Below are 121,896 nucleotides of genomic sequence, written 5' to 3' on the forward strand. Positions count from 1 at the left end.
CTCTGCTTCACATAGTCATCCTTCATCCCCTCCCTCTTAGAAACCATCTTTCTATAGTGTCTATAGTTTTGTCTTTTCTAGAATGAGACATATTTGGAATCATACATTATGTAAACTTTCCAGATTGATTTATTTAACTGAGCAATGAGCACTTAAGCTTCCTCCGTGTCTTTTTATGACTTAATGGCTAATTTCTTTTCATTGCTGAAATAATATTTCATTGTATGAACGTACCAGGTTTTTAAAAAATCCATTTACCTAAAAGAATATGTTGATTGCTTTCAGTCTTTGGTGATTAAGAATAAAGCTGCTAAAACATTTCACCTGCAAGTTTTGGTGTGAACAAAGATTTCAATCAATTGCATATATATCCCAAAGTACAATTGCTAGATAGTATGGTAAGACTCGTTCACCATTATAAGAAACTGCTTCACTCTTTCAGGGTGGCTGTGGCACTGCACCTTCACTCAAGCAATGGATGAGTTTCTATATCTCCACATTACTGCCACCATTTCATATTGTTGTTGTGGATTTGAGCCTACCCAATTGGTGTGTGTGTTTTGTAGATCTTTGTCCCTTTCTTCCACTCTTCTTGTTTGCATCTATGAACCAGTGGTTTTCTGTGATGCTAAGCTTTGTTTCATTTTTCTTTTTTGTTTGCATGTCTGCAGTAATTTGTTTCTTTCTGGTTACCATGAGTCTAACATAAAGAATATTGGATCTGCAATAGACTTGTTTTTTAAACTGATAATAACATTACTCACATAAGAATATTCTAGACTTTTTCTCTACCCCCATAATTTATATTTTTGTTGCCTTAATTTACATCTTTATCTATTTTGTTTTTATTAGCTGCTAATATTAGCTGTTGTTATTTTTGACCATTTCGACTTTCAACCTTCATACTGCAGAAATTTAAGATTTACATAGCACCAAACATCACTGGAGTATTCCAACTTTGATTTATAAATTCAACTCTACTAATGAGTTTTATACTTGCACATGTTTTCATTTTAGTATTTATTTATTTATACTTTCAGTTGCAGCATTCTCTTAAGCACTTTTTGTACGACTGGTCTAGTGGTGATGAATTCCCTCAGATTCTGCTTGTCCAGGTAGTTCTTTATTTCCCCTTCATTTCTAAAGGATAACTTTGCTAGATCTAGTATTGGTGGTAGTTTTTTGTTTTGGGGGAGTTCTTTGAGCACAGTGAGTATATCATCCCATTCTCTTCAGGCTTGCCAGGTTTCTGCTAAGAAATCTCCTAATCATTTGATGGGGGATTCCATTTTCTGTGACTTGACTTTTTTCCCTTGCAGCTTTTAGAGTTCTCTTTGTCTTTGACAGTTTGATTAAAATGTGCCTTAAAGAGTTTCTTTTTGGGTTGAATCTAATCAAAGTTCTTTCAGCTTCCTGAATCTGGATGTTCACATCTGTCCCAAGACTTGTGAAATTTTCAGCTATTATTTTATGAAATATATTTTCTGTGCTCTTATCCCTCTGTTTTCCTACCGAATTACTATAATGCAAACATTTAATAGCATCGCATAAATCCTTTAACAGAGGATTTTTCTGTTTCTCTTCTCAATTCTTGCAGGTTACTCAGCTTCACTTATTCAAATTTTCAGTTATTGGGAGTATCTGTAGTTGTGCTGATACATGCATGAGTGGTTTATTTCATGACACTGAGTTTAACAAAGTTTGTCCCTGAATGTGGTTCACTGGCAATTTTGAAACCCAGGCCCAGACAGGGAGAAAGAACACAAAAGACTGATCAGTATTTCACAAACATTAACATACTTAAATGCACTTCAATAGGAGGGTGTTAGGACTTTCTATTTGAGAATTCACAACCTAGCTTGAAGATATTTTGTACTTTATTAAAAGATATAATATTTTAAATATATTTAGTTATAAAGCAACTCCTGAGTTGAAGAAAGCTCAAAACAATATAGGAAAAAAAATACATTTTTAAGAGAGATGGTATTATGAAAATGAAATGGGATATTGTTTGAATTCTCACTATGTCACCAGCTATTTTATATTTTGCAATAAATGCAATGCACTGACTGCTCAGTCATTTCCAATGTTATTCAAATTCTGATCTCAATCAACATAATTTTTAAAAATTAGGATGATACATAAGTACAATAAAACTCTTGATTGGAGAAAAACATTTTGTGTATTATATGTTAAAGTGAAGATATAAAATAGCATTTCCTGAATTGTGGTAACAAGGCCAATATATTTTGATACTTTTAATATGTTACTAACAAATGTTGAAAACAAAGTAAGCCAATTAAGAAAACTGAAACACTTACATCAATTGACCAAAAGCAATCAATGAGCTAGAAAGAAACCATTACCACAACTTCCCACATGGGGCAGATTAACAATGAAGTGACATCTGAAGAGATTTAAAACATTCTACAACAGACTAATAACAGTTAAAGTCTTATAATACATATTGGTTTGGCTGTTTCAGCATAATCACAATACAGATTTTAATCAAACTTGGTTACTTACAAATTATTTTGTTTGAATGCAGCTTTATAAAATGAATCTGCCAAGTAAATAAAATAAAATTAAAATCCATGCAGAAGAAAGGATTTAACATTGTGGCATTTCTTTTTATTTCAAGTTAATACTGAGAAGAGAAAATAAAGCATCTGAGAAAATTATTTAAAATAATAATCTAAAAAATTCTCATGGTTTCTTAACAGCTAGTGATTTTCCCTTGGGGAACAATTATAGTCCTGTAAGCAGAGGGTATTCTAAGAATGATTATTGAGATTTGGAAGGGAACATACTACTAGAGATAGTAAAACAGCAAAACTAATCTAAAATGTCAGTACAGACAGTCCCTGATTTATGATTTGACTTACAATTTTTCAACTTTATGATAATATGAAAGTGATACACATTCAGTAGAACTCATACTTCAAATACCCATACAACCTTTCAGTTTTTCACTTTCAGTAGAGTATTCAATAAATTACTTGACATAGTCAACACATTGTTATAAAATAGGTTTTGTGGTGGATGATTTTGCCCAACTGTAAGCTAATGTAAGTGTTCTGAGCGCGTCTAAGGTCGGGCTGAGATAAGCTGTGATGTTTGGTGGGTTGAGAGTATTAAATGTATTTTGACTGATGGTATTTTCAACTTGTGGTGGTTTTACTGGAACATAACATCATTGTAAGTTGAGGAGCATTTGTATTTATTTTATTCGGGGAAAGCTTAAGACAGTTTATTCACAATGGTAAACTACATTCTTGGTGGTACTAGAAAGAAAAACAATCCTTTTCTGATGGCATTTGCAACTGGAAATAACGAATCCTTTAAGCTTCAGAGACTGGTGTAAGAGGAAATGGGTTTTATGCCCCGAGGTCCAAAGCCTGAGTTAATCTAATGACCACACATTCCATTTTTATGTAGAATGTTTCAGAGTGCAATGTATTTTTCTTTTTTCCATCTTCTAAAATCTCTAGAATGGGAATTAATAAGTTAGTCTTGAATTACAACTGAATTACTTTTCAGAATATTTGCATGTCTATAAATACAATTTTCTTGACTGACAAGATTTTGAGTATATTTTAAAATATCATATCTTGAACGTTTTGAAAATGTCCAATTTCAAATATACGTAGACCATATCAGTTCTTATTAAACCAAATCGTCATTTAGTATGATCTAATTACGAGGCCTGTTGTAAACTCCCAGTCTTACGAATAGTAAAATTGTGCTTAGCCCGTCTCCTTTAAACAGATATTTTGAGTAAACTGCGGCTTTCCATTTTCATATGCAGAATTATCAAGACCCGCAAGTTTATTTCTAGTACTTTGTACATCTTTGCTTGCAGAAGATGAACTATCAGTCTCTTACTAGCCATTGTATTCTCCTACCACTTTCTACCAGTTATACTTATTATTTTAATTTTGATTATTATATGTGGTAGTACAATGTAAGTGTAAAACATAATTCTATGAAAACTAACCTGACTGGTCTAGAAAAACTTAACTAAATTAGGTAGGTAATTTTGTTGTTAAATGTAAATAACTAAAAGATGTATTTAGATTGTTTCACAAGGCCCTTGTCACTTCTCTTTAAATAAACTGAAATTGGAAATTACTATTGATATACTTGATGTAAAAACAAAATCAAAAACAAAAGGCAACCTAGAACTTGTCTTAACTGCAAAACTACCAAAATTTTAATTTGATATATCCCACCTACTTTGAAAATTACCTAAGATGCAATATTATTTATTTATTCATTCATTATTTTTTTTTTACTATCCTCTATGTTACATGAGTTCTTCTAGTTATTGAAAAAATCAAGAGTAAGTAAAAACAATGATCTGATATCAAAAAGCTCAAAGTGTAGTTGGAGATAGACATATTTTATATTTTAAGTAGTTCTTCAGAAGAAAATGAGTGTTTTGGGGAACAATCAAAAAGCTATTAACTCCCTTTATTGTTCTTGGTTTAAAACCAAAGGGATATGTACATAGAAAACCAGAGAGAAAAGCTGGCCTGGCGCGGTGGCTCACGCCTGTAATCCCAGCACTTTGGGAGGCCGAGGCGGGCGGATCATGAGGTCAGGAGATCCTGGTTAACACAGTGAAACCCCGTCTCTACTAAAAATACAAAAAAAAAATTAGCCAGGCGTGGTGGCGGGTGCCTGTAGTCCCAGCTACTCGGGAGGCTGAGGCAGGAGAATGGCGTGAACCCGGGAGGCGGAGCTTGCAGTGAGCCGAGATGGCGCCACTGCACTCGAGCCTTGGGTGACAGAGCGAGACTCCGTCTCAAAAACAAAACAAAACAAAAAAAACCACAGTGAGATAAATCATCTTCAATATGTTTTGAATAATTGGTTAAACTATTCAAAATATTCAGATAGCAAATGAATATTTAATATTTCATGAGTTAGGCATAATTTGAGGAATCACTGATGTTTGATAAAGTATAATTGGTATATATTATGTGTATATCATCTGTAATTATTCCTAAAATCATTAGCATATAATCTAAGTAAACCTGGTCTTTTATTTGTTTCACAGACTAACTGATGATGAGACAAATATTTCATTTTATTTTTGTTACAAGGTCTTGCTCTGTCACTCAAGCTGGAGTGCAATGGCATGATCATAGCTCACTGCAGCCCTGAACTCCTGGGTTCAAGAACATTTTAATTTTTAAAAATAACATGAGAGCAAAAATGTTTGAACTTAATATAAGGCTATTTTTAGGGTGAATGAGACATGTTATAAAAAATGTTCTAAAACAACAGTGAGAAAAACTACATAAAGTTGTCACGATTATTCCATATCAAGATATTTAAAACTATCTGGAAAGGATTTAATTATACAGTTTGGCTCTTACTTAGACAGGGAAATACCTCATTACTCAGCACTGCATCAAAAGGATGAGATTGACTCCAAGTGTTTTCCTCAAGGGCTTGGAGAGCAGCCAAAAATACACAGTCCTAAATGTAAAGCAGAGTTTATCACATAAAGAAATTTTCAAGAAAAGTAATATTGAAAAAGAAAGAATGTTAAGATGAAAATAGAGCATTAGGGAAATTTTTAATAGATCGTTCTATGGATTTTCCTGTGGTCTTTGCCCTGGTCCCTTTAGTTGGCAACATATGGGTAGCCTCAGAGAAGATTGCTATGACAATACAGAGAGAAACAAGATGCTCATTTTTAGTTATTTTATTTCATTTTTAATTTTTTTGTGAGACGGGATCTCACCCTGTCCCCGTCTGGAGTACACTGGTGTAACAATGACTCACTGCAGCCTCGACTTCCTGGGCTTCAGCAATCCTCCCACCTCAGCCTCCCTAGTAGTTGGGACTACAGGGAAGCACCACCATGCTCTGCTAAATTTTCATTTTTTTTTCTTTTGTAGAGACTAGGTCTTGCTATGTTGTCCAGTCTGGTTGTGAACTCCTGGAACCAAGTGGTCCTCCCTCCTCAGCCTCCCAAAATGTTGGGATTACAGGTGTGAGTCATGGCATCTGGCCTAAATTTTACTTTTAATTTAAAAAGAGACACAGACATAAGGTATAAAGATTTGGGAGAATACCCCAAAACCTGCTTTCCCTCATAGAGGGATAAAGTCAGAGCCTTCTAGGAGCCCGCAGGCCAGCAAACCAAAGCCCACGGGCCAGACACAGCCTGCAGACTGTTTTTGTGACTAAAGTTTCACTGGAAAACTTTCATTCTTTTATTCATGACTGCATTCACACTCCAGTGGCAGAGTCGAGTAGAGTAGCTGCGACGAGACTACAAAGTTGAAACTATCTCCCAGCTGATCCTTTGCAGAAAAAGTTTGCCACCCACTGGCCTAGACTGTGGTGGATCCCTGAGGAAAAGCCCCAGGCCCTTCTCTGCCCTTCCTGTCCCATGCCAGATCCCAAAGGGAAGGCTGTGGGTGAAACATTCAAGAGGCTTGGAGATTTAAGACTCAAGGAGTCAGAACAGGTCTGGAAGATCAAGCTGTTTTGGTTTCACATATTTGGGCTGTCTAGGCTGCTGGTTGCGAGACTGTCTTACTATTTGTGCATTATCCAAGAAGTACAGGGAGCAGTGGTACATTTACCTATTCATGTACTATCATAATGGGCATAAAGGACCTTAAAGGATCTCCCTGAGCTTCTCTTGGGTATGAAGTGGCATAGGAAAGCAGTCAGATGTTTCCTGGAAATCCAAGAAAGATTCAAATATAGTCAGGAATGGAAAACAAAGGAACAACAAGTTGTATGAGGGGAAGCCAATATCCATAGGATACAGGTACACATGTGATTGGATGTTTACTCCAGCAGCTGACACTCAGTGGCAGCTTGCCCTCCTCCAATGGGAACGGTGGCTCTCATCAGTCCCCATCGCCACTGTAGGGACATCATGTACAAACCCAGAGGCCTGTGAGACCCTGAACAGGCTGATAGGATCTTCAGTTTGCAGAGATAACTGAGAAACGTGTCTATCATTTAGGAGCCATTTTAGCTTTAAACAAGGTTCAGTGGTACTTTTAGGGTTTGAGGAACCTCTAGTCATCTTAAAATTACCCTGTGTCCATTCCCATGGCCAGGCCTGTGCTCTTTCCAAACCCAAGATCTGTGTTCCCATGAGACCAGTCAAAGTTGTGATTTGGCCTTAGTGATGATACAGCCACCCCTGGGATCAACATTTGAGTTTGACTATTTGCCATCTGACCTGTGTCCTAGAATCAATAACATTTGTTTAACACAAACATCACCATATTGTTGTTTTCTGTCTGTGCTTTTAGCAAAGGCTTCAGCAATTTGGGATAGCCATTGCCTTTCTGTTTTATTTATTTTTTATTTTTTTTGAGATGGAGTCTCGCTCCGTCACCCAGGCTGGAGTGCAGTGGCGTAATCTTGGCTCACTGCAAGCTCCGCCTCTCGGGTTCACGCCATTCTCCTGCCTCAGCCTCCCTAGTAGCTGGGACTACAGGTACCCACGACCACACCTGGCTAATTTTTTGTATTTTTAGTAGAGTCGGGGTTTCACTGTGTTAGTCAGGCTGGTCTCAAACTCCCGACCTTGTGATCCACTCGCCTCAGCCTCCCAAAGTGCTGGGATTACAGCCGTGAGCCACCATGCCTGGCCCTATTGCCTTCCTTTAAAGTGTTGATCACAGTAGGAATTAACCTGTTAAGGGACTTTGAATAATCCAGTGATTAGGGCTTGAACTAAGTCATATTATAAAGCTGGGAAAGAGGATAGAGAAAAGAAATGATGTGGGGGCAGAACCTACTGAGTGTGGGGAGTGATTGCAAATGTGATTGGACACCATAGAAATTGTTCAGGGAGATTCCAAGGTTGCTGGCTTGAATCGCAGGTAGTATGGGCTCCACAGAACTCACTCAGGCTCTGAAAGAGAAAGTACAAACATGATCTAAGGTATGGAAATGTTGAGACTGGGTTCCTGTGACATACACAGAAAGAAATTTGATTTGAACCTGTATATATAGATATGGACTTAAGAGGAATTATTAGGACTGAGACAGAGGCTTGACACTTAGTATAAAGTTGGAAATTAGGCCACTGTAATGAAAAGATGGGTGAGTCTATAAAGTTTTGATGTTATCAGTTGAGCAGTGATTCTCATTCCTTTTGTTCTCAGCAGGTAAGCATCACAGAGTTCCTTTTCAGTCTTACTGTTGTTCCCATGTTCTAATCACATGATATATACATTAAACACAGGCTAAATATGCTGTTGTACCTGGCAATAATGAGTAATATTCCTGGTATGTTCTTCAATAAAAATTGTTTTCAACAAATATATTTAGTTGTGCATTCTTTTTAATCAAAGAGTGAGTATGATCTAATGAAAAGAGTCATGCAGGTGGGTTCTAGTCACATTCCTTTCATTGTAGCTTGTGATTTCTATTAGTTCAGGGCCTAAGGAGCTTGTTTCACTCCTCAGAAAAAGATGATAGGATGAGCATTCCTGCACACCTAGAAACTTGTAAAGAAGAAATGAGGTAATTGATAAGATACTTTGCAAGATATAAATCCTTATAATAGTGAACAGCAACATGATTATTCATAGCATATCAAATCTCTAGCCTTTGGGTAACCAGAATTTAGTTCTGTATCTTATAATTTTATACTTTGGCAAAATGCATCATTTTTCAAATACGTGGGGAAAAACCAGATCAATGGGTCTTTGCACATAGGCCAACATGCTCAAGAATTTGTTACTCTATCAGACATAAAGAGTTAAAATACACAGCATTAATTATAGTTTGTATTATTAAAATATTTACATTTGTTTTTCTTTGTGTTGTTGTAATGGCCATTAAAACATTTGTACTTATTAATTCAATTCTCATATAATATTGCTCTTGTTTCTAGCAAAACAGCTTTCCTAATGTAATAATGTCAGAGTTTTTGTTTAGTTTATAATCAAAGCAATATGGAATTAGAATCATTAGTTTTACTAATGCAAGTCAGACATTCACATGTGTAATCCTGAGAGCATAGCTTAATATGACCATTCATTTCAACACAGTGAGAATGAGTGAAATAAGATGCCAGATGGATAAATAGGCAGTAGTAACAAATTAAATTTGCAATAATTTGAAAATAGCCTGAAGCAAGAGGAAAGAAAAATACATTTTCTTTTTTATGTTTTTGAGATGGAGTCTCCACTCTGTTGTCCAGGCTGGAGTACAGAGCTGCGATTTCGGCTCACTGCAACCTCTGCCTCCCAGGTTGAAGTGATCTCCGTGCCTGAAGCCTCCCAAGCAGCTGGGATTACAGGCATGCGCCACCACGCCGGCTAATTTTTGTATGTTTAGTAGAGATGGGGTTTCACCATATTGGCCAGGCTGGTCTCGAACTCCTGACCTCAAGTAATCCGCCTGCCTCGGCCTCCCAAAGTGCTGGGATTACAGGCATGAGCCACCACGCCTGGCTGAAAAATGTATTTTCAATATATGATAATGATAGCCTAAAAAGTTATTTTGTTTCTATGGTACGTTAAACCAGGGATCACAATCAGTAAAATTTAAATTTTTCCTATGTGACGAAATCCATTTGTCATGAAGTGAAAACTTTTACCAAGGTAAAGCACTGCAAGAAAAATGAAGAATAATGCTAAAATTAATATCTAAATTTGACTGATTATTTAATTTGTGCCAGCCACAATGCTAAATGATTTACCTGCATTATCTCATTTAATTTTAGGAACAACTTTGAGTAGTAATGCAATTTTCATTTTAAAGATGAGAACCCTAAGGCCTGGTGAAGTTGATTAACTTGCCCAAAGACCGACAGCTGTTACGTGGTTATGATCAGGGTTCAAAGCCCATCTGCGTAACTCCCAAGCCCCAGCCCCCTAATCTCTATTTGCAAAAATCTATGGAAAATTATTCTTTCTTTCTTTTTAAGATTATTTCTTAAATGCAAAACAGACGGAAGCTTTAAAAGAGAAGAACATTATAGTTTATATAAACTAGGACTAGACTGAAAAAATATTGAAGACCACAAATCTTTCGTTGATTGACACCTGACTCTGTGGGTGGGAGAGGTGATATGTGAACCTCAATAAATATTTCACTCTATTGATGTGCATTTATTTGTTTGCTCATAAGTCATTCACCATATATTTATTCAGGGTTTGCTATGAAGCAACTATTTGTCCTTAAGGAACTCATTAAAATTGCCTTTGAATAACACTAGAAAATTCAGAAGAATCCCTTGATAGATCTAAACGCTGATAATTTGCTTTTATTATCACAAGAAAAATATGGCCTTAATAGACAATTAGGCTTGGTATTTAATTATTGTCTCAAAATGGCTTCATATGAACTATTCTAAAACTAAAACTATTATATTTGGCAGAAAATTAATAGAATTTAATTGGGTTCTATCAAATAATTCCATACAGCATGATAATTTGTTTAGGATCTATAGGATTCTCTTTGTTCCTGATGCACCCTGGCAGGTTCACCGGAAAAACCATGTGGATCTACATTCGATGCTTCATGAGAACATCGCTGAAGAATTTTACATCGGCTGTGATAATTCCCCAGGCTCAAGGCTATTCGGCATTCCTCTATGGTAGAAAGTTTAGGCATTCAAGAAGCAGCTGTTGTCATATTGGAAGACACTCAGATTTATTTCCCAGCAAAATTCCCGTTTTGTCCTCAAGCAAAATGTATGCTATTTGTTGTGAGTTTTTCTGCCTTGTGTCATCCACGAGGAAAAAAATCTAAAACCAAATAAAACTGACGCATCACCATTATCTACTTTTGGTTTCAATTTCCTTTATGGTTTACTTTACATAAAAGTATCAAGCTAGTTGAAAGAAATGTACTTCTACCTATGGTGGTACATAGAGGAAAGGAGTGTGGAATGATTATATCATGAATTTTCTCATGTGTATTTAATGGTTGTGGTACTATATTGGCATGTAGTAATTATTGGTCCTTACATAGCAAAAATATTTTCTATATTTTAAAAGCATTTACGGTTTTTGTATATGTTAAAATAAAACCAAACTTTTGCATCTTGAAAGTGTAGAAATTGGAAAAATTGTCAGGCATGGTGTCTTACTAGAAGTAGATGATTCCATATTATTTTGGGGAAAAAACCTTTTTTTGGTGCTTTTTTTTTTTTTTCTGAGAAAACGAGTTGAATGCACTCTTGTACTAAATTAATGGAAGTCACATACACAACCATTTTGCTTGTGAAATCAGGAAAACTGTGAAGTCACTGTTGACCTCATTGGGGATGGTCTGACCTGAGCAGCTGAGTATTTTATTCAGGCCTACATTGCATATCACAGTTTGATTCAGAGCTGGGTCCGGTTCTTAGCATGATGCAAAATAATTTCTTTTCTTTTGTATAAATGAAGATGCTGGACTGTATTTGACAATTTTGGGGGCATGGATTGGGGGCCGTTTGTTTTAAGAGATATTAGAGACTACAAAATATGGTGTTCATGGGGTAAAGATGACAATGCTTACCAAATTGTTCTACATATTTAATGAAACTGGTACCAAAATTTCAGCTGGCACTTGTTGCAGAAATTGAGAAACAGCTCTTTGCAATCATCTGGAAATGCAAGAAACCCACAACAGCCAAAACAACCTGGCAAGAAAGAACAAAGGTGAAGGACATATACTACCCTGTTTCAAAACTTAATACAAAGCTATAGCAATTAAGACATTATGGTACTAACACAAGGAGAGATATATCAACTAATGGAATAGAAATAAGGTTCCAGAAATAAATTCTTACATTTATGATCAACTGACTTTTGATACAGGTGCCAAGATAATTCAATGCAATATTTTCTATGCTACAATTCACTTTATTGACTTGTCAATAAATAGTTCTGGGAAAACTGAATTGTCGCACAAAAAAGAATGAAATTGTCCTCCTACCTCACACCATGCACAAGAATTAACTGAAAAATGAATCACAGAGACAAATGTAAGAGGTAAAATTGTAAATTCTTAGAAGAAAATATAACAGTAAATCTTCATAACCTTTGATAGATATTACACCAAAAGCATACTCAATGTAAATACATACATATATGCATAATAGATTTGTGTCACAATACCATCAAGAAGTGTTCCTCAAATATTTAAACACAGATCTATTATATGAACCAATATTTCAACATCTAAGTATCTATCCTCCAAAATAAAATCATGTCCCCAAAAGACTTATACATGCATATTTACGGTGGCCAAACAGTGAATTATTCATAACAGCAAAAAATACCACAAAATATCATTCAGGCATAAAAAAGGAATGAAGTATGTGTACCTGCTAAAATCTGGATGAACCTTGAAAGCATTATGCAAAGTGAAAGAAGCCAGTCAAAAAGCCCATATTTTAAAAAGAAACAAACTAACAAATGACCACATATTAAATGATCGTATTTGTATTAAATGTTCGGAATGCCAAATGGCTAAAGACAGAAAATAGATTAATAGTTGCTAGTGGTTTGGCAGAGAAAAGAAACGGGGAGCTACTGCTAATTGTTATTTAGTTTTTTTCAGAGGGCGGTGAAAATATTCTAAAATTCGATGTGATAGTTGCATAAGTCTGTGACTACAATAAAAAACACTGGATGCCACATTTCAAATGTGAATGTTATGGGATATAAATTATATCTCAATGAAGCTCCTAAGAAAAATGTATTAGAGGAGTCGTAGAACAGAAGCTACAATAAAGGAAAGCATGAGTTCTGAGGATGGACATGGCCTGTAAGATGAGTAGGACAGAAGGTTTAGAAATCACAGAAATCACTCTACCCCAGGTGACTGAAGTATACCAAAGGCTAATGGGAGAATGGTCTGTTTCTCTGTACCAAGTCTGAGTGTGTGCTGATCTGCAGCTTCACCAGCCTCAGAGGAAGACTAGTTTCTCATGTCAATTGTTCTACTGCGTCTGAAACTTTATAAATCAGACACAGCTCCATCCTTGGCCTCAGAATGTTAAAGCCTATGTTTTACCTTCGAGGACCTATTCATAAACAAACATAAACGCCTCTTCGACCCTAAGAAACATTGAGGAGGAAAATTCTTTAAACATTTTTCCTTAATTTAAACCTGATGTACCTCAAACTTGTAATAATTTGTTCATGTAATTGTTACATGTATTATTCAGTTATCACGCTACTGTGAAGAAATACTTCATAGTGGGTAACTTATAAAGAAAAGAGGTTTAATTGACTCACAGTTTCACATGGTTGGGGAGGCCTCAGGAAACTTACAATCATGTCAGAAGGCACCTTTTCTCAGGGTGGCAGGCAAGAGATTGAGTACAAGCAGGGAAATGCCAGACACTTATAAAACCATCAGATCTCATGAGAACTCTCTATCATGAGAACAGCGTGGGAGACACTGCCCCTGTGATTCAATTACCTCCCACTGGGTCCAGCAGCAGGACACATGGGGATTATGGGTTCAAGATGAGATTTGGGTGGGGACACAGCCAAACCATTTCATTATGGTAATTAACTTTTAGCATAGGTCAACAATATAACATGTATAAATTGCAGTTTATTTACTCTTTGTTGCTATATAAATATTAAGCATAGAACAACCACTAACATATAATACCTTCATGGGATATACAAAAAAAATGATTATAATCAAAGTAGTGTCTAAATCTGATTTTCAGCAGCCACCTTATCTTATTGTCTCCATAGTATCAGCATTCCCAAGATAAGCAGTGGTATGGTTAAACAATTATTGAATATTAAGTACGATTTGAACAAAACTTTCAATTACCAGCCTGAGAGCATGACTAACTATTATTTTTTGGCAGTTTGCTTTCCAAATGGTTCACTGTGATTTTCATGGTGACTTCTTCGTCAATCAAATTCAGCAAACACAATCTGCCATTTTCTCCTCAGTATTTCCTCTCTTCTTGTGAATTTTCTAATAAAAAAGAAAAACAGATCATTCAAACAATGCAAGTGAATCAGCAGAATGACAAATGTTTAAAGTATGAATGTAATTTTCAGTAATTTATTCTTCCATTTTAAATAATGATGATCAAAAGCTGTTACTTGGTCAATTGAACTTATTAAAGAGACTTTATAATTAGAAAATACTCTTTTGAAAGTGCCACAGAAAGCTTAAGACAATATTTATATTAAATATTTATATCACTCTTTGACATTCCTGGAAGTTTGACCAGTTTAATTGTTCTGCATTAATCCATTATGTTTTTCATGATTCTCTATGTTTTTCATGATTCTCTATTAGCATCTCTATTGTATTATAACATTTTAAATTGTTCCTTGACTAATTAGAAGATGCTATTACAGAAAAGGAGAATGTTTATCTGTGTGGACCTAGCAGAAAAAAAAAAAATATATTGGGCAGCCAACAATATATAAATGAAATATACTGAAGCAAAAATAAAGAACATGAAAAAGATATTAATCTATGTTAAGTTTGTGAAGAGGTTGAACATAAGTGAGAATTTTGATACAAAAGGAGATAATTTATTTCTCTCTTTTCTGAAAATAACTGACTATAATTTTAGATAGTAATTGTACTTTGCCTCTTAACCATGGACCTGGCTCAATGCTTTTATAGAAATAATGTGAGAACCAAATTGCTAACATTTATTATGTATTATCACAATTGGCACTATCAACCTTTCTCTCCTGTTCCTCTATTTGCATTTTAATATTATATGTGCTTATTCTCCTAAAAGTGATCACATTATCACTATCCAGGTATTTCCATACTAACCATTCTCATACTGGCATCCCTAAGTTGCAAATCAAAGCTTCCTTGCCTATAAAAGCATTTCCTCAGCTTAGTCTCTGGGAGTAAACATGTTAATCAGCAAATATCCTCCTTCATCAATTTTGTGCAAAGCCTTTCAGGAAAGAAGCGATTCCAAGGGCTCACTGTGCTGTATTGATTAGAGAAAATTACAGACTCATCAACGACACCGTATTTCCCACCTAGAGTTTACCCCAAGCCTAAATCAGCTGTTTACCTAATGCACTCCTAATTTACAACTCCATGTAGATTTATAAATATCAAGTCACTGATTCAAAGAAAAAGGAACGTTTAGAAACTGTTGCTGGAACTATTGCCTCATGGTTGATATAAGCATCCTCCAAGACTGACCATGGTATGTGGAGACAATGGTGGCAGTGTAATGAACAACAATGCCCTGACGAAACACTTCCTATCTTGTGAAGGTCTGGTATCCATAAGCACTTTGAATTTTTACTGAATATTAGCTATTGAACTTGTTTCTTATTGATCATGTGAACTTTTAAACCCTCCTCCATTTAATCAGAGTATTCCTGTTGCTTAAAATAAAAAAGTCTAAAAGTAATATTATATTGGTAATAAATTAACAATAAAATATTAATTTATTATTATTATAAATTAGTATTTATTATTATAAATCACACTTTATACATTTAGAAAGGAGACTTTTTTAATTTATAATTTTTGTGTATGCATGGTATATATATATTTATGGGTTACATGAGATATTTTGATACAGGCATGCAATGCATAAAAATCACATCAGGGTAAATGGAGTATCCATCACTTCAAGCAATTATCCTTTGTTTTACAAACAATTCAATTATCCCCTTTTAGCCATTTTATTTATTTATTTATTTATTTAATTGGAGATGCAGTCTTGCTCTGTCACCCAGGCTGGAGTGCAGTGGCACGTTCTCAGCTCACTGCAACCTCTGCCTCTATGGTTCAAGCCATTCTCCTGCCTCTGCCTCCTGAGTAGCTGGGATTACAGGTGTGTGCCACTACGCCTAGATAAATTTTATATTTTTAGTGGAGACGGGGTTTCACCATGTTGACCAGTCTGGTCTTGAACTCCTGACCTCAAGTGATCCGCCTGCATTGGCCTTTCAAATGCTAGGGTTACAGGCATGAGCCACTGTGCCCAGCCTTCTTTTAGTCATTTTAAAATGTACAATTACATTAATTTTTACTATAGTCACCCTACTGTGCTAGAAAAGGAGACTTTATTTCTTATCTAGGGTTATAGCCTGCAAGGCAGCCATTCTGACAGTCTGGGAAGCGAAGACTTTCACGGAAGCTGGAAACAGGCATTTGGAGGGAGGGAGGGTAAAGCAGGAATTTATGCTGAACAGGTTGGCGAGATATACATATTCAACAGGTTATAGAAGGATCTTATGAATATGTATGAGGGAGTACTAACACATGTGTACTTAATAAACATGCATGTTACATGTGTTTCATGTTCACTTTGGGGTGCAGAGTTAACATTTACGTGCATTACAATTAGGCCGTGTACATCAAAGGGTGAAGCAGGGACACAAAGGCACTCAGTGTGCAACCTCTGTAAGCCCGCCAGGACCAGGCCGGTAGTTTCTTATCAGGAGAAAGTTACTGAAATCAGTTACTTAGTTCAATCAAAGCTGTATTTATGGCTTGTGGAACTGGGGTGGGGGCCAGTATCTGGTAGTGGATGAGCCATAATTGTTTTAATCTTGCTTATCTCGAGGCCAGTGGTTGTTTAGCTGCTGAAGCAAAACCTAAGCATTGTACAGACACAGCGAAGCACATGCTTAGGACAAACCTTGTGGCCAGTCACAGAACTGGTAAGTTGTTCAATAACTTGTCTCTCTCACTCTGGGCTTACCGGTCACTCTGGGCTTTCCCAAGGCCACAAGGAGGAAGGTTTAGTTCACCTAACAAGAACAACTGTTGCATAAATCATCTTTATCTAGATAATCATTTTAAAAAATTAAGATAGATCTTATAAAGCCTCAGGCAACAAAACAATTTAAAAAGGATAAGTGTAAAATGTTAAGGAGGAGTATGTTCCTGATTAGACATTTTCCCCTTCCTAAGGCAATGATCCAAAATATTTGAGAATCAGTGGATGAAAACCTCTAAGAAACATGTTATTGAATAGAATTGTTAGCAGGGAGTAATTTCACAAATTTTAGAACTGTGGCTACTTCTCACTCTTTTTGTGACTACAGCCTCTTCTCGACTATCCCTAATCATCTATCAGTATCAAAAATGACTTATATTTATTTATGGATAAAATGAATTTTTAAAATAATGTAAAATTCCAAGAAGGCAAGTAGGTAAACCAACTTGGAAAACTCCAATAATAAAGACAGCTGGCTATGCTTTATTATTTTCAGGAGCAGAGTCTCTTTCTTTCTAATGGCCTGTTTAATCAAGGGATTCTCATTCAACTTTGATTCTGTGCCATAGGCTGATTTCCCTGTAAGGATGCTTAAATAATGAAGACTCGCCACACAGAAGAAAAGTGGTGGTGGAGCGGTTCCAAGGTCAGCAACTCAGCTGTTTAATGACATTGTCAAGAAAGTGATCTTTTCCTCCTTCTACTCCATCCTTCTCAGTATGCTGCCCATGGATAGGATACTAGCCTTCTTAGTCACAAAATGGCTGCAACAGCTCCAAACACTATACTCTCATACAACTTCCCAAAGTCAGAAAAGAAAATAATGACACTTTGTATTCATTATATTAAAATGAGGAAAATGCTCCAGAGTAAACCCCCAAACTGCCAGGGTCACAAGTATTTTCCTTGGTGGATCGTTGGTCAAGAATCTGTCACAAGGCTGTTTTGAACACTATTACTGGCAAGGTGAATTCAGTTGCCATGGTTAGCTTAATCGAGATTTACTCCATTCTGCTAAAGGCAGGTCCTAGCTTCCTTGAGATGGGGGAGGCTGATGATTGATTAAGAGGTGCAAGTGCCACAAGCGCCTACTCTCATAGGCAAAACTGCACCCATCCCTCGTCAATGCAAAAGACCATGGACTCATATGTTTCTGTCTTTGCATCAGAATAATTTTATGGCTCAGTTATCTTCCAAAAGTAACCCAATTTGTTCGTGCTTCTAATAATCTATTTTATGTATTTTCTTTTTTTATTTTTATTTTTATTTATTTATTTATTATTATTATTATACTTTAAGTTTTAGGGTACATGTGCACAATGTGCAGGTTAGTTACATATGTATACGTGTGCCATGCTGGTGCGCTGCACCCACCAACTCGTCATCTAGCATTAGGTATATCTCCCAATGCCATCCCTCCCCCCTCCCCCATCCCACAACAGGCCCCGGTGTGTGATGTTCCCCTTCCTGTGTCCATGTGTTCTCATTGTTCAATTCCCACCTATGAGTGAGAATATGCGGTGTTTGGTTTTTTGTTCTTGTGATAGTTTACTGAGAATGATGATTTCCAATTTCATCCATGTCCCTACAAAGGACATGAACTCATTTTTTATGGCTGCATAGTATTCCATGGTGTATATGTGCCACATTTTTTTAATCCAGTCTATCATTGTTGGACATTTGGGTTGGTTCCAAGTCTTTGCTATTGTGAATAATGCCGTAATAAACACGCGTGTGCATGTGTCTTTATGGTGCTGGGAAAACTGGCTAGCCATATGTAGAAAGCTGAAACTGGATCCCTTCCTTACACCTTATACAAAAATCAATTCAAGATGGATTAAAGACTTAAACGTTAGATCTAAAACCATAAAAACCCTAGAAGAAAACCTAGGCATTACCATTCAGGACATAGGCATGGGCAAGGACTTCATGTCTAAAACACCAAAAGCAATGGCAATAAAAGCCAAAATTGACAAATGGGATCTAATTAAACTAAAGAGCTTCTGCACAGCAAAAGAAACTACCATCAGAGTGAACAGGCAACCTACAAAATGGGAGAAAATTTTCGCAACCTACTCATCTGACAAAGGGCTAATATCCAGAATCTACAATGAACTCAAACAAATTTACAAGAAAAAAAGAAACAACCCCATCAAAAAGTGGGCGAAGGACATGAACAGACACTTCTCAAAAGAAGACATTTATGCAGCCAAAAAACACATGAAAAAATGCTCACCATCACTGGCCATCAGAGAAATGCAAATCAAAACCACAATGAGATACCATCTCACACCAGTTAGAATGGCAATCATTAAAAAGTCAGGAAACAACAGGTGCTGGAGAGGATGTGGAGAAATAGGAACACTTTTACACTGTTGGTGGGACTGTAAACTAGTTCAACCATTGTGCAAGTCAGTGTGGCGATTCCTCAGGGATCTAGAACTAGAAATACCATTTGACCCAGCCGTCCCATTACTGGGTATATACCCAAAGGACTATAAATCATGCTGCTATAAAGACACATTTTATGTATTTTCTTATAGTCCTACAGTCTCATGTGCCTGAAATCTAGGAAACCCTTTCAGTGTAGCTGATTGTAATAAGCACTAATAGTAATGGGAAGAGTAATAGTATTAATAGTAATAGTACCATCACCAACATCAAATGACTACTGATGACAAAGTTATTATATTTTTTGCTTTTATAATAGCATTATAATATATAGAACATTTTACAGGAGAAGGCAACTGAGGCTTAGGGCCATTAAGTTAGTTGCCCTAGGCCACAGAATTTCTCATCTTGAAAGGATCTCTCCTGGTCAGTGTTGGAGTGTCCTGTGAAGGGACCTGGAATCTATCTGTGCCAACAAGCTTTGCACCTGTACTTGTACAGGTGGATATACAGTGCCTATAGACTGAATGGAGGGCTTAAAAACAGGCGTGATCCAAGGAAAACATGCTCATGCTGTGGTCAGCAGCCTCTTAACTGTGCAAGTCTAAAATACTTTGGGAAAGCCCAGAGTGAGAGAGACTGTGGAAAATCTTGTACAGACACACCGAAGCACATGCTTAGGAATTAAGCAAATCTGGGAGTTACTAAGAAACTGTAGCTAAGAGAGGCAGGGAAGCCAGGTTTCCAGAAATTGGGGCTGGTGTGAGCCTTCTGGAGCAAAAGCATGGAAGAAGTTGGCCATTATTGTCAGCTGCAGATCCAAGCATTTGCATTGTTTCACTTTTGTTCAAAGTGAGAGATTGAGTCTGTGTTCTTCCATGTATATATATAACAAAGTCTTCTCTATAAAGAAGATTAATATTTATTAAACCCCTCTTATGTACATATAAATGTACATACATATTAATATACATACATATCAATATATAGGATAAAATTATATATGTATATACATAATTACATGTGTAGTCTTTTTTATCAAAAGACAAAAGAATGCTTATCATCATTTATACATCAGAGAATACGGCCATAGCACTACTAAGTGACATGGTTAAAATTCAAACCACTGGTTGTGAAAGACTAATTAAAACAGTTTAATATTACAAGTTAATATCAGTGTAACCTTGTGAACAGTTTGCCACATGATACTAAGACTTAGGCATTCTTCTAACTGTTTTTGTCTTGTGGACACTGACTCTTTTTAATACTTGAATCACTTCAGCCTGGAAGGCGGAGTTTGCAGTGAGCCGAGATCATGCCACTGCACTCCAGAATGGGCGGGAGAGCAAGACTCTGCCTCAAAAAAAAATAAATAAAGACATAGATATAAGGAAGTACTTCGGGGTGTGGTACATTTATAGAGCCTGCAGAAAAAGACAGCACAAATCATAATGGTCTACATGGAAGGAAATTTAAATCCATATGGTGTGGGCTCAGACTTTAAATGTTCACATCTTAAATTACATATTGTTATCTTGTTTATTTGGATAATCTCACTCAGAGTGCTTGCTGTGTGCATAAAGATATTTTGTGAAAATCAATCAGCTTAGCTACTTTTATGAGCCTAGATATCTCAACATGGATTTTAAAACTTAAATAAATATAAATAATGTTGTGCTTGGAAATGTAAGATAATAGGGTACTGTGCCAGAAAGATCCAAGTCTTTTGTAAGAAAATCTCCTGGAATGGGGTTCAGGTCATATAAGATCACTTTAACTTATTTTCAAATTATTTGTTGAGATAATTGGTTTTAGAATACTGTGCAGTTAAGCTAAATTATATTCCAGATAAACTGTCATTTTTTTAATAATGTCTAAATCACTGATTAAAGTGAAAGATAATTATTTAAATTACAATTTTAAGAAACAATGTAGCTATTGTTGAATTACTATTTCAATATCATAGCGTATTACTTGGCAATTCCAAATTATTTCTGAATAATTCAGGCCATATCTTTATATTTGAAATGAATATCTTATTTTAGTGGCAGTATCAGACATGTTTAAAAATATGATTGGTTCTAGATTGCTTAAATTAAAAAAATGCATGTCTTTGGAAATGAAGCTGTGATTTTTTTTCTTTTTTTCAGAGAGAAGTAGTTGTGAGTAAAGTAGCAAAGCACAAACACTAAAAACTAAAAGGATTATAGGACTGTAAGTTTGTTTAAAAAGAGAATTTATTTTGTGAAAAATCTAAATATAAACAGCACTGAACAAACAAAGCAAAACAAAACAGAACAATATGAAGCCAGAGAGACTGGGCTGGTTACAGAGTGAAAAGGAAGGGATTTGTTACTGGGAATCAATTTTATTATACTGATTTTTCTTTACCCTCCTCACCGTTAATATTTTATCTTTTAAGTGACTAATAATTGAAGCATATTATTGGAATAACTGCATTGGCTCTATTTCCAAAGCAAAATATACATTTGTATTTTAATGGTAATCAGTGTTGTATCGATACTGTTGAATTATTAAAATAAATGTGCCAATGCAAAAAAATATAACCCTGGCATATACAATGCATATGCTATATACACACAATTGCTTCAATATTGTAACCTAAATGACTTAACTTTTAAATCCATTTTTCACATTCTCCCAAGAATTTTCTCCTGAGGTTAACAGAAAAATTTAATTACATAATGTTATGAGTAATATTCATTGAGCACTTACTTTGTAACATATAATTTTATCAGCCCTTAATATACAGTTAATCCTCATGGCAAACTTATTAGTTAATGATCATTATGATCCATATTTTTGCAGGTCAAGAAAATTAAGTGCTGAGGAATTAAACAACTCGTGATGATACAGCTAAGAAATGAAGATAACATTGAATCCAGGCAGCCTGGCTCTGTTCATCTGGTAATAGATAAAAATAGAAACCAAGAGATGTTAGACAGTTTAGAACTACAGGGTTACACTTTCTGAAAATCTAATATTATCTTAGTAGAGGCAAACCAAAGTTAAAAAGAACGCTACCAAAATATAGTTTATTAATAATTGTCTTTATTAAGTGGAATTAAGTATTTGGAAGTATATGAATAAAATAATGACCTTAAACTTTTCATATGATCTGATGATCAGGTATGATTACATTGCAGACATTGCTAAAAGGTTGATGAACAAAGTAGAAGTATAAAAGCTGATAATGTTGATTTTACTAGTATTTAATACTTAAAGGGATATTTATAATACAATCTCTTGGTGATTTTTGTTTTGTTTTGTAATGTATTGTGCTGTAGTTCATTGGCATCATGAAAAACAAGGGAATTAAATAAAATATCCTGATAAGTTTATAATAACAAATTAATTGTGATTATTTGCACTAAAAGTGCAAAGATGACAAGTCATCCAGTTTTAACTCAATATTGTTTAAGGAAGAGAAATTGTGTATTATTATGATACTAAAACACTCATCTTCTCATCTTAGTTGAACAAATCAATGAATAATAGGTTACCATTACAGAGTTTACAGTTCATTGTTTCTGATTTTGACTTCTCTTTCACATCTTCAACAAGTAGCTTCATAACCTTTAGATATGAATCTGAGTGTCCCTAATACTTCAGAAAAGTCAATAAATATGAAATAAGTTTTCAATGGAGGGAAAACATAATAAAATAATTTAAAATGCTTTTCTTAGGATATAGTCAGCCACATGGAAGGAATATACAAAATTTTAGTATATTTTGGTGAGAGGGAACCAGCTGGAAGTCATCCAAGAGTGGTCTGCTAAGCCACTCCCTTTAGGAGTTCCCAGGTCGGCTTGGCTCAAGGAGCCCAAGGTAACCAAGCCAAGCTGCATGGGTGCACCCAGCTTTTTCTGCCAAGCACCAGTGAGTGCAAAGCTAAATGCATAGATACATTTTTTGAGATGTAGTCTCACTCTGTTGCCTAGGCTGGAGTGCAGTGGTGCGACCTCAGCTCACTGCAACCTCCACCTCCCAGGTTCAAGCAATTCTCCTGCCTCAGCTTCCAGAGTAGCTGGGATTACAGGTACCTGCCACCACGCCCAGATAATTTTTGTATTTTTGGTAGAGATGGGTTTCACCACATTGGCCATAGGGGTCTCGAACTCCTGACCTCAAATGATCTGCCCACATTGGCTTCCCAAAGTGCTGGGATTTCAGGTGTGAGCCACTGTGCCTGCCCAATGCATATTTTTAAGTATTATTTTGTTTACATATTTTGTTACAGAATTTGCTGGATATTTAGCTGAAAAAACAGAATTTATAGCAAGATATTAATTTTTTTTAATTACTCAGGACTTAATGAAGCATTGCACATCTATGCACTATAAAAATGCTTTATGAAAGAGAAAAATGTGAGTAGAAAAAAATATGTGGGTCAGGTGTGGTGGCTCACGCTTGTAATCCCAGCACTTTGAGAGGCAGAGGTAGGTAGATTGACTGAGGTCAGGAGTTTCAGAGTAGCCGGGCCAACATGGCGAAAGCCCGTCTCTACTAAAAACAGAAAAAATTAGCGGGGTGTGATGATGGGCACCTGTAATCCCAGTTACTAGGGAGGCTGAGACAGGAAAATCACTTTAACCCGGGAGGTGGAGGTTGCAGTGAACCAAGATCGTACCACTGCACTCCAGCCTGGATGTCAGAGCAAGAATCCACCTCAGGAAAAAAACAAAAAACAAAAAACAAACAAACAAACAAACAAACAAAAAACTATATATATATAGATATATATATCTCTCTCTATATATATAGAGAAAAAACTATATATATAGTGTATATATACTATATATAAAAAACTATATATATAGTTATATATATAACTATATATAGTGTATATATACACACACTATATATAGTATATATATACACTATATATAGTATACACTACATATACACTATATATAGTGTATATATATACTATAGTGTATATATAGTATATATATATAGTGTATATATAGTGTGTGTGTATATATATATACTATGTACTCAAAAGTACATAATTCTATCTATAGATTTATATATGTACACATCCTGTACAATAGTTGCATTAAAATATGTACTCATTCACATCAAAACAGAGAAATACATTGACAACCTTTTCAAGTAGTAGTACTAAGACCTAACGTGTATTGTACTTGACTAAATATGGGAATATTATGTGTTTACATATTTTTGTTTATTTAATATATAGCCTCTATACAGCAATTTTAGCATGAACGTTTGGCCACATGGAGCTTTTGGAGAACTCTGTTTAAGAGATCCAAAGACCTTTAACTGTTACATTCCTAAACAAATTCTTCTTTAGCAAGTCCTCCTTGCACTGCTGGTCTGCAGCTACCTGCTCCCTCCTCTCCCCCCGTTTCTGAGTACCTGGCCCTCTGTTAAGAATGAAGTGGGAGAACTGGTGAGTAAGCAGAGCTTATACCATTAGAATACTTATAGGTTGGGGAACAAAAGCCATGTTAAAAGAATGAAATGTAACTCATTGAACAAACATGTAGGAGCCATTATGTTTCAGACTATCTTGTTGTGGAACATACAGGGATGAACATGAGAGACAAATTTCTCTGTCCTCATGAATCTTATATCTTAGGGGGAAGAACTGTGAAATAAAAGACTAAACAAATTAAAAATAACAACGTTTCAGGAGGCGATATGTGTTACAAATAGATTAATGCGGAATCATGTAGTTACCTGGGGGAGTTGCTCTGGGAAGGCCCTCATTTCCTCTTCTGCTCATCTACTCTGAGTGGGAACAGAGAGCTCAAATACCTGACAACATGGCAGGGAGTGAGCCATGAACATCTAGAAGGGGCATCCTAGACAGAGATAAAGGCAAATATGAAGACGGTAGATGTTGTAGAATATGAAAAAAATCATAGATGGTAACAGAGCTTGGCATGTTCAAGGTAGAAAAGAAGGCCAGCAGAGCTGTGGGGCGGTGAAGGAGGCGGGAGAGGGGCCACAGTTGTCTGCAACAAGGCAAAGGACAGGTCAGAGAAACATTTGTGGACCATTTTAAGAAGTCTGAACCTTATTCTAACTGTAATGGGAAGTCACCACAGAGTTTTAAACAGGAGTAGAACATTACATGATCTATACTTTTCGATTATCTGCTGTTAAATAATGGCTTTAAAGGAGACCTAACAGGAAACAGGCAGACACCACTGGAAACTCTTGAGAGTCTAATGAGAATATGGTGGTTTAAACTTAGAAATTTTCAGAAAGAATGGAGAATGGTGAGAATGGTGAATAGATCCCAGATACAGGTTGCGGATAGAGTCAGGATAACGTGCTGAGGATGAAGAATTTTCTCCTAAATTTTTTTGTCACTATTAAGCAACTTGGAGGAAGGCAAGTTCCCTTCACTGATCTACAGAAACATTGTGAAGATTAAGTTGGTGATGTAGGAAATTAGAAACTTCTGTGTTGGCCAAGTTAATAGTGAGATGCCCATCAAACATCTTAAGTATAGGTGTCAAGTTGACAGTTGGATGAAAACAAGTGTAGACATACTGGAGATGTCAGATATGCACCTGCACACACACACACACACACACACACACACACACACGCCTTTACATCTTTGTCACGTGCATGGTATTAAGTCAGTTTCAAGATATAGTGTAGGATTACATCCCCAAATCCTGGAGAAAAACAAAAGTTTTCCAGATGGACTAGGAAAAGAAAGAAATACTTTTATTTGCAAATGTGGATTCAAGAGGCTATTCCATGGATTCGTGCTGCATTCATTTGACAACTTTTCAGCCTACATTGTTCTAGGTGTTGTTGCAGCTAGAGGGTTTCTATTTCAAAGCTCACAGTTTATTATATAATCTTTGAGTTAGTGTCTGTTGTAGCAATTGCAAATATACTCTCTGAGGCACATGCAAAAATGACCTGCTATCAAATATAAACAAGGTCAGAGAGCTCTCCCCCAAATAGAACCAGAGAATTGTTTTTTTTTTTTTAAATTTAGGTGAATTTAACAAAATTCATCAACACCAAGTGTTTGGAACTCAAATTGTAGCTGAGGAAAAAATCGTTATGTCAAATAGCCTATATTGCATCACAATGACTGTGGAGTCACTTTAACCCAACTTACAAAACTGATAAATTAAATTATAATGCTAACTTGATAATTAATAATGAGAAATAACTATTATCAGCTTAAAACTAAATGTTCAAAAAATTAAAACTTTCTAGCTGTCTAGGAAAGTTTACTCTGTAGTCAAATTATAATTATAAGATAGTTTCTGTGGACATATAATTTTAAGAAGATGTTTTCAGAGTTTAAAACTTAATTTAATAATTGCCTGATGTGATTCTCTAGACGAACCACCTTTTCATTGTAAAAAGTATATCAAAGCCCATTGGCTACTGTAATGGATGTGGTACCTGGAGTCACACAATTTTATTTCCATCCATTACACTGTCTCTGCACTCTCTGCTAGTCCCAGCCTATCTCCCTTTCCTTTGAGAAATTGCCCTGTTCCTATTCCCTGTGCCTCTGTTGGAGTTATCAACCACAGAGCTCTCTCTAACCGTTTATAACCCAGATCTTACATAGAAAGACCCTTCTCCTTGGTTGTATCCTGGGGTCTGCGGTCAAGACATTAAAAACTCTATTTTATCTCCCTACTCTAAGGCCAATATGGAGTGCATCAGTATGGGGTCCAGGAGGATGGTTGGAACAGGAGGTCTTTGTGTTCTAAATAGAAAGCACAGAGGCAGGCAGATTTCAAACAAAAATATGATTCAAAGCAATGAATCCATCCTCACAAGGTTAACAAGAATTCTGGAGAGAACTATAGTTATAATTAAACATTGATTAGGCTGCACTTGGACTCACTTTCTTATAACCATAAGCCACACAGCACTGGATGCTGACCATCTGCATCCCCATCATTCCCATGGATAGGACCTCTGACATGAGAATCATAAGGCTTTTGTTTAAGAATTGATAAATTGTTTTCAGACCCTGAATTCCAGTGAAACAGCTGACACCAACTAGTTTGAAGACCCCCACAGTAATAGTTGCATTACTATCAGTTACCCTTGTCCCAATCCCCCAGGGGCAATGTGATGAGAGCCAGAAGTCACCCTACATGCACAGAGTAATGGGAAAGGAAGCCAGCCACAATTATGACTATGGCCCTATAGGACAGTTTACAGAGTTGCCAACTCTCCCCTTCTAAGACAGAGAGAGAAACCTAGTCATCACTGACAGTTCCCTTGGGATATAAACCCTGGCTCCTTGGCTGGGAATATTATTCCTCTCTGTAATGTAAATGCATTTTCTCAGGAAAAAAAAAGCCGTTGCCCATTCTCCTTCAAGTTAAGCATTTGATTCTTTAGCAGATGACTCCAGGTCTCATACCCTTTAAATCACAAGGCTTTCCCTTAACCCAGGTTCTAGTTTTCCTTTTTGTGTGTTTGTTTTCTATTCTCATAAAGTCTTTACCATTCTGTAAGGTGAAAATATTAATAGTTCTTCTTATAAATACATGGAAGAATTTTAGAAATTGTTTATGTGAGAATAAGTATGTGGTGTATGTGTATAGGCAGGGGATACAAACGTTGGAATGTATTTAAATGTGGTAATGATGATAATAGAACAGGCATTTAGAGCGAGCCATATGTGTAATCCATTGTGTTAACATGTTTATAACGATAAAATCATTTACTCTTCACTCAGAAAACATGGTGTAGGTAATACCTTATTTTACAATTGAAGAAACAGAAATAGAGTTTAAGCAAGTTTCCTACTTCAAAAAGCAAATGAAAGGTGTAAATGAGATATGAACTCAGTCTTACTTTAGCCTATGCTCCTGCATTCTGTTCAATGTGGATTATGGCAGCTGCAGTCTTTATCTACCCATATACCACTCCTTCTTTAGAAAAAAATATCAACATTTTAATTTTGATATCCACTTTTACCCTAATGGGTGGGTGTGTGGTTCTGGTGAAGCTCTCCATCTTGGCATCCATCTATTATAGGTTCAATTTTGTCTTCTCAAAATATGTGTGGATTCTCTTCCAGTATCTATAAATGCAACTTGATGTGGAAATAGCGTCTATGCAGAATTAATCAAGTTAACATGAGGTCATTAAGGTGGACCCTAAACTAATACAATTAGTATCATTATAAGAATAAGAGATGCAGAGACAGAGGGAAGATCATGTAAAGGTACGCAAGATGTGCACCCCGTGGTGATGGAGACAGACATTGAAGCGGTGTTCAGTAATCCAAGGAATGCTATGGATCCCTGGCAGCACTGGAAGCTAAGAACAGACACTGCTTGGGAGTCTTCAGAGAGAACGCAGCCCTGCTGACACCTTGATTTTGGAATTCTGACAACCAGAACTGCGAGATAATACATATGTGTTGTTTTGAGACATCCATTCTGTGGGACTTTTTTAAGGTAGCTATAGGAAAATCCCTAGGCAATTTTAAACAACATGCGTGACTTGTTTAGTCAGAGTAATTGGTTCAGAGATAGATACATGATAGAAGCTAATCTATAGTACCCACCTTGGGACTTTAACTAAAGTTTTTAAGATAGGAGAATAAGTGTCTAGATTAGGACATGCTCTTTTCTTCAACTGAATGGAGATACCATGTCATTGAAAGCAGGGTCAGAAAGTGAAGGAAATGATGCCACGCTGATGTGGTTATGCCTCTAGATCCAACTATGGATCCAGTTTCCTTTTGTTTAAAGTGTTTTTATTGCTTAAAATAGATATATTTGTAATATACTAAATGATTGCACTTTCAAGAACATCTGCAGTTCAAAGGCTATTGAATATCAACACTTCTTCCCACACGAATTGATACTGCCAATTATTGACACTGTGATCCCTCTTATTTAATTAAAACAATATTTCTTGACCTCAGCATTTGAGCCCAGCTGGCACCTTGCCCTTTGGGGACCAGACATTCTAGCATAGAGACTCCTCATCTGAGCCTGTAGAGAAGCTGTGCCACCTCAGCATCTGAACCAGCTTAGTGCTTTGGATTCAGGGATTGGAGCTTTGGCCCAGGGGAGCAGCCATGACCCTGGTGTTTGAGCTTATGTGACGCCTAATGCCCAGGGAGACATAGATTTTGCCAAACTGTATCACAGTGCCATATGGGCCAAGTATCAATCAGCAGCACCCTCGCTTCTGGATATGGGCCAGCTCCCTGGGGTCTGAGCTGCTGAGGTGCCCCACATCCCTGGGGAGTGTAGCTAACGTTGCACTGTTCCTTGACCTCTGAGCCCTTGCTGTCACACACTCAGCCTCACAGAACTGGGGCACTGCTGTGTTCTACCATTCTAGAGTCCAGAGTCACCAATATGCAGCACCTTCTTTGCTGGTAACCAAGTTGTCACTGTATTTTGTTGGCTTCCAAAGTGCAAATGTGCCCTGCTTCCCCAGGCCCAAACCTCTGGAACAGGCCTCCCTCTCCAGAGCCATGCCAGTGTTGCACTTTGACCTCTAGAATCAGAGTAACAGCTGTAGCTCTGCCCCATGGGGCTAAGCTACCGAAGAGCATCTCAGATTCTTAGTCTGCTTGGTGGAAGAGCTGCATCCATGTAAACTTAAGAGAGTAAACCTGCATCCATGTCACAGGTGCCTCAGTAATTAAACAAGACACTGAGCCCTGCACTCCAGCTCCACACCACACTGAACACCTATGCCTTGGAACACAGCATCAGTTCGGCTGCCTGTGGCCCAAGTAACACCTAATACCAAAAGAGATCCCTTCAGAGAAGTCTCCCCACTGTGTAGAAAATGAGACCAGGAAGATCATTAAAGTCCTTCCCACTGAGAACCCTAACAATCTATATTGCCACAACTGCTGCCACCAACTCCCACAGCCTAGGCCACTGAGGCACCTACAGTCATTGCTGATGTTGATTAAACCCGAAGAAGCTGCACAGACTACACTATTGTACCCAGCTAGAATCAGAGCCAATGCACTCTAACCAAACAACCCTCTAAAACCCATTTGCAAATACAAGCATTTCACTGTGAAAGCCACTCTATAAAATTGGAAGAGGTAATGGTAATGGTTCTACCAGATGCACAGGTATCAACACAGGGATACAAGAAATATGAAAAAAAAAAAAAAAAAAGGAAACATGATGCCACCAAAGAAAAACAATAATGATCTAGTAACTAACCCCAAAGAAATGAACATTTACAAGTTTTCTGAAAAAGAGTTCAAAATAACGATCTTAAGGAAACTCAGAAAGATACAAGAGAATACAGAATAATATCAAAAATAAAATTTATTTCAATAAAATCAAATACAATTTATGATCCAAATAAGAATTTAACAAAGACATAGATACCTTAAAAAAGAACCAATCTGTAACATTAGAGCTGAAAAATCTCAATTAATGAAATAAAAAATACAATTGAGAGATTCAACAGATTAAATGAAGCAGAAGAAAATCTGAACTTGAAGGCAGATCTTTTGAAATAACCCAGACAGCTGGAAAAAAAAAAAAAAAACAGAATAAAAAATAGCGAAGAAAAGCCTGTGAGATTCTCGGAACACCAATAAGTGAACAAATCTTTGTATTATGTAAATTCCAGAGAATCAAGAGATGGAGAGGGGCACAGAAAGCTTATTTAACAAAATAATTGCAAAATATTTCCTAAGACTTGGGAGATATATGCATATCTAGACCCATAAAGCTTAAAAATCCCCAAATAGGTTCAGCCCAAAGAAGTCACAACTGAGGCACAATATAATCACAATGATGATAGGCAAAGACAAAGAGAGAATTTTAAAAGCATCAAGAAAAAACACAAAGTGACATATAAGAAAATTCTCATTAGACTATCAGTGGATTTCTTAGCAGAAACTTTGCAAGCCAGAAGAGAATGGGATGGTATTTTCAAATTGCTAAATAAAAAAGAAAACCTGCTAGCCAAATACTTTACCCAGAAAAGTTGTCTCTCAGAAATGAAGGAGAAATAAAATATTTCCCAGATAAGCAAGAGCTAAAGGGGTTCATCACCACTAGATCAGTGTTACAAAAAAATACTTAAAGGAGTGTGACAGTCTGAAGCAAAAGGAGAGTAAGTTTTACTATCATGAAGACATATGAAAGTATAAAACTCACTGGTAGAGGTAAATTCATAATAAAATTTAGAAAACTCCATTACTGTAATGGTGGTATGTAAATCTTTCAAATCTTAGTATGAATGTTAAAAGTTAAAATGGTCAAAAATAACTATAGCCACAATAAGTTACTGAGGAACACGTGATATATAAAGATGTAAACTGTGATAACAAAAATAAAAATTATACGTTTGAAAAGAAAGGCTAGAGTACTTATATGCAAATGAAGTTAGTTGTAATCAGCTTAAAATACTCTATCATAACTTTTAGATGTTTTAGATCAGCCCCATGGTAACCACAAAGCAAAGCATTACAGTACATTCACAAACGAGAAAGATGAAATCAAAACTTAGCATACAGAAACTAATTAAATTACATAGGTAAACAACAGGAGAGGAAGAAAGAAACAAAGGATCTATAAAACAACCAGAAAACAATAAAAAAGTAAGGAATAAGTCCTTATCTAGCAATAATAATCTTGAATATAAATGAATAAACTGGCCAATCAAAACATACAGAGTGACTAAAAGGTCACTAAATGCTAGTATTTTTTATAAAATGGAGAATTTAAAGGAGCAGATAACTGCTAGAGTTTTGTTCCCAATGTAAGTAGAAGTCTTGATGCATATTAAGCACTCCATTAAACATTGTATTTTTTTTTTCCTTTCAAACTCTTTGGTCCTTATGATTCTGACACTCTAACATTGGAGTATTGTATCATAATGATCTAGCAGGCTATTATAAACAACTATATGCCATTGAATTCGATAGGCTAGAGGAAGTTTATAAATTCCCAGAAAAATATAACCTAGATGTATAACCTGAATATAAATGGATACAAAAACGTGTTCCAACTACATTCTGCCTATGAGAAATCCATTGTAGCTCTAAAGACGCAAATAACCTGAGAATGAAAGCAAGGAAGAAAATATTCCATGTCATTAGTAACCAAAAGAAAGCAAGGGTGGCTATATTTATATCATATAAAATAAAATAAACTTCTAGTAAAATTTTGTTACAAGGAACAAAAATGGTCATTGTTTAGTGATGAAGAGGTCAACTTATTAAAACTACAGAACTATTATAAATATACATATCACATATTAGAGCACCTAAATATACAAAGCAAATATTCATGGACATAAAAGAAGAGATTGATAGCAATGGTAACAATACAATAATAGTAGGAGACTTCAGTTTTATCGTTGAAGTGTTTATCTCAACACTGCATAGATCAACCAGAGAGGAAATAAATTTGAACTGCACTTCAAACCAAATAGACAGATTAAAAACATTCCATCCAACAACAACAGAATATACATTCTTTTCTAGTGTACATGGAACATTGACAGACAGATATAAAACATTCCATCCAACAACAACAGAATTTACATTGTTTTCTAGTGTACAGGGAACATTGTTCAAGGTAAACCATATATTAGGCCACAAAACAAGTCTTAACAAATCCAAGAGCACAATGGTGTTAAACTAGAAATCAGTAACACCAGGAATCTTGGAAAATTCACAAATATGAGGAAATTAAACAACAAGCTCCTGAACAACCAATAAGGCATAGAATAAACCAAAAGAGATATTTTAAAATATCTTAAGACAAACAACAATAGATACACATGTTAAAACCTATAGGATGCAACAAAAGTACTTCTAATTGGAAAGTTTACAGCAACAAATATCTACTTTTAAAAAGAAGAAAGATCCCAAGTAAATAGTCTAATAGCATACCTCAGGGAGCTAGAAACAAAGAACAAACTGATCCCAACATTAGCGAAGGAAGAAAATTATAAAAATCAGAACAAAAATAAATAAAATAGAGAACAGAAAAGTCATAGGAAAAAGTCAATTAAAGAAAGAGTTGGCTATTTGAAAAACTAAGCAAAATCAACAAAATCTTTGTTAGAATAACAGAAAAAAAGACAAGACTCAAATAAATAAAATTAGAAACAAAAAGCAGAGACATTACAACAGAAGCCTCAGAAATGAAGACAGTCATAAAGGACTATTGTGATCAAATATAGGCCACCAAACCGGATAGCCTAGAGGAAATTGATAAATTCCCGGAAAAATATAATCTACTTAAATTGAATCAGAAAGAAATAGAAAGCATGAACAGACCAATAACATAAAAAGACCGAACAAGGGTGGTAGTCTGTTCTCACACTGCTAATACACACCGGAGACTGGGTAATTTATAAAAGAAATAGGTTTAATTGACTAACAGTGCTGTATGGCTGTGAAGGCCTCAGGAAAACTATCATGGCAGAAGGAGAAGCAAGCACGTCCTTCTTTACCTGATGGCAGGAATGAGAAATGCAGAGCGAAGGGGGCCAGGGAAGTCCTTTATAAAACATCAGATGTCATGAGAACTCACTCATTATTAGGTGAACAGCATGGAGGTTACCACCCCATGATTCAATTACCTCCCACCAGGTCCCTTCCACAACATGTGGGGATAATGTGAACTACAATTCAAGCTGAGATTTCGGTGGGGACACAGTCAAATCATACCAACAAGTAGCTACCATCTTTCCAATAAAGAAAAGCCCAGGACCAGATGGCCTCATGACTGAATTCTACCTAACATTAACAAAAAATTATTATTTCCAGTTTTCTTAATCTCTTCCAAAATAAGAAGGTAGTGTGTAAACTTTCAAGTACATTTTACAAGGGTGTCACCACTGTGACATCTAAGCCAGACAGATACTACAAGAAAATTCAACTACAGATCAGTATCTCTGATAAACATTGATGCAAAAATTATCAATAAAATATTAGCAAACTGAATTCAACAACACATCAAAAACATACATTATGATCAAGTGGGATTTATCCCTGGCATGCAAGATTGGTTTCACATATGCAAATCAATCAATACGTTACATCACATTAACAGAATGAAACATAAATACCACATGGTCATCTCAATTAACATAAAATCATTTGACAAAATTCACCCTACTTTATTGATAAAAACTCTTAACAGTTTAGGTATAAAAGGAAAGCTCCTCGACGTTATAAAGGCCATTTATTTACTAACAAACAAACAAACAAACAAAACCACACACACATACAACAAAAAAAAACAGCTAACATCATAATCAATGGGGAACAACTGAAAACTTTCCACTGTGATCCAGTACAAGGTAGAGATGCCCACTCTCATCACTCCCATTCACAATGTATTAGAAGTCCTAGCAAGAGCAACAGACAAGATAAATAAATAAAAGGCATCCAAATCAGAAGGGAAGAAGTAACATGATTTCTATCTGCAGATGCCATGATTACCCCAGAACTGCTAGAACTAACAAATGAATTCAATAAAATTGCAGGACACAAAATTAACATACAAAAATCAGTACTACTTCTATACCAAAATAATGATCTAGCTGAAAATAAATTTTTTAAAAATCCCACTTATGAAAGCATAAAAAATGACTACAAATCAACTTACTCAAAAAAGTGAAAGATATGAACATTAAAAAGTATAAAACATTGACTAAAACAATTAAATAAGACAAATAAGACACAAATAAATGAAAAGATATCCCATGTTCATGGGTGAGAAGAAATAGTATTGTTAAAATATTTATACTACCCAAAGCAATATACATATTTAGGGTTATCCATATCAAAGTTTCAACAGCAGTTTTCATAGAAATAGAAGAAAACAATCCTAAAATGTGTATGGAACCACAAAAACTCCGAATATCCAAAGTAATACTGAGAAAGAAAAAAAATAAAGTTGAAGGCTTTATTCCTAATTTAAGTTTATATTACAAAGCTACAGTAATCAAAACATTATGGTACTGTCATAAAAACAGAAACATAGACTAATGGAACAGAACAGAAAGCCCAACAAGCAATCCAAACCTATATGGTTAAGCAATTTTTGACAAGGGCATCACAATAACATAATGGAAAAGAATAGTCTCTTTTATAAATTGTGTTGGGAAAACTGGATTTACACATGCAAAGGAATGAAGGTGGACTGTTAGCTTAGACCATACACAAAAATCAACTCGTAATAGACAAAAGACCTAAATGTAAGACCTGAAACCGTAAAACACCTAGAAGAGAACATAAAGGAAAGTATTCTTGACATTGGCCTTTGTAATAATTTTATTTAATGTGAAACCCAAAGCTCAGGCTACAAAAGCAAAAATAAGTAAATGGAACTACATTAGACTAAAAAGCTTCTGTATAGCAAAAGGAGCAACTTAAAATATGAAAAGGCAACCTACAACCAGGAAAAATATTTGCAAATCATGTATCTGATAAGAGGATAATATCCAAAATTTATAAAGAACACAACTCAATAGGAGAAAAACAAACAACCCCATTAAAATATGAGCAAAGAGCTCAAAGATATATTTCTCCAAAAAAGACATAAAATTGGCCACCAAATTTATGAAAGGTGTTCAACATCACTAATCATCAAGGAAATGCTAATTAAAATAACTGAGATAGCACCACACATCTGTGAGAATGGCTATTATCAAAAAGATAGAAAACAACAAATGTTGGTGAGGGTATGGTGAGAAGGAAACCCTTGCACACCACTGATAAGAATGTAGATTGGTATAGCCACTATGGAAAACAGTATGAAGGTTCCTAAAGAAATTAAAAATAGAACTACCATAGGGCCCAGAAATTCCTCTTCTGGGTATATACCTGAAGGAATTAAAATCAACATCTCATAAAGATGTTGGCATATCTATGTTCAGTACAGGATTAGCCACAATAGCCAAGGTATGGGAACAACCTAAATGTCCATCAATAAGCTAATGAATAAAGAAAATTTTTATATATACACAATGAAACATTATTCAGCCTTAAAAAACAAGAGGTCCCTGACATTTGCCACAGCAGAGATGGCTCTGAGGACACGGTGTTAAGTGAAATAATCCAGATAAGAAAGAAAAATGTTGCATGGTCTCACTTATATGAACAATATATATTTGGGCTCATATGTGTGTGTGTGTATATATATATATATATATAGTGAAAGGAATGAGAGAGGAAATGGGGAGCTTTGGGTCAAAGGATGAAAAATAGCAGATACATTGAATGAACAAGTTTAGAGGTCTAATATAAAATATGAGGACTAAAGTTAATAACATTTTATTGTATTAGAGAATTTTGTTGAATAAAGAGATTTTAGCTGCTTTTGTCACAAAAAAGCAACTGTGATATGATCGCTGTGTTAATCAGCTTCACTATAGTAACCATTTTACTATCTATATGTGTCTCAATTACATCGTGTTGTAAATCTCAAATATACACAATAAAATTTATTTTTAAATATTTTTATGTAGATTATTCATACGATAATATATACATCACAGTGACAGCCCAAAATCTGCCAATATTTATTTTTTCAGCCTGCTTGGTAGTAGAACTCTGATTTTGATCTTTGCATATGGTAAATGGTAAATTTACCATATTTACCAGCTTTCCTTTTAGCTAAGGAATTAACTTCTGGCCAATAGGTTTCTAAGAGTATTGCCCTATAATTGAGGGCACATGCTTTTCTTTTTCTTTTCTTACTTTCTGTTGGTTAAAGTGCAGATATAATGGCTGGATCTAGAGCAGCAATTCTGGTCCATGAGATGACATTTTGGCATGGAGGCCTAAATGGAGGTTAACAAGATAGAGAATTTGAGTCTCTGACATCGTGTAATACCATGCCTGCGCTGAATCACCTAATTCTGAATTTCTCTGGGAGATAATAATAAGCTTCTAACTTATTTAAGTCACTTCTGTTTTAGTTTTGTTTTCTATTATTTACAGCTAAGTCTAAACCTATTAATATATTATTTTATCATCATTTCTTAAAGATAAAGCGTATCCTATATCTGTTCATTTCATTAAGTGATGCTCTAATCCATTAAACCTAATGACATACATTAACTCTCAAGTTACATTATTATGAATTTATTTCTAGTATCCTCTGGGCAATGATTAATGCAATGTAAGAGGCATTCTTGATGTATTGATAATAGATTTATATAAAGAACGACCAAGATAGCTTGCATTTCTCATTGGGCGCTTCCTACGGTGCTTACCTTAATTAACTTCATGACAAGAAAACCTCTCCAAGATTTTGTTTTTCCATGTTTTCCCATGTTTCCCATGTTTTTAAACATGAACACTGAGGACAAGGATTCTCATTACATCAGCCAAGGATTTTAACTTAGGCCTCTTTAAAGCCAATGTTATATGTCATTGCATATAAAAGATGCAAATGTTCTTTAAAGTGGCAAGACAAGAATAAATAAATGTAAAGCAATAGATAAATTAATATGTACTACAAGAAAAGCCCAAAGTGCTATGGAAATCCTAAAGTGAAAGAGATCCAGTTCTAAGGAACAACTATTAACTCTTACCATTTTCTAATTTTTTATTTGAAGTAGCTCAACTTATCATACACAAAGGCCTTTAGATACTTCAGTCTTGCTATAAAATCAATTTTATTATAAAATTCCTCTTTTTTGAAAAAATGTTTTCTATTCTTTAAAGAAGACATCTTTAGCGTCCCAAAATGACTAATAATATATTTTTTATTCTTCATGTTTCTAATGTATCAGAGGTTGATGTCTAGAAACAGGGACCAAATATACATGATACCTTTCTTAGCTAATTGTCAGTGCATTACTAAACCACAAATCTTCCTGCAAGGCTATCTAAATTCCATGAAATCATGAAATTCTCTATATAATTAATAATACTAGATTGAATGGTTTGTAGTCAAGTAATTCCTAAATCTCATTCAAAAGAAAGAACATTTATCATTGCTCCTAAAGAATGGAATTGCTGTTTAGGCAAGTGTATAAGTGTCTTTCCCATTAGCAGTGGCATGTAATACATTTGCTTGACTATAGAAAATAAACAAGTTTCCATTTATATTATGCTTAAAAGGCATAAAACCTACTCCCCAAAACGTTGTGAACTGTTTACTGTTTTAGAGATTCATTAACTCTTTCATGAAAATAAATTAGGATATTAAAGATCTCTTTATATGTATTTTGGCCCTCAAATAGCCTCTATTACTCTAAAAACTTTCAGAAACGTTTCAACATGTGAATTATGTTTATTCCTCAGGGCACTCATTTCTTTGAGATTCAGGTTTATTTTCTTGACTCATTTTGGAAAGCCAATTTCAATCTGCTTCTTAAATTACAAATCAGAAAAGAATTGGTTTATTTATAGCAGATATATTAACTGTCTCATAGTACTACTGATTATGCATACATTAAAATTATTTACCTTAACATCCAACATTAAAGAAACTGTCGTTAGTAAAGTCAAACTCAGAAGAAGAAGCAATGAGTACTGCAACAAAAGAATTGCTGGAATGACCCTTTCAATTTTCAAATCTGCAGATTATTCAAGAGCAAGATTTCCACCCAAATGCACTGTTAACATTTTAATTCACATACCGACAATCCAATTTCTGTACATTTTATAATATTCACCTAACATTAACATTTTAATTCACATACTGACTATCCAATTTCTGTAAATTTTATAGTATTCACATTACATTAATTATTTAAAATGATCAATTTAATTTGTTGCCACTTCCAAGTCTACAATAACATCATTGGTATACTCCATTCCCAAGTGAGACTGTTACAGGAAAATTGTTTATGTAACGCAGACATCAACTCTCTATTCCTCATATAACTGAATACATTTGGCAAGAATCTGATTCTGTATCCTCTACTAGTTCAAAATTTCCACCGATGACTGTGAGTTGCTACAGAATACTTCCTTATGTGTCTATCTGCTTCCACACATCTAAATCTTTAAAATTTTCACTGTTTTCGTACTTTGTTCTCTTCAGCTCTTGCTTTCTGTCCTCACGGATTATCAAGGTGTTTTTAACCTTCCAAATGGAAATATATCAGCTATTATTATCACAACATTCCCCCAAAATGCTTCATTTAAGCTTTATGTTATATATATAATCAATTAACAATTAGGGTGTACCTATCCTGTGTTATTATTTGTAAGGAAGGTACTAAGATATTTGTTATCATTTAATATTTCAACATGTCAAGGTTACTGTTCAGAGGTAAGAACCATCTGTTGCTGCACAATGGACAAGCTCAAGCCAAGAGGAAGACACCAATGCATGCAGCACAGTTTCTATCCAGCCTGGCTCATAGTCTGTCTCTGTTCCCGAGCCCATATTACAGCAGTTGCCCAACTATTCGATCATCTCAATCCTTAGGTGATATTCTCAATTGTAACAGTTCTTTCCATCATGAGAAAAATAATGATTTTATGCGGAAATCATCGGTAAATGTATCGGTAAATACAAGCTCAACATCCCCAACTCCTAAACATCCTTCCACTTCTAAGTAATTGCATAGTGCATCTCTGCTTCCTACTTCCTTTATCTCTCTACTTAAAGTGCTCTCCATTCATCTGCAGTCCTCTGCTCCCTCTTTCTCTTGTACACATTTCTTTTGTCTCTTGCTTAGAACTTTCCCTTAAATGCATTTAAATCCCTAAGGTCAAAGGGTTCAGTGATGATCATCCTCAAAAGGCCAAACTCACCTCTGATTGGTAACTACAATTGGGATCATCAAAATCTAGTAGATGAGAACACTTTCTTAGTTCCCTATTTTCTGCAAGATCCAGGTCAAACAATTCATCAAGTCCTCCTGAATTTACTTTTACAAACATTATCCTATTTCTTCCTTCCTTTTCAATGCTCCTCTCCATTTATCTCTCTGGTTCAGGATGTGCTGTCATCTTCTCCTACATTATTTTAGCAGCCTCTTAAATTGGCCCCCTGTGTTGGCCCTGAAACCCTGCCTTTGCACACTCTCATTGCAGTTAGAAACATTACTCTTAAATGTCATTATCTTGCTTATAAGTCATCAATGGTTGATCAAAGCCTGCAGGAGAATGTCGAACACGCCATATGATATGGTTTGACTCTGTGTCCCCACCCAAATCTCATCTTGAATTATAATAATCTCCACATGTCAAAGGCAGGACCAGGTGGAGACAATTGAATCATGGGGGCAGTTTCCCCCATGCTTTTCCTGTGGTAGTGAGTAAGTTCTCACGAGATCTGATGGTTTATAGTGGGCTCTTCCCACTTCTCTCGACACTCATTCTCACTCCAGCTGCCTGTAAAGAGGTGCCTTCCGCCATGATTGTAACCTGAGGCCTCCCCAACCACGGGGAACTGTGAATCAATTAAACATCTTTCCTTTATAAATTACCCAGTCTCAGGTATTTCTGCATGTCAGTGTGAGAACAGACTAATGCACCACATGATCCATATCTGGTGGAAGACTTACTCTCGATTTCATTTCTAGAAACACTCTGCCGGAAATTTATAACTGCAGTGACACTAATTTTGAAAGTTCTTTTTTTCTTCCACACTTACTTCCTCCTGCCCTTCTTCATGATTTTCCTTCAGTGTGATTTTTTTTTTTTTGAGATGGAGTTTCGTTCTGTACCCCAGGCTGGAGTGAAGTGGTGCGATTTCGGCTTACTGCAACTTCCACCTCTCAGGTTCAAGCGATTCTCCTGCTGCAGCCTCTCGAGTAGCTGTGACTACAGGCGCGTGCCACCACACCTGGCTAATTTTTGTATTTTAAGTAGAGATGGGTTTTCACCACGTTGGCCAGGCTGGTCTCGAATTCCTGACCTCAGGTGATCCACCCGCCTCAGCCTCCCAAAGTGCTGGGATTACAAGTGTGAGCCTCCACACCTGGCTGGAATTTTCATTAAACCCCAATTTCTGACCCACCAAACTCATTCCTCAACTAACTATTCTCATTGATTTAATCATCAGCTCTGACACTGTATCCTTCAGAAAAATGGTATTACTAGACCAGAGTAAAAAGCCACATCCCCAAAGAGGTAGCAACATGACCCATGAAGGGTACTTCAATATTTGCTTTTACCATATTTAATGACAAACATCTAACATCTCTGACTCTAGTACTTGGCTGAAGGACCCACTTCCAAGTTAACTTTCTAACTAATGTGTCTAGTAGAGTCATGATATGTAAAATTTCCATACTACAATTTGTTTTTGAAATATTGTAATGTAATCTATGTAATTGGCTTCTGAACATTTATTTAAAACTTCTAATTATTTTAACTTTTACCTATATACTGCTTGTTGAAGGTGATTATTTCTTAAATTACACATAGCTGAAATTAATATTTCTACTGATACTTACCTTTGGTCTCTGAATTTGCCAATCAATTAAAAAACTTGGCACATATCTGATGAGCAGGGAATAGTTTAACAAAGAAGAGATCGAATTTGGATTGTTATTATCTGAAAAATTAATGAGTTAGTAAATGAAGAGAAAGTATAGCCAGGATTGTGAGATAATTTAAAAGACTGAAGACTTTCCAGGGTCCTGCTAGGTGAAGTGGTGAAATACATGTATAAGCAAGAAAGAACCAATCAGGTAGGAGGACAAAAGAGGGAGATGGAAGTATGGAGAAGAATAAGGTTCGAGAATTCAGAATATCAGAATAGGAAATACAAAGACTGAGGAAGGATTTTTTTTTTTTCATGTTGACAACAGACAACATATATGTCAACAAGACTCACATCAACATGACATAACCACCAGTGTCAACATGACTTATTTGCTTGTTCCAGGCAAAGTTTACCTGGGAAAGATAAGACTGGAAACGAACAAATAACTTTATTGTTTGCTTCAGGAAATGTTTCCTGATCCATTTGTCAGAGACAATAGTTTTCCAACTTAGCCAAGCCATTCTCTGATCAAGACTTGGTTCAGGACCCTCACTTGGCAGTTTTCACCCATCCGGAACAGTACAAAAATTTGCCAAATTCTAATTAGTTCCTTAGTTCCTTGCCTTGACAGAGATGCCTTAACCTACTGACTTTTCCCCCCATCTTTAACACTGTAAAAACTGTCAAGGTGTTCTCGTCTCTAAAAGTAGTAAGTTCTAAAGTTGAGCTTTATTAACCGTTTTTCTAGTGATATGTTAGGGGAGTTGAACAATCTGGTGGTTTCTCCAATATCCACTCAAGGCCGTCTTGCTTCCCTGGTCTAAGATCTGAAACTTGTAAAGAGTAGGTTCCACTGAGAGGCCCTTTGAGCTTCTGCCTAAGGTCTCTGGCTGTGATAATGGGGTAAGTCAGGTACTGGTTCTAAGCTTTTTCTTGATTTCTCGAAAGCTAACTTTACTTTGTCTCCTAGGAATCCCTCGATTAACTGATCAGATTTGAAATTTGTAATTCTCAGTGGAAACCTGTCTGCTATATATCGATCCTCACCATTATTTTGGAAATCTATGAAAGTGTTTTCATTAGGAAGAAGCAAGAACGCAGAGATTGATAAATTTGTTTCTTGATTTGACCCCAGGGGTGGAAGAGTTCAGAAATTTCTCCTTCCACTAGCATCCTTCTGACAAATTCTATTTCAGGCCAATTATTAACATGTCATGTGAGCTTTTATTTTGTTGATGAGAGTCTGGCACTGCAACAAATCTCTTTCCTAAACTTCTCTTTTGCCAGGAGTCATAGGCAGACTGGGGCCCAAAGCACAAGACCAAAAGCAAAGCTTTCCAATGGACGTTGCTGGACTCATGAGTTTTTATCAGTGGACACCAAAGTTCATGCATCTTCTATCCCAGACCCTTGCTCTTGATACAGTATACATATTTATACTGTAATTCCAGATGACAATCTGCCACGTTGGGTAACCTTTGATAACAACAAATGTTCATTCGAGAGGATACTTAGTACAGAAAGAAAATTAAATTCCCAACCTTCAATGGTCTTCAAAGCTAAAATCCTCTAAATCTCAATTCCTTCATAAACTTAAATCCCTTTAAGAACAAAGCAAGATCCTCAAGATTAGTTGTAAGCTCTGGTTCCCTACTAAGCTGAGAGCCATTGTCAAATATTTTACAAATCCTCTACAAGTTAAACTGAAATACATGGAGTAATTTAAAATAATTCTAGGAGTACACAATACAGGGCTCACAAATCTACCTCAGTTTACTCATACGCTGACAGAAACCTTCAATGCAACAAAAAGAAAAAAATAAATGAAAAAGAGTGGGAACTTCCATGTAAAAGTGATCATTTTAAATAAAGAATTACCAATGGGACTTGTGTGTTCATGTGATTTCCTTAAACGTATTTGTTGCCTTAGGAAAAGCTACTTAAACTTCCTGAACATCAGTTTTCTCATTTGTAAAATGTATGTACTTTATAATGGTGTTGTGAGTGTTGGATATTAACAAACGTTATCTTCCTTAGAGCAGTGCTATATAAAAGGTAAAATCCTCAATAAATATTCACTGCTTTTTCTACAACTATTACCTCCTCTATGAAATCTTCATTGAAGATTACATTTCTTCATGATGCTTTTTAGAAGTAGATTTTTTTTGCATAAATCCAAAGAAAGGTACATGTTTTCATTTTTTTGGATGCAGGGTAGAAATACTGATACCTTGTACATAGATAAACCATTCAAACTGGGGTGTGGTGGGAAACTCAGAGACATCATTCTTTCTGGATTCTTCTGCTTTATTTTCCTTCTTTAATTTTCTCTTCCTGGTTTCATTCATTTTGTGCTTATCTAGTCCTTCTCTTACCAAAAGAACAAATAAACTCATTCTCCTCTCATGCTTCTTGTCTTCTCTTCCATCTCTACTCTTCTCCACTGTTATATTTAGAAATATCCTTCAGTAGGGAATTTAACTATGTCATTGTATTCCACATCTTTATGAAGCTGGAAGCACACAGGCTCCACACTGCACAGTGACTAGCCTTGACTAAGTTATTTACCTGAAAATACAGTAAGAATAAATACCACGTAGAACTGACACGAGAACTAATGGTGACATGTGTAATACTAGACAAATGTGCCCAAGAAATGGTAGTTCTGGAACTAGTTTTTTTCTTAAGGTTGACCCTAACTTTGCAAATAAATGTTTATCATAATCTCTACTTGAATATCTATTTAGAATTTCAAATACAACACTAATACCTGTTACAAAGTCCATTCCTTTTGCTTTAATTCTTAAAGAAATGCATCAAGATTTTAGGCATATTTAAGTTCAAGGGCTGGAAATAATTGTATGGTTTTTTGCCCCGTGCCTTCAACCAATTGCCGGACATTGCTGGCTCAAACAAACAAACAAACAAACAACAACAAAAACGCAGTGACACTTTATTCTAGTGCCACTATTCTAATTCTTATGCCTTATTATTTTTTACCTACATTATTTTATTCTACACAGAGCTGCCATATGCATCTCCCAGTAGCGCTTTTCTCATAATATTAACACTCCCTGCTCAATACTCATAAGGAATCCTTATTGCCTACAGAATAAAGTCTATTTTTTTTTTTTTTGCTATTGCTGATGTGCTGATGGGTACACATCCTACTGCAGTTTAAAAACTTTTTGTCACATTTCAAGATCTCTCCAATTGTAACATCTCCCTTTTATTTCACATAGAACAAATGTTTCAGAATTGTGATGATATACAATATATATGTATTGTATATGCCTGTCATCTGCTCAGTTTGATAGTTCTGTTATAACAGCATGTATAGACAACAGTATAGATACTGTAAGGAGGGGGGGATATGCTTCCTTATCAAACAAGTTTATTTGCTCCTGCTATTATCTATCCACTGAGTACAGATACCTGTGTTAATTCCCTCCTGCTGAAGGCATTTATATTTTCAGTCTCTGACATGAAAATTTATTGGTGGCACACATTTCCTTTATATAAGCTATTTTTGTTCATCGTAATTCAATAGTTGTTTAATGCCTACATGCTTAAATTTAGCATGGTCACAAAATCTACCAATGATTTAAATATAAAAGGTGATAATTTGTATTAATCTTTACGTACATCTATTAACAAAAATATGATACAAGCAGAAGCATCAGATTGGAAACAACTATTGAAAAGATGAATAAAACAAGTGGATGAAATTGGTCAAAGCAGGCTTGAGTAAAAGTGTATGCTAGAACTAGAAAACCAATCTTAATAAATGAAGCACCAAAGAAATCCTTTCAGGATAAATTTAAAGGGTAGTTTTTTATATTGAGCATATCAAAATCCAAATATTTCTGGTGGTTCTATTCATATTCAGTATGAAAACTCTCCTTCTTTCTGAATATAGACAACACCTCATATTACCTTCTCTATCATGTGCTAAGAAAATAAACTTATCTTTTTGAAGTAAAATTTGCCCTTATTTCCACAGAAGAAATAACCACTAACTGTATGCCTGAAAATAGCAGCATACTTGAAAAGGTTCAGCAAAATCCTTTACTGCTGTCAAAAACTAGATTTATAAGCCATATCTAGTGGGTTAACTAGAAGTTAAAAGGATATTAAATTTACCTATATCATACCCCAGAACCTTTGATATAGGAAAGTCATAAAAAGACAAGAATGAGAGAGAGAGAATGTCCCAGGATTTATTTAATTTATTTTAAGCTGAACTTATTTCTATTTTTAGATTACCTAGAATGTCAGGGTAAGTGCTCAGGTATGAGTGGGGCAGTTGAGTTGGGTAAATAAAATAAAGGTTAAAACTTAAAAAGACAGTATGTATAGAAAAGTGTGTCACAATAGGATCAGATTCTAGAAATGAAATCAGCTGGGTAATATTGGTTTCTTAAGTCCTTGAGGTTACTAGGGTTTTAAAAATAGCTTCTGTCTCCAAAGTTGACACAAAATTCTCTATGCTTTTTAAACAAACACTTTTACTCAAGCCACAGAATGCAATTTCAGTAAGTGCTGAACTCCATTATTTTGAGATCCCTTAAGAGTTTTACAGCCTCCTGGTATCATCCCCTTATGCGATGTCTCCACAATCTGTTGCTCACTAAAAAACAATTTATTTTTCACAAACACTTGCTTGAATTTTAAGTAAAATCATTGAATAAGCTACACACCTACTTGTATAGTTTCCACTTCCCTGTCATGAAGAAAATAGGTTTATTTACTCCATTAGCAAATCAACAGAGCAGTGATGTGCTTCCAGAATGTGTTGGGCTCAGTGAATTTCATCTGTATCCACTTGGTGTTTGTTATGGTGAGAGAGAGTTGAAAACAGTGGAGCCTGTAAGTACTTTTAATTTCACATGTGGCCTAATGAAGCATGTTAATCAAACTCCACCAAATAAAATATATCTCACGAACCTGTATGGAGATTTAAAAAATGCTTAGGGGTAATTTGCAAAATGGTCGTTAAAATTAAAACATTGTTTATGATAACAATTATAAAGTATATTGACAGTTTATTGTTACATTTTCAATTAAAGATGCACGTTTCAAAATTTGGAGCAATTTTACTGATTTGTCGAGGCTTCTATAATAAAAGTGACATTTTGGTGATTGGGTAATAGATATTTAATTTTTCTAATGAACAATAATTATATTGACAATTGCCGTACAATATTTACCCGAATGAAAATTGCTAAAAAGACAAAGTGGGAGACAGAGATAGTATGTGTCAGGATTTATTTTCAGCTTAATTTATTTCTATTTTTAAATTACCTAGAACATCAGAGTTTTATCGGCTTTATTTTTTATTTTATTTTATTTCATTTTATTTTTTTGAGACAGAGTCTTGCTCTCTGGCCCAGGCTGGAGTGCAGTGGCGCGATCTCGGCTCACTGCAAGCTCCGCCTCCCGGGTTCACGCCATTCTCCTGCCTCAGCGTCCCGAGGAGCTGGGACCACAGGTGCCCGCCACCACGCCCGGCTAATTTTTTGTATTTTTAGTAGAGACAGGGTTTCACCGTGTTAGCCAGGATGCTCTCGATCTCCTGACCTCGTGATCCGCCCGCCTCGGCCTGCCAAAGTGCTGGGATTACAGGCGTGAGCCACCGCAACCGGCCGCTTTGTTATCTTTATTTGGTCTTTGCAGTCCAATCTTTCTGATTCCTTGAAACAGGTGCGTCTGGATGAGTAATTAGATATACTCTTGTTCCAAACAAAAAGCATCCTAATCGATCAGTTTATTTATTCGTTCCTTTATTGGATATTGAACACCAACTATGTGCCATTACTTTGACAGAAGCTGATAATACAAACCTAAAATTAAATGCACTTTTGGCTTTCTATTGCACATGTTCTAATAGGGAAGGACAATTAAGTTACAGTGAATAAAAACGTAGTACACTGGGTAGTATAATATATAAGTGGCCAGAGTGATGAGAATTAGAGGCAAAGGAGCTTGCATTTATTGTATTTATCAAGTTCCTCCTTGATAAGATAAACTTATGATTCTTCATGTAAAAAGACATGTATTTAAATAGTGAAGGAGCGAAATTGTTGACATACATTTTAAAATGTGAAAAGTTAAAATCAATTCAAAACATTTTGAGTTTGCGAAAGTATAGAACTAATGGGGCAATTAAGGGCCAAAAATATCAAAATAGCAATGAACAAATAACCATCACAGTTATTTTTTAAAAGTTTAATTAAATACAAGTAGAAGAAATGTCCTTAAATGATGTAATTTCTTAATAAATCCAATAAAATGCCATATATTTCCTTTTTTAAAAAATGTTTTAACAGTCCTACTCCTTAGTTTTTAAATAAGTTGACTTGTTTTCCAAGGTATTAACTATAGACTGTCAGCTTCTGGGTTAGTGGATAAAAAATTGATTTTTATTTGTAAAAGTTAATTTCAAGTTAATCTATTTGGCAAGAAATGAGAAATAATGACAGGTGTCCATAAGCTACTTAACCATATCTAGAAAAATGTTTGACTTTTTTGTTCTATAGCACTGTTGGTGGTGGTGGTGGTGGTAGCGGTAATTTTGGAAGGAAGGAAATGTAATTACAATTTAAAGAGAGAGGATGAGTGGGATTTTTGATTTAACCAGTCTGAATTTTATTATCTGTTCAGAATTTCTTGCTACAAAACTTAACATTTAAGATATTAATATATTATTAATAGATTATATTAATATCATGAGTAACATAGTCTATATATCACATTAAGTTTAACTAATGTCAAATTTGACCCATGGAAACAACAATTAAGGACATTATAATTATAAGCTATCTTACGTTTTTCCTAACGTATTTATCAACAAGGTAAGAAGTGATCTAGTTGTAGACTGGTAAAAATCAAACCCAAGCCCCATAAGAAATCTCATAAATTATTTTTCTGGGAAACTTAAATTTATATAATATTTCAAAAAAAATTAAGTAGCTTTTCTAATAAGGTGAAACATGAAATTATGCCCAGAAAGCCAATAAACGTAGGCAGTTTAAAAAGTACAGTGGCCCATCATTGAGAGTGGTCCTTGAATCAGGTCAAAAAAGAGGCAAAATGTCTGTGAAGTTACTTTAATTTTATTCGAGTGTTTAATGAGACATATGCTCTCAAGGTATGTCACTGAGATCCTATCAGAAATGGGCTAGAACTGACCATATCCAAGATAGCTGATTTTGGCTGCAAAGATAGGATCTGATTGGCAATCAATGTGTGCTTCCAGAGACTAATTTAGCAAATTAATTTCTTGAAATGACAGTAATGTGGAATCTAATTTATTATACCAAACAGTACGATTTAAGGTAGAAAATCACAATATTCAACACACTTATTTCCAACATGTGTTTTTAAAATAACAACTGGCCGGGTTCTGTGGCTCACACTTGTAATCCTAGCATTTTGGGAGGCCAAGGCGGGTGGATCACCTGAGGTCAGGAGTTCGAGACCAGCCTGACCAACATGGAGAAATCCCGTCTCTACTAAAAATACAAAATTAGCCGGGTGCAGTGGCGCATGACTGTAATCCCAGCTACTCGGGAGGCTGAGGCAGGAGAATCGCTTGAACCTGGGAGGCAGAGTTTGCTGTCAGCCGAGATTGCACCACTGCACTCCAGCCTGGGCAACAAGAGCGAAACTCCCTCTCAAAATAAAATAAAATAAAATAAAATATATAAATAAAATAACAACTATTAGGTACTCTATTTTATATTTTACTCTTACTATTTTATACTTCTATTATTTTTGTTTCCTTATTTTTAAAATCTATTTACACTTAGCATCTTTGCTTATTCTTCCTATTTGCATGTCAGTCTTTTATCAAGATAATGTTTGCTCATCTGAAATAATTCTTTTATATTTATTTATCATAAGTGCCATCAGATTTGTTTTGTTTTGTTTTGTTCTTGGGTCTCACTCTGTCGCCCAGGCTGGAGTGTAGTGGCAGGATCTTGGCTCACTGCAACCTTCACCTCCTGTTCTCAAGCGATTCTCATGCCTCAGCCTCCTGAGTAGCTGAGATAACTGGCATCCACTGCCATGCCCGGCTAATTTTTGTATTTTTAGTGGAGACGAGGTCTTGCTGTGTTGCCTAGGTTCATCTCAAACTCCTGAGCTTTAGTGATCTCTCTGCCTTGGCCTCCCAAAGTGCTGGGATTACAGGTGTGAGCCACTGTGCCCGGCCAGATTTTTTTTTTTTTTAACATAAAAACTTTTATTTTGTCTTTTTTGATAGAATAGTTTCACTCTGGACATTTATCCTCAGTACATTGAGGATCATATCGCACTGTCTTGGCTTCCACTGTTGCCATTGAAAATCAGCCTGTAAGTCTAACTGCATTTTTTATTTCAATATAGATACTGGGCTCTGTGCTCTTCAGTGGCTTTGGACATTTCTGTTTGTCTTAGATGTTTAACAGTTTCACTGTGATTTGTACAAATGTGGATTTCTTTATATTTAATCTGTTGGGGCTCCTTGGCATTAACAAATTTGAGCTTTTGTGTCTTTGAACAATTCCAAATTTTTAACCATTATAGCAGCAAGTATTTCCTCTTCCCCATTTTCTCGACTGTATCGGTATGAAACACTGGCTAAATCGATATTTAGACTTTCTGCTTTTTTATATTTATCATTTAATGTTTCATTCAAAGTTTCTTCTCTTTATCTCTGTATTGCATTCAGGAAAATTACTTTACTTATATTTCTGTTCTATTTCTAATGCATATAACATTTGGATAATAAGAGTGCATCCTGGATAGATATTTAAAACGAAAGTGATGGAAATAAGTTCATTAGCTGCCATGGCATCGTGGCTTGCCAGTTACTTCTCCTTCTTCAGTTTTGAGCCGTTCTTTGCCATTTCTTTAAGATATATATTTTGCATATTATTATATTTCATAAAATATTGAAATAATCAAAATTATCTAAACGAAGTTATGATTGGATCATGATCTTTGTACAATCTCAGTTTTTCACTCTTAAGAAAGGGGCCATGATGCTTTTCCTATATTGCCCGTTTGTTACATTTTCCACTCGGTGGCCGGAGGCATTATTATGGAAATAGTGTCAAGAAGTAGCGGATCTATCCCAATGTCCTGGATTTGAACATAATAGTTATGAGTTTCCATCATATCTGCTTACTGTCTGAAACATTTATGAGTGCATTTAACTCATGCAACAAAAAGTTGACTCTTGAAGTTTAAATAAACATTGGTTTTCTCACATAATCAGTCTGAAGATAGTTTTTTTAGGAACAATAAGGTGTCTCCTCCTCAATGTCCTTATGGCCCCAGGCCCCTTCTATCATTTTGCTTTGCTGTTCTTAATATATGAATTTAATGACTGTGTGGACATTGTGAGCTATTTGCAATGTCCCCTGTCCCATATACACAGCACAGACAGGCATAGATAAAAGAGAAACAAGCAGTAGGTAAAGTAAATATAAAGGACAATTTATTCGACATTACTTTGTTGTTGGTGAAACAGACCTGTGTATAAAGGATTATTACTTTTGTTTTAATGTTACTCAGCACTAGGATTCTTTATTTACAAATGCATATATAGAAAAAGAAAAAATGTATTTAAACACCTTACTAAAAGGTTTAGATGTTGAGAATTAATTCTCAAACAAAATGATGTAAGTGCATTTTATTCCCATTTTTCCCTTTGCAGAAGCCACATGAAGTGATGTCTAAGTTCTGTTATTTGAGTATGTAAAAGGATTTAGTAATGTCTGAAGAATGATGAGAAAATAAATTATTGCACAATTGCAATTATGAGCATGCTCAGGAAAATACATAAGAAGCCGTTTTTTCAAGTCTTTCAAGTCTTTCTTATTAATGTTAAAACTATTTTCAGTGTGCTCTTCACATGGATTTAAAACCTATTGTTCAGATTAACAAAATAATACAACTCACCCTTATTAAGGTATTGTCATGACTACAGGTTTGCAATCATCTTATACACTTTGTCTTACAGAGGGAAGGATGATGTAAGGTTTCTTTTTAAGAATAGACCTCAGCTGTTGAAATGAATAAATATAACTGCAAAATATGAACATTTGCACAGCCTATCTCAATCATGAATCGGATGTCACAGATACAATGTTCAGTCCAGAGGCACATGAGGTTCTTTTTGAAAAATAAGTACTTTTCTACGTGACAGCCAAGTACACAGTAAATTTGTAGTCATTTCCAATCTCCTTAAAATCAGAGAATATACATTTTGAGAATTTCGTGGCATGCTTTTAATATGGTTTACTATTTTAAATAGTACATCAGTATTTTCTTAAGTGATAACACCTATCTCAACTGGTTTCTGCTTCCCTATGTGCCCATCAAAGAGTATCTTTACAAAGATGAAACTGTTTCTCTTATTGTGAGAAACATGACTTTAGCAGAATTAAAGCATCTCCCAAGAAATATTTCAGGCATGGGATATTTTTCCTGAAGTCAGCAATATACAAATCTACATGAGTAATTTATATGTTATGTACTATCTATATTTTTTATCAGATATGATGGAAATACATTGTTTCTAAGGTTTCAAGTACCACACCTACTGTTCATGTTGTCTGAAAATAAACATTACTAGTGCTGCTTATGTGATTCTTAATAATAATATCTGCAAAATTACTGCTTGGTGAAGTATTAAAACGTCATATATCTTAAGGTAAATATTGAAACATAAATGTTTTTCTGCGTATCGTGTAACTCACTTCACACACCATACCATAGGAAAACATTCCATGCTTGGCCAACAATGCCTTACAAACCCAAGAATCTCAGCAAAATATCATTCATTATGTAAAAGATCATGTGCTTTTTCCTGAAATGCATATGATCATGTTAATTTGCACAAGGTTTTTTCAAGTAATTAAGCTTGTTAATTTTAACAATCTTTGGGATTATTCAGGAACTCTCTATCTACACCAGCAATGGAACAGTTATTATTATCGTTCATATCCGAATGAATATTCAGCTGGCAGTGTATTTTGTTCATATGATGCTTAATTATGAGTTTCGATTTTGAATATGTGGCCCTTGAAAGAAACAGTCAGAATCGGTGGGACTTGCAGCAAATGTTGAACTCACCATGCCAGACACAAGCGGCAGCTCCACAAGCGGGGGTGTTGCATCCTCTACCATTTGCATGTGCAATCTGGACCAAGGTTAGAAAGCTAATTAAAATCTCTCCTGGGGCCATGCAGCAGAGGAAAATGGAGGCATAACTAGAGAAAAGAGAAAAATGGCAACATTTTAAAAAAAGATAAAAATTTCCATCCCTGTCTGTCACACAACAACAGGCAGAAGGAAAGGAAATATGCTTGTTACCAAAATTCACTGAAAATTATAAGATGATGTTAACAGCCAAGATGCAAAGAACAATAAACATAGTCCCCAGAACAAACACAGATGTGTTCTATAATTTCCTGTCAGGTTGATGGACACAGGAGATAGAAGTGCATTAAGTGATTGTAGGGAAAGAAGTCTTGACTCTCAATATGAGGAAAAGACAGAAGGGAAAACTGGGCCTAACCTATTTTGGCTGATATTTTGGGATATCTTAATATCACATAATTATCAAACACAATGCCTCAATCAAGTCACAGTGATTTTTCTCTAGTATATCTTTTCCATTTGCTATTTTCCCACATTATAATCGTAAGGAAAAATTGTAGTGATGTGTTACATTCTAAAATGCAATTACATCAATTTAATAATTATTCAAATATTCTACTACATACTTCAAGTTTCATGATAGAGGTTTTTATGTGTATATGTAGCATAATTCCTGACTGCAATTATTTCTCCATTTTAAAAACATATTTCTCTGCTGATTACAGTTGTTCCCAATCCCCATAATGCTTTCACAGCAATACCTGGACGAATATTATGTGTATTCATAATTTTGCTTCATCATTCAAGACTGATTGATATAAAGCTCAGTGTATTTCATGTATAGTTAGGGACAGGTGCACCTCAGTGCAGATGGTTGCATTGACTGAACATTTCAATTTAAGTCACATTATCATTCTACATGTACAGGCAGTACTGGCTCACTCTCCATAGAACTCATTTCTGTTTTTGCACAGCACGCAACTTGAATTTACCTTTCCCAGCTTTCTTCTTTTTTTTTTTTTTTTTTTTTTTGAGATGGAGTCTCCCTCTGTCGCCAGGATGGAGTGCAGTTGTGCAATCTTGGCTCACAGCAACCTCCGCTTCCCGGTTCAAGCGATTCTCCTGCCTCAGCCTCCAAAGTAGCTGGGACTACAGGCATGTGCCACCATGCCAGGCTAATTTTTGTATTTTCAGTAGAGACAGCGTTTCACCATGTTGGCCAGAATGGTCTCAATCTCTTGACTTCGTGATCTGTCTGCCTCGGCCTCCCAAAGTACTGGGATTACAGGTGTGAGCCACTGCACCCGGCCTACCTTCCCCAGCTTTCATTGCTGACTGTCCACGACAAAGCATGACTAATGATGGGGAGCAATGGTGAGAGGTGCACCTTCCGTGCTTGGCCCATCAAAACTCCCACACCTCTTCCTTTTTACTGGTTGGGATGGAAATGATTCACAGGGTTATTTGTGAATTATTATAGGGTGGGCGGAATCCCCAGAGTATATCATTTGGCTGCCTGCCCATACATTTGCTCATGGCAGTATAATGTGAGGCAAAACTAAAACTTTCATGCATGAAGTCATGAATATTCAGGATTTGTCTTTTACAGTAGATAGTATTAGTTAAGTCAATTAAGCCCCTTAAATTTTTTTCCGACCACACCTACTCCCCTTGCTCCCCAGAGGCAGCCATTCTAATGAATTGAGTATATATATGTTTTGTATGTTTCTTTCTAAATGCATATATTTGAAGACTAAATTCCTTCAGTGCATTATACATACTGAATTTTGTTTCTTATTTATTTTCACTTAGCACTTTCTTCGTTTTAATTTATTTTTAATTGACAAATAGTAATTGTATATATTTATGGGGTACAATGTGATGTTTTAATATATGTTTAGATTGTGAAATGGTGAAACAAGCTAATCACTTCATCGCATCACATCATTATCATTTTTCTGTAGGGAAATATTTAAAATATATATATTCTTTTAGCAGTTTTGGAATACAGAGTGCACTGTTATTTATTATAGTCACCATTCTGTGCAATATTACTAAAATTTATTCCTCCCGTTTAACTGAAACTTTGTACGGAAAGACAAATACCACATCATCTCACGTGTCTGCGGAGTCTACAAAAGCAGAACTCATGGACATAGAGAGCAGGTGGTGGTTACCAGAGTGTGGCATTTGGGGTGGGTCGGGAAGAAGAGATGTGGGACACTCTTAAAATTGATCCATGTTACTAGGTGCAGAGCTTGAGCATCGCTCTTCAGCACTGTGTAGTGCCCGCAGTGTACATCTTCCACATTTCACTGTACCTCAGTGATAGATTTCCAAATGGCCTCAAATGTCCCTCCAAGCCATACGAAAACAAATACCTTCTGTATGTGCCATGATGAACCTCTGTTAGAGTTTCTAGGGGTTGCATACCCAGGAGCAGGATTGCTGGGCCATGTGAAATGCAGGTATTTAACTAAGCAACCCGAGATGCTCTTCAATAGCTGCAGCAGGTGCTTTTCCATCAGCAAGAGGGTTTCTCCATTCCCCACATCCTCTAGTTTCATAGTGTTTGCTAGTGTAGTAAGTGTGAAGTGAGTTGGCATTATTCTTTTAATTTACATGATTCTAGATAGTGAGTCTGAGTAGTTTTGTATGTGCTTGCCATTCTTAAGGTTCCATTTATACTAACTGCCTATTTACATCTTTTGCCTTTTTTAGGTAGAGATTTCTCGTTATTTTAATGTTTTCCAAAAGATGTTTATTCTAGACAATGTTTTATTATGTAATTTTAACATGGCAAATATCTTTCCCAAAGTTATCCTATAGTTGTAAAGATACTCAGAGCAGAATTTGAGAATATTACACACATCAAAAATTATCTTGCATTAGAAACAAGCTAAAGTAATTAAAATTGTAAAAAGGTTGTATTACCTGGCCTCACTTCCTCACACTGCAGTTGTATTTATTTAAATGAGTAGAGATATTTTCAGGTAAACAGATTTCTTTGACACCTCATATAGTGAAATAATACCTTATATGGTCAACTTGTCTAAATAAATGTGTTTTTTTGTTTGGTTTTTTTTTTTTTTTTTTTTTTACAAAAACCTTATGCCACAAAGATTAAGTAGTTACCTTTAGTAATATTAGTGATTTTTTTGCATAAGATCTAATAGATGATAATGTGGATAATTCTACTTATGATATATTCTGTTACAGTATACTTTGAAATTAAGGGTAAGAGTTACTTGCTTCATAAAAGTTATTCTAATAAATTATAATCATATGATTTTAGAAAACTTGGTTTTTTAGATCCAAAATTTTCAAATGTTGACATCGTATTTATGTTTAATAATGTAGTTGATTAACCAGTTTCATCTTACTTTCTAAACTGTTAAGTTGAGTTTGGACTAATGATAATTCCATTTCTGGACTGAAATTTGCCATCACCAAAGTATTGTTTTAAGATGTATTTTCAGACAATGTGGGCAGTTCAGCCCAATAATCGCTACTTCTAAAAAATTGTTCAAGGAACAAGCCGATGGCCTTTCAGCAGTGAGCTAATGCATACATTATTCACATCTTTTAGCTCATGTTTTTCTTTGTTGAGAATTTAATAGCACAGGTTGGGAGCTCTAGGTTCAAGAACACGCTTGAACCTAACAGCTGTGTGAGCTGTGGCACCCCCTTGCTTTTTTGTGTTTCATTTCCTTCATTTGTTAAATGGGAGCAGTGAAGCTTCTCTTATTAAATATTTGTAAGGAACTGATTGTGGAATGTGCACGATATACTTAGCGCAGCACCAAATATGTAATAACTGTTCCATACATTTCCATTGTTAATATTTTCAAAAACTTTCTCCCATTTCAAAGTCTGGAAATTTCCCACTTTCCTAATCAATTCTTTCTTGATTCCTTTAGTTTATAAGGATCTCTCTCCTTCCTCAAAACTTCTGCAGCATAGGTATGATTCACAGCAATTTTAGCACTTGATTATACTCTATAATCTATTATTTTAAAAATATTTTATGGACATTAATTCTGTCTCACTAAACACATAACAAGCAGCCAGAGATAGAGATCACTTTCTATACTTTTCTTGTCTTGTCTTAGCCACAATGGAGGTGGAGGCAGTGAAGACTTTTGACAAGCTCATTGTTCTTTACAAAGAATAGCAATTAAGAATAATTTAAGGGAGTATGTGTTTTACAGTGGTTATTATTTCATGAATTTTTAAAAGAAGGTTGTGTGTAGTCCTTTATAAGTGTGAATATCAAGTCCTGTACTTACGGTCAAATAAATATATTTAAGGCAGCATTAAAACTTATTACCGACCTAAAAGATACCTAAAAGTGATTCTGACCCCTCCTCAGTGTGTCATATGACAATCTCCTGTGATAAAGGCATATATTCATGAGCAAATCAAATGCCCAACACAGTACTCAAGGCTGGGTTGAGTTCAAAATATATTTAAAATAAATGTCTTATTGCCTGGGCGCAGTGGCTCACGCCTGTAATCCCAGCACTTTGGGAGGCCGAGGTGGGCAGATCACCTGAAGTCAGGAGTTTGAGACCAGCCTGTCCAACATGGCGAAACCCTCTCTACTAAAACTATAGAAATTAGCCAGGCATGGTGGCAGGTGCCTGTAGTCCCAGCTACTTGGGAGGCTGAGGCGGGAGAATCGCTTGAACCTGGAAGGCGGTGGTTGCAGTGAGCCAAGATCGTGCCACTGCACTCCAGTCTGGGCGACAGAGTGAGACTCCGCCTCAAAAAAAAAAAAAAAGAAATAAAAAATATAAATAAATAAATGTCCTATTGATTTATTCAATGTAAGATCAACTATATGTTATTGTCTCTGAGCTTCCCAATGTATGAGGCTTAAATAGCCTAAATTGAAAATCATGAAAGTTTCTTGCAAAGATCTTCTTTCCTCTTTGGGAAGAGGAGTTTCTTTCATCAAAATCCTTGAATTTGGAGGAGAAGGATATGGACGAACACTAGAAGGTGAAAATATTAACTTGGAAAACAGCTTTTGATCTAGAAATGCCTCAAAAAACAATTTTCTATATTTATATTTCGTGCTTCGTGGCCAATCCTTTTCCTATACAGCTTTTAGAATTTTTTTTCTTACAAATACAATAGATAAGTTTCCTCCTTTGTTTAAGGTCTTTCAAATGTACCCTGAGTCTGACTTTACTGCAAACTCCTAGCATGGTGTACAAGGCACTTTACTGACACAGCCTGCTCACATGTCCAGGCCAATTTCTTGCCACTGTCCTATGAGAATACAACACAATACCAAATTGCTCAATTCTCAGTTCTCAGAACATGACTATCACTTTGTTTGTTACAGTTTCCATCCATTTGCTCTTCTGCCTTGAATATATTTCTCTTTTTTTTTCCAAATATTTATTTTAAGATTTATTTCAAGTTTGTTCTTTAGCAATCAGGTATGACTTCCTTTTGGAGTCCTCTTCTAACACTATGTACTCTGAAAAAAATCATAACAACCCCTTCACAAACACAACTCCCCAGTACAGACACACACACACACACACACACACACACACACACACACACCCCTTTCATGGGCACATTTCACCCATACCCATGATCTGTCACAGTGTCTGTAAAATTGTGTTGTAGTCAATTTGTTAGTCTTTCTCATGTCCCGTGCTGACATTTTTCAGACAGGAACTTTCTTCTTTCATATATAGGCTTACCATTTTGTCTGACATAGAATGAGTGTTAAGTAGGTGCTTATTGAATAAGTGACTCAGTTACATAGCTTTGCAAAAAGTGTTGGTATTATGGAGACTAAAGAGATTAATGATAATACAGTGCACTTGTATCTCCTTGCTTTATCTTAAATTATTTAAACTACCTTGCAGCAAAGAAAATAGCACCATTAAACTTTACATTTTAAACAAAAACAAAGAAATATGGAACCAAGAACATGTCAGTGGGCAGTAACTATCACAGAGAACCTATTCTAGGATATGCACCTCTATGTGTAACTCTTCCATATGCTGGACACTTAGGAAAATAAATTTCTTATTGCACCTAATAATTTAAGAACACAAATGCAGAGAGTTTATAAAACTTTTTGGCACCAAATGCTTTGGAAAATAGCTTATTCCTTATACAAAGCATTCAAGAATGGTAGAAAAGTATACTAGATAAAATAAAGTCACCAAAATTATGCTTTCTGGTGTTAACAACTTCTAACATTTGTGTGTATCTTGCTATGTGTGTATCCTGCTAAGTATATATAAGTCATATGTGTGTGTGTATATATATATGTTTTACACATATATGTTTTACACATATGTTTTACACATATATGTTTTACACATATATGTTTTACACATATGTTTTACACATATATGTTTTACACATATGTTTTACATATATATGTTTTACATATATATATGTTTTACATATATATATGTTTTACATATATATGTTTTACATATATATATGTTTTACATATATATGTTTTACATATATATATGTTTTACATATATATGTTTTACATATATATATGTTTTACATATATATGTTTTACATATATATATGTTTTACATATATATGTTTTACATATATATATGTTTTACATATATATGTTTTACATATATATGTTTTACATATATATATGTTTTACATATATATATGTTTTACATATATATGTTTTACATATATATATGTTTTACATATATATGTTTTACATATATATATGTTTTACATATATATGTTTTACATATATATATGTTTTACATATATATGTTTTACATATATATGTTTTACATATATATGTTTTACACATATATGTTTCACACATATGTTTTACACATATATGTTTCACACATATGTTTTACACATATATGTTTCACACATATGTTTTACACATATATGTTTCACACATATGTTTTACACATATGTTTTACACACATATGTTTTACACATATATGTTTTACACATATATGTTTTACATATATATAGAGAGAGATTTGCAACAATTTTCAAAAAATTTTTTGATAAGATTCCTATGGTTATGAACCATAAACCAACAAAAGCAATAACAGCTACAGTGGGCTCTTCTTATTTTATTTCTATACTTTGAATTACTATTTTATATTCTGTTTTGTATTAGTATATCCTCTATGTTTTTTCATTTTAATAAATGCAAATCTATATTACATAATGTTTCATTGTACTTATATGCAATATTATTGATCTGCACTATTTTAGAAAATGTCGCTTAGATTGCTTTTGGTGTTTTCACTTATAAACAATATGGCTATGAACATCCAGACACATATGTTTTAGACTGTGAATGGACAGAGAAAGTGAAAAATTGCCACAAGCCTGTGATGAGCTGAAACCAATTCAAAAGGAAAGTTTTTCCCATTTTTTCCACACTATCTTTAAAAGGATGCTGGTCAGGTGTAGTGGCTCACGCCTGTAATCCCAGCACTTTGGGAGGCTGAGATGTGCAGATCCTAAGTTCAGGAGTTCAAGACCAGCCTGGTCAGCATGGTGAAACCCTTTCTCTACTAAAAATACAAAAAATTATCCAGGCATGCTGGTGCGCACCTGTAGTCCTAGCTACTCGGGAGGCTGGCAGGAGAATTGCTTGAACATGGCAGGCGGAGGTTGCAGTGAGCCAAGATCACGCCGCTGCACTCCAGCCTGGGCAACAGAACTAGAATCCATCTCAAAAAAAAAAAAAAAAAAAAAAGATGCTTGCATAGCAAGAGTCTTAGAAGGTTGAGGCAGTGTCTCTCTTTGGAGCAAAAGGCAGCCATGTTTACTCTTCAATGAAGATATGGGTTCTTGACCAGAAGACACAGATGCCACTAACTCATATGGGGCTTAGCAAAGATGTTGAAGATGTTTGAGTTAATCTTAGGACTATGAGAAAACATCAGTGTGTCTACATGAGGCATTATAACAATATATGTGGTTATGGAGACCCATATATATCCACGATATTACTAGAACTTCAGAAGCTGCTCCCATATTCCCACAGAATCACCAATGGTGACTTTAAATACAAAGTATACCTTTTTTTTATTACACTTTAAGTTCTGGAATACATGTGTAGAACGTGCAGCTTTGTTACACAGGTATACATGTGCCATGGCATTTTGCTGCACCCATCAACCTGTCATCTACATTAGGTATTTCTCCTAAGGCTATCCCTACCCTAGCCCCCCCTTCCCCAGAGAGGCCCCAGTGTGTGATGTTCCCCTTCACACACTGTGTGAACAAATGTGTCCATGTGTTCTCATTGTTCAACTCCCACATATGAGTGAGAACATGTGGTGTTTTGTTTTCTGTTCTTGTGTTAGTTTGCTGAGAATGATGATTTCCAGCTTCATCCATGTCCCTGCAAAGGATATGAACTCATTCGTTTTTATAGCTGGATAGTATTCCATGGTATGTATGTGCCACATTTTCTTTATCCAGTCTATCATTGATGGGCATTTTGGTTAATTCCAAGTCTTTGCTATTGTGAACAGTGCTGCAATAAACATACATAAATCATAGTAGAATGATTTATAATCCTTTGGGTATATACTCAGTAATGGGATTGCTGGGTCAAGTGGTATTTCTGGTTCTAGATCCTTGAGGAATTGCCACACTGTCTTCCACAATAGTTGAACTAATCATGGGTGAACTCCTGTTCACAATTGTTACAAAGAGAATAAAATACTTAGGAATACAACTTAAAAGGGCTGTGAAGGACCTTTTCAAGGAGAACAAAAAAACACTGCTCAAGGAAATAAGACAGGATACATTGCTCAAGGAAATAAGAGAGGATACATACAAATGGAAAAACATTCCATGTTCATGGATAGGAAGAATCGATATTGTGAAAATGCCCATACTCCCCAGAGTAATTTATAGATTCAATGCTACCTACATGAAGCTAGCATTGAATTTCTTGACAGAATTAGAAAAAACTACTTTAAATTTCATGTAGAGCCAAAAAAGGGCCCGTATAGCCAAGACAGTCCTAAGCAAAAAGAAAAAGCTGGTGACATCACGCTACCTGACTTCAAACTATACTACAAGTCTGCAGTAACCAAAACAACATGATACTGGTACCGAAACAGATATATAGACCAATGGAACAGAACAAAGACCTCAGAAACAATGCCACACATCTACAACCATCTGATCTTCAAAAAATTCTGACAAAAGCATGGGGAAAGAGTTCCCTATTTAATAAATGGTGCTGGGAAAACTGGCTAGCCATATGCAGACAACTGAAACTGGACCCCTTCCTCTCACCTTACACAAAAATTAACTCAAGATGGATTAAAGACTTAAACGTAAGACCTAAAACCATAAAAACCCTAGAAGAAAACCTAAGTGGTACCATTCAGAACTTAGGCATGGGCAAAGACTTCATGACTAAAACACCAAAAGCAATAGCAATAAAAGCCAAAATAGACAAATGGGATCTAATTAAACTAAAGAGCTTCTGCCCAGCCAAAGAAACTATCATCAGAGTGAACAGGCAAACTACTGAATGGGAGAAAATTTTTGCAATCTACCCATTTGACAAAGGGTGAATATCCATAATCTACAAGGAACTTAAACAAATTTACAAGAAAAAAACAAACAACCCCATCAAAAAGTGGGTGAAGGATATGAACAGACACTTCTCAAAAGAAGATATTTGTGTGGCCCACAAACATATTTTTAAAAAGCTCATCATCACTGCTCATTAGAGAAATGCAAATCAAAATCACAATGAGATACCATATCACGCCAGTTAGAATGGCGATTATTAAAAAGTCAGGAAACAACAGATGCTGGAGAGGATGTGGAGAAATAGGAATGCTTTCACACTGTTGGTGGGAGTGCAAAGTATGCCTTTGTCCTTAACTGTAGTTCACACTTTTTAATGCTTAAATGTGGAATATTTTATCATAATTTATTAATGTTTTCATTTTCTTGAATAGATGTGTATAGGCTAGTTACACTTGCCATGAATTCCATATTGGGATATGTCTATGCATAATAACAAGGGAATGTAGATTCAGGTAGGGAGGAGGACCATTGCTCCAGCTCTTGGTCCTCAGCTGACCCAGACCCCTTTATCTGTGCTAAGCATCCATTTATTGGCACTCTGTACCACTCGGCTTCCTTAGACAGCAGAGACAGATCTCAAACATTTTTTACCAGGAAGTTTTCATGTTGTAAGTGTTTCAAGTTTGACAACCTTTTCACCAGGCACAGTCTTTGCAATACAACAGGTTTCAAAGGGCAATATTTGTAATACTACATGGAGAGGTCCCCTTAAACTCCCTTATTTATTTACTATTTATGAATTTATTTGCATTTAATAACTAAAATGACCACTTACATGATACGTATTCTTTAAGCCGAGTTTATTCTTTTGACAAATATTTTTATATCACACTAGGATAGATTCTGGTAATCAAAAATAGACACAGTCCCTGCTCTTATGGATGGCATAGTCTAATCAACCAAATAATTATATCAAGAATTAAAATTCTATTTGTTGTAAGAGTTAAATAAGAAAGAGTTATGTGAAAGTAAGGAATATAAACTAGTGTGGGTGGGTGCTGAGGGTAAAGAAGCTTCCCAGAGAAATTGACAATAGAGTTGGTAGGCAAAAGGTGAGGTGAAATTAGCAGATGTAAGAATGGAAAGCAAGAGGCTGGGGTAAGGGAGGACTGCATTCCAGGGAGTGAAAAGTGTCTGTAAATCTCCTATAGACATGAATATCTTTTTCCTGAATTATTCCACCTTGATAAACAATTTCCTTTAGATAGATAGATAGGTACACAGATAGATGATAGATAGATAGATAGATAGATAGATAGATAGATAGATAGATAGATAGAGAGATAGATAGATAAAATATATTGGTTCTAAAATGATATGTTTATAGGACTGCTTCCTTAAAGTTTTGTTTAACCAAGCCTCTGGCTGGAATTATGATTTCAATTTACCATATTTCTCAAAACTGTGAAATTTCTCTTCCTCTCTTTTAAAAAATTTAAAAAGGAATGTAGCCTACTACATAAAAATTGTTTATAAAATAATTACAACTGGGAAAATTATACATCCCAATTTTAAAGTCTGAATATTCCTAAGCCCCAACTCTGTACCATATCAACTGAAGAAATGACACTAGGGAAAGTAATGTATCAGGTAGATATAGACATTATTATATTAGGCCTAACTGGCTGCTATTTGGGGGCCAATCATATAAGACATACTACTTGATAAGCTTGCATGTAGTATGACATAAGAATCATGAATTAAATTCTTGAATTTTATGATGTAGGACAGTCTTCATATATGGTAGAATAAATCTAAGACTAATACATTTATATATAAAATGTATATTACACCAATTTTTAGCACAAAATACCATGACCTGTATTAAGGAAAATACTCCTTTTTTCATCATATTTTTCTCTTGTAACTGCATATAACAGATAGATGGTTATGATCATATTATATTTACACTGAATATCAACTCTCCTTTCTCTCACTGACTTATAATCTGTTGACTGCAGCATATTTTAAAGGATGTAAGAATGCGCAACCACCATCTGGCTATTTGAATTTTTGAGCAAAGATATTTTGGGCAATGAATTATTTTACTGTTGCGATTGTCCTAGTTCACGAATAAATATCATGAAGGATTTTTGTCTGCAGAGAAAAGTGACCTCTGTCTATTATATGATCTCAATGAGAGTGTTTGACCTTCCTAAATCCTTGACATAAAATACAATATAGATGCAAATGAGCTCTGGATTTCCAAAATAAGTTCCTTCCATGACACCCTTTATTACATTTTTAAAATCTAGCCAAAGAGAGACAATTCAAAGTGCTCTATATAGTGAATTGAATTCCGTTCTGTTTTCAGCTGCTCACAAATGCAGAAGCTAAATAGAATCCTTTAGAAAGCACACAAAGAGAGAGAGAGAGAGTGACGTAACTGAGGAATGAGGCATGTATAGATGGTCAAAACATGAAGTCAGACAGATAACACATCCACAGAAAGTTCTTATCTTGTGCATACAGAAATATATATTCTATCCTCATTTTCTGGGGCACCGAGGCTCAGCTAGAGAATGGGGTCTGAGACACTTAGCAAAACGAAAATCATGAATATAGACTGAACAATGATGTGAATAAACATTGGATTACCAGTTACAAATAAGCATGGGGATTTGTGGAAACTGTGGGGATAAGGAGGCAGAAGTTAAAAAAAAAAAAAAAAAAAAAAAAAAACTCATGTCAACCCAAAGAGGATGGCTAATGCCTGTAATCCCAGCACTTTGGGAGGCCAAGGTAGGAGGATCACTTGAAATTAGGAGTTTGAGACCAGCCTGGCCAAGATGGTGAAACCCCAACTCTACTAAAAATACAAAAATTAGCCAGCTATGTTGCCTCACACCTGTAATCCCAGCTACTCAGGAGGCTGAGGCAGGAGAATCACTTGAACCCGGGAAAAGGAGGCTGCAGTGAGCCGAGATTGGGTCACTGCAGTCCAGCCTGGGCCACAGAGCAAGACTTCATCTCAAAAATAAAAATTAAAACAATAAAATTTTTTAAAAAATGACAAAGAGGCATAACGCAAATATAGTCCCACAGAGGAAAAAAATAGGGGGGTTTAGTTGCTGTCTAATGGAAAGCATGATGCTGTTAAGAAACCTAGAGCAACATCAAGGGAAAATGTGTAGTCTGTGTATGGAATAATCAGAAGAGGTGGTATTAAGCAAAATTTTCAGATAGGCAATGGTGGCACACTAGAAAATAGGAACAAGGAAGGAAGAATAATTTCAAGGTAAAAAAGGAGTTTACTGGGATAAATGGATCTCAGAAAGACAATACATTGTTTTTATATGATTTAAATCTAACTTTTCTTTCTTGTGTTTTCCTTTGTAAAAACAAATCCCAGAAAATCCAGTAATTTAAGAGATCAATACAATTTTCCTATTCATTGATGAATTGTGTTTGTGTGATATGTGCATCCTACTGCTAAAAACACATTCCGATGGGCAGAATGGTATTTAAAAATGAACACATAAGCATGACTTGTTATTAACAATTTTTTAAAAAGTAAATGTTTTCTTAATATGAATTTCTATATTACTTCAATGACACAGAAATTTATTATTTCACTTTTTTCTACTCTTCTCTGCAGTTTACTTTGATTGCCTTGAGAATGTTTCACTTTCTCCTTTATGGGTAGAGTACAATTAATTATCTTGGCATTAACCCACAAGGATACCAAGAAGAGTTTTTCAATTAAAAGCAAAGAGAAAAGATATTAGAGTTGGTTACATGTGTCTCTAAAGTAATCAGACTATATCACAGAATATGAGCACATGAGCCAGTCAGCACATATCCAATGCCATGCTTCAAAAAATTCTAGACTGGTTTTCCTAAACCACCTAAACTACGGAAGTTCACCCAGGAAAACTATAATTACCAAATAATTTGTATTTGACCCTGAGAATGTAACAATATTTGAATATACTTACATCTAAAAATTTGTGAAGATTGAGTTGTAAACAAAATGATATAGCTGCATTATCAATATTAACTCGAAGATCCAGAAAATCATTTTATCTTGATCACATTACCCTGAACCTTTAAATGTCTCCTTCTTAATTTCAGTTCAATAAGCATTGACACAACATTGATCATTGTGCAGACTCTCATGCACTCCATACTGGAGATGCAACATTTCAGTAGTCCTTGTGATCAATGACATTAGCATAAATTATAGGCCCCAATATTTGCCTTCCTATTTCTAACCATTGCTCTACCTCTTCCACTCCATTCCACAGAGCTACAATAAAAAACAAAACACAAAATCGTGGTTTAGCAGAAAATGACCTCATGCTGTTCATCTGACATCTCTATTGGAAAAAGTGGAATATTCCATATTTGCCTTACAATTTCATCTTTATAAAGATGTAGGTCCCCAAATTACATCATATCATAATTAAATTATCATTCAACCATATCACCAATTTAACTTCTTTTTGTTATCATTAGAACCTACTGATTTAGTAACTTGAATGATCAAAGGAAATGCCTCTCATATTTGCCTTGACCAAAGTCTTATTCTTCAATTCAACATATACGCATTGAGTTTATATGACAGATGCTAAGATACACGTGTGGTACAGTGATGAAAAAGTAGACAAGGCTCCTCCCCTTTGGTAGTTCACATTCTTGTGGGGAAAGAAAAAGATAAAAAATCAAAGTACGTAATCAAAAAGAATCATTACACAGTGTGGAAAATACTATTCCAAAGATACATGATATAAAGAAATTTGGGTCGGATGAGTACACCACCGTATTATGAATAATGAAGTCTTAAGAATGACAAGAAGGAAGAGACATGGGCCATTGCATTGTTGCGTTGTTGAGCTGGGTGGCGACATAGTGTGTACATTCGTCTTCCCAGCCCTGTGTTCAGTGACGTCACGCTTTGGGAGTTTAAATTTACCCTGGTAGGAGTATTTGCACAACAGAAATCAGCAAACATCAGGTATTAGGGATTTTTTTTCCTTTCCTTTCCTTTTCTTTTTTTTCCCCAGAGCCAGCTATTAAATATTTACCAGCAAGCAAATATAAGCAAAGGGAAATATTCTACTGTATACAAGCAAAGGGAAAAGTATAAAGATGCTGATCTAAGAGGTATGTTTTGGGAGGTGGGGGAATTACACCTAATAAGCCCTTATTTCAAACATGGAGAAATAAATGTATAAACTCTATCATTAATAATGCATTTTTCTCTGATACAATTAAATGAATATTGAACAAATACAATATATTTATTTGAAAGGATACCATATTATTAGCTTGACCTCATTTACTTATTATTTCTTGGCAAAAGGAGGATAATGTATCATAAAGGATTATTGTGAAGAATAAATTAGACATTACATGTGGTATACATAGGTAACACAGGTAAAGAACCCTGGCATGTACTAAAGCCTTGATCACTGTTGACTATTATTATTAATTGTTGAACACTCTGGACACTATAGTTATGCCAAAGGCTGAATTTCCCCAAATGCAAAATACTATTTTCGTATCTTAAACATCCTGATCTCCTGGTCCTCTCTTGGCCTCAAAAATTCCTCTGTCTACCTGAAAAAGCTCTATTCATCTATCAGTTATCTACCCAAATTTCACATTCTTACTTTCTTCCTAATTTCTTGTTCATAGTGTCATAATATCTCACATACCAGGCCCTGTTTCAGCACACAAACTGATGCTATAACATACATAATTTTATTTACATGACTTTATCTCTCACAGAGTAAGTTCTGGAAAGAAGTAAGCATGCTCTTCTTTGGAGACCTTTTCTATTTTTAATTTGTTTCAGAGTACTGTGGCATTTGTTACATGGCCTGGTATGGCAAAACATCAAGTTCATTATAATATTCTAAACACATATTAAAATGTTACTTAATATCCATTGAAATTTTAATGTTTTCCAAAGTTTATTACATTGTAAGATCTCTGATGCTGTATAGAAACACTCTAGATGTTATCTACTTGCACATTTAATATGTATGCACCAATTATATCTTTTACTAATTTATTCATGTTCTCTGGTTGCATTATATATATTATACACGCATAATGCATTATAATGGTAATATGTATAATTATATATTATATAGAAATATAAACATATATATATGAATACTTTATTTTGTCATTCATTAAGTTAACTTATACTTTGTGTCCTGCTTTCAACCAGCATTTCTGCGTTCTTGATTTATCACAAATGATATCTCTGAATTAATGAAGTGTAATGTAAGTTCTTTTAAATCATTTTCAATGGTGCTAGGACCTTAGAATACTTTGCTTTCAATTACTCTCTCCCTTCTTTGTGTAATTATTTTAAACATGCCTTTGTTAAGATCCCAGTAATATTTTTATTATTTTGTGATCAAATATTCAGTTTTAAATAAATGGAAGTAAGATTGCATTATTAGAAATTTAATACGCATGAAACAATATGTTAAAAATATAACATTTAAAATATTACAAACCTTTTGAAAGTCATTTTATGTACAGAATTACACTTGATGTTAATTATACTCAAAGATATTATTGCCACTTTGTAATCCTGTAAGCAAAATAAGTTCACTTTCTCATTTTTAGGGAACACATATGCATCTAAACACAGAACTACCCATCCCAGCAAATTCACTTATGATTTTTAACAGAAACAACAAAAAAAGATCTAAAACTTAGATTTAAATTGGAATAAAATATGATTGCACTTCATTTCTTTTAGGGATTTTTATTATATTCTGCTGATTATTATTATACTCATCACTTTATTTCCCTTAAATGCGTAATTGTTTCTGTCAGACTGCAGAACATAGCTGTTTATGTCAATACAGTTCAAAAATGTGAAATACTCACAGACACATACATAATAATTTATTTTATTTTCTGCAATACTGGAATGCACAACAGATGATATTTCCAGAGTTTTCTTTTAACATTCTTAAAATAAAAATATAGTGTTTTGATTATCAAGTAATTATGTGTCATTTAACTCATTCTGTAAATCCTTGGCATATTTAGCTACGTAGGTAAAAAGGAGCAGGACACATGCCACTTCCCCGCGTACTCTTTTGACCTCTATTTTTACCTTGATTTTGCTTTCTCTGCTCATAGATGTAAAAAAGTTATGCTAATGAAAAAGTATTTTCACTTTATTATACATTATAACTCACAGTTTATATAACAGCTGAAGGCAGTAATCAAAACAGATTTTCTATTCTGACACATTGTTTTATCAAAATTGTTTATTCTTTAGGTTGTCTCTTAAAGGATTTTAAGCTATCTCATTTCTCCAATAATTCTTACTTCCTGTTAGCTTGTTACACTAAATAGATGTTATATATAGATACAGATATATAAACGTAGATAAAATTAGAAGTTCTTCTTTAAGATATTAACCTGAGTACTAGGTTTCAAGTGAAAAATATCTTTAATATTCATTAGATGCCCCTTTACCATCTGAAGCTAGTATAACAAAACAATAGAATTCATAAATTCGTATTTTTCCTTTCACTGTACATTAAGATCACAATTGATACCTACTTGGAATGCTATTAGTTTCTGACATGTGTATATTTTAATCCACATTGCTAGAGCTGTGTAGACCAACGCTACACATATTGCAAGTGTGCACATGTAATATATAGGGCATGTTTGTATATTTGCAACCACACATATACACAAACTATCACAACAAATTAGGCTATTCACTAAAAAAGTTTTATTAATATACTGCTACCAATTAAGCACTGTGCAAAACACAAGGAATATAATAGTGACCAAAAAAACTGTCTAGACTTAAAATAATATTTCTCTAAACCATCTCTGAAACTGGGAAAATGAAGTTTTATTATTAACACAGAACTTGCAGGGGAAATAGAGGGGAAATGTGCTCAATGAGAGAGAAGTCTTTAGAGTTCATTCAGGTAGATGACAGCGGGAGCAAGATGAAATGACAAATATTTACAAAGAAACAAACTCTTTCAAGGCTGGAAAAGATTATTCCGTGATTAAAGCTCAGTTATTTCTAATTTCTAATTCTTACTAGACTATGTGTTATATGAAAACAGAGTCACAGAAAACCCTTTCTAAAGAAGATTCTTTGCAGAGATTTAAGAGAATCCTGCAACATCAGAAACAGTTTTTCTTAAAGCTGTCACCGTGGAACTGAGCAATAGAAAATGATGACAAATGCTCTGGAAATGTGTTGTTCCTGCAGAGATGTGATCCAAGTAAGCGTCAGTTTCTTTCAGCAGCAGCAATTACTCTGCTCCAGGAGACATAAGGTGAGATTTAAACATTTATTTATATTAAGAGATTTCAAAACTGTCCTTTAAAATGTATATATTCAAATTGCCTGTTTGTGGTTCTTTCAGATTCTCTGGTCTACTACTCAGAAATGTGTGAAATAATATAATTCCATTTTCATTTGCCTTACTATCCTGCTTTGGCCTACACCCAGAAAATAGCTATACAAACTATCTAAAGAGACATCAGCTATCACTTGGAAAAAATAAAATATTTTGAGACATACGAAGGTCAAAAATAATTGAAATAAGGCAAATCTTCACAAGGTAGTAAGTAGATATTATCAAAAGAAGACTAAACTAGAAATGTGAACAGAAAAATCTATGAAGATAGCTGCTACCCTAGGGGAACACATTAAGTGTGCTACTAAATAACTACAGTAGTGAGAAAGTCTGATACTTATGCTTAAGATATGACAAAAAGCTTAATATGCAATATATAATAAAAAGATAAGTAAATACTCCTCTAAGCCTGAGTCCACAATGTTTATTATTATTATTATTATAGTAAATCAATAAAACTACTGTCCAGTAAGCAAGTGGTTATTAATTTGTTCCTTCATTATTCAACCCCAAATTAGTCAAACACATTAGTTATTTACAGCTAACCCTAAGCTGAGCACAAATAAAAAACATAGTCTACAATGTTAAAAATACAATGCTTGAGGGCACCAGAGTGCTAACAACATCAAAAGATTATTAGACAAGTTTCAGAAGGGATAAGAACTCTAGAGAGATGAGCCCCACTTTGGGTGCCACTTTTATCCTGAGGGTATTATCCAATGTGGGGAAGTTCTGGAGTGCTTTTTAGCATTCTTTCAAGGCTAAGTTAAAAGGTATAGGCTGGGTCCTATTGTGCCATGTCCACACTCCCTTAAAGGTAGGTAGGAATCAGAAGTAGACATCACCTTCCCTGTCAGTCTCAAATGGCCTGGGGTGCCCCCTGTTCCAGCTCTTTTAGCCCATAGTCTTTAAGTTACCTCTTGAAATAAATGGATGATGCCCACAGAGACCTCCAGGTATCTGAACCAGGAAATATCCTCTCACTAGGGACAGTCAACCTAGCAGTACATCTATGAGTTGAGTTTCCCTTTTGGAAATGTTATAGGTGGATGCCTCCTCTCCATCAACACTCTTTTATTTCCTGGTATTGAGCCTCTGTACTACTTGTGAATAGCCTAGAATGGCCCACACCTGCCTTGTTTATGGATGCTGTGATCTTTGTGTATGTGGGTGAATGTTCTCCAGAAAGAATGGGTTTTTCTTCATCCTAACCAAGAACTCCCTATGGGGACATGATGCTCAAAAATTTCAGAAATGTGACATCAATAGGTTATGGGCTTCAACTTAAAACCAGTAAGTTGCTCAGTATCATATTTATGGAGGAAAAGTTAATAAACAGAAAATAGACAAAGATCACCAGGAATCACTTGTGGTCCTTCATTGAAGAAAAGCTTGTGAATGCTGGCATTGAAGTTCATCACAAGAACAAGAAGGGTCATTTGAGAACTCATGTGATACATGGCCTCCAGGATGTAGAGAAGATAATCAATGTAGGACAATCTTCTGCTGGATTCCAAATCTTAGTGTGCTGAAAAGAAGTGCTCCTGGGATGAAACCCTATGGATTTAATACACATGAAAAATATAGGAAAGCCTTTAGCTGTCCCTTATACCGTGGGAAACAGAAAAACTCACACTGAAGAAAGACTCTGTGGATGCTTCATCCTTTTAGAATCATATCAAAGCTTTCCTGAGCACTACCCCGGTTAATCTAAGGAATGAGGACAAGCCTGAAATTGTCTGTTGAATTTGAGGACTCTCGTGAGGTCTCTCAATGAAGAAGAACACTATAAATGGGAGGATTGCAAGGTTGCTGTCTGTCATATATCAGGGGTCACACTGGAAAGATTTAATACATATGGACAGAATGTGAAGAAACACTTGTTTCTCACTGGTCATTAAATATTTGAGAACTCATGGTGGAGAGAAACCTTATGAAGGTATAAAATGTGGGAAGGCTTGTAGTTATTCCTACCAACTTAGGGCACCTACCACGCACTAGACAGAAGCTGTATAAATGTGGAAACTGGGGGAAAGCTCTCAGTGAATTTTCCTACCTTGCTTCAGATGGGAGAACCCACAAGGAGTGAGACACCATAGAAATGTAAGAAACGTGAGAAAATCTTTCCTTCAACGTATAATTTTAAAGATACGTGAGAACTCACACTAGAGAGAACACATAAAGATGTGTCGTGTGGAAAAGGGGTGTTAATTACTTACACCTAACCATGCACTGAGAAAACACACTGGAGATGCAACTTAGAAATATAAGAAATGCAGGAAAGTCTACATATCTTTTTTTTTTTTCCATTTTAGGCAACATGTGGCATCTCACACTATGGAGAGACTATAAATGTGAAGAATATAGGAAAGCCTTCAGCTGTCCCTTATACCGTGGGAAACATAGAAAAACTCACGCTGAAGACTCGTGACTCTAAAAAATGTGGGAAAGCTTCCTGTACATCATCTCTCTTTTTTGCACAAAAGAAAATATATACTGAGAGAGAGATCTTTTTTGAAAATCTTACACTGTGAAATTTTCTTTATTCATATCTTATCCTTAAAAATGTATCTCTGAGTAATTTCAACTTTTTATTTTCTGGTATAAACGGTATGGTCACAAATATGACTTTCAGTACCCTTTCTGATAGAGCACATTGGTTTAGATATATAATGCCATGATTATGGTTTGGTTATGTAGAGATTATCTTATTTCTATTACAAATTCTTTTGGGTAAAAAGGCAGACAGATCCTCACAAAGAAAGTAATCTAACTTCAGATCATCTGGGGAATCTCAGAAAATCTGAAGACTCTTACAAGGAAAGTGATATCTTTCAGGGACCCACACATTGGTGGGGTCCCATCAGCACAGATAGCAACAAAGTTTCTTGGAAACAGAACTGCTTGTCCTCAGATACAAGGAGAAAACTTTAAATATGCCATAGATGTTGTTTTATCCAACTCTTTGTAGAAGAAAAACCTTAATTTTATCCTCATTTAAATATCTTACAAATGCTACAAAGTGACATTTATTGGTGAAATTAATTTTCTCACCAAATTGAATAGAGAAGCTGGTGTTTTCCAGTATTTTATACAAAACCTCTTCACATCATGTGACTTATTGTCAATGTGACAACTTTTCTTTACGGTTTGAGAAGGGAACCTTTACAAGTTTTCACGCTATATTTTATCCCAGCACTTTCCTCACTTCAGTTATACACGGTAATGTAGGAACTATGAGGCTCTTCCTGTTCAGGGTTGGCATCCTACTACTGAATAACTTCCTGAATTTTCTCAACTGAATATAACTTTTTTTTTTTTAACAAAAAACAATATTAATCTGTTTTGAGACTCCAAAATCTATTCAGCAACTTACAGAATAACTGATTTTCGGATGTGTCTTTTCAATTTTACTGAAGTAGTTGCATCATTTGTAAATGGTTAGTCACAGAGGCTGTGCAGTGGACTAGGAAATCTTGGGTTAGCCCTTATGTAACACTCATTGATAAGAAGCTTTCATGTTAAAGGCGGGCTTTTAAAAACTGTCCTTGAATGCACCTGTGCAGTAAAATGACTCAGAAGTCTGTAATTCTTCATCACTAACTTTGTCAGATTTGACTGTAAACCTCGGCTTTGTGTTTTCCTCTTCCAGTTCATACATCAACTTCAGGAATTTCAACACTGGGTCATTAGGCATGTTGGCAAAACACAAACACCGATGAAATTCAAGAGAGAAAGATGCAATAAGTAACAAGGAGAATTGGCAAAATACATGCAAACATTATTGCAAAATTTGCTTCTAACTTACACAATTCAAGTTTTGCAAAATAACATCAGCAATAAAAGGCCACGGTGCAAGCTGCATCCTGGTGCCTAAAGAGCTTTTTGGGGAAAGATGAGAACATATCTCTGATGTTCCATGGTAAGGGTAGAGTTTGCTTGCTCTCATTGGTTCATCAGTCCTACTTAAAGGGAAGCTGGGGAAAGTGAATGCAGGAAGAAGCATCTGACTTTATCAGCCTAACATTATACATTCTGTCAATGATCTCCACTTTCTTATGTGAAAAGCTAATGAACTCAACTGAATGATCACAGTTCCACTGCACACCACCTTGCAGGGCTGGAAGACTGCTAAGGAAATTGCCTAGTCACTATACATCTCTGTGAGCAGTAGCATCATATTGCACACAAAGTTCAAAACACTTTTCCACATCATAATTTCTCAAGGAAACTATAGAGACAACTTTAGAAACCCTCAGCTTATGCAGAAGTCTTCTTGAGAAACATTTTGGTGTCTACCTCAATCTGTCTTCTGTGTTCAACTTAATGGTCTGTCAATACATTGCTATATTCAAAAATGTTTCTACATCAAAGAGACTTAGGGCTTATTACACTAAAACATTAAATAAACAATAACCATGGTCTTGTTGTTGCATAGCCCACCTCTGGTTGGGGATGAGGTCTTCTGTAGACCCTCACTGGAAAATTCTCATTAAGAAAACCTTGAGGAAGAATATTCTTTTTAGATCTGAATGTTCATAATAGACCCTTTCATATTTCCTTTAAAATTTAGCCAAAATTTTTTGAGCTCCCATCTAGTGCGATATGGGAAAGTGGAGATCATCTTCATCTGCAACATCACAGAGGATTCCCAAGAAGTTTATGTTTCTCTCGGTTCTCATTGGCTCTTTTTTCTTGCTTCAAGTCAGCCACTCCTTCCCTCTTATATTTGTCTCCTCTGGATCCCATCTGTTCCTGACACCAATGGATCCATGCAAATCTCCACCTTCATGCACTGCCCAATACCAATGCTAACACAAGGCCACAGTAGGAGCAAACACTTCTTATGATCAAATTAGGAGGGATTGTTTTTACGGTACACATCAGTAGAGGAGAGAAAGTTAAAATTACATGCTACATTGCTGGTGGGAATGCAAAATAGTACAGCCACTGTGGAGGACAGTTTGGCAGTTACTGACAAAATTACGCATACTCTTACCATAGGATGTAGCAATCATGCTCTTTGGTATTTACCCAGATGAACTGAAAACATGTTCATGTAAAAACCCACATGTGGATGTTTACAGCAGCTTTCTTCATAATTGCCAAAACTTGGAAGTAATGATGTCCTTCAGTAGGTAAATGTGTGAATAAAATGTGGTATATCTAAACAATAAAATATTACTTAGTGCTAAAGAGAAATGGCCTTTCAAGCTATGAAGACTTGTGGATAGATTAAATGCATATTACTCAGTGAAAGAAGTCAATGTAAAAAGGCTACTTACTGTGTGATTCAAACGACATGGTATTCTGGGAAAGGCAAAACTGTGCAGAAGTAAAAAGATCAGTGGTTGCTGGGGGACAGGAAGAGGGAGGGATGAATACATGGAGCACAGTGGATTTTTACGGCAATGAAACTACTTTGTATGATACTACAATGATTGACATATATATATATATATATATATATATATATATATTTATACATTTGGCAGAAACCTGAGAATGCACAATACCAAGAGTGAGCTCTAATACAAACTTTGGGTGAAAATGAGGTCTTGATGTAGATTCATTCCTTATAACAAATGCTTCACTCTGGGGCATTAATGTTCATGGTGGGGGAAGCTGTGTGTGTGTGCAGGCAGGGAGTGATGGGAAATCTCTGTACTTACTGCTTTTGGTGTGAACCTCAAACTGCTCTAAAAAAATAGTCTGTTAAAAAATTGCTAGATTTCAGATTTGCTAAAGTTGCTTGGTCATTCCTGGTATATGAAATTCAATTGCCTAGGTCATCTTCAGGACACCCACCTGCCATAGTCTTGACAAGATCCCTCTTTTATATCAAATCCTCTTTTTTTCATTTTTTTCAGCTCCTCCTTCTAGAATACCTTAAAATCCAAACATGTACGTACAGTCTTATGTTGCATAACAGAAAATTATGCCATTAAAGGAAAATAAAAAGAAACAAATAAATAGGCATCTAACCAGGGCTACAAAGACTTCATTGTCTCAAATAAAGACTTAGTAAGGCATTTTCTGTAGGGAAATTATCCAACAATAAAATGAATGTATCTTTGACATACTGATTTCATTTCCTTTGGCTATATACTCAGTAGTCAAATTGCTGGATCATATAGTAGTTGTGTATTTAATTATTTTAGAAACTTCAATACATTTCTTCCTAATGGCTGTACTAGTTACATTCCCACCAACGGTGTATCTGGGCTCCCTTTTCTCCACATCCCTAATGACACTTGTGATCTTTTTGATAAAAGAAATTGTACCAGGTGTGAGGTGACATTTCATTGTGGTTTTAATTCCAGATCAGAAGACAATTCTGTTATTAGCAACAACATGGATGAACCTGGAGGACATTATGCTAAATGAAATAAGCCAGCACAGAAAGAGAAATGCTGCATGATCTTAACTTATGTGTAATCGAAAAAAGTCAAACTCAGAAAAACAGAGAGTAGAATGCTGGTTACCAGGGACTTGGGGAAAGGGGGAGTGGGGAAATACAGGTCAAAGGGTGTAAAGGTTCAGTTAGACAGACAGATTAAGTTCTGGAGATCTGTTGTACAGCATCATGATTTTAAATAATAATGATGTGTTGCATATTTGAAAATTGCCAAGAGAGTGGATTTTAAATCTTCTCATGCACACACACACACACACACACACACACACACACACACACACGAGTATGTGAGGTGACAGTCATGTTACTTAGTTTCATTTACTCATTTGCTGTTATATACATACCATAACAGCACATTGTACCCCATAAATAGGTACACCTATTGTTTTATGTGTCAAACAAGAAATAAGAAATATATTTTTCTTTTAGAAGTAACCTTTCTCTTTTTCCTCAGAATAGCATTTTCCCTTCCAGTTACTTCAGTCTCTACGAGATCTTCAATAAACTTCATCAATAACTTGTTTATATCTTTTTATACCTACTGTATATAAGAAGTACTAAGAGCAAGAACTCAAACCCTTATTTTGTTAGTCTTTAAATTCTGCACACTCTGTACCACAGAAAGATGCCGTTCCTCCATCTCCAATTTCCATGGGATCTGCGCATGTACTTTCCCCTGGATCTTAAGGTGATTTATCTTTTCTGTTTTTGACATACAGGTGCACTTGAATTTTAGACTCTCATTAGGTGAAATTTCAAAGAATTTAAAAGAATTAACTAAAAATGTGCTAAAATTATTTTACAGGTATTTCCATGTTTGCATAATACTCATCAATACCATGATATTGAGTTTTTGTGACAAGCATAATAGAAATATTTTTTACTTATGGGATGTAAGCATAGGCATGTCTCCAGCTGTCCCAGTTTGTATGACTATTTCTGAAATATCTCTTTCCATATGCTGAAAAATAACGTCAAGGAGAAGAAATGCTGCTAGAACAACAGTCTCTTCACCTTCTAAGTGAAGTAGAACTGGTTTAGTCAAAAGCAGTTGTGCAAAATAGTCACTTAAAATATCCATTAGGAATGCTCCATGCTTATTTTAACACAAAGCATTTTGGTTAATATAAGGCTGCTTCATCTCTCTCACTACATATGCTTCTTCAACCTTTTAGTAAAGTGCCACTGTGGCTTAGGCTCTGTAATGCCACAGAACTGTCCTTGTTGCCCCACCTGATGAGCTATCATTAGAATTGTTTGGTGTGGAAAATTCCCACCCACACCCTGGACCACATGCCTCGCTACTCACAGAGATAAGTGATCCCTACAAAGCAAATTACCGGTTGGTTCCTTCATTTTCCCCCAAGTACCTGTCAGTTGAAAATGCACACATACATATGCACATTCAAATATATTTTTAAGATAATGGTATTTTTCACTTTAGAAGAACCAAAGCTAAATTGTAGTCTTAATTGTGAGACATTCATACCTACATTATCATCCCTCAACAATATATTTGGTCAAATCAATGGAAGGACAGAGAGATATGGAAAGACACATGTTTACATGATAATTGTCTTTGATACGTATTTAAGAAGCTTAACTTCTGCTAAAAGTCTTACATTAGGATTACTAGAAGGTGAACTGCTGAAAACAAAAGGGGAGCCTGCACCTTCTTAACAAAATTCTAACATGCATATTACTACTTTCAATATACAAAGTGGATATTTATTTAAAAACTACACCATGCACATGGGCTACAATGTAATCATCCTGAGAAACTATCAACATATTCTGAGGATGGTTTTATACAAACACACACACACACACATACAAACTCACCACTCTCATCTACACCATCATCCAGTTCTGTCATCTGACCTCCAAAACATGTCATAACTCAGCCCCCTGCCCTCCCTCCTCACTGCCACCTTCCTAGTAGAAGCCCTCATCTGTACCAGGAAAGTGCAATAGTCATAAAAGGGTGATTTTTCTGTCCATTTTGACCCTTATATTGCTCATAAAGCAGAGTGATCATTTTGAGGCTGTAAACCAGATCAAACAATTGCCTTTCTTAAAATACTCCAGTACCTTCTCCTTACACTGCGAGTTCAGTACTGACTCCCTCTTTTGGCTTCTCTGTGCAGCTCAAGTTTGTCTTTCTGTTGTGCTGTTCTCACCACTGTCCTACAGACTCCAGCCACGCAAGCTTTTCTGCTCCTGCCTCGCCCAGGTTGCTTCTTTCTAACACCTTATATACTAGCTCTTCCCTGTGCTTGATACATGTTTACTATTAATATTTGCCAAGTCACCTCCTTCTTGTCATTTTATTCCTCTTGACATCTTATTAATTAACATTTTATTAAGGTTTTTCTTGGTTATCATTTTTGTAGAATGTAAGTTTTCTGATACCAGGATTGTATCTGCCTTGTTCACCATTGGATCTTTATTGCCAGTAATACTCTGTCACAGAATAAAGCTTTTGATATGTTTAATTTATTTGGTGAAAATATGAACAAAAGAATATGTAAATTGACTAAATCAAAAGCAAATAAATATATGAAAGAAGAGAGAAGAGCCTTAAGGCTACAATTTAATTTCTCTGTAACTATTTGTTTTGATACAATTACTATAAGTTATTCAGCATTACACTATATGTTCAAGCACTAATTTTGAAGAATATATTTTACTCTAAATTGATTAATGAAAAGGTAAAAAAAAAACATGTCCACTAACAAACACAAATACATTGCAAAGTTTCATACTTGACGAAGGTGCTCAATAAAATGCTATTATGGTTTTCTATGTTTTCAACGTCGTGGGATTAATACATTTTTGTCAGTATATATGAATGTACTTGAGTAAACCTCTATGCAAACATAATACGTTTCCATTTTTCCTCACTTGAGATTATGTTACTTTCTGCTCCACAGCAACTGGCAGATGACTTCTTGTTTGGATTATTATTACTTATTCTATGCTAGTGGTTCACAAACCTAGCTGCTCATTAGAATTGTACACAGAGAGCTTTGTAAAAATATACATGCTATGACTCTTTCTCCAGAAATCCTCATTTAGGACTTTTGTGTGGGGCCAAGCAATGTGTACATTTTCATAAGCAGCTGAGACATGCTTATGTATAGCAGGAACTGAGGCTCACACGTGTATACTAAAACTCGATACCATGACACTTCATTCTGACACCTTCTTTTCTATAGGAAAAAAATGCACCTAATTCATAAAAATCTTACAAGCAAGGCTGATTTGGCCATTGCCTTTACATTTCAGAAACAATGTCTCTTCCTTGTGATTAAATCCAGAAACATCCTTCTGAAGAGATAATGAAAGTCGAGGATTTGCCTTTAACTTCCTTCAGTGAGTGAACCCACAATTATCAGAGACACATGGCAGAGTGCAGCTCCTAAATGAACTAAGACAGCTCAAAGCCATGAGTTAAGACCCAACATCTAGGCCACTATAAAAATTCTTAGAACTTGGCCGGGCGTGGTGGCTCACGCCTGTAATCCCAGCACTTTGGGATGCTGACGCGGGTGGATCACAAGGTCAGGAGATCGAGCCCATCCTGGTTAACACGGTGAAACCCCGTCTCTACTAAAAAATACAAAAAAAAAAAATTATCTGGGTGTGGTGGCGGGCGCCTGTACTCCCAGCTACTCGGGAGGCTGAGGCAGGAGAATGGCGTGAACCCGGGAAGGCAGAGCTTGCAGTGAGCCCAGATCGCGCCACTGCACTCCAGCCTGGGTGACAGACTGAGACTCCTTCTCAAGAAAAAAAAAAAAAATCCTTAGAACTTGACAAAATAATGTGCGGATGAATGAGTTATTTTAATATTCAGCACCCAAATTATCTTTGTCTTTAGTTCCAGAAGGAATAGCTAAAACCTAAATTTTAAACTTAGGCTTTGAAAGCCATATTTATTTTCTCTCTTAATTTAAGATAATTCTAACATAAAATTATATGAAAATTCAAAATTCTGCAGCCTTTCCTAAGAGAGCAAGAAAAACTTAGTGACAAGAGGAGAGAGGGTGAGATATGTTAAATCGTGATACCCTGAGGTGGGATGCCATCTCAGGATTTTGAGTGAGTAAAGGTATCTAATTCTAGTTTGATAGTCTGACTACTCCGTTAAGAACAATTGGCACCTCACATTTAGGTGGTGGGGAAATAAGTGCTAAATCCTCTTTCTGCCCTGGGAATCAGCACGCCACAGTGAGTAAAGACAGGGACTCTGGAACTCTGTGTCCTGTGCCTGGTTCCTAGCTTTGTGACATGATAACCAGATGGCCTTGGAGAAGACACTTACTCTATCTGTGCCTCATTTTTATAATCTGTAACACTAGCACTTAATTTATAAACTTGTTGTAAAGACTATATGAGTTAATAAATGGAAAGCTCTTTGAATAATATGCTACAATGCAACTTGTTGTTATTCAAGTTATCCTCTCTAAAAGTTAGCCTCACAATCCACAGAAGAAGGTATTAACACATACTCCTCTGAGTTCTTGTAGTATTAGATGATATGTAATAGATGTTTATTAATTAGTAGCTTTTGTATGATCTGATCATGTGTCTGTGTGTGTGTGTCTGATTTTTGACAGAGCACAGAACACAAATATGTCTTCAACCTTTTGTTTACCTTGTGCCATCTGCAAAACATTTAATGTGCCTCCGACTGCAGGTCCTTTTGTATCATTTTTTGTTCCCATCATTTTATGAGATATTCAGCTTCTGAAACATTTTTACACAGAAGTTACTTAGAGACTTCCAATATGATGATTTCCAATAACAAAGAGAGTAGCACAAAAATTGATATATTTTGGGGTTGTCAGTGCTTTCCAGGCGCTTCTGCAGATGGGTGTACTGTAGCCCATACATAACCAGGTTTTCTAAGGTGGCAGTGATATAAAAAACCCTGGCCTGTATTCATTTACTTTCCTTCTACAATTTAATAATTTTAACTCAAAAGAAAAAGTCATATATTAATGTCTTATTGAGATGATATTTAATTTGTCATATTCTTTCTCTGTTTGTGCTCATATGTAATCACTCACTATGGAAGACATACCCTAAGGTGAGTCCCAATGAGTCAGGTCCTTGAATGGAGGTGGGACTTGTGACTTCCTTCTAATCAATAGAGAACGGCAAAGGTGATGACATGCCCATGGTTGTGTTATGTTAGACTCTGTTTAGCACACTGAGGTGAGAGATTTGTCTGCCTACTTTGAAAAAACAAATAGCCATACTGTGAACTGCCCAGTAGAAGACCACGTAGCAAAGGGGCATGGGTAGTCTCTCAGACCTGAGAAAACCCCACAGCCAAGAGTCAGTAAGAAGCTAGTTTCCTTAGCATTCAGCTGCAAGAAAATGGATTCTGTCAACAATCTGAATGAATGGGGAAAAAGATTCTTCCCCAGAAGAACTTCCAGATGAGAACACACTCCAGCTTCTTCCTGCCCTGCATCCTTGTGAGATCATGAGAAGTGGACCTAGCAGAGCAACTCCCAGATTATTAATCCACATAAACTGTGAGATTACGTGTCATGTGACTTAAATTTGTTCTGATCTGTTGTGCAGCAATAGAAAACTAATACACACAGTCATATGCAAATTGCTATTGAAAACTGACTTTTTAAACTCTATTTTCCCACCCTGAAATTACAACATGCTTTCCATTTTAATTCACTGATTTTGCCACATAGTGTATTTTAGTAATATGATAGTACAAGAAGCAATAGATTCTCATAAATAGTTTCACCTATGTAAATGTGTTTTTAATACCTGTATATGTAGAAGATACCTTCTACATTAAACATATACTAGTCAAAGTTGGGCTTTTTTCAACAGCCATGCTTATTTCTCCCTAAAAGTGGATGCCCTTATTTTTGCAGCATCATCTCTTCTGCATGCACAACTCTAAATCTAGTAGTGCGTTCTGTGCATCAGGCACAAAATAATCTTTACTTGATGTAGTAGCAGATAACTCTCAGTTCATTGGTAATTAAATTGGGTAACATGTTTTCATCTCCTCTAGGATGATCTGAACACCACTTCTTTCGGTACTTATGATGTTACACCTCCATTGCCCATACTGTTCATATTTCTTTTACCTTCTCAAATTTTATGCACTTGTAAATACTGTCATTTCTTTGGTGACTGCCATCATAATGGAAACTTTACTTTTTTTTGGTGATAATATATGCCAATTGTCTTCCACTTTCTAGGCAGTTAGCTCAACAATCCTCCATCAGGAATCCTGTAACGTATTATTTCCCTTGCTAATGGTGCAAGTATTGCAGAATTTCATGAAAGCCTACAACCAAAAGGCAGATGTCTCCTTTAATTTTTCTTTATGTCTCCCCATAAGGGAGTGCATCTTTTTAAACAATTTTGTTTTGTGTAGAGTAGATTAGACCAGAGTGGAATCTTTCAAATTTCTCTAAAAACTGCCTAACAGTGTTCAATATGGGGTGAATCTCATTACTAGATGTTACCTCAGAATTACTTCATTATCACTAGCATTTTAGTCTTTAAATGTTTCTTATTCATTTGCATTTGATCTTTTATTTAGATTGATTGCTTGGACTATTTCTATTTTATTCTCATTTTGAAGGCATGTTGTTTTAAAATAAATCATTAGATGGTAATAGTAAAATAGATATCAAAAAAAATTTTCAGAATATCTTAATCTTCTTTTGTGGCCTGAAAAACATGGAGTGATAAATACTAGAAAAACTGTCTTTTTAGTGGATTTGCCTTTTTGTATTTCTATATATTTTTTCTTTGTTTAAGATGGAATCTTGCTCTGTTGCCCAGGCTGGAGTGCAGTGGCATGACCTCAGCTCACTAAAACCTCTGCCCCCTGAGTTCAACCAATTCTCCTGCCTCAGCCTCCCAAGTAGCTGGTACTACAGGTGCATGCCACCACACCCAGCTAATTTTTGTATTTTTAGTACAGATGGTGTTTCACCATGTTGGCCAGGCTAGTCTCGAACTCCTGACCTCAGATAATCCACCTGCCTCGGCCTCCCAAAATGTTAGGATTACAAGCGCACACCAGCACGCCCGGCCTTGTATTTGTGTGTCTTTTAATAACTTGTTTCCTCCCTGTGTGCCTCTCTGAAAGCAGAAGCTTCTAGTACTTCACCTCCTTAATATACAAAGTTGCGTGTGGTCCATCCATTGTGGATTTTACATTTAAGATAGAGAAAGCCTCTAAAGCTCAATGAATATAATGAAACAAAGTTGAGTTTTAGGCTCCATGACAGGCAGCAGGGATGTAATTTAGGCAGGGTGCCTGACTTGTGCACTTCGATAAGTGTGGCATAAAATAAAGAATGACAACTCTGCTTAGACTGAAAAACAGCAAAAGCTTCCCTGTGCCATCTATTGCCTGTGAGGCTGGAATAGGGACAACTTAATTCACATCTTTGATGCTCAGTTTCTTCATCTACAAGTAAATCTGTGACATAATACATACATATATATATGTATACGTAATACATACACATATACATATATATATATATCATCAGGAGCCACAGATAACAAATTCAGTTTAATTTTGCATATCAAAACAATAAGGAAAAAACAAGATATAATGGCTTATGTGGTTTTCACTCAAAAGGAAAGAGAGAAAAAATGGAAAGCAGACTGTGTGTGTGTGTCTGTGAGTGTGAGTGTGTGTGTGTTTGTGAACAAAATAAATATATATATGACATTAAACTATACCGTCAATAGGTCAATACATAGATATATATGGCATTAGATGTTAAAAAGTGTATTGTGTAAAATCTTAAAAGGGACATTAACTAGCATAATAGGCACTGCTTTTATCTGCAATTTCGCTAAAGATAGAGAAATTTTCTTCATGTGGCTGTTTCTTAGAATAACCTTCGATAAAAGACAAGGGCACAGCCTTACATGGCAATTCAATTAAGGCACTTCTATGGAGGCACTAAGCCAGTCGAGCTTGTGCATGAGGTTTAACCGCCTGTAGCAATAAAGTTCGGTGTCTCTATAGCTCGGAAGTGAATATGCTCTAAAGTCTGTCTGTGTCTCTCTGTCTCTGTTACTAACAACAGCGTTTCACTTCCTTATCAGTTTCTGCGTCAGTGACTTGAGCAGGAAATGTGGCATGCATTATTTGTGCATCACCTATTAACAAACAATTCATTTACATTACCCATTCCCTCCATTACTGTAAATACTTTATTTTCTTCATTGACTTGTAAACTTTCAACTCTTCAAGATTATTGAATCCCATATTTGAAACAAATATTTAAAATGCATGACCACAATTCTTGCAATTTTGGGGAAGCAACAGTTTAACAGATTCATGTGTTAATATAACAAATCTAAATAGACGGTTAGACCTATGGAACGTGTATATGAGCAAACAGGTGGGATGATCAAGTCTATCAAAAAGGGAACCTGGTTTCGATCAGAACTCCTTGGACTTGTTGATTTCACAGTTACCTCTGGAGAGGACCCATTATGTTCACCACCACATTATGATCATTATGATAACCCTCTTTCCCTAACACCTCAGGCCAAATTATGAACTCCTTCTGAAGTCATAATATTTAGGCAATTTACTGAGCCCTATCTCAGAATTTTGGGGAAGTAGCAAGAATTAGAGAAAAAATAAAGTATATTCTTTCTTTTGAGAGGAAGTAAAAATTGCTATGTTTCCTTTAATCCCTAATAAGCTTAATGAAGGTGCATTTGAATTGTACTCTTTCACTTACGTGACTTATTTTACTTATAGAGAAGTCAACTGGACACATTTCCTTGGAGGCTACTTGACAGCTTGTTCACATGGTGACATTTTTCTGACCTTGGCTTATATTTTTTTCTATTTCAGAATCACTTGGGAGACTACCATGAGACATTTTAATTTGGGCTATAAGTGTTCCCATTCTGTCACACCCTCGACATATGGCAGACGCACTGCTGAAGGACCTAACTTTCAGTTCAGTGTTTTTAAGAAGAAAAAGTAGAAATTCTTACATTCATAGCTAATCTATCTGTCAATAACAGAAAAGTCAAATTATATTTTAAAGTTATATTTTCAGGAGAAACTCTAACTTGTATGTTCTCATTTCATTGAAGTATTATTTTGAGGTAAATTTATTGCTTAATCCTGTGGTAAATTAAAAATATTTTAAGTATATTATGAAGTTAAAAATTACTATAATAATATATTACATATATATTACTGATGTTAAAAATCTGATAAAGCTTAAATTAAAGCTGATAAAGATTAAAAGATGAAAATACTATGATCTTTTAAAGAACTCTAATTAACATATCTTCCGTAAAATTCATCCATTTATGTCATTTAATTTTGTTTTCATTATTATCAATGCTGCTATCTTTTGAATCCATAAAAGACTACCATTCAAAATTGTTGAGCAAAAGAAACTAAATTTTTTTTTTTTTTTTTTTTGAGACGGAGTCTCGCTCTGTCGCCCAGGCTGGAGTGCAGTGGCGCGATCTCGGCTCACTGCAAGCTCCGCCTCCTGGGTTCACGCCATTCTCCTGCCTCAGCCTCCCGAGTAGCTGGGACTACAGGCGCCCGCCACCACGCCAGGCTAATTTTTTGTATTTTTAGTACAGACGGGGTTTCACCGTGTTAGCCAGAATGGTTTCGATCTCCTGACCTCGTGATCCGCCCGCCTCGGCCTCCCAACGTGCTGGGATTACAGGCGTGAGCCACCGCGCCCGGCCAAGAAACTAAATTTATTAGAATTACTAAAAGGTAGAATGCTACCTTAATAGAGTCTTAGCAGTTTCTCAATATGAGGAAATTAGAGAAAGGTATTCATGAGGTTTGACAGGCTCGGCTGAGTGGTTCTGGGATTAAACTTGTAGGGTGAAGTTTATCTATGGGTGGAGTTTAGTTTATCACATCCTAGCTTGGATTGGGAGGCACAGAACAATGTCTTGAAAGAAATCTTGAAGAATTCACTTGATTTATGTAAGTAAATAGTTGTTTCATAGTCTTAGCTTCCAGAAGCAAATATTTGTTGGGGCAAGCAGCAAATTCTTTTAATTTAATCTTAATATACTTGTATGTGTGTGTTTAGTATAACATCATTATTAAATTAGGTGATAAGTTTACATTTTAACCTAAAATATTAACTATTTTAGTGTATTCAATAACTATGAGTCTCTTTGAATTTACACCTTTAATATACTGTAATGCTTTCCTTAAGAATCCAACCACATTAATTTTCTTGTATACATATTAATAGTTCAGTAACTGTTGTATCTAATTGAAGGGAGAGTTCACTTATGTTAAACAAAGTGATCTCTCTTTGATGTGCATTTTAAATGAACTACATAATTCATGTCGAGCTTCCCCTACATGGCCAGTGCAATTTCTTATCGTCCTTACAGCCACGAATCCCACCGGGGCATTACACACGTATGTTAAAAGACGAAGCAGGCAAGTGTTTGTACTGTAGAGCCAAATGGTGAACAGCCATAAAAATAGTACTTGCTGGTGAAAACGACACGTGTGCAAACCAGGTGGCTCCAGAACATGACCAAAGACTAGTCACTGCCAGCCGGAGCTATGACACATTCTCTAGACAGTCAAAACAAAACAAAGCTGTTCTCAGTACCATTAAGACTGATGAAAGCCCTTTTGCTACGTGGAAAAGGTGACTCAATCTAAGTGTGTTCTATAAAGAGGCTGATGGAATGCAGCCTTCTGAAGTGACCAGCAATGTAGACATTCTGAAGAGAGGAACTTGAAGGATCTACAAGCACCCTTTTCCCTTTGAAATTCCTTTTATAGGTTAACAAATAATGTGGAGAAAAAAAAACAAAAACAAAAAAACAAAATTGAACTGATTGTGTAGTGAGGTTGGTTACCAATCAATTGTTCCCCATGGGTTAGAGTTTTCACCCCCATTCAGATTATCAAAAGATTCATAAAAAAGAAATTCCTGATTGAGAGTTTCAAGAAAGGACATTTCAGTTTAGTCAAAACACAGGGCATACTTATTACTATTGTAGTCAGAGGCTTTGTGGGCCTCAGGGAAGTGAGCTGTTTCTGATTTAAGGGCCTGAAATGTGATGCTGAGGATATTTCTATCTGATCTTGTTGGAACATCCAGATTGTCATAGTTGTACAATGGATACCATTTTCCAGATCAACAGAAAAACCTCATGATGAGTACATTTTACAAGATTTACTGTAGGGAAGAAGAATACCACTTTGCTAGAACACAGTATCTCAAAAGAGAAAAAATTCAGGAAGGGTATTTATAATGTTTTATTTCTCATCCAGATGGTTTTAAAGCAGTTTTGGGTAGGAACAACTTATGATACAATAGCTTTGGATTGGTAGGCACAGGAAGGCAAATTTTTTGAAGAGGGTCTTGAGAGCAAACTGCACCGATTCATTCACATTCTCACATTCGTATCTTTCAGGAGAAAGCATTTCTTAAGCAGGCAGCTAAGTGTTTTACCCTGGCCCAGGAGTGTTTAAGAGGGACTGGAAAATGTAAATCGTCCCTAGATTGTTTATTGTATCAATAAGTATCCATTCTGCCACTACTACTTATTTGTATTTTTATTTATTTATTTGAGATGGAGTCTCATTCTGTGGCCCAGGCAGGAGTGCAGTGGCTCAATCTCAGTTCACTGCAACCTCTGCCTCCCAGGTTCAAGCGATTCTCCTACCTCAGCCTCCCGAGTAGCTGTGACTATAGGCACATACCACCAGGCCTGGTTAATTTTTGTATTTTCAGTAGAGACGAGGTTTCACCATGTTGGCCAGGCTGTTCTTGAACTCCTGACCTCAGGCGATCCAAAGTGCTGGGATTACAGATGTGAGCCACCACGCCCGGTGCCACTATTACTTATACCAGACATGCTGGGATACAGAGTTAAACAAAACACATTTAGTAATGAGTTGACAATCTGGAAAACATGACAGATGAATAGAAATAATGGCAGTCCTCGATATCTTATAGTACATGCTAAATATGGTGTATCAACTAAATACTATGGTGCTTGATTTCTGATACATTAACACAAATGCTACTTACAAATTTATTTAAGGAGAGTAGTAAAACATTCATGAGACTTGATGCAAGACATAATGTAATACTTTACTACAGACAAAATCATCTACAAAATACTTAGGAAACGCTAAATTGATTTCTAATTGATAAAAATTTATTCTAATCAGATTTTTCATATATATATTTGTGCAAGATAGTGCTTTGTAATGGTTTTGCATCATAGTTATATGAGTTTTGCTCCCAATCTTATACACATATAATATATCATATCTAAATGTATTAAATGTTTTATTAATTTACTTAGATTACCCAGTGTGAATGACAATAAATAATATCAGTAATAAGTGTATGTGACTTAAAGCTAATGATCGCCTACAAAGAAAAACAAGGATGCCTTCTCTATTTTTTTTTTAAACCACATTTCATGGTCCAAGAAACCCCAACAGCTTTTGAGGAATGGTAATGAGGCAGTGTCCTCTTGGGAAATGTTACCTTTGAGAACATTATACTTTCTCACAGACCTTTGGAGAAAAAAAAATCTGGTACTCTGAAGCAATCGCAACAATTTTCATCTTATGTGAATTGATAACAGAATCTTGTAAGGAAGATTGCTGTATAAATTGCTATGGCAAACTCTGCTATAAACTAAGTTGAAAATTAGGGGTGTAAGAGTGTGTGTGTGTGTGTGTGTGTGTGTGTGTGTCAGGGTGGAGGGGGACATTTAAAGAAAACCAGAAATAATGTATTTGTAGCATATTAAAATGTGAAGAAGTCTCAAACATTATCTCATCTAACCCTTATCTCTCAAATTCTATTTAATAGCCCTCTGTTTCCACAAGGTGAATTCGTTTGTCAAAGGTCTAGAATCTAGTTCTTCGTGACATTTGAGAACCATCTAATCCTCCTGAACTAGTCAGATATGGATTTTTTTCTTCTAAAACAAAATTTTGTTTTTGTTTTGTTTTATTTCTACACAGACTCGTCTTGTACCTCTAATTCTGCTCTTCTCAAACCTTTAGGCCATAGGATGGATCTAACTGAAAATCATCCTCCTATGAATTGCTGTGTGCTTTTCCCATATTTGCACAGTTGACCTAAAACACAAGCTTACAGATTATTTATGATCAAGTTCATGTGGATAGAATCACTGTTCTTTCAGAAACTCCATTAATTATTAAAATAAAAGACTTACAAATTGCATGATTGTGAGATATGTCTATTTACAAAACAACTTAGATATCACCTCTGAGTTCCAAACTTATATATGCAACTTCCTACTTGAAATCTCTCTCTCTTCAATGTTGCCAACTTTGGCCTTTGCATCCTTAACCCCAAAGCGGGCTCTCCCCCAGAGTTCTCTGTGTCAGTAATGGGTATGACAATCCTTTCATTCCCTAAGATTAAACTTAGTTCCAGCCCTTAGCATTTCCAAACCACCATAGCTATTTCCATTTTAAATATGCACCATTTCCTTCCCCATAATTCCATGTGAAGCTATCACCTCTCTCAGGACATCTGCAGCAGCCACCCGGGGACACCTTCCATATACAAACTTGCCCTCTTCTTTTAAAAACTGTCTTAAAAAGAGTTCTTTAAAAATGAGCCAAAGTGATTATTTTAATATTGAAGCCCAGGTTATGTTTTCCTCTCCTCACGTCAACTGAGTCCAATCAATGGCTTCGTGGTTTTCAGAAACGACTTCAACAAGCCATGCACACATCTATAGGGTCTGGCTACCGTGAATGTTTTTACCACACTTCAAACCGTGATCTCGGTAGGGCTCTGCACTCCAAACACCCTGGCCTTCCGTTTTTTCCTCCTTGACCCCATTCTTCCTGTTTCCAGATCATCTCCACACTGGCCACAACTTTCTTCTTTGCTTTTGCCTACCATTTTATCTCCTTCTCTGCCTTCAAATATTAGCTCAAAAGTCACTTCCTCAAGAAAGTCACAAGTTTACACCTATTTAGCAAATACATACCTCATCTTCTAGAATAGGATCTTTTGAATGGAGTTACCTTTTCTGTTTTTTGTTTGTTTGTTTGTTTTTGAGACAGAGTCTCCCTCTGTTGCCTAGGCTGGAGTGCAGTGGTGCGATCTCCGCTCACTGCACCCTCCGCCTCCCGGGTTCAACTGATTCTCCTGCCTCAGCCTCCTGAGTAGCTGGGATTACAGGCGCGTCACCAGGCCCGGCTCATTTTTGTATTTTTAGTAGAGATGGGGTTTCACCCTGTTGGTAAGGCTTGTCTTGAACTCCTGACCTTGTGATCTGCCCGCCTTGACCTCCCAAAATGCTGGGATTACAGGCGTCAGCCACCACACCTGGACACCTTTTCTGTTTTTATACATCATTTATCCTCTATGCATAGTGGTTAATGAACTGACTAGGCACACACACACACACACACACACCCACACACAAACACACACACGTACCCATGAATGAATATATGGTCTAGACTTTCTTTTTCCAAGATAGAGACATACTAAAAGATGAAAGTATTTGTAGTTAGTTTTTCCTTCATAATCAGGTTATACAACAACAGAAGCTACCCCCTCTCATGCAGTATTAAGAAAAGCTACTCAAGTGGTTCCCTTAATAACCACTTCACAATTAACAATGAGTATGTGTTGTTAGGGGTCTATTCTACAAGTTGATTTCATTTTCATTTCTGTCTGTCATCCTGGAACCTGTGCTCAGAATCTTTTTCTTTATTTTTAAGCTAATATGAAATATACCCTTCAAAAAATAAAAATGTGTCTTAAGCTTGATGCAAAGTCATATCACACTAAGTTAATGTATATTTTCAATGAGATAGGATTTAGACCTGTCCTGTCTTAGTGTAAATAGACCAATAATTTGACCAGGCAATAAGAGTCTAAAGTGTATAAAAATTCAAATGGAAAAAGAAATACACAGAAATAATAGGGAAAATCCCAAAAGGAAGAGGTTGTGAAGTGATGAACCCTATCAAAGTGTACTTCAAAGCCTCTTTAAAAAAAAAGAGCTTGGCACAGGTATGCAGAAACCAGACCAGTCAGATAGATTAAAAATTCCAGAAATAGACACAGTAATACAGTAAATAATAAATGTTGTATCTCAAAATACTGGGGCAAAGATGAACTTTTTATCAAATGTCCTGGGACAACCAGATAGTCACCTGGGAAACGATGTAATAAGATTCATTCCTTACACCAAACTCACAGATAAACTTGAAATTCACCAATAATATAAATGTAAAACATGACACAAGTATTAAAAGAAAGCATAAGTAAATTTTTCTATAGAGAGGTTAAAGTGGAAAAAGTATTCTAAACATGATACAAAGCCAAAATATAATATAAAGCAGGCGAATATATTTTTACATTAAAAGCAATAGCCTGGCTAATAAATAAAAACACAAAAACAAAGTTGAAAGACAAATAACAAACTGGAAGAAATGAAATGTATAAAAAGAGTATGTGATAAAAGCATGGAACAAAATGGTAATAATATGTGAATTTGGATAAAAAATATACAGCTGTTGTTTTCTCTACTACTATTGTACTTCACTGTTGGTTTAAAATTATTTCTAAAATTTGAGCTAAAAGTTAATAAATAAAACATTCTAGTTATATGAATATCCAGTTTACATTTTAAATTAAAAATAATGATTGAGGAAAGTCTTAATCATTTCATAAGGTTTATTTGTCAAAGTTAAGGACGTGCACTCAAGAGACAGGTCTATGCCTTTCTCCAAAGATGACTTTGAAGGCTTCGATATTGAAAGGGGAAAGGGCAGATATTGGAATAAGAGAAATATTTGTAAAATGTGTTAGTAGATAGAAAAACAAAATGGTTGCATTCTTTTGAGTATTTGATCAGCCTTTCACTGAATACACAATTTACATGTGACAGGTATTAGAGGAATAGTTACTTACACCTTCATCTGGCTCAGTGAATCAGCATTTTTACATAAGATAACATAGACAATAGGGCACAGGAAGCTAACAGATATGCATTTGTCTCAGGTGAGCAGAGGGATGACTTTGAGTTTTCTCCTTTGCCCTGTACCCACAAAGATACACTATCGATTTACATTGCCAGGGTGAAATTCAACAGAACTGTTTTAGGGGAAAGATCTTGGGTCCCACAAGGAATTTTGTGTGGGGGTGGGGGCGGGGGGAGGGAACTGTGAGGGAGGTATGTAGCTTTTTATCTTTGTAGCTATCTTATTTAGGAATCAAATGGAAGGCAGGTTTGTGGGGCCCAGTTCCCAGCTTGACTTTTCCCTTTGGCTTAGTGAGTTTGAGGTCCTGAGATGTATTCTCCTTTCACAATATCACATCAACATGGCATATGTGGAGGTAAATAAAGCAATCTTAGGACCCACATGGATACTTAATGATGTATGTATTGACTGCGTATAAAGTTTATACTCTTAAAATTAGCTTTTAAAGAAGAATTCAGTTACCATCTGTAAAAAGACTATTTGATAACACTAATAAGAAAAAAAATTCCCTTTGAACATGTAAACTATAGGCCACACTCTGACTTTTAACACGACCCAATTGACCAAGTATTTTAATAGATGGCAACTATTTTCATTACTGCCATTCTATATGCCCGAAGGTAGGTATCAACGCAAATAGATGTGTGGATGGCTACAGAGAAGCAGAAGGTAAGAGACAGAGAAGAGCTATATAATGAGTGAATATTATCAAAGTAGAAGTTGCACCAGGAAAATTTAAACAGGCACGGAAAACTTTACTCCAGACTCTTGCACTAAGGAAGAGGAATCAGAACTGAGTCTGAGCTCAGCTTCTTGAAAAAGAGGGAAAAGTTTTAAGAGCTGGTGTGGGGAAAATCTTAGGTCATCTGTGTTTCCTAATTGGCCTCTCACCAAAGTAAAAGTAAAATTTTCTTTATCTCCATCATAGGAGGAAATTTTTCAACTTGGAGCAAGATGCCCACAGAGGTTAGGCACCTACCCTCCCACAGATGCTGGAAGACAGAGGCACCATCTTCCCTGATGATTGCATTTCTTTTTTGTGTGTTTGTTTTTGAGATGGAGTCTCACTCTGTTGCCCAGGCTAGAGTGCAGTGGCACGATCTTGGCTCACTGTATCCTCCACCTCAAGAGTTCAAGCAATTCTCCTGCCTCAGCCTCTCGAGTAGCTGAGATTACAGGCCCGCACAACCACGCCCAGCTAATTTTTGTATTTTTAGTAGAGACGAGGGGTTTCACCATGTTGGCCAGGCTGGTCTTGAATTCCTGACCTCAAGTGATCCACCCACCTTAGCTTCCCGAAGTGCTGGGATTACAGGTGTGAGCCACCGTGCCTGGCCGACGATTGCATGTCTAAGAGACACCTCAAAGGTCACTGTGAAAGACATTGCCTGGCTCTGAAAACAGGGAGGAGGTTTCAAAAAATGCTTATATTTCAAAGGGGCAGAAAAATAATTTAAACTTACAAGTATTCTAAAATAAATCCTCTAAGTAAAAGGATGTCAGGGCTACAGTGTTAAGAAAAAATATGTCTAAGAAGTCAAGCCAAACAGAATGTTAAGGTCCTCATGGTATCTAAAGATGGTGACTTTTATGGCAAGATGGGAAGTTAACGGGGAGAATAAAAATACCCTTATTCTACGGAAAAGTGAGGATCACACTAACCTACTTCTCAAGTTTTGTCCATGCTACAGATGGCTCTGGAAATATTTCAGCATTTTAAGAGAATAATTTGTACAGCATTCATGACAGAGTTTTTATATTTTGTCTTAATTTATAGTCATGTTTCCTGAATTTATCTTCTAAAAGGAAAATTCAGTAATATCATGTCCAGAAACAATGTAGTTAAATATTTTATTCCTTAGTATTAATGGGCTAAGTCACATAAAATTTATGAGGTAGTATGTTACAAACATCTTTAAAAACAATTTTTAGGAAAAAAAAGTATTATCCAATAAATAAATATTATACAAATCACTTAAATGGATGGTAAGTTATATTATTTTAATTTTAGCTATGACTCACTGGTTCTAACATCCTAAATGGTATGAGGTTTATCCAACATTTCTACAGTAAATTTTGAAAGAAAATCCTGGTTTTCAAAGTTAATATGGTATCATTAATTAGTTTACAAATCAAAGAGCTAACTATGGACAAATTAAGTTATGACTTGTTGTCAACACCTGAAAATACAACTCCTTATGAAAATCGTTTATAGTCCAACTATAATCTCTGTCAAACAAGTATGTGAAAGTAAACATTATTACTACACATACTACTGACATGGGAGATAGAAAGAAATTACTTAGGCACAGAGTAAGGGTAAAAGAGTCCTTGGAAGAATTCCCCTTTTAATAAAAAGCAGCCCCCAAATCATTTCTTTTCTAACAAAGAGCAGCCTGAAAAATCGAGCTTCAGACACAGATAAGGAAATGGAAAGCTTGCACAGGGGAATGCTGGCAAATGTGCCAATAGAAAGGGCCACCTGTAAACCAGGCATGTTCAACATGGAGGCTCCATCTCCCGTTTTCTTTGTTACCATGTGTGCAATAAAGAACCAAGCAACATGGCGCCGGCCAGGCAGACAGCCCATCTGTATAATAAAAGATTAGGCCTGTAATCCCAGCACTTTGGTAGGCCAAGGCAGGTGGATCACCTCAGGTTGGGAGTTCAAGACTAGCCTGACCAACATGGAGAAACCCCGTCCCTACTAAAAATACAAAAAAATTAGCCCGGCGTGGTGGTACATGCTTGTAATCCCAGCTACTCGGGAGGCTGAAGCAGGAGAATTGCTTAAACCCAGGAGGTGGAGGTAGTGGTGAGCCGAGATCGCACCATTGCACTCCAGGCTGGGCAACAAGAGCAAAACTCAGTCTCAAAAAAATAAAATAAAAATAAAAATAAATAAAAGTTTAGGGTGGGGCAGCCAGGTATTCAAATCCTGTGCAAATGGCACACCTAGCTCTAACCAGTTTTTCACACCCTATGCAAATAGCACACCTGGTCCAACCAATCTTTTGTGCCCTATGTAAATCAGATACGACATCCTCAAGCTCATCTATAAAATCCACTGCATTTCACCCAGAAAGTGGCAACCCATTTCTCAGGGACCCTTCCCCCTGCAACAGAGACAGCTCTTTCCTTTCTTTCACCTATTAAACTTCCGCTCTGAACCTCACCCTGTGTGTCTGCATCCTAGTTGTTCATGGCCTTAAGACAACAAATCTCGAGTATTTACCCCAGACAACAACGCTGCTTCGCTAATACAGATTATTTAAAAATGAACATTGTTACCCATCACAGGAAGAAGTTTTACAACTCTCCTGCTTCCCACTACCTTCTAAAATATAATTCATTTTAAGAATCTCATCTAAACATCCCAGAAAGGCCTCCTTCATAATTCTGAAAACTCTTGTGGGATTTGTGATCTGTGTGTTTCTGATCACACGCTGGCTTGGACTTGCAGTACTATGTATTGGCAATGCTCCAGTGACTATGCTCTCAAGTAAACCACATGTTCCTGGAACAACTAAGATGACTTTATGTCTGTCTTTCTATTTCCCCAGAAGACAACACTTGTTTTCATAATATGTTTGATTTTTTAAATACATATATAAGTTGATTAACAAAGGTAAATCAATGAGTAATGAGTGCAATAGCTTTAAACACATTATAACTTGTTTCAAGTTATGCTGTAGTTTTTATACGAAGGAGGGAGTATAATATGGCTATTTGATATAAAAGCCAGTCAATAGTTTAAGATTATATCAACTTAAACTCCAGGTAAGAAAAGGATATGCACATAGTAAATACTTCAGGGATATGTACATAGAAAACCAGAGAGAAAAACTGGCCAGGCGTGGTGGCTCACGCCTGTAATCCCAGCACTTTGGGAGGCCGAGGCGGGCGAATCACGAAGTCAGGAGATCGAGACCATCCAGGCTAACACGGTGAAACCCCATCTCTACTAAAAATACAAAAACTTATCCGGGTGTAGTGGCAGGCGCCTGTAGTCCCAGCTACTTGGGAGGCTGAGACAGGAGAATGGCGTGAACCCGGGAGGCGGAGCTTGCAGTGAGCCAAGATCACGCCACTGCACTCCAGCCTGGGCGACAGAGTGAGACTCCGTCTCCAAAAAAAAAAAAAAAAAACTGGAGAGAAAAGCTACAAATCAATTGAGTGCTTAATAGAAAACTACATCCTGGTATTTGGATTCAGAGAATTTTAAGTAAAAGGTGAGCTGAATCTTAGTTCTGCTGCTGAGAAAGAAACAAAGATATTTTAAACTAAAAACCTTCTGAGAAAAGTAAAATGAGTCACGAGGCATTGTTCTCTCATTAAGGGTATGAAAGACAAGTTGTTGTGTCCCACCTGGGGGTCAGGAATGAGACCACCCCTCCCCCGCTTATCTTGTCTACTGCAGCAATCACAGTTTTGCTTCCTTAGCAACCATTTCAGAAACCACTTTTCTCCCATCTGAGTCCTTGTTTACATGAGGCTGTTCTCACCCTGTGGTCGCAAGGCTGAGCCCAATCACTTCAGCGATGGAATCAGGGATCTGGATGTGGCACAACATCATGGATCAAAGAGAGTTTTACCAGAGAATTTTGCAGCTGCTATTTAGAAAAAGATGCTTTAGTGACCTTTCACTGCTGGATAAGAAAGATTTAACATGGCAGTTGCCCGGGCCAACTTTTAAAAGGAAACCATCTGAAAATGAAGCCAGTTCTGAGAAAGAGAGTGAATAAATGATAGAGATTAGAGAGAGAGAGATTAAATTTCTAATCATATTCACATTCACATTGTTTGTACTTTTGTGTGTATTTGTTAACTAAGTCAACCTTATCCCTGTACTTCCTGGTGTCATGCGTCAGTAAACTCCATTCTGTTTGAACTTGATTTGCTACCATTTGCAATTGAAAGGTCTTAGTTTTTATCACAGTGACTATATGTATAAATATATGTGCTAGCCCTTTTATTAATGTCAAAATTAATTGGAGTCAAATTTAATCTCACAAGACGAACACAATGAGAAAAGTTTAAATAAAATATCATTAAATGTTTAAATTGTTTGAAATATTCTTTCACTTAGAGGGTAAACATATCTAGATCATATGGATATATATATCATCTGCTCCTTACAAGATAGATAGCTACAAAATAGTACCTACAAAAATATTTTGTATTGATTTGTTAAATCAAAAATATTTTTCAACAAGGTACTCTATGCTAGGCTCTGGGAATACAATGATAGCCAAATATTCATATGTCTTTTACCCTTAGAGCTGTCATAGTTTAGTAGAAGGGATAACTATGATAAAATAATCACTCATATAAATGAAAAACTATAACTTTGTTTAGGGTAGGATAATTTAATCTAATCACTGAAGTTAGGAAATGCTAAAAGCCAATGAGTAAACATAAGAGTTAACATAATTATAACCCAGCTCAACAACGAAACAGAGCAACATGCTTTTTGTGAACATAAAACTTTCAAAATACAAATATTCAGTGCCACAACCAAGACATTAAGAACAAAAATACTCTTAAAACACATCCAATAGTTGTAGTCAGTAATTTGTAAACATGTTGTACAGTAGTACCTATATTATTTCAAAGCATCTGTATTTATTTTATTTTACTTTTCTGAGCCTCATTGACAATGGTAACTATATATTACTGCATCTTATTCATTTTCTCTAAGAGATCAAATGCTTTCCTATCAATGATTCCAAAAGGACACATGTAGATAATTCATTCAAAAGTCCATATTCGATGCTGAGAGAAAGCAAACTAAGTTTCTGTATTAATTCCTCCTCTGTTTGCATCTAGAGAATATGCACATATATGCGCACACATAAACACACACGCACGCTTTTAAACACATTACAGCTAGAGAATATAATGTGAACATTATCAGGGAGGATTGTACATAAAAAGTAGCTAAAACGATAGGAGGAAGGAAGTCACTAGATTTGGTCAGAGAATATTAGCTAGAAACTAATTGATGATGGAATAGTTAAAAATGGCTACATGGTTTGGGAAGAAAAAGTGAGAGAGTATTTTTTTTTTCTATAGAGAAGAGAGAAAAGTAAAAGCTTATCAGTGAACAAACAAGTAGATAATGATGGCCCCAGAATGAAAAAGATGGAGGAGAACTTCAGCCAACCTACTATGAATTTGCAGCTTGAGCAAGAAATAGGCCTTACTGTTTTAACCACTGAGATTTTGAACTTTTAAATCACAATGTAACTAAACCTAAAGTAAAATTGTGTATCTATGGCTTTAATATTCCTAGCTTGTTTGTAAAAGGCCCAGGCAAGTTTGGCATTTATGGAATTAAAGATAATGTGGAAAATAAGAAAACAAATCATTAAAACATTTTCAGTGCTTTGAATCGTTAAACAGAGAGCACTGTACAATGTGAAGTGTTGAGAATGGGAGGTTGAAAGAAATAGATTCCTTACAAAGTGTATGAGATATGACATTAGAATGAAAATTATTTGGATTTTTGGTCTGCTAAGAATTACGTCAGGGGGTAGTTGGGTGATTTTTGTTGAGAATTCAAAATGTAAGGAAATAGTAAAATATTAGTCTTGTAATGCAAATTTTCTAAACATGTGCAAAGAAATAATCATTAAAGAAGAAATGTAGGGAAGTATACAATTGAAAGGGTTAATAAGAGTGGGAATCTCAGAAAAAGGCATAGAAAAGAGGCACTAAGGAATTCAATCAAGCTATGGAGCTTTTGTCATCAGAGTCGCGTTGTATGTGTTGAGAATATTATTGAACCGGCAGAGGAACAGGTGTGTACAGCTCATGGGTGAATGAAACCTGGCAATCAGATCCACTGCCAATCACTCAGCCCATCAATTGGCTTGAGGAAATGGATGAAATGAAGTCCATACTTCTGAGCAAGGAAAGTAGCACTACAAATGAAACACAAATGTTGGATGCTTTAGGGGGAAGAGGAAAATTAGGTAATCAATGCACCATTTTCAAAGGTGCAGCTACTCCATTTAACATGAGAGGGAGTCATAAGTGGATGACAATATGCTTTTCAGGATACATGCAACAGACTGTGGAGTGGCCAATAATCCTTGAATAAACTGTAAGACTGACAACTCTGGCATGTAAAGAATGCTGACTTTTAAAAAGTAGTACTCACCTGTGAATCTAGATTAATCTCACAAGGCGATTGTCTGTCTGGAGCTATGTCTTATACAATAGTGTTTTAATGCAGTAATCGATCAAAAATGCATAACTTTTGACAGCTCATCACCTGTGTTTTTATTGTTTGCATTCAAATTCAGTGGCTTGCCATCAATAGGAATATCTTGGTTGGGTTGCTCTTAATACTTGGATTGCTCGTGCAATACCCATGTAACATGTCACAAAGTATAGGGGATGCAGATGCTTCCAAGCTACAGTGTGGCTCATAAAACAGGCATTATCAGAATAAACATTCAACTCTGCCATTTTAAAAATCATAGAATAAGATTAGAGAATAAACAGCAGGATTTACAATTGAATGAAGGCCCTCTGAACTCCCGATCTTCCTATCAGACCGTAAAAAGATCTACTGAGAGAGAAAGAAAGATCTTTTCTCTCATGGCTCTAAATTGACTATGTTAGCTCTAATAACAAAATGCCAGTTTAGGAAATAACCTGGCACATGGAAATAGATAAAACACACATAAAAGAGAAATGTTAGCATGCAGAAGAATAAAAATACATAGAAATAGGTGAAGATTACCTAAAATCATTAAAAAGCATTTTCTAAATAAATACCTCTCAATAATATTAAAATGGACTTTATTATATAATAACAAAATATTGTTAGAATAGAAAGATAGTAGACATACTTCTTCTTATTCTTCCCATTTAGTAAAACCTAGGATATTGTGTACAAAATAAACATAAGGAGACTCTGAAATACGAAAAGAAGAAAGCACACTGGCTGAAAACTTTGGCCATGTAGTGCTTTAAAAGAACTATATGACTGTGTGTTCCCTGGTTTTTGTTTCATTTTGTTTTATTTGGCACATATATCCCAGAAATGGAGATAAAGAAGCCAGCAACCTGGAAATCCTAACCAAAGACTGCTCTCTTGCCAAAGGGCCAAAGGTACAGCCTCCGCAGACAGAAGACTTTCGGCAACCCCACGCTACTCCAGCCAAACACAGTGAGAGAAACTGTTCCTTGCCTCCACGGCCACCAAAGCCCCTTACAGGGCATGTCTCACTCCCATGGGTTGGTGTCAGAGAGGGCCACGTAAGGAGACAGGTCTCCATTGCCACGGGGGAAAGCCTAAACTTCTTCCCCCACTTAGCAGTAATGAGGAGCCCACCCTGCCTCCCCGCTGGGTGTGTCAAAGGAGGCCAGGTGGTGAGCAGAAACCAAAATTCCTAGTCATCCCAGATGGAGCGTCTCAGTGGAGGTGGTGAGCAGAAACCAAAATTCCTAGTCATCCCAGATGGAGCGTCTCAGTGGAGGTGGTGAGCAGAAACCAAAATTCCTAGTCATCCCAGATGGAGCGTCTCAGCGGAGGTGGTGAGCAGAAACCAGAAATTCCTAGTCATCCTAGATGGAGCATCTCAGTAGAGGTGGTGAGCAGAAACCAAAATTCCTAGTCATCCCAGATGGAGCGTCTCAGTGGAGGTGGTGAGCAGAAACCAAAATTCCTAGTCATCCCAGATGGAGCGTCTCAGTGGAGGTGGTGAGCAGAAACCAAAATTCCTAGTCATCCCAGATGGAGCGTCTCAGCGGAGGTGGTGAGCAGAAACCAGAAATTCCTAGTCATCCTAGATGGAGCATCTCAGTAGAGGTGGGGAGCAGAAACCAAAATTCCTAGTCATCCCAGATGGAGCGTCTCAGTGGAGGTGGTGAGCAGAAACCAAAATTCCTAGTCATCCCAGATGGAGCGTCTCAGTGGAGGTGGTGAGCAGAAACCAAAATTCCTAGTCATCCCAGATGCAGCGTCTCAGTGGAGGTGGTGAGCAGAAACCAAAATTCCTAGTCATCCCAGATGGAGCGTCTCAGTGGAGGTGGTGAGCAGAAACCAAAATTCCTAGTCATCCCAGATGCAGCGTCTCAGTGGAGGTGGTGAGAAGAAACCAAAATTCCAGTCATCCCAGATGGAGCGTCTCAGTGGAGGTGGTGAGAAGAAACCAAAATTCCAGTCATCCCAGATGGAGCGTCTCAGTGGAGGCCTAGAGGTGATTCAGAACTTGCATCTCTGTCACGCAGTAATGCGGAGCCTCTTCCCCAGCGGCCAGGTGAGGGACCTGGAATTATAACCCTAGCTGGGAGTAACCCTTCCTCCTTTGCTGCCAGAGCAGTTTCAGAGGAAATCCAGCCAAAACAGAAGGTTGAAATAAGATCTGGTGTCTCATTACATAATACTCAAAATGGACTACACCTAGGCATGTCATAAGCGAACCAGAGTCAATGAGAAAAATTTTGAAAGAAGCCCAAGGAGAAAAAAATACCTCACATTTAGAGGAACAAGAATAAGAATGACAGTGGAGTTCTCATAGAAACCAGGAACACGATGATGGAATGAAATGTTTAAACTGTTAAAAGAAGAAAAGCACCAATCAAAACTCTATATCCAATGAAATTATCTTTCAAAAGTAAAAAAAAAAACAAAATCTTGCTTGAATAGACAAAACATAGGAATAAAAATACCAGCAGACCTGTCCTTCAAAAAATGATTTTGTTTGAGGGAAGAAAAATTATGTAGGTTGGAAGTGGGAATCTATCTAAAGGAAGGATGTTGGAGAATGAATAAAAAATGGTATAACAGAATCTTTTATTTTTGTTATTCTTAATTGATCTAAAAAATAACTGTTTAAAGTGATAATACCACAAATCCACTGAATGAATATGTATAGTGTATGGATAAGTGAAATGAATGGCAGTAATGCCACTAGGGTTGTGGGAAGGAGAAATAGGGAATACTCTCTTATAAGGCACTGCACTGCTTATAAAGAGGAATCGTCTATTTAAAGGTGGACATAGATCCGGTCAAAATGTAGAATATGGACTGTAGGGAAATGACTACAAAAATGTGCAAAAGAAGTAGAATTGATGCGTGAAGATGGAAGACCAGAGGAAATCATAAAATCTGTCAAATCCCAAGATGGCAGAAAATAAGCATCTGTTAAAGGTAGAAAGCAGAAACAAATATGGGTAATATTAACCCAAATATATTGATAATTGCTTTAAAAGTGAAAAGAAAAGACAGAGATTGTCAGAATGGATGAAAAATAAAATATAGGTCTAAATGTAAAGTACAAAAGTGTAAATTTTCTTAAATAAAACAGGACAAATATATAATATCTGGGTTCAGTAATGATTTTTATATATGAAAACAATAGCTCAATCCAAGAAAGAAAGAATAAGCTAATATTATAACTTTGTTATAATTTTAAGCTAATTATAAAATAATAATTTATGCTTTGAAAAAGATACTGTTAACTGAATATAACGATTAACTACAAGCTTAGAGAAAATGTTTTCACAACACATATATGTAAAAAATTTGTATCTAAAATTTACAAAGAATGTTTCAATCTCAACAATAAGACATCAAACAAACCAATTATAAAACTGGCCAAATCTGTGAACAGACATTTCACCAAATAAGATATACAGATAGAAAATGAGCATATGAAAAGATGTTCCCTGTCCTTTTCACTATGCAGTTGCAAAATAAAGCAATGAGGTACCTATATGCACCTACTAGAATGGCTAAAATCCAATAACTGCCATTACCAATTACTGACAAGGATACACAGCAAATAGAAATGGACTAAATTTGTATACATCATAATAAACACATATTCAGCTTAATAGAAATACAGATGCTAACAGAAATATTTACAGACATGTGTAGATATTAACATGAGTTAGTGTACACATATATATCCCCTTGATCTTTAAACTGAGAAAGCCTGGGAGTAGCAGTGAATAACATCCTCATATCAGTGAATAACATCCTAGCAGCAGTAAATAAACCTCAAACTGAGATCTTTACCAATAAAAAGAGCCATAGCATGTTGGAGAAGTGAATGATTTTAAAACTTGTTAAGAAAATATACAAGAGGAACCTGGACCATTTTGCTGTAACAGTAAGAAAGTGCTCAACACACACACACACACACACACACACACTATGGGAATTATGTCAAAGAATACAAGAGTTAACTGAAAAAGCATCCAATAACCAAAGGTAGAACAATTTGAGCAGCAACATAAATAAAATAGCATTGGATTATAACCCAAAGTATTAAGTGAAATAACATGAATCCGTGAAGATATAAAAAAATTGAATAAAGTAAACAGATATGGAAGAATAGGCAAATCTTCTGTGCAAAATAAATCCAAATTCATATAGCTACCTTGCCCTTCATGAGGTGGATCATAGCTCCCCTCTCCACATGCGTGGGATATCTATAGTGACTTCCTTCCAAGGAGTGCACTCTGGAAACGAAGAAGAGCACAGTAATATTCCTGTGCGGAAACCTGAGAAACACTACCTCAGGCCAAGTAAATAAGGTTAGTGTTGACAGGGTTAAGTCATTTTATAACAAACGCCCTTCATATGATGTGAACAGAATGGCATTCCACTTCTGTCTTCCTCTCAAAAACACGTTAATATAGTTTAATCATGAGAAAAACATAAGACAGACCCCCATTGGGGAACATTCTAAAACACATTAGTAGGGATACTTTTCCTAATCTCTGGAAGTTGTCATGATTATTAAAATAAGGAAAGTCTGACAAACTACCACCACCAAGAGAAGTCTAAGGAGACCTGCCACGTAAATACAATGCAGTATCTTGGATCAAGTGCTAGAACAGAAAAAGGACAATTAGAGCTGAAGAAATTCGAAGGAACCTTAGTTGATAATAATGTATGAATACTGGTTTATTAATGGTGAAAAATATGCTTTAATATTGTAAGATGTTAATAATAAGAGAAACTTGGAGTAGACATTCTCTGTCCTGCCTTTGCAATATTTCTGTAAATATAAAAATTCATTAAAAAGTTTATTTAAAAATATGTAGACATAAATTAATAATCTAAAATCTTGTTGCAGAAACCTAGAAAAGAAAGAACAATATAAACCTAAAGCAGAGAAAAAAGAAAATCATAAAACACCAGAAATCAATTGAAATAAAGATAGAAAAACAAAAGATAAAATCAATGGTCCAAAGAACAATTTCCCTGAAAATATCAATAAAATTGACAAACTTACATCAAGATTAACAAAAAAGAAAACAAAGGGAAGAGATGTCACCAATAATAAGAATGGAACAGAGGAATCACTACAGACCTTGTAGATGTCAAGATGATTATAAGGAAAATCTATGAAAAAGTCTACACACATACATTTGACGAATAGATAAAATTGAAAAATTTCTTTAAAATTGAAAAATTTCTCAAAAAGCACCCAGTACCACATCTCACTCAATATGAAATACATCCTTTAACTATTCAGGAAATATAATTCATGATCTTAAAATTTTCTGAAAATAAAATATCCAGATGCTGATAATTTTACTGGAGAATTTTACCAAACATTTAAACAAAAATTAACATCACTTCTATACAATTTCTTCCAAAAAACATCAGAGGAGGGAACACTTCCTAATTCATTTTATCATTACTAAATTTAAGTCAGCATTACCCTGATACCAAAACCAAGGACAGTACATAAAATGAAAAAAAGAAAGAAACTACAGAACAATATCCCTTGTGAATAAAAATGTAAAAGTTATTATAAAATATTAACAAATAGCACTTATCAATATATATAAAAGAATTTTACACATGAGCAACTGTAGTTTATTTCAGTGTTGCAAGGCTGGCTCAATAATTGAAAGCCAATATAATTTACCTTTAACAGTTTAGAAAAGAAAAATTACAAGATCATATCAATTGACGCAGAAAAATTACAAGATCATATCAATTGACACAGAAAAATTACTTGACAAAATTCAACGTTCATTGAAGACAAAAACTCTTGGCAATTCTAGGAATGAAGGAATATTGATAAATGTCATCGACAAATAGTAAAGTTTTACTTGTAAAGGACAGCTACAAAAAAAACTTGCAGCTAACTAACTTCACACTTCATCAGGAAAGACTAAACGTTTTCCGTCAAGAGCAGGAAAAAAGTAAAAATGAATATCTTTTCTTACTGCTTTTATTTAATACTCTAATTCAACTTAATACTGGAGGTTATAGCCAGAACAAAAATGTCTGAAAAGAAAGTTTAAGAAAATACCGAGGAAAACGTAAGAAATAAAATATCCCTATTTGCAGATGACATGTTTGTCTATGCAGAAAATTTCAAGAAAAGAAAAGCCCAAAATGAGTAGGATAAGCAAGATAAGCATGCAAAAATATTCACATGCTTTAGTCCATTTGGTGTTGCTATAAAGGAATACCCGAGGCTGGATAATTTATAAGAAAGGAGGTTTATTTGGCTCATAATTCCACAGGCTGCGTAAGAAGCATGGGTGTAGCATCCGCTTCTGGTGAGGACTTCAGGCTGCTTCCACTCATGACAGAAGGTGAATGGGAGTTTGCATGTGCAAAGATCACACAACAGGAGAGGAAGTAAGAGAGGGAGGAGGGAGGGGCCGGCCTCTTTTGACAACCAGCTTTCATGGGAAGTACTAGAAGGAGAACTCATTCATTACCCTGAGGATGGTACCAAGCCATTCATAAGTAATTTGCCCCCATGACCTAAACATTTTTCATTAGGCCCCATTTCCAACACTGGGGATCAAATTTCAACACGATGTTTGGAGGGGTCAAATATCCAAACAGTACCAAGATATTTATATTCTAACATTGAATATGTGAAGACTGAAAATCAAAACATAATATTTACAATCAATACAAAGAAAAAAATACTCCATTTTGCATAATCTTATGAAACAAGTACAGATATATATGTTGAAAATTACAAAATGCTGATGAAAGAAATCATAGATCTAAAGAAATCAAAAAACACACTGTGTTAATGGATTTAAAGATTCAACATAGTAAAGTGACAATTTTCCCCAAGTTGATATACAATCTTAATGCAATTTATCTCAAAATGAGAGAAAAATTATTTGTAAATACAGATGAGATTATTTTATATTTTTATGGAAAGGCAAAAAAACTATAGTAGTTAGATGAATTTTTAGATAGAAAAAGACAGAAAAAATTAGTCTACCATAGTTCAAGACATAATATAGCTACAGTCAAGATTTGGTAATATTTGTGGAGAGATAGACATATGGATCCATGGAACACAGTAGAAAGCTCAGAAATTGACTCACATGAATATGCCCAATTCACTGTTTTCAAAGATGCAAAGGCAATTCAATGGAGGAAGGAAAGCCATTCCAATAAATGCTACTAAAGCAATTAACATCTATAAAATAGACAATCTCAAATTAAACTTCACAGTTTATACAAAGTTAACTCAAAATGGATGATGGAGTTAAATGTAAAATGTACACCATCAGCTTTTAGAAAAACACATAGGAGGAAAATTTTTGAGATTTACAGCTTGACTAACATTCTAATGCTTGACATTCATCTTAATAATCTATTTTGTGCTACACTATCATAACAGAATACTTGCAACTGGGTAATTTATAATGAACAAAGATTCATTCTTACAGTTCTGCGTCTGGAAAGTTCAAGGTTGAGGGACTGGCATCTACTGATGGCCTTCTTACTGCGTCATCCCATGGTGGAAGGTGGAAGTGGAAGAGAGCCAGCATGCCTGTGAGAAAGGAAGGGAGCCAAATGCATTCTTTTATCAGGAACCCACTCCCACAATAACTAACCCACTCAAGCAGTAACAATGCTTATCCGTTAGTCTCCTTTTAAAGGTCCCACCTCTCAACATAGCATTGGGAATTGAGTTTTTAACACGTGAACTTCAGGAGCCACAAAGCATAGCAACACCCAAAGCACAATTCATGGAAGGAAAAATGGATCAATTAGAACTCATTATTAATTGCTATTGTTCTGTGAGAGCTCTCGTGAAAAGGATAAAAAAGACAACCTACATATTTGAAGAAAATATTTGCAAAACAACATCTGACAAAGGATTAGTACCTAGAATATAGAAAAAAAATTTCAAAATTCAACAATGAAAAAAATTCAATTAGGAAATGGGCCAAAGATATGATTAAGCATTTCATGGAAGATATAGATGGCAAAAAAATACTTGTGAAACATATTGAAAATCACAACCTGGTAAGAAAATACACATTCAAACCACGATGAGCTATTACTATACACCTATCAGAATAGCCAAAATAAAATATAGTGAAACACCAAATGCTGGTGATGATATGGAGAAACTGAATTACTCATAACTTTGCTGATGGGAATGTTAAATGGTACAGCCACTGTGGAAAATAGTTTGGCGGTTTCCAAAATAAACAAACATGCAACTATCATAACTACAATACAACCTGGAAATTGCACTTCTTGGCATTTATTTTACAAAAATGAAAACATGATACGTACAATACAGTCAAGTTGAATTATTCTATAAAACAAATATTTATTGGCCAAGATCGTAAGATATATATCAGGATCTACAGAATATACTAAATATTTTATATCCAGATATGAAAAGATCAGATCCACAAATCAAATTAGCTAGGCACAGTGGGGTTGTGCCTATAGTCCCAGCTCCTGCAGGAGGCAGAGGTGCGATGATCACTGGAGCCCGGGAGGACGAGGCTGCTGTGAGCTGTGATCATGCCACTGCACTCTGACCTGGACAACAGAGCGAGACCCCATCTCAAACAACGAAAGAAAAATAAAGATCTACAAATCATGTTACAGAAGTAACACAAATTTAAAGTAACTTCCTTTTACAAATGATCCAAGAGAAACATTCTTCTATTTTATCAAGGAGGAATTTTCCTCAATATTTTTAAGTTTGAAACCATCCACGGTCTTATAAATCTTTAAAAAATAATTTTTGAATGTAAGACCACTTAAAACAAAAATATTTTCCTTATCTAAGTAATCCTATTTGCATTTACTCCATCACAGTTACAAGATCAATCAGAAAACAAAACAAATACAAAAAAAAAAAGCTCAATATCTACGTAGATAACAATGCTTTTCAAAAAAATAAAGCTAAAATGTACACACTTAGTGATAATTATATTAGAGAGAACATATACTAACTGCTTATTACTTGTCAGGCACTGTGCTAACAATCTTATCTCCTCACAATATATTCATTAGACAAGCAAATTCCATAGCTAGAGTGCAGAAAATTGAGATTTGAAAATCAAGCTAAAGCAGCCACTGCTCACATCACACACACACACACACACACACACACACACACACACACAAACAAGCATGATTCCATACACACACACACACAAATTAGGACCTTTTTCTCCTTAAATCCCAGCAATCATTGTCACTACAGATATCATAAACAGCAGGAACAGATGCTCAAATGTGCCCTTAGGGCAGCCTTGCATGCTCTGAAAGCCATAGCCTTATGGTAGATATAATTCCAATACTTTTTAAAAGTGAGAATTAAAAAAAAATTAGTTGTTTTTATCAAGCTAGCAAAATTGATAAGGAAAACACAAAATACTTTATTATTTTATATGTCCCAATTTTACAACTAGAAACCCAAAGAAAATAATCTAAAATTTTATAAATGGAAAAAGAAGGTAAAAAGATGACTGGTTATAAAATTAATATGCAAAATCAATACTAAAAATAAAATAACCATTTAAAATATAATGGAATTAACTTATCAAAAGACAAAAATTTTAAAAAACTCACAAGCCTATAATAATAACTAAATCTATTGAGCATTTTTATTGCAAGGAAATAGTCTGTGTTATATTAGCTTATACAAATACAATTGTAAAACGTTTTCTTTAAATCAAAACATATGTCTTAAAATTTTAAAGCATAACTTGCTCTTCAAGCTTAGGGAATGATTCTAGCAATTATTTCTTAATTCTTCTGAACATTCAGTGGGATAACAATTTAACTAAATAGTGTTTGTTTGTTTTGATTTGTTTTGCTAGGAGATATTAAATTAATTTGGTTTTCTGGAAAAAAAAGCAAAAAAGAAATCACAAAAAAACCCAGGATATTTTGAGTAATAGGAAAAATTTTTTTTTCCCTGCTACATTTGATCTTTTAAAGGTAGAGGAATTTTTAGAAGCTAGTATCTACAGGGGAATAAAAATGTAGATCAATGAGTTATAGTAAAATAATGAAAGATACATGGAAATAGTTTCCATTATTAATTGTCATAGGAAACACCACTTTCAAATTTTAGATAACAAATCTGCAAATTGGGCAGCCCTCCGAAGAGGCAGCTTGTCTGGGATCCTCTTGGTGTCAGCTCCAACCACTAGAGCCCTGGAGGCATCTGAAGGGCACCCTTGGCCGTCTGAACCCCAGACTGGGAAGACTCAAACTGCTGAGGCCTAAGACTCCTGGCTCCCATCAGGAATCTCCTTCAGTTTATTTATGGTCTCTTTTCTCATTGGCGGTTTTGGGATAACTGGACTTAATTTACAGGTTCAGGACTCCCAGTGTGCATTTCCCAAGAAAGACGGTAACAAGGGAGAAGCCTCTTACAGACCAGCCTTAGAAGTCACATAGCATCATTCTCATTATAGTCTGTCAGTCCAGCTGGATACAAAGGTCTGCTCCGGTTCGAGGGAAGGGAACAGACCCGTCTCTCACTGGGGCAGTGTCAACGTCACGGAAGAAAGAAGGGCAGTGACTAGGATAGACACCGGTGTGGTCGTCACTGGAAAATATCATTGAGAACAGAAATGTGTTCCAGACTACAGGTGGCATTTCAAATTAGTGCAGACGAGTGGGTATTTAATCATGGATGTTCTTTGGGTTTCTAGTTATAAAATCAAGACATACACAATAATGAAGTATTTTGTGTTTTCCTTATCAATTTTGCTAGCTTGGTAAAAACAACTAATTTTTTTTTTAATTCTCACTTTTAAAAAGTATTGGAATTATATCTACCATAAGGCTATACCTTTCAGAGCATGCGAGGCTGCCCTAAGGGCACATTTGAGCATCTGTTCCTGCTGTTTATGATATCTGTAGTGACAATGATTGCTGGGATTTAAGGAGAAAAAGGTCCTAATTTGTGTGTGTGTGTGTATAGAATCATGCTTGTGTGTGTGTGTGTGTGTTTGTGATGGTAGGAGTGGCTGCTTTAGCTTGATTTTTAAATATAGCAACAGAAAAAAATAATAAATTTTTTATAGCAACAGAAAAACTAATACAGCTTTTCTATATAAATAATCATAAATTATACAAGTTCATTTTACAGTGGAATAATGTTAATACCAGTCAAATATTAAATGATTAAATGAAATAAAACCTTCAAAACACAAGAAGTAATTTGGATAAATTTATTTCTAACTGAAATGTTAGAGGCTTTCTCAGGAAGACACGGAATTTATAAAGGAACAAATAAAAATCTCCATAAAAATTAAATCTCATGAAAAGAAAATTAAAACTAATATGAAATGAGACACTGAAAAGTTTGAAAAATATAAAGCAATGGGGTTTATAGCTTTAATTTGGAAAAAGTTCGGAGAAAATATTTTTTATAAAGAAAATAGATTCAATACAGAAATTAGTAAAGGAAATTAATGATTACAGAAAATAGAGAAAAATTAGAAACTCTCAGAAAGTATAAGGAAAGTCCTTAAAACCATTTATAACTTAAGAAGTGCATATCAAAATCAAAGAATATATTGGGCTAGGAAGATGTCTTTGTATGTATTCTCATATTGCTTAAAGAGCAGAAACGATTTTAAGGCTATTGTATATTTTCTGTACATATATCTATGAAACAAATACTTTTCTTTTATGTCCTTTTGCCTAGATGAAATTTTACGCCACACCAAAATAAGACTTAATTTTCCTGCAGCATTGATATACAAATATAATGCTTATTTAAATACTTGAAAAACAGGAGATGATGAATATTTATAGTATGCATAATCTGAAGATCACATTTCTGTACCTGGATTGAAAATGTTCAGACTGATAAAAAATTGAGCCTATTCCAAACAGCAGGACTCTAGAGGCCAGAACAAGGTTCTACTCCCTGTGGTAATAAATGAAAAATACAAGAATAAAGCCGACTTTGCTGAAGAGAATAAAATGCTCTGATTTCAATAGCAAACGTAGATTAACAAGAGCAGATTCCTTGTCAGTTGAGGTTAAAAGCATTTGCTTTATTGATACTCAGAATATCTCCTAGTAAAGTTTGTGTTTTGTTATTCATCTCTATGATATATATATCCTTGGGCTTAATAGCAAAATTGATAGATAATGAGAGAGAGGTGGACATGCACCTTACACACACACATCCCTGCGGTGAAAAAATTAAACCTGGAATCTAACATCATTGTGGCAAATAGCCAGCTTCCTTCCATTTTTCATGTTAGTAACAGAGAATTAATAGCTGAAACCAGGAAAAGTTTTAATGAAATCAGAAAAATATGCTATAACAAAGAAGGCATCATAGAAACTTTGCCATTATTAATGTGGTGTTACACGTTAGTATAAAAGAAGAAAAATTGTAAAAGGAAGACAAATATTCTTTTCTGTCCTCTAATTTCTACCAGTAGAGACTGATGCTATTCTCTAAGAAAAGAAATTCAATTGTGACTTTAAAAATGTCTTAGAAAGCACTCCACTGAAGGATGAATAAAGCTATCTGAAAGACTCCAAATTCAGGCTTACTGGCATTAACTCCTTTTTACTGATCATAGTTTAATTTGTAACTTGCTTATCAGTTTTGAAAAAAACAACATTTTCTGTAAGCACATTTAAAATGTGCTTACAAAAGGTCATTTTTGATGCCCTCGAACTTAGCTTTTGATGTCTTATTCATTTATTTTTTTCTTTATTATTTTCTTTTTCTACTGGTTGTATTCTTTATTTATTTATTTATTTTTGCATCTGTTTATTTCTTTATGTGGATGTTTGCATAATTACCGTTAAGTCTTGTCAAATTAAGTTTGGCCAAAAAGCTGCCTCCTTACATATTTTAAATTCCACCTAAAGGTCTCTCCATACATAGTGAACTTTAATCCACTAGATGTGTAAACACGTTTTTACTTTTAACAAGTAGCAAAGTCTCAGCCAATCACAGTGGCTGACCTTTGACCAATCACAGGTGGCCAACTGTTCACACCTTGTTCAAATAAGGCAAAAGCAAAGCTGTAACCAATCTAGCTGTTTCTGTCCCTCATTTCCATTTTCCAAACTTCACTATCCTTTTTCTGTTGATATATGTTACTGACCACGTGGCAGCCCAAGTCACACTGCACCTGTTCTGGTCCCGTGGCCTGCCCAATTCACAAATTGTTCTTTGCTTGTTTAAACTCTGTTAAATTTAATTTACCTAAGTTTTTCTTTCGACAGCCTGAGTTATTATTTAAATGTATGCACTTGAAGTTTTAAATTTCCATAATATGATATTTTACGGCATCACTGAAGTTTTGTCATGTAACATTGTTATTGCTTTTTGGTTCTGTTTCGTGGAAGAAAGACTTTAGCCCCTTGTCTTGCACGTAAGTAAAAAATATTAACCACGCAACAATCATTCATCCCAATTCACTGAAAACACAGAAAGCTAGGGTTCAGGTAATGCTCATCTATTAAGATGCCTTAATGTAATTTCACATTAAATGCCTTCTGTCAAATGCTGAGCCCCAGAAGGTTTCAGAAAAACACATTAATCAAGCAAAACTAAGGTTATTAGATTTAGTGCAGTAACAGAGAACACTACCTTGACAGAATCTTAATAGTGTTTCAAATTGGGGAAATTAAAAAAAAAAAAGAAAACATAAGGATTTAGAATTCAGATTGGATGAGTTTAAGGTAGGTCTCTCAAGCCTGGTGTCTGAGTTTGGGCAGACTTTATGATGCAATATCCTGTAATTTCTATTTTATTTTTTATTGGATCCATGGAATATGTTAAACTATGTTTTTCTTTTGGCGTTCAATTGTAACTTTATCTTTTGTTTATTGATTTCTGGCTATTTGCATTGTGATCAAAGAACTTATTTGTATGACACTGATTTTTTGAAATTTTTAGGACATTACTTGGGGCCCATTGTATAAGCACTTTTGTAGTGTTTCGTAGAAATTCACCTTCTTGAGTTTGGCAGTATATATTTCTATTTATGTTTGTTCAATTCGATATTTGTGTGTTGTTTAAATCTCCTTTGAATTTAGGTATGTGTTCTCAACTTAAAAAAACTTCAATGAAAAATTTGTCTATCTCCTTTTGCAGAACTGATAAATCTAGGTATTTTCATTACTGATATATTTCTAATATTTATATATTTTCTCTTTTTTTTTCTATCTGGTCTTTTTTGATTGAAGTTTAAAATGTCATTTTGTCCCCTCTTTCATTTTATTTTCATGTTGTGACTTATAAACTCTACCTTGATTCTTAAAGTGGTTACCCTTGAAATTTTACTATGCATTATTAAATTATTGAAGGCTGAAATTAATCATTATTACTACTCCCTTTTAATATAATACAAGAGCATTAAAATTACCTTATTATAATTTCCCCAAATGCATTTTGTATTATTATTGTTGCAGCTTCTCAAATTAGGCATAAATATTAATGTTCATAACAGAAAAAATGCGTATTGCTGTCACTACGTTTATCACCTTCTTTGTTCACTATCCCCAAAATGTCAAACATTATATTGGTTTTTTGCCTGAGGGTAGCAGTGCCTCCAAATTCCTTCTTTTAATAAAGGGGAATATATTTGTAACGTTTTGTTCAATTGAAATATAAAGCATGATTTATCCACTAAGTTTTTTTTTCAATCCTACTTATTTCAATAGTTTTTGCATTGTCATTATTTTCTAAGTAAGAGTTTCTCAGGAGAATGATTTTTTTAATATTCAAGAGTTTGACTTACATAAATGCATTTATATGCACATAAGGTCGTTGTTATTTTCTAGTAGCCATAAGTATATACTTTTATCTTCTAGAAATTGAATAAGGTTTTATTCTACTTTTTTCTCTCATAGTAAATCTATTACTCATGCTCATTATTCAAAGATGCTTACCTTCAAAGCATTGCCTTTTACTTTGAATTTCATATTCCATATATATGGGAAAAGTTTCGTATGTATGCATACATTAAATAAACCTTATGAATTGTAGAGCTTCATACTTCTAAATTATTTTTCCTACTTATTGATATATTACTGGCTGGAAATGAGTTATAATTTATATCAATATCCTTTTCCCTTGTTTCCCTCTTACTCTGCAATATTAAAGATACAGGTCTCAATTTGTTCTATTACATTTCCTCTAAGTTATCCATAATCAATTGAATTAGACCAAACTAGATGTTAATCTTCAGAGTGAGAGGGAAAGTTTCCCTGAATCCTGCACAGTGGGTTGTGGTATAATGCAGCCCTCTGAGGTACAATTGTAGGCAAATCCCTTTAAGCAGATCCCATTAATGTTCCCACTATTCCCCAACTGTCACTGTTTTCTCTGTAGCAACTCATTTCTTCTTTTGAAGAACACTTTTCCTTAAATCTCACTGTCTGATTAGTGATACTGATAATTTAGTTCTAAAATAACTCAACCTGCATCTACTCTTTACCCTTATTTGCCCCATCTATAATGTTTCATCAGGAGAGAAGAAAGTATTACCAACTTCTACTCCTGTCATTTACAGGGTTGAGAATTTCAGCTTAAATGCATGAATATTGATGCGTGGAAGGGAGGTGAGGGAGCTATAAGGGCAGCCCAGTGGAGGGCCTTTTCTAAAGGCAGCTCGGTGAGACCTGAGTGTGCCCATGTCCACACAGCAGAACACGGCAAAACCGACAGATCCCAGATATGAGACCACTGTATCCACAGTTTTTGTTCTAAGAAGCACTTGTCAAGAAAGAAATCCTATAAACCAATGATTAACTTTACCTTTTACTCCAGGAAGTCTCTACCAAACAATTACCCAACACTTAAGGACTTTGAGAAAACAGCTTTCCTGAAAAAAGCTTACTCACCTGGGCGAGCCGTTGGTGATCAAGGACACTTCCTGATTAAGACTTGCTTTTAGAACTTCATAACTGCTGTCGGGCGCGGTGGCTCGCGCCTGTAATCCCAGCACTTTGGGAGGCCGAGGTCAGGATCACGAGGTCAGGAGATCAAGACTTTCCTGGCTAACACAGTGAAACCCCGTCTCTACTGAAAACACAGAAAATGAGCCGGGCATCATGGCGGGCGCCTGTAGTTCCAGCTACTCGGGAGGCTGAGGCAGGAGAATGGCGTGAACCCGGGAGGCGGAGCCTGCAGTGAGCGAAGATCGCGCCACCGCACTGCAGCCTGGGCGACAGAGTGAGACTCCGACTCAAAAAAAAAAAAAAAAAAAAGAACTTCATATTGCTGTGTCCACAAATCCCAGACTATTGTGGATCATGTTTTCAAGTTCATGCTCCTCATTTGAAAGACTCACTGTCAATTATTTGAATCTGTACCCCCAAACCCTAAAACCATGAGCCTCACAAGGTGGTGTTCTCAGTTCCTGCAGAAAGGCCAATTAACTCGTCTGCTTGATCCACAGGCTTCCTGGGGCGCTGCAGGGAAGGCTAGTAAAGGAAGCGCTCAGGGAACAATTGCTATGTTTTAGGTGAGGGACTACATGGGAGAAAGAGGTAGAAAACATCATTCTTCTGATTTTCAGTTACTATTTTATAAAGACAAATCTTAATATATTGGGTGATGAAAATTGTAGATATTCTCATTTTAGTTCATTCACCTTAAATTAGGATGACTTCCTTAGAAATTCTGACATCTTTTTAAAATATGTTTATATGTAGTGCAGGAACAAATTGGAAAAGGCTGCACTGGGGACTGTAAGCCAGTTCCATACTGAAATAAAAGTAACTAACTCAAAATGTTTCTCTTCTTCTCCAAAGACACAATATCATAAATATCTATTCCCTTTTCATGCCAAAGGTGTGGCGGTGAGTGGAATTGATACGAGGTGAAGATCAAAAAAGGGTTCATTGTAGAGTTCAAACTTTGTGTGGCCCCTTTTTATTTGAGTTTAAAATTTCAAACAGTATATGAGGTATGATAATTTGTAATTGGTACAATTCATACAAAATTTGACTTAACTAATGTTTTCAGTTTTGACATTTGTTTTTGAATTCTGAGTTGCTAGTTTTAAAACAAAAGAGTGATTCAAGAGCATAGAAATTAAATTCCCAGCATGGCCAATCTGATGCAGGTTTCAAGTTATCACTAGTGCAGATGTTTTGGTTTCATTAACTTTATTAAATAAAATTATTAATTCCTTGATAATTATTTCTGTAAACTAATAGAATAGCCTTTGGTTATAGTGATGAATGTTCAAATTTTTTGGCAGATATAGAAACTATTGCGTAAAGACTTATACTTTTTGTATCCTGCAGGAATTTGGAGGAATTTGTAGTAATTTAAATATATTTACAAAACCAGCCACTAGCATTTAATTATTCTGAATTCTATAAGAATTTTAAAGGAGTTGCCCTTGCCAACAATGTCACAAAGCATTGACCTTGTGAAGCTCAATCAATAAATAGATTAATTAATAAATAAGGCAAAAGTGGAGAAAATTAAAGCAATGCCTATCTTTCGAAATATGTTACACGTTTTATAATTATTACTGAAACACTTTCATCATGTAGAGCAAAAGATAGTCAAATAATCTGCTTTAGATATTAAAAAGATTAAGTTTGCTATTGTCATGGTTCAAAATTGGACATACTATCATCTAGTGATTTTATTTTTCCCAAGCGTGATCAGCCTTACAAATGTTAGTTCTTAGGAATTAGAAAGTTATTTGATATTCAGATGTAACCTTTAAGCATCACATTCTAGAAATTAATAAAATTTTTCACTTGGATTAAAAAGAAACAGAATGTTTTGAAGGCCCAAAAGGTTTTAATATCAACAGATGCATTGAGAAACATCTTTCAGTGATGGAAATTGATTTATTCATTGTGCATTTACCTGTTTGCTAATTAGTAGCTTAAATGGTTTCACTTCGTGTAGCTAATGAACTCAAGGGTGTATGTTATTCTGTACAAGAATACAGTGGATTTCTTATAATATATTAATTGTTTAAAACAAACATTTGAGGATCATTTTCAAAATGTATTTGCATGGCAATTACTATTCCACTAGATTCCTTCAAACACAAGTATCAGGATATCTAATGAAGCAATCATTAAAATATTTTTCTCTTAAAATTATCTCAATACCAATGAACAATCTTTTAATGTATTTAGTAGAGTCATGTCAATTTTACAGGACTGAATGGTTAAATAATTGAATATATACAGAAGAAGGCTTTGGCTTTTAGTGAGGCAACATTCACTCTGTGGCAATTAATACAGGCATTGTGACATTAAGCAAGAAATGTTTAAGTAGGGAAACATCCTAAATAGTTTTAGTTAGGTGTAGATGAAAGAATTTTAATGAAGTGGCAATGTCATTGTGCGCATTAATTTCTTCTATAATAAAAGTGGTTTTTTTACTTTGAAAATTATTCAGAAATCAACTTGTCTGATAATAATAAAAGTACTACACTATTAGTAATAACAATGGTAACATTGATTAAGTAATTCCCATGTGCCATTTACTATTCTACCTTCTTTTCATTTAATCTTCTCAATAAGACTATCAGATAGGTATTACTGTTCCCCACTTTATAGAAGAAGAAACTAGATATTCACATAGTACGTGAATCTCTCACCCAGGTCAAAAGTCCATGGAATTCTAATCAAGGCCTACAATATATTATTCAGAGCTGCACTATATTATTTTCTTATCAGCAACCACTTTGTTAATCATCCCTGAATTACACCAAAAAGACAGCCAACATTATTAAGAATGTTTTCAAAGAAGCAAAGCTTCGCAGAATCCAATCATGATGAGAATTTGCAGAGAGCCTTGAGCAAGCCTAAGAGTAAAGTTAGCTTTAGGACAGTACATTAAAGAACACAGTCAATCCAAGTGGAGATGGAATTGGTCAACAGTGTGGGAGTGTGGTTGCAGAATATGCACAGGCATAGCAGAGAGAAGAGGAATCTGAAGCTAATGAATGCAGAGACTTGGCTATATAGGATCACAGTTCTGACTAGACCCCTCTTAAGAGAAAGCTAGCACTACTTCAGAATCTTAATCTACATCTTTTATAACAGATATATATTTATGTCACAGTTAATATAAAGCAAAATGCATATGCTTTTCTTTTTTTTTGTCTTCTTTTGGAGGCAGGGTCTCACTTTGTGGCCCAGAATGGAATGCAGCAGCATGATCTCGGCTCACTGCAGCCTCCAACTCTCCGAGCTCAGAGGATCCTCCCACCTCAGCCTCCCGAGTAGCTAGGGCTACAGACCTGCATCACTGCACCAGGCTAATGTTTGTGTTTTTTTATATAGAGATGGGGTTTCTCCATGTTGTCTAGGCTGGACTTGAGCTCCTGGGCTCAAGCGATCCTCCTGCATTGGCCTCTCAAAGTGCTGGGATTACAGGGTTGAACCACTGCGCCCTGCCTGGATGTGCTTTTTATTTCATTGTGGAGATTTATTCATTCTCAACAGACCCTTCAGTGGTCTCTAGAAAACTTATGACTACAGAACACATCTAGCATTTGTTATATATCCACACCTGCTACTAGTGAAGTACATGAGCTGAATATGAGCAAAACACATGACCCAGTGTTCTGCACAGATTCTATAATAATGCTAACACAATTATAATTATAATCAAGACTCTGATGTTCAGAAAAGGCAAGGTAATTGTGCTACACGGTATACTAAAGATCAGCTTTTAAAAGTTTCCAGGCAAGGGATTTCAATGATACAGTCTCTAGAGGTAAGCATCCTGAGGCATAAATTGAGGCACAAAAATTTAGAGGATACGTCTAGGCTAGAATAGGAGAAAATGGACAACAGCCATCATATTGGCCATCTTTTCTTCATTTTTTCTGTAAATGTTGGATGATTTTTCAATCCATAAAAAGAACAATCATAGAGTTTGTACACGCAGAGATGCAGTTGGAAAAATGAGTCTTGGGATCCAAAACATACAGATATGTACATCTATCTATATTTTGATCAATTGATCTACTGCTTAGTCTATTCATCTGTCAGTCTATATATTATCTGAAGTTTATATATATATGTATAGAGGGGGGTGGTGGTATATAGATAGATGAATGTATGCTTATGCTCAAATTTATTATATATGTTTATAACCAAAACATATATAATCAACATAAGAGTATGTATGTACCTGTGTGTGTGCATATGTGTGCGTATGGATGTACATAACTCAATACAGGGTATAAGTATTTGAAAGTAAGTTGCAGACATAATCATACCTAACCTACATGAACTTTAGCATACATCTCCTAAGCTTAAGGGCCTTCTCTGCATAACTGCAATATCATTACCATATTGGAAACAATAAATGATAATCTTAAAATATCATCACATTCAATCCATGTTCAAATTTTATATATTGCTATAACAGTTCTGATTTGATCCAATATAAAATTAAGGATTTCATGGAATATTTGGTTTTTATGCCCATGCCCATTTAGTAACTTTTGAATCTTGAAGGCAACCAAGTTTATTTGTTTTTTTATGATAAGGATTTTTTTTGAAAGTCAAGTCTATACAGTTTTGCAGATTTTATTCCCCAATATTCTAGGTTTGTGTGACATTTTCACTAAATATAAAGTATTCCATGTACCCCATAGATAAGTAAAATATTGTGTATTACTTAAAAATTAAGTTTCAGTTAAACAATTCTTCAACGATACTAACCAATAGTTTGGTATTTTCATTGCATGATATTGGGAGTCACTTTTTGAAATGTTGGGTCAGCTGGGCAGATTTTGCTCACTTAGCTAAGGTGGACCACCGGTTCTTTCCATTGTGCAACTGCAGGTAAATGTTCCCCTTTGCTATTAGTCAGTAATCCCTAAGGATGATGTTTAGGCTTCACACGAATAACTTCTTCAAACATCTTTCATCCTGTTTAACATCTGTTAATGATTCTCACCGGAATCAATTATTATATTGGTATTTGCAAAGTGGTGATTTTTCTATTCTTAAATTATTTCTATGCTAACAGCCAAAATTATTTTATCAAAAATTGTTTTGTTTTTCTCTCTTCTATTTTTATGTTATGTTAATTTCATGAATAATCTAAATTATATTTCACTCCAAGTAAATGCACATTTCATCGTTCCACAGCAAAGAGCAAGATTTTCCGATACTTGAAATGACCTCAGGGAAGGGACTGTGTGGCACTTGGCAGTATGACTCAAAGGAGTAAATAAAAAGACTACAAATTACTGGTTGTATATAGTAATTTAAGGGAAATTTTTAAACGAATCTAGAGAAATGAATCTTTTAAAATGGTTGTGAATCATGAACTGTTAAAATAGAAACAAAAATATTTTAACAGTTCAAAATGTTAATTTAATAGCTCATTCTGTTTAACTATCTTTATAGAAACATCTCACCCACTGGATTGTTTCCATTATTTTGAGCAATAAAATTTCTAAATTTGAGTTTTCCAAATTAATGATACGTAAGTTCTGAATGCTTCTGAAATGTATCAAATAGAATGTAAATTATGGACACTAAAGTGATTCATATGTATTTAACAACAAAATGTGCACAACAAAATACAATC

General features: G+C 35.4%; 1 long non-coding RNA gene across 1 annotated transcript, besides 5 other annotated features; it reads right to left on the minus strand.

The window, feature by feature from the left end:
- Positions 1–6,022: 6,022 nt before the first annotated feature.
- Positions 6,023–116,463, minus strand: LINC02864 (long intergenic non-protein coding RNA 2864). The gene is made up of 6 exons (NR_034133.1): positions 116,205–116,463; positions 107,778–107,883; positions 52,618–52,754; positions 13,789–13,938; positions 11,506–11,629; positions 6,023–7,900 (listed from the first exon to the last, which is right to left on the minus strand). It is a non-coding gene; the product is annotated as a long intergenic non-protein coding RNA 2864 (long non-coding RNA).
- Positions 41,739–42,033: an enhancer, noted in NCBI's record as "tiled region #3365; HepG2 Activating DNase matched - State 9:DNaseU". NCBI's record gives its function as "activates a minimal TATA promoter and a strong SV40 promoter by Sharpr-MPRA in HepG2 cells {active_cell/tissue: HepG2}" and the evidence as "EXISTENCE:reporter gene assay evidence [ECO:0000049][PMID:27701403]".
- Positions 97,168–97,759: an enhancer, noted in NCBI's record as "OCT4-NANOG hESC enhancer chr18:70912438-70913029 (GRCh37/hg19 assembly coordinates)". NCBI's record gives its function as "activates a minimal SCP1, AML or CMV promoter by ChIP-STARR-seq in naive and primed H9 embryonic stem cells {active_cell/tissue: H9 hESC(naive and primed)}" and the evidence as "EXISTENCE:reporter gene assay evidence [ECO:0000049][PMID:30033119]".
- Positions 101,365–102,564: an enhancer, noted in NCBI's record as "CDK7 strongly-dependent group 2 enhancer chr18:70916635-70917834 (GRCh37/hg19 assembly coordinates)". NCBI's record gives its function as "activates an origin of replication core promoter dependent on BRD2, BRD4, P300/CBP, MED14 and CDK7 cofactors, with strong dependence on CDK7, by STARR-seq in HCT116 cells {active_cell/tissue: HCT116}" and the evidence as "EXISTENCE:reporter gene assay evidence [ECO:0000049][PMID:35650434]".
- Positions 110,780–110,997: a silencer, noted in NCBI's record as "fragment chr18:70926050-70926267 (GRCh37/hg19 assembly coordinates)". NCBI's record gives its function as "represses an EF-1alpha promoter that drives an FKBP-Casp9 reporter gene in an ReSE screen in phorbol 12-myristate 13-acetate-treated (for megakaryocytic differentiation) K562 erythroleukemia cells {active_cell/tissue: K562(+PMA)}" and the evidence as "EXISTENCE:reporter gene assay evidence [ECO:0000049][PMID:32094911]".
- Positions 115,953–116,454: an enhancer, noted in NCBI's record as "H3K4me1 hESC enhancer chr18:70931223-70931724 (GRCh37/hg19 assembly coordinates)". NCBI's record gives its function as "activates a minimal SCP1, AML or CMV promoter by ChIP-STARR-seq in primed H9 embryonic stem cells {active_cell/tissue: H9 hESC(primed)}" and the evidence as "EXISTENCE:reporter gene assay evidence [ECO:0000049][PMID:30033119]".

This window comes from Homo sapiens, chromosome 18, assembly GCF_000001405.40.
Source record: "Homo sapiens chromosome 18, GRCh38.p14 Primary Assembly".
NCBI lineage: Eukaryota > Metazoa > Chordata > Mammalia > Primates > Hominidae > Homo > Homo sapiens.